This window comes from Sturnira hondurensis, unplaced genomic scaffold, assembly GCF_014824575.4.
Source record: "Sturnira hondurensis isolate 20B ecotype Veracruz unplaced genomic scaffold, ASM1482457v3 Scaffold0006413, whole genome shotgun sequence".
Lineage (NCBI taxonomy): Eukaryota > Metazoa > Chordata > Mammalia > Chiroptera > Phyllostomidae > Sturnira > Sturnira hondurensis.
The window spans coordinates 19,204,137-19,326,032 of NW_028079044.1; the positions used below are offsets into that span (position 1 = coordinate 19,204,137).

The window sequence follows — 121,896 nt, forward strand, 5'->3', positions numbered from 1 at the left end:
GACCAGGCTCTGTGGCCAGACTGTCTAGGTCCAATCCCAGTTTTGCCCCTTTGTAGCTGGGAAAACCAGTTACCTGACTTTTGTGTTTCCTTCCTTCTGTGAGAAAATTAGAGTACCTTCCTCTTAAGGGTGTTGTGTGGACTCAGAAAGTTACTGTCTATAACAAGTTTAGAATGGTGCGTGGCACACAGATCCCTTTGTATAAGCCTAACTGACTCTTCACTACAACTCTGCGGAAGGTTCTGTTACAATCTCCACTTTACAAGTGGCAAGATGAGGCCTCAAATGTGAATGACTTGCCCAAAGGACCTATGAACCCCTGTGCTACAGAAACTCTTTCCTCTAACCCACAATTAATCCTGGGGTCCTGTCACCACATGAGCCATGCTGTTGGCACCTGGATGCCCACAGCCTTTTTCCCCAGAGCCAATGTCCCTAGTCTTTCTGGCTATCAGATCCCAACCTGATAGAGGCCGGGTCTACACACTGTGATTTGGGGGAGAGCATAGGGAGGAGAAGCCATAGACATCTCCTTTCAGGCCTGGTTTCCTAGGGTCAGGGAACAATTTCTCAGCCAGGAGAGTAAACATTTTGGACGATGCTCTTTTGTGAGGCTGCACAGCCCACAGGGCTCTAAGCTTCCACCTGCCACTTTGTGAGGCTACCAGGCATCTTTCTGCGTCTTGGCAGAGCTCGTGGCTACTGACTGGAGCAGACTTACAGCAGCACAAATGACGATCACTGAGCTGAGTGTCCCTGTGAGGAAATGACCTTTCACTAGCTTCCTGGGGACAAAAGCTGTGGGTCTGTTCCTCTTCTCTATTCTTGGCGAAAAAGCACTTTCTGACTTACTGTTAACCCTGCTCGTGATGTGGCCAGGGTTAACCCTAGTTCATGCCCATTGAGGCGGGGGAGGAAGAGCCTCCAGGGAAGGCAAGCAGAACCTCTAGAGAGAAGCAGGGTCTGTGTGCAGGGGCACAGGGCCAACCCAGATGTGGGGGGCTGGGCTTAGTGACCTAAGGAGGAAGGCCACTCAGACCTCGAGGAAAAAGAACTACAGTGGAGGCAGCAAGCCTGGCTTCTAGGCTTGGCTTTGCCATTGACCAGCAGCATGACCTTGGCTAACCACTCAACTTCTCTGGCATCGATTTTCTCATCTGTACAATGGAAGTTAAGTCTAATTTTCAGGAATATAGTGAGATAAAATAGTACACACTATTTGATAATACGTAATAATAATAATACAAATTCATGTAAATATGAATAATAGTATTGCTTAGTTAATTTGGATGGGAATTCTGGGCCATGCAGACATGTCTGTTTGAAGTTTTTGATACATTTAAAAATGTCATTCTTTGCATTCTCTCACTAAAGTTGTTTTTTAGCAGCTCCTTTGTGTCTTGACTGAGCTAAGATTAAGGGAATTGTGTCTGAGCCTCAATCTGGTTGGTGTCATGCGGGGCTCCATAGCGTACCCAGGATGGCAGATGTAGGAGAGGGTGCTCCTCTCAGCAGGGCCTCTAGGTAACGAACAGGCAAGGATCGATGAGGTGAACCTGCGGGGGCATGAGTTGGAGCAAGGAGCAAGTTCTCTGTGTCTCAGGGAGGAAGATAATATGGATTGGCTGTCTCAACCAACGTCCTCGCTCTCTTTCTCCAGGGTGCCTTTCTGCATTGTAGAAGCAAGGAAGACCAAAGCTCCATTTTCCAGAACCCCTTGTACCCAGGTTTCTGGATGTCAATCAAGGTGATTTGATTAGAAAGAGGTGTGTGAGATTGCTAGCATGGGAGCATGGAAGTGAGGCAGAGCACACCTTGCTGTCCTTTTGTCTGTTTCCTGTGGAGAAGCCAGGAGGTGGGGACGTTCTCTGCAGCAGTGTTCCAGGGCCCCTTCCCAGATTTGGGGGGTCGAGTGGCAGCTGTGGGAGCATGGTCCTTGCTCCTTGGTCTGCAGGTTTGAATGTGTGTTTTTGAGCTCAGAGCTTCCCCTGTTCCTCCAGTCCTCCAAGTACTTGTGTAAGCACCTCAGTCCCTGAAATAAATTCCTTGGTATCTACTTGGTATGCGTAGGACAGTTTCTGATCCTGCTCTGAACCCTGACCAGGGTGAATGGCCTGGGACTTTGCTGCTGTGAGGCTTGATCCCTATGCGGCATCAGCTCCACTTTTGGAAATGACACTCAGGAGCAATGATGGAGGAGCAAAATTTAGAAAGAATCTAAGCCCCTAAGAGGACCATGAGTGACAAAGTCCCTAAGTCACTAAGTCCCTAAGTGACCATGAGGGGCAGAGATGCACTGCTGCCTTATGCCTTTCACACTGTTAGAGGAAGGAGAAATACATTTTTTCTGTCATTAGATCATTGCATTATGGGATGATGGCAAGGTTTCTTTGCTAAGTCCCTAACAGGCGTAATGACTTAGCTCACACTACTCTCCATCAGAACAGATAGTTCAGTGGAGCAATCTAAGAGCCACGAGGCCAAAAAGTTGTAGTTGGACTTGATGAAGAAAAGTAAGTATGAAAGAATAAAGTCTGAGCTTCTCACACTGGGTTCTTGATGCACACCAGCTGGTCTACTCAAGGGTTTGGCAACAAAATAGAATAATTTCAATAATGTTCTTTTTATCATCAAGAAAAGTTAAGTAAATGGGTAAACAATCTCCATTTTCAGCTTCATTCCCACACATTTTGCGCCTATTGCCTTCTATCTGCCTCCCAGCAGACAACACCAAATGAACTTAGAGCAAACAAAAATATATTTTAAAACACATAAAATATGTATTAAAATAGCTTTCCTTCTTAAAATTACATATCTTAAAAATTATAGAAGTGACCCATGCTTATGATGAAAAATACAAGCAAGATAGAAGCTGAAAAGCACAGATCACACCTCCCACTCCCAGGCCCACTGACAAGGGCGTCCCGGTCGAACACTTGGTGTGTCTTCTTCTCTTCTCCTTGCCCTTCCCTTGGAGGCTGTGCCATGGTGGGAGCCAGGAGGAGATGAGGCTGAGGAGGTGGCTGATGTGACTAGGACATAGCTTGTCCATGAGAATTGAGCAAATAAGTAAATACACCGCAGCTATAACCAGAGTTGGGTTTCTCATTATTAAAGAGGGGAGTTATAAGTAAGGAAAGGGGAAAACTAGGGAGAAACCTGAGGTGTTGGATTAGAGTTGGAGGTATTAGTGTAAACTCATGCCTTTTAAATATATCTATCCATCCACACACAGAGAGAGATAGGTATATCTGTATGTGTGTGTATGCTTTTGTGTATATGGATGTATATATATTTTTTTGCCTGCAAAAGGGCTTAGAAGCAATGACATCCTAAAAGGAATGAACAATCAAGCATGTACTCATGGTTTTTGAATCCTATTTCTCACTAAATGCAGAACTGACTGATTCTGAGGCTGGGACTAGAAAAGTTTGAGATGCACCTGGGACGTGTTGTGTCTTTTCTTGGCACCAGTAAAAAAGCGCTCAAAGAATGATGGTGTCACATCAAAGAACCGAAGAGCCAGCCTGAAGAGTTTCCCATGGGCCAAACTTGAGACATTTTGAGATTAAAAGAATGATCTGAATGAATTACACTTTACTGAGTAACATAGAAATTCATGAGCCCATACTGATGGATACAAAATGAATAAATTAATGGGAAGAAGGGAAAGCTCTTCCCAACAGCAGGATGCTAACCTTTCCGCAATGATCAGAATGGTGGTTAATTCAGGCAGGAGTCAGCAGGGGATGCTAAGGACATCTCCTCACAAAATATTTGTCATTAAAAGGAAACACTGGCCAATTTATGGTGACAGAACCTGGCAGATGCCACCTTGACTGGGTGATCAGGGTTAACATCACCAGTGGAGGGACAGGTCATCATCACATAACCCCTGATGCAATGCACTGAGAAAAGCCCCGAATCTTTTCTATGGAGTCCTTGCCAAGAGGACACAACCTGGATCTAGGCGGGAGGGAACATTGGACAAACCCAGGCTGGGGGACATCTACAGAATAAAAGGCTTATATTCTTTGAAGCTGTCCAGGTCATTAAGACCGGGCAAGACAGAGAAAATGCTCTAGAAAAAGAATAACACAAATGGGAATATTCACAGAGAGAAGGAGGAGGATGAGGCAAAGGTGAAAAAAGTTACCAAGTAGGGAACCTAGGTGAGGAGGATACAGGACCTCTTTGTTGCTGCTCTTGCAACTTTAATTTCAAAACGAATTTAATCAAGTTTTATGTGTATCCATCAATTTTTTCTGGCAAATGTACATATGTGTGTTTGCATACATGTGTACGCTTTTATCAGAAGCTCAGGGCCCAACTCATAATGGTTAAAACTGAATTTTGGGGATTGGTACCCAAGTAAGTGGATTAAAATATACATACAAAACTCCCCAGGCGATCCCAGTGGGCACCCCACTTTGAGAACCAGTACCGTCTGTGATTGTTTTTACCGTAACACCGGCGCAGCTTGTTAAAATGCAATTCCTGGACCGGCTTCCCGGGACGAGGTTCGCAGTAACCCCGCAGGGGAACCGGAGCAGGTGGTCCAAGCCCCGCCCCCGGCGGCCTCTCGGGCCTCGTGCGGCCCCAGGTGCCCCCCATGAAAGGCCCGGGCGGCCTTGGGACCTGCACGCCGCCATGGACCCCTTGCCCGGCTTCGTAGTCGCCGCGCCGGCGGAAGTGCTGGAGGACGTGCTGCGGGAGCAATTCGGGCCACTGCCCCAGCTGGCCGCTATCTGCCGGCTCAAGCGGCTGCCCTCGGGCGGCTACTCGTCCACCGAGAACCTGCAGTTGGTGCTGGAGCGGCGGCGTGTGGCCAACGCGAAGGAGCGCGAGCGGGTGAGCGCCCTGCCCCGCGCGGGTCCCCGGGGCCATCCGGGCCGGGCCGCCCCAGAACCCCGCACCGGGACAAGAATGACTTTCTTTCCTCTCCCCTGCACCTGCTACCCACTTCCGAACTCCTGGCAAGGTCCCAGTGCACCCCCTCACCGCCCCCCCCCCACCCCACCCCGCGGGGCCCGGAGGCGGCTTTGGCTGCTGAGGGCCGGCTCCTGTGCTGGCCTGAGAGAATGACAGTGGCCTTGTTACGCTCCACCCTGGTCCAGCTGCCCGTTCGCTGCCCTGGGGTGGGAACCTCGCGTGCTAAACCACCTGGACTTGGGCAGGAACCCTCCTGGGAAGAGCTGAGAAGGCCCCTGACAACTTCAAAAATGTCTCCCCTCAGCAGGTGCTTTTACGAAACTTAGAGACCGGAGTTGCGCTGGAATCTCACCACCGCGGGCGCTGGGTGGGTGCTTGGGTGCGCAGGGCTCTCTGCACTCCTTTTCCCTGTGCTCCGCATCTCTACCTCCAAGCGCAAATGGGGCGGGCAGGGCCTAATGGGAGTTACTCTTTACAAAAAACAAACAAACAAACAAACAAGTCCCCAACGTACACCTAGACTCCCAGTCGACCTGCTTTCCCGGAGGGAGTAAGCGTTCCGTTCCCAGTCAGACGGGGTTCGTGCCGAATCGCCAACCAGACGGTCCTGTGGGCTGTAGTAGGAGCGGCATCTACTGGTAGCTTTTAGTATCTCTAACCAATCTCTGGCCCCAAACTTGTCAGATCTGGTCCCCTTTGATCCCTTCTCAGTCTTTGGGTTGGGTCGCAGTAGAGAAGGGTCCTGGGACAGAAGAGTGAGTGGTGAAAGAGGCAGGGGCCCATTTAGTCTGGGACTCGAGAAGAAAGTTGTGCAGGGCCCTGTTTCTGCACACCCTCTCCCCTTAGAAATGTAGCCCCAGTGATGGAAGGAGGATCCTTGCCTGGGAAAGGGTGTGCAGAGAAAGGACCAAGGAAGAGTAGAAAGACTTAATGGAAAGTTGGGACAGTTGCAGGCGTGGAGAAGCACGGGTTTACTAGGCACTAGACTCTTCGTGAAAATAACTCTGTGATCTACTGTGATGATGCACCCTTAAACTAGATTCTGACCCGATAATTTGCATTTTATGTGGGCCTTCCAACCAGGAAGGAATCGCTTTCTGCAGAGAATTCATCCTATTTTAAAACTAATGGCCTTTATTCTTTGTAATGATACAATTAATATACTTGAAAAATATAGATGACTAAATAGGGAACAGAAACACCCACAACACAATGACTATGAACTTTCTTGTGTGTATGCTCCCAGTCTTTTTTTCTAGTTGTGTGTGTGTGTGTGTGTATATATATATATATATATATATATGCTCCAGTTTCCTATTGTAGAGCATACATGCTATTTTTGCAGCTTCTTACTGGTATATAAATCTATGTGCATGCCTGCTCATTGCTTTAGAATAAAATTCTAGGTGTGGAATTATTGGGATATATACAATCTCAATAATAGAGATTGATACAAGTCACCCAATTGCTTTCTAGGAAATTAATCCCCTTTAATAAGACATAGGACTGTTCCCATTTCCATTTTCAGAACTGGGTATGATTAACAAATAAAACAAAAGTGTTACCAGCTTGGTATATGAAAAATGGTATCTAATTTCTGTTATAATTTATAGTTTTTTAAGAGATTTTTATTTATCTTTAGAGAGAGGGAAAGGGAGGGAGAAAGAGAGGGAGAGAAACATCAATGTGTGGTTGCCTTTTGAGCGTCCCCCACTGGGGATCTGTTCCAAAACCCAGGCATGTGTCCTGACTGGGAATTGAACCCCTGACCCTTTGGTTCTCAAGCTGCACTCAATCCACTTAGCCACACCAGCCAGGGAAATTTGTAGTTTTTTGATTATTAAAGTTCAGTATTTTTATGTTTCTTGGTCCATTGTCTGCCTTGATGTGGGGTGGAGAGGGCTCACTATGTGAATGAGTATATTGGCTTTATGGTATAGTGGAAGCCAGTTCTTTCAGGGAATGTGTCCCATAGGGGGTGATCATCAGAGTTTCAGGCTTTAGAGCTGAGGAATTAGACCGTGGAGACTTTTTTAAAAAGGCATTTCATTCTACCTTTCGAGCCTCACTATCATGCCGAGTCTCTGAACTCTTAACTCTCTAAACCATCTACTGGGCTGGGCAAAAAGTGCAAGAGCTACAGGATGGGTATTTTTCACTTTGCATATAAGCAAACCTAGGCTTGGTGGTATGAAGTATGCTACTTACTCTTGTAAAGCTGAATGGTAGAGCTGGGCTTTAAATCTTCCAGTGTTGACTTAGAGCTTTTAGCCACTTCCCCAGCACCCCCACGTGACAGTGCAGCAGGTGTGTTCTTAGAGGACAAGGAGGAGATCAAGCGAACATAGACACTCCTTCCAGCCTGTCTGCCCACAGTGCCGAGCTGATGTCACTCCCCCTTCCCTTCCTGGCCAGGGGCCACTGCCAGTGGAATGGCTTTTCTTTGGCATGTGCTTTTGAAGATTCCCACCCAGACAGGAGAGCTGTGGAAATGAGTCTTCAGAGCCCCCTCCCGTGGTTTGGGGGATGTCTGAGCAAACTAGCTTCTGTGTGTTTCACTGTGCCTTTTTGTTTTCCAGATAAAAAACCTCAACCGTGGTTTTGCCAAACTGAAGACACTGGTGCCATTTCTTCCTCAAAGCAGAAAGCCTAGCAAAGTTGATATCCTTAAAGGTGCAACTGAATACATACAAGTTCTCAGCGATGTTTTGGAAGGAGCCAAAGACTCTGAGGTAAAGGTTTAAGAAGTTAGAACAAGGATATCCATCATTTATTGAGCCCTTTGTGTGTGCCAGGCAACTTATGTATATGTTCCAGCTAGTTTATAATAGCTCTCTGAGTTACTTACGGTCCTCATTTTGCACAGGAAGAAAACAGAGCACAGATATGAAATGCCAGGAGTGGGGATTGAGTCCAGGTCTGTGTGAGATGTGGAGCCAAGCTCCTGACCTGATCTACATACCTCCCTCCTGTCACTGTCTGAGACCCCGAGCTCCTAACTGCTGAATCTTTTATGGGCCTTGATAGCTGAGTTAGGAACGGAGGCTTCCACAACCCGCACTCAGGTGGTGGCTTCTCTTCAGGGAAAATCCTCAGGCAGGACACGGAAAAGAAGAGGCATTTCTGTCCTGAAGAGGCCTCCCTTGGGAGAGACCCTCCCTAAGGGATGACCTTGCTGGAGAGCATAGCAATAGTCTCGGGATACCAGTCTTGTGGGATTTTCTGACCAGTTAGTGGAATGTCGTAAATGAAACTTCTTTGCAAACTGTGAGGCACCATAGTGTCACCATTGTTACAAGGGTGCACAGCGCAGAAGTGTCCATTAGACAATAGATGGTGCAGATTGGTTTTAGGGACTCCTTCCATGGAGAGACAAACCTTCAAGGCCTAAAAATGAATTAGTCATCAGAAGAAGTAAAATATGGAGAGAGGAAAGGCCTCAGACATGAATCCTAAGTGACATCACAGACAGGAGAAAGGAGCAGCCGTCAGAGACAAGGTGACAGGAAGGTAGAGGGGAGAGCAAGATGGGTCCTAAAGTCAGGAATGGGGGAATCTTGAAAATCTGAGGGTGGAAAGTAGTGGAAGCTCCTGAGAGGCCTGGAAAGGCAGCCAGACCCGGCATTTAAGCTGTGGAATAGGAATGGCCTGGAAGCCAGCTCCTAGGGGGCCGAGGGATTATTATTGCTAAAAGTCTGGAGTCTAAGCAGAAGGAAGTGCAAACTTCAAGACCATTTGACCTGAAAGTCTGAGATTGGAAAGATGAAAAAAAAGAGAGAAAGGAAGAAAGAAAGAGAAGGAAGGAAAAGAGGAAGGAAAGAAAGAAAAGAAAGAGAGAAAGAAAGAAAGAAAAAGAAAGGAAGAAAGGAAGGAAGGAGGGAAGGAAGGAAAGGAAGGAAAGGAAGGAAAAAAAAGAAAGAAAAGGAAGAAAAGAAAGAAGCTGTTAGAACCAGTAAAGGTCTTTTCCATGTAGCAAAGGGACCATGTTTAGGGACAGAAAAGAAGGACAGATACTAGTAGAGAAACACTAATTCTAAACACTTCGGGCAGAAATAGCCAAGGGTATAACTATACTTTTAGGTGTTTTTTTCCCTTGTCTGCTAGTCCTACTTAGGTGACTTACTGGGAGGACACATTGTGCGGTGGTGGGAATGGGTTGTCCTATTGGCCAAGGTAGACGGCTGGGTGGTAGTGTGGTTGTAGAGTTTGCAAATGTGCAGGTGGCTGCCTTAGTTTTTTTCTCGCATGTTTATTGTGTAACAGAAGTGCTTTGTTTTGGCTGGATTCATTAAAACACAGGATCTATTCTGTGCTATAATATTTTGAATGCAGTTGCCTATTACACAACATTTTAAGGCTATAGGAGAACAATCTATTGAGTAATTTTTTTTCTCTCCATAATAATTTAAGCATTGCCCATATCACACAAATGAAACTTTGAAATATACTGATTCAAATTTTCAAAATTGACAGCCATACTGTTTGACAACTAAATATGGTTTCTAGAAACAAGACTCAGATCATCAGAGTTATATGAACAGTGCTCCTGAACCACACATGTCCTTGGCGAACGAGCTGTTGAGAAACAACACCCAACACACAAGCTGTGCTGTGGGCTCGAAGAGCGAGGAGAAAGGGCCCTGGGCAGACGGTGGCAGTGGTGAGTCAGCATACGCTTGTTGCCAGTGCTTGATGTCTGCAACTGGAGTTACCTCCCCAACCAGGAATCTGGTAAAGTGTTTCTTTTCAAGTTGCAATATAGATGTCAAAAACCCCCCTCAAAGTGCTTCCCTTGAGGTGTGTGCTTATTTTCCATGCTGAGCCGTGATGGAAACAAGATCATGTTGTGGAAGCACCTAGGTGGGAGGGGAGTTTGCTAGTTCCGAAGATCTATTATTATGTCCCCAGATTAACTGGTAACAGCTGAAGGGAAAGGCAACTTCTCCAGAATCGTGTAACATAGATTAAACTTATTTTTATGATCCTAGTTAATGCATCAAAAGGTTTTCTGGATTCTGAGGTCTGTAGACAAATAAGTACCAACTAGATTACCATATGTAAAGCTGCATGGTGATAATTTATACAAACACGCACACTCACTTGTGTGCGCACACACACAACTTTTAAAATAATCGGCCTTGTTAGAAAACAGCGTTTTGTAAGTAATAATGAAGGAGTTTATTGTAATAGCTCTCATTACTCTGCCAAGCTGACAAAGCCACTCAGAGTAGCAGCCTGCTTCTCCAAGTCTGGAAAGTGGGCTTCTGGTTCTTGATATGTCTCAGTGTTCTACAAACAAGACCCCTGGCTCCAACCTACCACATGATTGCTATTGAAATAAGAAAGGCTTGTCAAGAATCTGGAACTAAATGTACAGTAACAAGCAGCTCACCTATTCTGATGTGAGAGGCAGCAGGAACAAATGGTGGTTGGTAGTGGGAGACAGTTTTGCATAGCAGTTGAGTGTAGGCTTTGGAGACAGAAGGCTGAGGTTCAAACCCTGGTCCCACCACTTGCTCTCTGTGTGACCTTGGGTGAACTACTTAATCTGAATCTCTCCATTCCTCAGTTTCCTCATCTGTAGAATGGGAATGATCATTGTACCTACCTTGTACATAAAATAACTGTGAGGTTCAAAAGGCATCACGTCAGTGAAGTGTCTAGCACAGTACCTGGCATGTCAGTGTCCAATTGGACATACATTATTAAGCCTGCCTGACTCACCCCAGGTGATCAGCACTGATTGGTGAGCAATCAACAATGAGCTGCAGATACTTTAGCTCTGTTTATAGCAAGTGCTCTGGGTTTTCTCACATGGTTCTCACCAACACTCCACTCTGCTTTGAGGTCTTACAGGCTTCCTGCTGACTGGCTGACCTTGGTTCCCACTTCTGATTTGATTACTCTTTTCTAAGGACTCCATTTGTGCACCTGCTCTGTCTAGATGTTCAAATTCTGGCCCATTTGAAGTACAAACCCTCCCTTGCCAGTCAGCCCTTAGAAGGCAGAATTCCTATTGCTATTACATGAGCTGACAGGAAATGACTGAGAGCAAAAGAGTGTAGATAGGACCTCAGCTGAAACTTGAACCTGGCTATTTAAGTTGATAATAATAATGCTTCCACAAATGTAAATTTTAATAGGTATTAAAGCAAGAGCCTTATCTGCATTTAATCCTGTGGATCCTTATCAGGTGGGCACCCTCCCATGAGCTCCCTGGCTGCTCATTTCTGCCAGTCCTGTTGCGCCTGGCGGCACAGCAAGGCAACACTGACCACACCAGCAGCAAGGATAGGACATCCACATTTTCCAAGGATAAGGAAATAGGCCATTATTAGCACACTGGCTTAAAGTGGAGATTCACATTTTCCATTAGGAAACAAAAGTTCTGATTGGAAATTTATTTTTAAAAGGGAAAAAGGCACTTCACTTTTAGTCTTTTGGCTAACCAAGTTTAAGTTGTTAATCAGAAGAGTGTGCTAATTCTTAGAATGAACAAAAAAAGTTAATCCATTTGAGATATTTAATATATGCATGTAAATTCTGTCAAGTGTGCCTTCTAAGGCCTGGATTTTTCAAAAAGTATCATTTTCTGCAGAAGTGTGCTAGGCTTTCATCAGTTTTTTCAAGGGTTTCTCATTCTTTGGTGTTCAAATCATTTTTTGAAATAAAGGCATTTATTCTGGAGTAGTAACCCATCGTAAAAAGGTTGAAGGCATAGTACAAGGAACTTTCCCCCTGGCACACTTGAAAGTGAGTTGCCCACCTGGTGTCCATTTATCCCTTCCTGCCCTTGGAGAGGGTCTGAAGAGTGGAATCCTGGTGCTGGCAGAGATGGCCGTGTTTGGAGATTTGGGGATGGGGTCAGAATGGGCTGTGCGAGCTCAGCAGTTCCTGGGAGGCAAAATCCCAAATGAAGCACAGAAGAATCTGCTGATGGCAGAGGTGGAGATTAACTTCTCGGGCAAGGTTCACTTGGGGACGGAATCAGCAAGCACGACTATGTGTGTGGATGGAGAGGGCTGTGGGCCGTGTGAAGCCACAGCCTCTGACCTTGGGGGGGATAGGCATTGATGGCAAGATCCAGGTGAGGCTCCTTTGGGACTGGACTTCCAGGTGTAAGAGTTTGCTGTTTTGGAGTTGGGCATTGCTGGGTGGCAAGATGTTCAGTAACCTACCATTGTTTACTCGTTCTGTTTGTCACCTGTGGCTGTGACTCAGGCATTTCATGCGTCTCAAGGCTCTGAATTTTGTTCAGAGTTGCCTGTGATCTTGCAGAGGCTGTGTCTCTGGAGGAAGACCACGGTCAGCGTTGGAGGGAGGTGCCAACTGTGCTGGGTCAGAAAGGCTCTGAAAAGAGATGCGAGTGAGCACAGTGTCTGCTATGAGGCCTGATTTGTCGCCACCATACACTTCTGAGTCTTGGCCTGTCACAGGACCATTCCTTGGAAAGCGTTTCTGAGAGAAGGACGACTGTGGGTGGTAGATTCAGTCTACTGCCTCCTCTGAAGGTCGTGGGAATCTCTCTGTGAAAGTAATCACTGAGGACATTTCTTCTAACGGCATTTTAAGGTCTAAAATGTGATAGTCTGACTAGTTAGGATGAATTTATAAGCACCCAGGGAAAGTCTGGAAGTGTCTGTCTTCCTGCTCATACTTCCCCCAGGTCGTGGCTATGTGCTTTAGGGAAAATCTTGCCACGGCAGTGGGTTAGGTCTAGGCTTTTCCTTGGGAAGCACTTCCGTCTGCCCCAGTGCTGCCTGGTAGCCTAGGGGCCATATTCTGAACTTCCCTCTTGATAGTTTGTCCGTCCCTGCAAGGCCTTGCTACCTCAGCGGGCTAGGTGTTTAACTCTGCAGCCCCAGTCCCAGCATGCCGAGGCCTGGAGGGAAGGCCATGGCAGTGGTTGTACTGGGGTCTGGGGTGTCATTGTGTCTTCTACACTTTGGGTTTCGGGTTTGGTACCATGGTGACACAGATGCTGCTCATTCCCTCTGGAACTTTGGAAGGGCGAGATCCGGGACATACAGGACTGGACCCATGTAACCATGGAGTGATGCCACCACTGACGGAGGGTTGCCCAGGCTGCCCCTGCTTGGGAAGAGGCCCAGAGAGCACCCAGGAAAGACTCTCAAGGCCAAATCTGATTAAGACAAAAAAAGAGGAAAAACAAATTTCTTTTCTTTGTACAAATAAGAGAGAGAAAGAGAGAGAGAGAGAGAGAAAGAGGTCTTTCATTGGAACTTTAGTTTTTCCATGAGGGCAAAGGTTGACTCCATCATGGAAGTGGGGTTTGGTGTGCTGTGTGTGCACATGCGTGTTTGTGTGTGAAGTTTGCTGTGTTTGGCAAGATCTCCACCTGGTTTGTGCTCCTATCCCTGTCAGCAAGCAACACTTGAGAAAGCAAATAATTTCTTTTCTATTTCACTGACATATTTGGGCCTGGTGGTTAAATTAGTTGAAGTAAGCCCTCATCTATTCCAGTGGACTTTTTGAAGGGATCTTTATCGGTTTTATAAAAGGTTCCACATCTACATAGGGGAGCGTGCCAATAACTGGATGGAAGTTTCTCTCAAAGGCAGAGGCAGGAGTGACTTCTCTGGTGTGCTGCTGCCCATCCTTGGACAGATGGCTCCCTGGGGTAGCAGAAAATCAAACGTTAGGACCACCTAAGCTGGCACCTGCGGAGGTCAGTGTGTCCTTCCAATCTCCACCCTCTACCCTTTCCCCTCCTTCTAATCCTGGGTTATCCAGAACAGATAAGGGACAAAATGGGCCCCAAAGACATGGTATTAAAGGTAGATCTTCTGGTGGGAGGGTAAGAGATTTAAATACAATTTAACTATTTTTAGTAACTCTTCTGGCCCTCTTTGATCCCTTTCTTTCTTTTTGGAAGACTTCTTCTTCCAGGAATGTATCCTTCCAACAACTTTGTTGTGGAAGACACACCTGGGGCACCTGCCTCACTGGGGGTCCTCTGAGATGAGAGAAACCAAGTTTTGCTGCATCCTGCAATTTGAACCAGGTCCCTAAGGGAAGAAACAGGCTATATGGGGCTTGGTGGCCAAAGCCCTGCTCATTATAAAGGAGCTTAATTTTCTGGAAGATTATCTGAATGGCTTGCTCTCTGGACATGAGATGGTAAGGCTGTGGCCATGATGCTACACTCTGGCCTTCCATGCAGTGGAGTAGGATCAACAATTATGAGCACCATTTAGAGGAGAAGAAGGGTAACTTTACTTTTTACAAGGTACTCCACTCATTCTTGAGAATCCAGTAACATCATTATGACTCAGATGGTGGAAGAACTCTCTATTGTGTCCCATTAGGTACATCTTCTTTGGGTAAATACAGAAACAGTTTAGTGTTAAAAATCCTTATGGGGCTCTTTGCTTCTTAAGCGATCACCCCGCTCCTCCTCTTGCTCCTCTGGGTACAGTGAGGAGTGTACGCACGCACCATGGAGGCTGGAATGAAGGGCTTATGTGTTTCCTCCCTCTGGCCCCCAGTCTTGGGTGTTGTTGAGCTGACACCTGCTGTGGGTGTCCACACCCCTCCCCTGCACTGCGGCTCTCTTCCCTAGGTCTGACTTGCCAGACCTTCCGCATTCAGAACCCAGGCCTCTTCTGGTCTCCCTGGCTTTGCCACTTTCAAAGGGACTATGAAGCTGCCCTTGGGCCCATATATCTGGTCAGAGGCCTCAGTCATGTGGTCACTAAACAACTCTGAGAGGCTACATCCAAAATAATGGGTGCACATCTTTGCTTTCCTCAGATTCTACTTTAAAGTTATTGGGTTCTCTTATATAACTCCTCCCCCTCCCTGGCCAAGGCCCAGGGTGTCACTGTACAGGGCCCCTTCCCAGGGATCAGGCAGCTTCTACGCAGTAGTTTCATCCCCTCTGAATAACCATGTCCTGCCGTTTCAACCTGCATCTCCATTTTTTTTCATCTTCCCTGCTCTGTGGTTACCTGATGAGCAGCTATCTAAGCTCTGGCCCACCACAGCTCACACGTTCATTCGTCTTTTCATCAAAGTCAGCTTCTTTCAAATGAGAGCCTTGCTTTTCAGACTCTTGTTAAACTGGAAACTGAATTCCAAAGCTGAGTGAGTGAGGACTTCTGGTGGAAGTCCACACTGCTGCCCACTGCGCATCCCAGCCCCTGAGCCTTGACTCAGTGGGTGGAGGGAAAGGTGCATTGGAGGATGTGGGATTGTCTAGCCATCCAACTAACAACCATGCACCTGCCTCATGAAAGGAGGTGAGCAGCAAGCTGGGTTTCTATTCCTCAGACCAGACTCTTCTTGGTCCACTAACTCTTTGACTTAGATGAGGCCAACAGGCATTTTTAAAATGAACTGTGAGAATAAGATAAAATTAATAAACTTTATTTTCATACTCTGATACTTAAACATCACCTTCCTGGAATTTTCCAAGTAACTGGTAAGACAAACACACACTAAGACAATGAGCTGTAATATACTAGAATATAGGCTAAAAAGATTAAATTATCCTTTAACCTTCAGGTAAACACAATGATACATGCACTTGTCTCTTAGGTTTAAAACATTCTAGATCTGTAGAAACTTTTAAAACAGAACATCTAAAGCTAAATTTAAACTCAAGACGAGAAAGCTTGATCCCATGTATAGTGAAAAGGCTTGATCAAGGTCAGGAAAAGAAGTTATTAATACTTCTGCTGTCCCAGGCACTGTTCCTGGCAGATCGTGCCTATAACTTATTAGTTTTGTGACCAACCTATGGTGTATAAACAATGATATCCCTTTTACATGTCAGGAAACTAAGGAACAGAAGTTTAAGTCACTCGCCCAAAATGCAATGAGTCAAAGGAGGGTGGGCGATAGGACAAAGGAAGTCCTTTACCAGCCTTGCCTTCTAACACAACTCACCCTGGAAATGTGGATGGGAGCGGACTAGAAAACAGATAAAACATTTCAACCAAATGAAAGCATTTGGTGTTTTATTATCCACAGTGATACACATCTGGATTCCAATATGCAAACAGCCTAACCGTGATCTGAGTGACTTTATCTTTTAGTTCTGCATTTGTATGCTGTTTGAGATTTCAGAAAATTGAGAAGATACAAAATGATGTTAGTAAAGCCACTGATGGGAATATTCTAAAATGCTTCCGAACATTTTGAATTAAGAAGTCATCATGGGACAGATACCACTGTGTGTCTGTTTTTCTAATTCTATCATGGGCGTAATTAGAGGTTGGTATATACCAGGAGTTTGGATTGCAAGTTTTAATGGCCTATTAAATGGCACAGTTTTCTAATTGTTGGACATTTAAATATTTTTCAGATTTTTGTTCTCATAAACATGGCAAATAACCTGATGTGTTTTGCTCTTTCTGTATTTTTTCGTAAAGGACAGGTTCCCAGAAGCGGACCTCCTGAGTCACGGTGGGTACAATCGGTGACTCGATGCATGGTGTCAGTCGGTAACACCACAGCCGTGTGGGCGTGCTGCTTCGTCAGCGGGCTGTGCCTTGCCAACAGTGGGATCTGTTTAAATGATAGAATTTTAGTGGGTAAAAAACTGGTGTCTTTAAATTCAAACATCTTTGATTACTAATGAAATGAACAACTTTTTAAATATTTCTTTTGTGAACTGTCTGTTCTTATCTTTAGCCATTTACAACAAATTCTCTTCTGTGTTTCAGGCTCACCCAAATATGAAAAGTAAAGAGCTGATCCAGGCCTATCTTCTAGAGGCAAATAAATCATTTTTTTAAAATTTTGGAGGCTTTAAAAACATTTTTTGTGACAATTTGAAGTATGCAATCACCCTTTAAACAGACTTGCTTGTTACACATCTACTCAATTCTATTTCCTCCTTAACTCCACACGTTGAGGAGCAAGAATGAAGAAGGAAGCCTCAGGGCCCTAGGCCTTCACTCTTGCTCCTCAACCCCTGCAGAGGAAGTTTCCGTTCTCATCCTCTCAGGTCCTACACCTGATATTTTCCATTTCACCTGTTTTCAGGAACAGTGACCGTTACCCTTCCTGGGGAAATTAACCTTGAGAATGAATACGAATTAAAGCTAGAAGAATATGGAGTTGTAACTACTAGCCAATGGGAATGAGAATTTTCAGGGTTATCTCAATACCCAGCGAAGGCCATACAGCCCCTTTGTGCACGTCAGACCCCCAAGTGCCGGGAGCATAGAGGTGGTCTTCATCTTTATAATGCTCACTCAGAAAGACATAGCACTTAATATACACGGGGGTCTGCTTTCCATATTTTACCTACGTTAACTTTATCACAACTGTCCAAGCTAGCCACAATTATCCCTGTTTTACTGACAGAGAAAGGGAGGCACAAAACATGTATCAGTTGGCTTTGGCTGACATAAAAAACACCATAGCCTGTGTGGCTTGAGTAACAAATTAATTTCTCAAAGTTCTGGAGACTGGGAAGTCCAAGAGCAAGGACTGGAAGGTTTGATTTCTGGTGAGGATGATTTTCCTGGATTGCAGAGGGCTGGCTGCCTTTTCTCTCTAGCTCCACATGGTGAGAGCTAGTGCAGGTGGGCAAGCTCTGGTCTCTCTTCCTCTTCTTATAAGGACAGTGATTCTATTGGGTTAAGGTCCAGCCCTTATAACCTCACTTAACCTTAATGACCTGAAAGCCTTGTTTCCAAATAGTCACATTGTGGAATAGGGCTTTCAGTATACTAACTTTGGGGAGATAAAATTTCAGTCCATAGCATCCTGCCCTTCACTTCCCCAGATTCATGTTCATGCCACATGCACATTACATTTGTTCCACTCCAACAGCTGTAGAAGTCGTACCGCATTCCAGCATCAATTCTAAGTCTGAGGTCCAAAGCCTCATCTAAGTATCTAAGCCACTATGGGTAAGACTCTAGTTATGATTCATCCTGAAGTAAAATTCCTCTCCAGCTGTGAACCTGTGAAAGCAGGTGCTTCCAAACACCATGGTAAATGGGCATAGGGTAGACATTCCCAGTGCAGGGAAATAGGAAAGAGCAAAGGATGACGGGTCCCAGGCACATCTCAAACCTAGCAAGGCAAGTTTCATTAGATCTGCACAGAGGCCCTGGGCTGGCAGCATCACTCCCCATTCCTGCCATAACACATTCTCTCTCTCTCTCTCCCCCCTCTGCAATGATGGCCCTGCCCTCTGAAACCAGGAGGGGACAGGCTTGCCTCCTGGGCCTGTGGTCAGAACAGCAGCCCCGGTGATCTCTGACCAATTGCCTTTGGGGTCAGACTCTTTCTCTGACCAATAGTGCATGTTTACAACCTATGATCTGGTTCTGTAGAACCCAGGAAGTCCACCCAACGCCTGCCTTCATTCTGTCCTGTTTTCTCTGTCCCCTTTAGTTCCCAAGTTTCTGTCCCCAAGAAAGACTGGCAGTGTCTTTCTTGTATAATCCCATCTCTTCTCGTGGCCTCTGCTGAGATGACTGATTAAGTGTAGGAGCCGTACCCATGACCTCTTTATTAAATGGCTGTCCCACTACACCCTCAGTGCACGCTCCGGCCCCAGCATTCTCACTTTCTGCGATATAGGTAGGCTGAAAATTCCCCAAACCTCCAAGTTTTGCTTCCTTTTTGTTCAATAATTCTTTCTTCAATTCATCTCTTTCCTCTTGCATTTTACTATGAGCACTAAGAAGGAACCAAGTTGCACCTTCAATATTTTTCTTAGACATCTCCTCTGCTAAATATCCAGTTGTATCACTTGCAACTTCTACCTTCTACAAAACACTTAGAACCCAATTTGGCCAAGTTATCTGCCACTTTATAACAAGGGTCGGGTTGTCTTTCCTTTGGGGTCTAAGGCCTCTTCACCAACTACATGTGGGAACTCATTGCCCTGGAGGGTTCTTCCCTCATGTGGCTGGTGTTATAGTTGCTGGTTGCCTCATAACAATTAGTAATAAGATTGTAAGTATTTTTTAAATTCCTACCCTAGGATATGGTTATTGTTTTAGAGAGAGAGAGAGAGAGGGAGAGAGAAACATCAATCAGTTGCATGACTTATGTGGCTCTGTGGGATGGATATTGTCCCACAAACCAAAAGGTCACCTGTTTGATTCCTGTCAGGGCACATGCCTGAGCTGTAGGGTCCCTGGTTGGGAGTGTGCGATAGGCAACTAACTGGTCAGTGTTTCTCTCACACACTGAGGTTTCTCTCCCTCTCTTTCTCCTCCCCTTTCACTTTCTCTAAAAATAAATAAATCAAGTATGAGAAAAATATGGATTGGTTGCCTCCCATATGTGCCTCAACTAGAGATTGAACCTGCAACCTAGGCAAGTGCCCTAACCTGGAATCGAACACGCAACCTTATGGTATACAGACAATGCTCCAACCAACTGAGCCACTCAGCCAGGACATAAGACTGTTAAGTACTTTCATTTGGTGTCCCATTTTGTCTGCATAACAACCCTGGGCAGTAGGAGACTGGGCTGCCATAATAAAGTACCACAGACTGGATGGCTTGAACAACAGAAATGTATCTGAGGTCAAGAGATCAAGGTGTCAGCAGGGTCGGTTTGTTCTGAAGCCTTTCCCCTCGGCTGCGGATGGCCATCTGCTTCCTGTGTCTTTACATGGTCTTCCCTCTGTGCCAGTCTGTGCCCACATTTCTTCTTATAAAGATACTAGGGCCCGCTCATATGACTTTATTTTTTTAATTTTTAAATTATCTTTGAATACCCTACTCTAAATAAAGTGACATTCTGAGGTACTAGGGGTTAGGACTTGTTGGGAACCACCCTGCCTAGTTTCAGAAGCTGTAACCCCCCCATGGCTAAGGCTGAGAGAGCTACCTTCAGACCATAAGCCACTAAGGAGACAAAGCTTATCTCCCTGGCATGGGTGCTGCTTCTGCTCCTTTTTCTTCATCCTGCGTGGCCCCCAATTCTTGAGCGATTAGTAAATGACAGGTAAGATTCCTCAAGGGAGGAATGACCTAAGATAGGCACAATCATGGGGAGGCCCCAGGGAAGGACTTGGGGGGCTATAGAAAAAGGGGGTGATGGACCCTTGCTCCTCAGCTTTGACACAGCCTGAGTCCTCATTCTGTCTGCAAGAAGTCTCTTAATTTCTTGGTTGCCTTGCTTCCCCTGCCTGACTTAAGCCTGAAACAATGACAGAGGGCAGTGTAGCCCTGTGCTGGAAAGGGCGGGTTCCCTGAGTGATCAGGCCTAAGAAAGAATATGTAAAATTCTGTGAAACTTGCTTTACTAAGAATGCTCTCAATTAAATGATAAGGGTTTGAGCAGGAAATGAGTTTGTTTCCCAAAGTCTTGTAGCCCTTTAGCTAACAGACCCTGACTCAGAATAAGCTCTCATAGTTCTTCCTATGTTATCTGTTGTTTGATCCTTACTGCCTAACAATGATTAATGAGCTTTGCCTGCATTCCTGTGCAGAAGGAACCTAATAAAAGTCCATTGAGGAAAAGGCTCTTGGTTCTTCTCCTTTGAGAGATCGGCCACCTTTCCTCCCCAGGCAGATCATGTCTTAGTAGACTTATTCTCGTCTGCAGCAGACAGGGGGCTCTGCGAGCAAAACTCCCCCACAAGGACTTCAATATAGAGTTTTTTGGAGGACCCACTGCAGCCTGTAACAGAGGGTAAGCACTGTTGCCCTCACTTTACAACTGAGAAGTGAGACCTCAGGGTCAGAGTCTTTCTTGAGGCCACACAGACACTGGGATGAGACTGCAGCCCCAGGCATTGGGACCCCCATTCTCTTTCCACAGCAGACCTCAACCACAGAGTTGGCTGAACTTCCACTTGTTGAGAGAATGGGATTTTTAAGAGATCCAGACTTAGAATTTATCACTGGCCTTGCTCTGAAAGCACTGTCTTTTCTCCATTCCCTGTCTTAAATTGGATTCTTCTAAAATTAGGCTATGATTTATAGTTTAGTTGACGAAAGGAAATACTGGTAGGGGAGTGGGAAAGTCACATAGGGAGGAAGGCAGCCTGTGAAAGGTGTGTGGCTGGGCAGGTTACTGCTGTGGGCAGCTGAGGCTCATCCTGCTGAGGCCTCTGGGAGACTGTGTACAACATGCCACAGAGGTGTCCTCCTGATTCCTAGGGTGAGGGGCCCAGGCTGTTTGTCTACAAACTACTGATGGCCATTGTTGAGAGCTGCCCTGGAGTGTCAATTCCTCCGGCACCTGCAGCACACCCTGGGGGAGGTCACTGATGAGCATGCCTGGGCCTGGAGAGTGCTGCGGCACTCCAGTAGTTATCCACTGCTGTGTAACAAATTACACAAACTTAGCAGCTTAAAACAACACATTTATTATCTTACAGGTTCTGTTGGGAAAAAGTTGAGCCTGAGTATGGCTTAGCCGGGTCCCCAGCTTCAAGGTCTCTCTCAAAGCAGAAGTCAAGGTGGTGGTCTGGGCTGTGGTCTGGGCTGTGGTCTCAGCTGAAAGCTTGGCTGGGGAAGTATCTGGCCTGATGCCGCCCTCAATTCCTTGACACGTAGGTTTTCCTAACATGGTTGTTTCTTTAAAGTATTTAAGAGAAGAATGCAATCAGGAAAGTCAGCTAGCAAGATGAAGAAACTTAGATAACGCAATCACAGAAGTGACACCCTGTCAGCACCGAAGGGAAGGGAATGACATAGGGCATGAACACAAGAGTCGGGGACATGGTGGGTATGTGCTACACGGCCATCTGCTCTCTTTACAAATCATTGCCAGCCAGAAACATTTTTGTCAAGATTTAGAGATCTGGGGTACTAGCCAAGTGTGATTTGATTTCCTGGGTCTGACACGGAGTGTCCTATGCTTCCCTGTCCCTGGTTAAGGGCCAGGCACCTTGGACTTTCTGCAGTGGGGACTCTGACTCCCAGGGATCTTCCCAGCACAGCCTGTGGAGCCAACTACAGTGATGGTTTCTTTCACTAGATTTCAAAGCGAATTTGGACTTGAATGAGAACTTCGGAACTCCAACTAAAATTCCATCTAGGTTACTACTACGGAAATTAACATAATAGAGTCTTGTCTTCTGCCTGGGCCTCAGAACAACTCCTAAAGCCGCAGGATGGTGCTGCTCTTCCCAGCTCTCATACTACTCAGATGGCACCTGGGAGAAGATGGACGGATTTTTTTTTTTTTGGCTCTAATGTCTAGATGAACAAATTAACCTTTTTGGGAAAAGGAAAGTATATCAGCCTTATCCATTTATCAGTGTCTTGAACTAATTCTGCTTTTTAAAATTGGTATTTTGTCTCCTCCGAGAGGTCATGTGCAGGATCGTGGTTAGGGCTCACAAGCTCCAAAACTACAGTAGTTAGGTTTGAATCTGGCTTAGTCTCCCACTAGCTATGCAACCTTGGGCAAGTTGCCTATCCTCTCTGTACCTCAGTCTCTTCATCTGTAAAATGGGGTAATGGTAGTACCATCCTCACAGACTTCTTGTGAAGATTAAATGAATAAAAATGCATGCAAAGCCCTCAGAACAGTGGCAGAAGCCAACAAGAATTTGCTAGTGTCAGTTTGAGAAAGCTAAATAATATACCAGGAATGGAAATCTTTTGAGTGATGGCAATGACTGAAAAAAATTATGAAACCTGTTCTTTCTGGAGTAAACCAAAATTCTCTACTTCCTTTCTGAGTTCTGTTTCAGAAAAGGATCCACCATACCTGTGATTTCAGGGGTCTGGAGAGGGCATTCCTGACTTCCCAGGTATAACTGGTCCATAATTTACCAGGTTATACCTGGACTTTGGCTACCTAAACTGTGTCAATAAACAATTCACTTCTGGACAGGCAGACCTCTGGGCCTGGTGGTAGAACTGCTTGTAATTCTAGCAGGCTTTGACATGAGAATGGGGAAAGAGCTTGTGTTACTCATTGATTCCGAAGATGAAATGAGAATGAGTGAGAAGCTCTGAGCTGGGGAGAAGGGTGTGGAGACTAGGGGATGAAGGGATTGGAGAAGCTAGAGCAGAAAGACAAAATTCACTCTGGCATCTGAAATAGAAGGCCTGCTAGTTGTTCTAGGGTGGCTATACTGGGCATTTTCTCTCTCACTTTTTTAAAAAAAGATTTATTTATTTATTTTTAAAGAGAAGGGAAGGGAGGTAGACAGAGGAGAGAAACATCAATCAGTTGCTTCTTGTTCACACCTCAGTTGGGGACTGACCCCACAACCCAGGCAGGTGTCTTGATGGGAACTGAACTGGTGACCTTTTGCTTTGCAGAACCATGCTCAACCAGCTGAGCCACACAGGTCAGGGAATCTCTCTCCGTCCTCCCCACCCCCCACCACTCCATACCTTACATCAGTGCTAGCTTACATAGAGTGGCATTCTTAAATGTTAGTGTGCAAAGGAATCACTAGGGATGCTTGTCACTAATACCAATTCCTGGGCTCACCTCCAGAGATTCTGATTCCGCAGTAGCTCTGTGGTGGGGTCTGGTGGTTTTTATGGGGGTGTCTAAGGGCTGTGGTGCCCCAGAACCTAGAAGGAGCAGAGGGGCCATAATCTTGTTGGGGGCAGTGACCAGGGGCTTTTCTGGAAGCTGTACTTGCCCTAAAGTCACACTTTTAGAAACACTTGGAGTAAATGGTGATTTAGGGGCGTTTGGGGAGCTGGTGGAGATTATTGAGGTCTAAAGTCTCAAGCTGCTACTCGATATCCCCACTCTGAGAATCACGGTCAGGGAGTATTAGAAATGGGAGGCACCTTAGGTACTGTCATTCTACAGAGGAAGACAACAAGGCCCCGAGAGGTTCGGTGACCTTATCCAAGCCACACAGCTAGTTAAGGGCAGATTTGAGACTGTGACCAAGTATTATGGTTTTTCATCTAGTTCCCCATTCACTAAATACCTGTTCCCTCTGGGTGGGGAGGGGAGAGGCCTGAGAAGAGGAGGTCGTGAGAACTGGAGGGAGCTGGACCAGTGGCCCCAGAGGGTAGGGCAACAACAAAAATTTTGTTCTCCTTGAAATCAGAGTCAGAATTAGGATAGGGATAATTTTGGCTTGGAATTCAAATGGTCAGACAATTGCTATTAAAATCATTAGTAGCGTTATCTTCCAAACACAAGATATCCCCACTTGACAAAAACATATTCCAAATGTAGGACTCTTTCCCCTTCTTTTATTATTTATTTATTTTATCATTCCAAATTCTCATTTTATTCTCTATTACAGGTATTGGGGGTTACCTTCTAAGGAAGCTCACCTTTCAGATTTTCTTCCTAGTAACAAAATCTTCATATTGGCTCTTGGCTGTCCCGGCTTTTCGTGCGTGGTGCCTGTGTGGACGTGGGCAGAGGCCGGGCGGCGGGACTGCGGCAGCGCGGGCGGCGGGCACCGCGGGAGGGGCACTGCAGCACCGTGGCCCCGGGCGGCGGGACAGCGGCCCTCTGGAGGGGGCGCTGTGGGCACCGCCAAGCGTCCTTTTGTCAGCACGCACCGCCAGGAGAGCTTCTCATTTCCTCCCAGCCTCGTGCGGGAAATGGATTTAATTCTGACGACAGGGCTGTAAGGGGCGAACAGAAACGAACGTCTTTTGTCAAGGAGTGGCAGGCAGCCTCTGTTGTCTGTAGTCACAAGTGACGCCAGAAGCTGCATTGCTGGTGGAATTCTAGGCAGCTCTGACAAGTGCGGGGCTGCAGGATGGGGAGAAAACAGTGCTCTGCAGATTAGCTGGGTGCTTTTATTAAGCAGACCTCAAGAAAGAGGGGAAAAAATCAACGGAACGAAACAAAAACAGCAACAACCTACAGTGGAAGCCCAGAGATGGATAAAAAGCCTTGCAGAAGGTAAGCGCGTCTCCAGAATGGCCACCGTGGAATTGCCTTGGTTTTGTTTAATTTAATGGAATTTGAGATCCCACAGCATCCTTCCGCCGTGCTACAGCTTGCTGGTCCAGATCCACAAGCGTCTGTTAGTGAGTGCGTCTGCGATGCAGCCCTTCCCGGTGGCGGTGTTTTACCCCTAAAGGTTTCTGTTGATGATGTGACATTGGAGGTTCTTTGGAGAGCCGGGCTGCAGAGCGCTGGCCTAGGCAAGGGGCGGTCGGACCTGCCGGCCCAGAGCGCTACGCCTGACAGGTGGGGCTTTCTCCTACGCTGGGCTGGAGGGTAGTAGCTTCGCTTTGCGGCTGCCCCTCCTTCCCCTTCCGGCTAGGCCACCGCCCTCCCGGGTAGTTTTGCCCGGCGCGCACCGCTGGGCTGAGCGCGCTCCCCAGGCCTCGCCAGCTCCCGCGCCTCGCGCTCCCCCGAAGCTGCCGGGAGAGCAGGTGGGGCGTTGGCAGCCGCCCGCATTTTGAACAGGGGAGCTGTCAAGTAAGCAGGTCCTGGTGGGCTTGGATTTTTGTGCGACTCCACCACTTTGGAGGGAAAAAGGCCACTGGCCCCGAGGAGGTCTTCATAGTCTGTTCCTCTCTTTACTCCATCTTCCCTCCCTTCTCTTCCCGTTCTTCCCTCCCCTCCTGCACCCCGGGTGGAGGCCAACCTAGGTGGTCCGCGAGGTGGAGGCCAGCATCTGCTTGTTTTCAAATCGTGACTACAGCCTACCTGCTGTGGAGGAGGGGTGGGAGCGGCAGGCTGGATGCCGAGCAGGCGTTCTGGGTCTAGCCTATTGTCTTCCCTTCACTCCCCCTTCCTTTTCTTCTCTAATCTCCACCCCTGCTCTCCCGCCATCCTCCACCCCCGCGGAAAAAAAAAAAAAGAAGAAGAAAGGGAAGAGAAAGAAAAAAGCTCCAGCCCACACCCTATCAAATTCTTTTAAACATTTGTCATTTATCTGTGGCACATGATTATTACCCGTCTGTTTCATGGCACCCACTCTCCCCTCCTCTGGCAGTTTGTCACCTAAAATTCAACGGACTCAGATAAGCCTTGTAAATAACAGAAATCAAATCTTAATCTTTGAAATGGGTATTTAGTGTTTTGTGAATAACCTCAAAGGAGGGGAGCACGTGATTGGAGAGGATGGACTCCCCACCTTTCACATCTAGGGTGTGGATGCAGCTGGGGTACCTGAGATACTTAACTCAGGCGGTGAGAGATGTCCTCATGAATGGGGTTTGAAAAGGATGCTTAATTTTAGGGAAAAATAGTTTTTGGCCAGCAATGGAAATGAAAGTGCTGAATAAGACCAGAGAAGGTAACTGAAGCTTCAGATTTGCAAGCTATCTGCTCACTAACAAATAAATAATAAATGTTAGGGATTTTAAAAAGGGGGTTAGACCATTTAACATGTTCACTTCACAATGTTGGGCCTTCATTCTGTAATGTGATCATACATTTCTCAATGCCTGTGGACCAGGGTCTTGCCCAAAGCCCCACCCACAGGAGGGCACAGTGACACAAACTTTTCAGTGACACAAACTTTTCAGTATCAGTGTGCACTCGATGCACTTTGAAGCACCACTGACGAGAAATCATTCTTTGATCCAAAATCCATAACATTTCTGTAGCAAGCCCTATGTTCTTTCTTGTCCACCAAATTGTTTAGCCCTGTTAGAAACATACTTGTCACATACACCCTGCACAACGCTGCCTGAAATGACACACCGCAAGTAGTTTCTAGGGTTGGGCTGACTTTGCTTTAAATATCAGTAGAGTGCTAGAATTGGCATATCTCAGCTTTATACATATAAAGGCTTTGATATGTATATTTATTACCTACCTTGTTCCACAAGAGTTTTAAAGACAGTTTACATGAATTCATAAAATATAGCAAGGCAAACTAACTAGGAGTAGGTGGGAAAGAAAAAAAGTAAACTCGAAGGAGAGAGACATAAAATGTTTTTAAGAATGAGACGAATACACAAAATAGAAGCATAAGACCCCTACACCTTTTATGAGGGGGGAACAAATCCAGCTCTTGGCTTTTATAGTAGCTCATACAAAAAGGGAAGTTGACCATGGCACATGTTCTGTTTATTTGTTGGTTCATTCACTCACTTGTTCACTCAACAAACACTCAGTGAGAACTTAACTCTGTGCCACGTTCTGTGAGGTGCAGACCTGTTCTCTGCCCTGATGGCACTTACACTTACAAGTGAATGCAAGACACAGACATTCATGAAGAAGTATCTCTAATGAATATATGATTACAAATCGTGTTAAGAGCTGAGCAGGAAAAGCACAAACAAAACATCATATGTCCAGAACATGAAAGCATGAAATATAAACCTCTTAAGGGAAGCACAATAATTCTTGACTCTAACAACAGAAAGGAATTTTTTTCAAATATGGTGCAGCATTCGGAATGGTGTCTTCAATCATGTCCTCGTCAGACACAGGCTGGGCTGCCCTCAGCTGGTTTTTATAGTGCCCCTCCGTGTGGGCGCATGATCTCAACCGCAGGCCTCCCAGACCCCTGAGGCTCTGAGGACGTATGTCTTTTGTGGGATCTGTGTCTTCTCTAATTTCAGTGATAATCTTAAATAATGAATAATAAAAGTGTGTTCTGGATCATCTTGTTAGTCACCCCCAAGTCGAAGTTCACCCCCAGAGGGTTGGGTCTAACCCTCCATCTTCCCTTGTGAGCCAGGGGTGGGCCTGCTGACTCGGGCCACAGCACGGAGGAGGGGGTGGGGATGGACACAGGGGCATGTGGAGAGACACGTGAGCTCACACAGGCACAGGCTTGCCAAACTGCGAACAGCTCCCGGTGACCTCTGCTGCACTGGCAAGGAACACGGCTCTCCTGCCACATCTGCCTGCATATGGACCGAGTCTCAGCAATTCTTTAGCAGCAGGTGTTGCAGTAAAAACTCAATGGAAAAGTTGCTGTTGCCGGTTTTAGCAGTAATTGGATTAGGTCTCTATTTAACGCAGAACTAGTAACCCTCCAATAAGTCCCTTACGTCCAAAGCACTGACAGGTAATTTGGTGCAATGGTTAAGTGGAGCCAGACTGCCTGACTTCAGATCCACTTTTCCACTCAAGCTGTGAGACTTCAGGCGAGTTAGTCAGCCTCTCTGTTCCTCTTGTGATACTATGTGGATAAATGTGTGGTATTGATTTCAGAGTGACATTGTGAGGATCAGAGGTACTACGTGTGAAAGACTTGGAGCATATAGTAAGGTTCAGTAAATGTTAGAGATCTTTACTCTTCATGGTAGTATAAAATGCCACCTCATTTATGTTGGCACTCCAGGCTGGATGGTTGTGATAGTAGACTCTTAAACCTGACACACTTTAATGTTATTAATATTGTTTTGCACAGCATGCTTTATGCATTGTCTGCGTTCAGATCGTTGAAGTCAAAGTTCAGAAAATAACATGTAGTAACTAGACTTGAGGCTGCATCTTTCTATTGTTATACCCAAAATGGTGTTTTAGCTTCGGTGAAACAATACTATATCAGTTGCAGTGAATTTATTTCATTCATTTGACATTTTAAAGTTTGATAGTTGTATTTATTTGTACCTTTGTTTTGGCATTTTGGCTATATAAAAGCTATAAAGCACAAGTGTTTAGAACTGGCCTTTATTAGAGTAATATTTAAGTTACATTTTAACAGGTGTGACTTAGGTGGACCATTGGGCCCACGAGAAAATTTTTTCTTTCAAAGGGATTTCTATGCAGTTTATGCATTTTGAACTGTGTACAGGGACACACCCATGATTCTTGGGATAGAATTTTGAATCTCTAGAAAGAAACTGCAGCCCCAATAATTGACTCCATACACCTTGACAACTATAGTTTTAGCCTGGGAGAATTTTAAGGCAGTGATACTGAAAACTGCCTCTGTCTTCAGCAAGATAAGTGACACATGAGAGGTTAGCCAATATTATGAAGTGACGTGAAAAGAAAAGCCAGTTCTCTGCAGAGTACGATGTTTAGCTGTACAGAGGAAAATGCATTTATTGATTATATTGTTAAATCTATTTTAAAATTTTATTTTTACCTAACTGATCTGTCAAAGATGACAAGAAACACGTTAGTTTCCCGTTATAATCATGTTTTTGGTGGCTTTCCTTTTTATATACACATGCCATAGACATACACATATATGTCTCACACACAGATATTTGAGTCTGTGTCACTAGGGCCTTGATTGCCCAGGACTGTTGGTTTGCCCAGGATGAGGGACATTTGGTGCTAAAACCAAGACAGCAAGGCAAGACCCAGACACACCTGTTTTAGTTTTAGAGGACGGGGGAGAACAATGGACCCCAGTTCTTTAAGGACTCTCTAGAAGCTATGGTACAGATGGCGCCAACCAGCAGCAGCCAGCCCATGATGAACAAGGGTCCCTCCCGGGAAGAAGCAAGGATGTTCTCCCAGATGAGTCCTAGAACATTCCTCAGGCTCGCTGAGCCAGGCTTGGATGGGTTGTGGTAGGTTGGGGCAGGGTGGGGGTGTGGGACAAAAGCGGGAGGGCTCTACAAACTCTATCAGCACCTTCCACCTTGAGCGTCTGGACCCCCAGTCTGGACATATGCTGAGAGAGCCCCCTAGAAAAGTGGGGCTTTAACATAGCCAGCTTCAAGCCAGGTCAGTTCTGATCACCCCAACATTTGCAGCTACAAATAAAGACATGTATGTACGTAAATAAATGCCACTAGGACTGGAGGTAAAGATTTCTAATATATTTGATGGGACATAGGACCTCACCCACAAGCAACCCAGGCAGGACCTAGAAGCCAGAGAGTTTAGGGTGTGGTTGCCAGAAAACAAATTTCAGTCTTCCACGTGGTATCTGGAATGATGCCTTGAAGTGGCTAGAAAAACTTACCAAGGCGAGTAACACATCCCTCTGGCTTCTGTGAGTGGCAGCTCTGAGGACCGTTTGACACCCTCCACTGCATCCCCCCACACACACTCGCAGCTGATCCCCCACTGATCCTCCACTGCATCCCCCCACACACACTCACACTTGGACCAGCCATGGAACCTGTGAGGACTTGGGTCTCAGGGCTGATGGCCATATTAGAACTAATGGGGAGGGGAACAGGGGGAGGAGACTAACCCCCCTGCCCCACCCCAAACAGACAGAAGAGAAAATTTCCCTGGCCAGTTTAGAGGAGAAGCCACTGGCTCCCTTGAGGTGGCCACGGGGTTTCCAGTTCTAGTAGCTTCCGGGAGGCCCCACTAGACTGTGGTCCCTACATTGCTGAAGTTGCCATCTATCCTGCCTGGGCTAATTGCTTGTGTTTCTGCTTCACACAGCCACCCGCTCCTGGTTGAAACTCTGGATTACTTATTGGTTGGCTTTCTGGTCTGACATTGAGCCCCACCTCCTTCCATCCATCCACAGTGATCCTTCCTAGATGAACACCAAATCTCCTCATTCCTCTACCCTCAGGACAAAGCCCAAACTTCTCACCTACCTCTACTGCTCACATCGTCTTTCTTTACACTCTCCCCCTAGGTAGACTGAACCACCATCTTTCTGGACATTAACTTTCTGGACATACACTGCAACCCCCACCGGGCTCCACACCTTTCACAGGCTCTTTGCCTCACTTTATACAGGCTGCCTCCACTTTTTGTCTGTCTGGTTGGTTCTTGGAGAAAGCCAATGAAATAGACAGACTGCTAGTAAGCCTAATTAAGATTTTAAAAAATTTTACAATACTAGAAATGATATGTGGAACAAAAGGGAGAAGAGATTTGAAATCATAAGAATATTTTTGCATCATTGTACCCTAACATGCAAAAATATTGATGAAATGGACAGTTTTTACAGAAAACACGAACTACCAGTATTTATTCCAGAAACCAAATGGCGTATGCCTGTGCAGGAAGCATTGATGTTGCAAAGACGTCGGCCCCTCACAGATTCTGCCCTGTGGAAGGCAGCCTTCCCAGTAACTAGTAGTGATGCAGATTTGACCCTGTTTTTATGTTCCTCTTGTAATTTTCTATGGGACTTTGAGAGGGGTAGTTAAATTCCTGTGCTGAATTTTGAGTCATTTTATTGAGGGGAAGGTTAATATGTGTGCACTTGAATGTCCTTTGTAAATTGTTTTTCTTGAAGAACAAATTAAGTTATTAAACTTTGAAACACATGGGGCCTCAGTGCAGACACAGCATCCTTTAACAACGGACGCGATTTTCCGCCTGCATTATTCTGTTGAGTACGAGTTCCATGATGTTTGCTGTCTTTGCTCAGCGTGGAGCCCATGTAAGAATCTTTGACTTTCACTTTTAAGACTCTGTGCTGAAAAGACCCCAGAAAAGCGAGGGTGGGTTCCGTTCTTCCCTCCTTTACTTGTGTCAGATGGCGGAGCATCCACTCGGATTATTTCAGCTTTCCTGTATTTAGAATTCATCTCCTTCCCTCTTAGCACCAGGCTTCTCTCAGAACCTTCCAACACCCTCATTTGTGTCCTAAATTAGCTACATCTGTTACCATAGTTATTCGGAATCCAGCTTAACCCATTCCGTGCTGTTCCCACAGCACTGGGTGCAGCACTTCCTTCCTCGTACGTCATAAAGCATTCCATCACTTTTCTGTATTCTTCTCCTGCCCTCAATCTTTATTATTTTAAAGGCAATGCATGGGCATAGTTTTTCCGTCAAATAGGACTGAAGGGCTGCCCTCAAGCAGCAGCAATTCCAGCCCCACCCTGAGTCCTTGATCCACAGAGAAGCCACTTTTCGCTGTGCTTTCTACTCTACTGTAGTTTCCTCTGTATCTCAAAATAATACGCAGATACTACTGCTGTTTTGAATTTATCCACTGCGATCATCTAGTGACTTTCTTCCATGAAAGTCAAGGATAGAGCTCATTTAAACCTCACATCTCCTCACCACCTTCCATCCCTGCTTCTCCAGACAATGCATTTTTTAAAACCGGATTTTTCGTTCCATGGACTGTTGGTTGGGTCTTCTAACAACTCCCAGCTCTGTGAGACAAGGATACTACCACCACCTCTCTCTGCCTGCTTCCTCCTTCCCTCCAGCTGAACACTTACTTTTGCATTATCCAAATTGATAAAATATTCATTCTGTTCCATAGCCGTAGTTGGTTTCCATGATTTGTCTATAAGGTCATTCTAAAAGCTGAAAACTCTTAAAGTGTTCATTATCTGAAAGGGTTGCTATTGTTTATTGCACCATAAGTAACAGCCTAGGATTTCATATCCTTCTTAGGAGCTTGAATTTCTCATCCCTTGGGCCACTACGTGAAAAATGCCTGCAGGGGGAAGTTCAAATGCATTCTGCTTCGCTGGGGGCACCAGCAGTAGCACAGCTGTTCTCGAAGCTGAGCAACTTCTCTGAGAAGCCCCATCCAGTGGTAAAGCTGATAAATTCAGAACTAGCAGTACATACGTACTATTTTGGGACACAGATACAGAGGTAGTGACAGTTGGGTGCTTGGCTGTGAATCATGGTGTGTGGAGGTAGGAGAGGGTGTGGAAAGGGTCCACTGCTCCCAAGACAGACCTATGGTCTGCGCCTCTATGTTCAGTCACTCTATTTCCTGTCCTCCATCACACCTCCCATCTCAGAGTCTGGGACAGCTTTAGGGCTCTGCCAGACAGACCCCTGACATTAGTCACCAGCTCCTCATCTGTTTTTTGTCCTCCAGAAACTTGTTGTAATCTCTCCTCTGGTAATGAACTACTTTAATGTCTTATTGCGAGATTATATATTTGTATTCCCTTGATCGATTTAATGGGGACTAAGAAGAGATAAAAAAAAGGGATAGGTGGGTTAGGGCTGCCATCTTGAATCAGAAGCCAAGGACATTAATTTTCGATGGAGCCCTGCACAGCAGTCATAAGACAAACTACTGGCATGGCCGTGGGTTAAATCCCATGTGAAGTTTGCTTTCGTTCTGTAAATGCCTTCAACTAGCTGCAGCAACTGTCAACTCAAGCCCGAGGTTTTCTGCAGCTAGAGGAGTCCGGAAACATTGAAGCGTCCTTCCACCCACGCTGCACTTGTAGTTGACATACAGTTCTGACGAGTTAGTTGTTTCTCTTCAGAGACTACAGAAAGGTGGGAGTGTCAAGTGAGAAAAATGAATGTGGCTAATGGCCTAAAAGGGATTGGCATAAAAATGAGGATTCAAGGAAGACGAAAACCGCTCCTAGGGACCTGGAGCAAGTTACTGCCCAAGTGCCATGGAAGGCCGTTGGTCAGAGCTCACTACTGCATTTAGACCTAGGAGGTAAGGACCCCACAGGGAAAGTAAGTGAACTCTCAGTGTGTCCTCACCGGGAGCGCTGCTGGCCTTCTTTACCTGGGTGACAAGGAGGGATCTGAGGGTGCCTCAGGCTGTTTGTTCAGAAGGTAAATCTGCGCAAGCAATTTCATTTGCCTTGATGTCTCTGTCTAATTTGGAGAGTATCGCTTCATTTTTCAGCCTTAGCAATCATCATTAAGACTGAAAACATTTGGGGATCCTTTATACGTATCTCGGCTCTGTTAAAGTCACAGGCTGTGAAGCTGTTGTCGGCTTTGAAGTCTGTAACTGTTATTTTTAGTTCCAAACTGGAGGTCTATCAAGCTCAGGGATGTTGGAGAATTTCTAAAATCTCCTTCTATAAGTCTATTATATATATATGGATGAAGTGATATAATATCTAGAATTTGTCTCAAAATCATCTTTTCTATTGGGAGATAAAGTAGGGTTAGAGGTGAATTAAGATAAGGACATAATTTGATAATTATTGAGGCTAGGTATTATCTATCCTCTAAACTGGCAGTGAAAGGAAGCGCAATTAACGATTACACTGGAACAAGAGGCATAACCTGGACTCTCGGGCAAACTGCAGTCTACTCTGCAGCTAGCTGGTGGGTCCTTGGGGTACATTATAATGTGCTCTCTAATTCTGTGTACTTTCAAATATTTCCATAGTTAAAAATGTCTTCTATTTTGTTCTGTGTACTGTTTTGTTCAAATTGGAGCTTTTCATCTTAACTATGATATTAAACATTACTCAACTTCAAACCCCAGTGAAAATAGCTAGAGAATATTGTCAAAGGACAAGTCTATTAGGCTGATTTACAATAATGGGACAGATAGTTTCTGCAACTGGGACACCCATGAAGCAATATTAATTAAGTCGACAATGTTGTCAAGCAGATCTATAGCTGTAGTTACGCAAAGAACCTCGTTTTTATTGCTGTGAATTGGGATCACCAGGGTTTTGTGGATGGGTGGACGCAGCCCAGAACGGCAAGTCTGCTGGGAAGTGAGGAGCAGGCCAGGGAAGCGGGGTTGCTATTTGCACAGCAAGTCCTCGTTGCCGATCTTAAACTATCTTGGTGTCTCTCCTACTTGAAGTTCCCCATCGCCTTTTGCCTGCTGAAACGCTCTTTCATCTAACCAGATTTTGAAGAGACCTCCATTCCCACGCTGTAGTTCCTGCTGTCTGTCATCGCACAGTTTAGTGATGTTTTTCGCTGCCATATTTGCGAGGCGGTGTGGGCGAGGCTCTCAGACAGACAAGGCAGCCTTTCAGGATGTCAGTCATTTTGATTCTGCCAATCAGAGGACTCAGGTGGCTGTGGATCTATTCAAGGAGAGGTTGGAGATGGATGGCAGCCCAGCTCCCAGGTGGCACCTTGAGAGGAGCATGGGGTCCCCAGGCAAGGCACTTCGTCATACTTGGGGACTTTCAAGGCTAGAATGGTACTGCAGGACCAGAAACCAGGTTTTAAAAAATGATTTATTTTTTTGATGTTTGTGTTGCTGGTATATTTACTATTGTGTTCCCCCAGTTTTATGCAGAAGGTCATTTTTTTAAAACAGGCTTGTATAAACCTATGCAGTGGCCACCGCTAGAGCCTGGGTCCTCTGCACAGAGACTGTGGTACAGGTCTAGAAGCTCATTTTTAAATGTATTTGTTTGCATTTTAAGTCAGGCTTATTGAGATATAATACACATAGTAAAACTTACCTTTCTTTGATGTATAGTTCTATGAATTTTGACAAATATATATAGTTGCATAATCTCCACTACAATCACAATAGAAAAAAGTTCCCTTATGCCCTTTTATAGTGAATCTCCCAGGTCCACCCACAAGCCCTGAAAACCACCCGTCTGTTTTGTGTTTTGCTGTTTCTAGAATGTCATATAAATGGGACCATACAGTGTTGTCTCTTGTGTATGACTTCTTTCACTTTGCGTAATATTTTTGAGACTCATCCATGCTGTTATAATACTAATACTTAAAAAAATATTTTATTTATTTATTTTTAGAGAGAGGGGAAGGGAGGGAGAGAGGGAAGGAGAGAAACATCAATGTGTGGTTGCCTCTTGTGCACCCCCTACTGGGGACCTGGCCTGCAACCAGGCATGTGCCCTGATTGGGCATCGAACCAGCAACCCTTTGGTTCACAGGCCTGCACTCAATCCACTGAGCCACACCAGCCAGGGCGATATAATACTAATACTTTTGATTGCTGAATCATATTCCTTTAGGTGGCTGTACCACAATGTGTTCGGCTGTTCACCCATTAGAGGACATTAGGGTGAATCCCAGCTTTGATGATTATGCATCAGTGCACTGTGTAGATTGGCATGCAGGCTTTTGTGTCAGCACAAGCTTGAAATCCTCTGCCCTGTGTATGCTTGGCTTTGTGAGAAACTGCCAAATGGTTTCCAATGACTGTGCTCACCACTTTGCATTCCCACCGGCCACGTGTGAGAGTTGTAATTGCTCTGCACTTCACATTACTTGTTCTTTTCTTAATTTGAAGAATTATTATAGGTGTGGGATATTATCTCATTGTAGTTTTAATGTGCATTTCCCCAGTGACCAATGACACTGAGCATCTTTTCCTGTGCTTGAATGTCAGAGTACCTCTTCTTGGGTTGTTTCTTGCCTTTTAGATGTCAGCAAGGCTCTGCCGTGCTAAGGCAAACGTGGGAAGCGTGTGTTCTTAGTCTCACAGGGGGAGCAAAAGCATAACACAGGGTGGGGAGGGTGAGCAGAAGGAGGGCATGGGGAGAGTGCCCAAGAGGAAGGTGATGTCGGGGGCGGGGTAAAGTCAGGCCCTAGCATATCTGATCCCTCCCTCCTGCACAGGCTGCTTCTGGAGTTCTTCCCTGGAGGATTTGCTGGTTTGTGTTATGAGAGACTGCTCCTTAGGGAGAAAGCGAGGGAGGAAGAGAGGAAGACGGCTGTAATATTGATTCCATTATTTTTATTTGCTTACTCCAAGTTCTGCTCTTCATACTTTTAGTTCAGTAATATCTCTTTCAAATAAATAAATCGGCCCAGATAGAAGCCCTACTGCTAATTTGGGGGTGGGGCACAAAAAGGAGGTTACATACAAGATGTTTAAGGGAATGTATATTTAAATTTGATTGATGTAGGGACTCAAAGAGCTATTTGTACAGCCACATTAACAGCAGCGCTATTCACAGTAGGTAAAACATGGAAGCAACTCAAGTGTATTTGTACATACAAGGGACTATTACTCAGGATTAAGAAGGAAGGAAGTTCTGACATATGATACAGCCCGAATGAACCTTGAGGACATGCACTAAGTGAAATGAACCAGTCACAGAAAGACAAATACTGAATAATTCTACTTATATGGGGCACTTAGAGCAGTCAGATTGGTAGAGTTATGAAGTAGAATGCTGGTGGCCGGGGTGGGGGGGAGTGCACACAAAGTTATTGTTTACTGAGTATAGAGTTTCAGTTTTACAAAATGAAAAGAATTACGGCGATGGATGGTGGTGATGTTTACAGAGCACTATGAATGTATTTAATATCACTCAACTGTACCCATAAAAAAGGCGTAAGAAGGTGGTATGTGTATTTTATGGCACTAAATTTTTTTAAGTGTGTTTGAGGTATACTAGCAATGATGAGTAGTTTCGCACAGTGGTAGGAAAGTTTGTAAGGTTTGACTATGCATTTCGGTCGATCAGTCAGTCGACAAGTATCTACTGAACACCCTCTCCGAGCAGCTACTGTTCCTGGTGCTGGGGACTCTGTGGTGAACCAGGAGGCTACGCTCTAGTAAAGAGAGAAAGGTGCTAAACGTGCAAACACTCAAACAGTGCCAGGCACGAGCGCTTGTTATGCAAAAGGCAAATTCAGGTAACAAGAGAAAGAGTGGCCAGGGAATGCTTTAGCCAGTGGCCAAGGAATTCTTTTCTGGGTGACTGGCATACAGGTGACACAGGTGGGTTAGTGGGACTGAGTCAGAAGATGAGGTAGCACTGGCGGAGTTGAGGCATTTTATTGCACTATTTGAGATAACATTGCTGGCTGAAAGTGGGGGTGAGGAGGGTTGGGGGAGATTTGAGGAGAGATGAGAAGGTGGGAACCTATCCTCTCAAATGATTTACACCAAGAAAGAGCAAGTTGCCTGGTAATGTAAGAAACCATTTGAAAGGTGTGCAGGGAATTTCCAAATGAGTCCTGTCTGCACAGTGGTGTGCAGGGGTCAGCTGCCCAGATGCACACTGGGAGCAAGGTCCTGTAACACTTAACCAAAGGTGGGGGATCTGTGAGGTGAAAACAATAGAGGGGAGGGGGACAAAGGAGTTAAAGGTGTTTTGCAAGGGAGTGGTTACCCAGCTGGACTAGTTCATTTAAGTGGGTAAGAAGGGATGTTTGGGGGCAGGTAGTGACAAAGTGAATAGGAAGTCCCAGAGACGTTGGAGATTTTCTAGGAGGGGCATATCAGAGTAGGTGGGCTGGAAGGGGATGATCGAGGAGTAGGGTGTGAAATCCAGATGTTGGAGGTGGTGATCTTACTGGCAACATCAAGATCTAGCGTGTGCAATCATGAGATCGGATTACTGAGGCTGGGCTGAAGGAAGGGGCCCAGGTGTTAGAAGCTCAGGAAACGGGATGCTGGGTGTGGGGTGGGTCACTGCAGGGTGTGTATTTGAAGTCACTGGGAATGAGAAAGGTAGTGATGCGGGAAGGTGGTGCAGTCGTCAGTGCATGGGGGAGTGACTGGGAAAGTGGCAGAGGACAGCCACAAGGGGAGAGGGGTGGTAGGAATTCTATCTTGCAATGTGTTTGCTCCCAAGACAGTGAGGTTTTTGAAGCAGTGGAAATGGAGGTGGGTATAGGGCACAGGGAGCTGCCTGCACTCCTGAGTGTGTGCTGTGAGAGAACAGAGACCGCAGGGAGAGCCACCTGTTAGACATTTGATATTTGGATCACAGAAATGAGCTTTTTGTAGCAGGATTAGGGAATGATGTGAAGCCTTATGTGATTTGTCAATGACTTTGGTTTCTAAATTGGAAGGAAGGTAACCAAGGGGGCGTTATTGACTTTGGGCTTGTTCAAAACTCACTTACAGGCAATTAATGGTATGTGGTGCTGTTTACCAAAGTAGTAGTCTTCAGAGACCCCCTAGCAGTTCTTGTGAATTGTAGGAAGAGAAGGAGAAACTTCCTCTCTTGAGTCATCTTGTGTTTTCATGTCATTAAAAGTTCTGTGACGCCCCAGCCATGAATCTTGCGGAGGAGATGAAGGGCTTCTGCCACCATCTTGCTGTGGCTCTGGGATGACCCTCTGGTCTAGCTTTGCTGCTGATGGTGACCCTGAACGTCATAACTGCTTATGGGAACAGTGAGGATTGATGGAAAAGATGTACTTTCTCATAATTCATGGCTCATGCACTAGAACAGGACAGTTTTGGACAAACGAAGCATGTGATGGGAGAGTGTGGAGTTTCTCAAATGCATGGCCAAAAATCTCAAAAAAGCACCCTGCACTACCCAGTCATCCTGAGGTGTTTACTTTCCCACTCTCCAAAATAACAAATTCAGTCCTCTTTTCTTTAAATCTTCTCCTCTCCCCACCCCCGCCCACCTTACTGCATGCCTTGGACTTCACTGAGAAACAGAAGCAAGGAGCTGATGGCCCTTCTTCTACCAGGGGCCATCCTTTGGGCTCCAGCCCCCTTCCTCCTCCTCTTCTCAAAACTCCACTCCATCAATCGGTCTTTCTGTTTTGTGCATTGCCCACCTCCCCCCCCCCCCCATTTCTTTTTCTCTGTCCCTTTGTCTCTTTCCCTCTCTTTCTCTTCCTCCCTCTCTCAAGCACAACATTCCCGTTGGCATTCAGATGTGCGCCAGTGTCTCCTACCTGAGCAACTCAGATGCTACCCCGTTTCTCTATGCTCTCTGCAAAACTCCTTGCAAGAGTTGCCTTTGCCCACTGTCTCCCTTCCTCTTCTCCACTGTCTGCACTTGGTCTTCTGTCCTCTCTATGCTACTGAGAATACTCTTGCCAAGGTCACTGATGACCTCTATGTTGCCAAACGATGGCCTCTTCTCTGTTCTTATCTTACTTAACCCATAAGCAGCATTTAACACAGTGGACCGCTTCTTGAAACATTTTATTATCTGGCTTCTGGGACCCTTTACTATCTTCGTTTTTCCTTTGCTTCACTGGCTGTTCCTCCTCATCTTCTGTGGGTTCCCTTGTCCACACCTCTAAGTGTTGGAGAACCCCATGACTCTGCCCTGAGCCACCCAGTGTTCTTTACCGGCTCTCTCTGGGGGAGCTCATCCAGGCCTTAGCTTGAACTTCATTTATATGCTGTAGAGCATAAAGGCTCTCTCTCCCCAGAGATCTAGCGTAGTGCTTCTCAAACTTTAACATGCATACAGATCATGTGGAGACCTTGTTAGAAAGCAGATTCTGATTCCTTTGGTCTGGGGTGGGGTCTAGGAATCTGCATTTCCAACAAGCTCTTAGGCGATGCTGCTGATGCTGCTGGTCTTGGGATCGTACTCTGAGCGGTGTGGAGTGGGGAGGCTGGAGACTTGGATACCTGAATGTCTCCTGGACATTTCCACATGGATGTCTCACAGGCACCTCGGACCAAACCTAACATGACCCTATTAGAGTTATTATTAGAGTTCTAGACTTCTTTCGCAAACCCAGTTTTCTCTGCATTACATCATCCTCCCAGTTGCTCACACCAAAAATCTTGGAATTGTCCTTGGTTTGTCTCTTCCCTTTCCTACCTAATTCAACAGCAATTCTATTGGCTCAGCCCTCCCAGGTATACCCCAGACCTGTCTCCTTGGCTCCACGATGAACGCAGTAACTGGCACTCACTGAGTACTTCCTACACATCAGACTGTGTTAATGATTGCTGTAGACAGAAGGTGTGTGTCCCCCCAAATTCATATGTTGAAGCCTGTCCCCATTCTGATGGGGTTTGACATTGGTGCCTGTCCCAGAGACCTCAGAGAGCCCCCTTGCCTCTTCCCCACGGGAGGACACGATGAGAGGAGGGTGGGGAAGCGGGCCCTTGCCAGACACTGAATCTGGCACCTCCCTGATCTTGGATTTTCAGCCGTCAGAACTGTGGGAAATGAACTTCTGTTGCTTAAAAGCCAGGAATGGCTTTTTGTTATAGAAGCCTGAGCCGGTTAAGACAATAACGTACATCTGTATATTTATATATTTAAAGTCTAAATATTATGACAACCCTATAAAATAGATGATGTTATTAATTGAATCTTTGGATTAGAAAAGTGGGCACATAATAAATAAATAAATAAAGCAATAAATAAATCTTTGTGGATTGAGTAAACCAAAAAACTTTATAACTTATAACCCTACATGGTTTATGTTTTTAAAAATCCAATTTATTCTTTTAGTTTATTTTTCTCTTTTGTTTTAAATATGACAGTCAATAGTGCTATTGATATACACAGAGAATTAGGGAGGCAGTAGCTTATTTTAGGTTTCTGTGCTCAGCACAAGTTACTTGCACATGTCCACAGGGTGTGCATGTTACAGAATTCATAGTCTCTTTGGCTTCCTCACACCACCTTTGACAAGACTTATAAGCATTTAAAACACTAAAATTATTTATGTCTGATAATTATAATATTGTGACATTCCTTATAAACACACTGTGTCTAGTGTGTGAAAAAGCAGGGATGCTTTTAAAAAATATATTTTATTTATTTACTTTTAGAGAGAGGGGACAGGCAGGAGAAAGAGTGGGAGAGAAGCATCAATGTGTGGTTGCCTCTCATGTGTCCCCTACCAGGGACCTGGCCTGCAGCCCAGGCATGTGCCCTGATTGGGAATCGAACTGGTGACCCTTTACTTCAGAGGCCTGTGCTCAATCCACTGGGCTACACCAACCAGGGCAGCAGGGATGCTTTTATTTCTCTTCACATCACTGCATTTTCCGTAACCTGGGGGATATGTTGAGGTCAGGACATTTAAGCTCCAAGATATATTCCTTTCCTAAGCTTCCCTCCTGTACGTCAGTTTTAAGAATATTGCGCTCTGCATTGGACACGTTGACATCACACTATAAAGTACGATGAGTAGTGGTCAGGGTTCAGGAAACAGCCACCTCTTTGGGCCAATGGGAGGATGCTAGTTCATACGAAGGTGTCTGACGGAACTTGGGTTGTTTAGGTTGGAGGAGAGCGGGTCAAGCCACTGGTTTGCTACACTGTTTAAAGGAAATGTTTATTGACCTTATTTATAAAATAAAGACATCTTTTGTAGTGTGACTAATTGACTTAGCTTTATAAGTGTGAGTTTCTCTTGAGAGTGGGAAGGGGAGACGCACATTCATTATTGTCCTCCTGATTTCCATTATAGCCTTCTCTTTAGAATCAGTCATCTCTTCTAGAACTTTCAATATGCCAAGGCGAACATTACACTGGACACAACACTGCATCCCTTTCTCTAGTTCAGTTCAAAGAAATATCCTAGGAGGTGAAAGTCTTCTTTATAAGTGGACTCACAAGAGCTCAAAAGGAGCCCTACGCATTAGCAAGGGCCTCTCTGTCCTTATGTTTCCGAGTAACGTGTCAGATGTCACACGTGGGAAACGTTCCCACTGGAATCCCAGCAGGTCACAGCGGAAGGGACCACGATGACCCTCCAGGCCAGCCTCTGAGTTGCTGAGATCAGATGGACGAAGCTCGGGGAAGACAAAGCTCTGACCCGAGGTGGGGCAGGCACATAATTACTGGCAAACCCGCCGTTCCTGGAAAGCTGCTCTTCAGGGCACTTCTTTCTAAATACTGAATTCTTCATTTTTTTAATGTCAGAGTTCTCAAGATGTCATTGGATTTCGAGGAAGAGACAGGAGGACTATAAGCTCCTCACAAGAATCTAAACTATAATGGGAGAGACGTGTGGGGCAGAGGCAGTCAGGCTCTCCCGACAGCCAGGCCTCCGTGCTGACCCTTGGTTTTCATCCCTGGATACAGCGGGACAACGACTATGTAAACTCTGTTACAGTTTTACAAAGTATAGTAGTTTCCTGGGGCTGCCTTAACAAAATATTACAGGTGGAAATTTATGGAAATAGAAGTTTATTCGCCCGCAGTTCTGGAGGCTGGATGTCTGAAACCGAGGGTGGGCAGGGCCGTACTCACTCTGGAGGCTCCAGGAAAGGACCCTTCCCTGCCTCGCGGCAGCTACCAGCCATCCTTGGTGTTTTCTGGCTTGCAGCTGTGCCGCTCCAGGCTCTGCCTCCTTTGTTACACAGCCTTCTCCCCTGTGTCTGTGTGTCCTCTGTGGCCCCCTCTGTCCGAAGCTCCTTCTCCTTATAAGGATAGCCATCACCGGGTTCAGGGCCCATCGCAATCCACTAGGACTTCATCTTAACTTTTTGCAAAGACCCTATTTCCAAATACGGTGACATTCACAGGTTCCAGCTGGACATGAATTTTGGGGAGACACTATTCAGCACAGTATGCAAAGTTATAATGATTTTGTGTTTTAACTTTTGCCAAGAATATATACTTGTACATTCTAGAAAGGCGTGTTGTTTCTTGGATTCAGGTGTGTGTGTGGAGGGGGTGGGGGTGGAGACAGAGAGAGAGAGTGAGCTTCTCAGAGTATATCCAGCAGAACACTATCCTAAAGAAATGTAACATGAAATAAAAGTTTCTATGGTCAAGAGAACTTGGGAGACATTTTATCTTCCCTGCTCTCCAAGCTTCATCAAGCATCGAGGATATAGAATGTTGGAAAAGGTCCTGTGACAAAGACCTGTGTTTGTCCCACCAATTCCCAAGTTTATCAGACAGGGAACCCTTGCGCTTCTAACACTCTGTGTTGATTAATGACTTCCTCCAGCTTCACGAACCAGAAACCCAGTCACAGTAGTGTAGCCTCTCCCTTAGAAAGTCTGGAGGTCGGCAGTTTGGGGTTGGCGCAGCAGCTCACGGTGGCACCTACGTGCCAGGCTCCGGCTGTCTCTCTGCTTTACTGTGCCTAGCAGGTCACGATCTTTCTCGAAAAGACCAGCTACTTGATTTCGAATCTGCCAACCACCTTCTCAAAAGAAAGAAGGAGGAGGAAGTGGTAAGAGAGAAGGGATAGCATTGGTATCAGGAAATTAGACTTCCCAAGGAATCTCCAGAAGATTTCTGCTCACATATTACTGACCAGGACTATATCAAATGGTTTCTTCCTACTTCAAAGAAGGCTGAGAAATGCAGGGCTGCTGCTGCTGCTGCTGCTGGTAGTGTTGTTGTTGGCCACACTGTACTTTGGACAAAATTGAGGTTCTGTCAGGAAGGAAGAAGGGAAGGTGAATATTGCCTAGGTTGCTGGCAGTGACTACAGTACATGTAATTTCCCAAAGCACTAGTGACCAGAAGATCGCCCTTGTTAAAAATGTGTCCTGTTGTCCCTCATCAGAGTGCCTTCTATGGAATTGCAGGTTTTAGTGTCAGCCTCCAAGTTTGACCCTGCCGAACACTTTAGCTCAGTACAACTCAGGCAGTTCGAGTGTCCATACTTGTATGGCATCATGCTACACTAAGTGCCTTTTAAAATTATTTAAGGGCTTAATGTGTATTTGCACTCCTAAGCTAATTTCATTTTCTTTAATGTGCTCTAATGGAATTTGGAGCTTCTCTCTCTACAACACCAGTTCCTTAAGCACAGAGTTGCCGTGTTTAAAGCAATGCACTCTAGGCATTGTAGAAGCATCCCTGTTTCTTCTGGCCAATGCGTAAAGCAATAAAAAGTCATAGGCTCCCTGCTTTTCAGAGACAGTGGATGCTGCCTGTGCCTCAGGAGACCTTGTTGGTGGCAGGGGTCTTCGATGATCACTGCTGAGGTCACACATCTAATCACCAGGGGAGCCAAAACGCATACCTCCATTCCCAGGTAGGACCTGCATTGAGGAGTCTATTGTAGGAGAAGGAGCCAAAAAGGTCTCCTTCCCCTTTCAGTTCTTCCTCTTTTACTTTGTCTGGTCAGGGAGGCTAGTTAGTGCAGCATAATACTAGCTTAGTCTGGCCATATAGCCAGCAGCAATGTCAAAGATGCAGAGAAGTACGACATATTCCAGAAAAGATTTCTTTTTGATCTCTGCTTGAATATATAACATTTTCAATCTTACTGCTAGAGATGGGTGAGGAGAGGGAAAGGACTCAAATGATAAGGCCATGAGGTCATCAAAGCTGAGACCGGAGAACAGGAATGCTCTTCACAAGTGAGGGCCTAGTGGCCTGAGGGGTGGGGGTGGGGTTGGGGAAAAATCGGCACAATCGGAGAATGGCCTGTGCCCTTCTCTATTCTCAGCTATGAATATGGGCTCCTTCTTTAGTTCCGGGTGAAGGTAACCCATCTAGGATGTCAACGCACTTGTTATTCCTATCAGCAAAACATGTAAAGATTTTCTAAAAACCATTGAAATTTTATGCATTATAAGTTTTCAGGGAAGCATATGTCACACTGGCCTCACACTCAAAGGCAGCAGCTGAAAGGAGCAAATGTCCTTGTACATTTTGAGAGTTGACCTTCTGTACAAAGCAAAATTGGATTTCAAATTGTAATCCTCCTCAGCACAAAGGAAATGAACTGTTTATCACTGAGTAATATTTCAGAAAGGCCAGTAGGAAGATTTTAAGTGGTTCCCAACCCATTGACTAATGCTGTCCCTGTTTCTTGCTCTTCCTCTTCTTCTTCTGGCACCCCTGTGATTCAGAGGGTGGAGTGTGTAAAGTTGTCCCAGAGGTTCCTCCGCCTCTCCTCATTTTCTGAATTCTTGTTTATTCATTCTGTTCTGCTTGAATGTTTACTTCTTCCCTTTTTCCCAAATTGTTGATTTGAGTCCCGGTTTCCTTCCCTTCACTGTTGGTTCTTTAAAAAATATTTTTTCTTTATTTCACTTTGCATAGCCTTCACTTCTTTCTCCATTTTGCATCCATACTCAATTATTTCTGTGAGCATCCTAATTGTCAGTGTTTTGAACTCTGCATCTGATAGGTTGGCTATCTCCTCAACACTTAATTCTTTTGCTGGGGTTTTGATCTATTCTTTCATTTGGACCATATTTCTCTGTCTTGGCGCACCTGTTATGTTATAAGGGGCGGAGCACTAGGTATTCACCAGGGTGGAGCAACTCACATCACTGCACTGTGGCTCTATATGAAGGAAATAGACATACAAGTCCAGGAAGCTCAGAGAGTCCCAAACAAGTTGGATCCAAGGAAGCATACACCCAAGGCACATCATAATTATATTACCCATGAAGAGAGTTAGCTACAAAGGAATTCCTGTAAGACTGTCAGCTGATTTCTCAAAAGAAATCTTACAGGCAAGAAGGGGCTGGACAAAAGTATTCAAAGTCTTGAAAAGCCAGGACTGACATCCAAGATTATTCTGTCCAGCAAAGCTTTCATTTAGAGTGGAAGGGCAGATAAAGGGCTTCCAAGATTAGGTCAAATTAAAGGAGTTCACCATCACCAAGCCCTTATTATATGAAATGTTAAAGGGACTTATATAAGCAAAAGAAGATCAAAAGTATGAACAGTAAAATGACAACCAACTCACAACTATCAACAATTGAACCTAAAAAATAAAACCAAAAACAAACTAAGCAAATAAGTAAATCAGGAAAAGAATCACAGAAATGGAGATCACCTGGAGGGTTATCAGCTGGGAGGGGGAGCAGGGAGAATGGGGGGAAAAGTACAGGGAATAACAAGTATAAATGGTAGGCACAAAATATATAGGAAGGGGTTAAGAGTAGTATAGGAAATGGAGAAGCCAAAGAACTTACATGTACCACACATGGACATGAACTAAATTTGGGGGTGGGGCATGCTGTAGGGAATGGGGGGATAAAGGGGAGGGAAAAAAGGGGACAACTGTAATAGCATAGTCAATAAAATATGCTTAAAAAAGAGAAATACTATCCCTGGAATACAAAATGTGTGTAGAAAGTATAAGGAAAAGAATAATGTAGCAAAAGACAAAATGGGTTTCTCTTGCCCCGGTGACATGCTGTGGCAGGCTGGGAGACCACATGGCCTGATGGGAGAGCTTGTGCCAGAGAGCCGTGTATTGTAACTTCCAGAATCTGCATCCTTGTTTGAATCTTTTGTTGGACTCTTAGGTCTTGGTGCGAGGGGACCATTTGCTAAAACTTTGCTGTCTCAGCACACAGCCCAGCACCCCATTTGGTCTTTAATGCTATGAGATGAGTAAAAGCATCAGGAAAGCACTGATGCCCAAGTAAACCCATCCTGAAACATTTATCTCATCAAAAATGTCTGGCTTAAATGCTAATCCCACAGCCCCAGGATGTGCTCAGTGGTATGAAGCCCAGCCTGGGGACAGTTGCTGCCTCTCAGGTAATAGTGAATGAGACCTGCAACTCTGGGATTACAGGGACATCCGGAAGGCCAGGGCGGCTCAATGAATATCCTGGGGCGACAGCTAACAAACTGCCAAATAAATACTTGACCCCAGGTGTTTTGACTCCCAAACCAGGGATTTCCTAGCTCACCCCAGTCTGGGAGATGGCAGAGTCAGACTGCCAGAATCCTGATAGTCCCCACTGACTGGCAACCTGAGCACGGTCACATCTCTTTGTCTCTCTGCCTCAATTTCCTCATCCTGGTGGTACCTACCAAATTAGGGTTAGGGTGAGGATTAAAGGGATGAGTGCATGGAGTAAGTGCCTGGCCCCATGAATTCTTCCCTAAGTGTTAGCAGCTTCCATCTCTATCACTAGGATGCTTTTCACATTTGCATCTTCTTTAAGGCCCCAGAATGGAAAGGAAGCTGAGCCCTATGCTAGGTGCTGACATTGACAAGACTCACCAGGAGATTTACCATGATAAATAATTCCACTGCCCTCCGATGAGTGCCCTGAAGGCTCAGAGGACAGGCCTATTAATTCAGCCTGAGTGCTCAGAGGAAACATCACAAAGGGGGTGATATTTGACCAGGGCTTAACAAAGCAACTTGGAAGACTCTTGCTTGATTTGATTCCTTCTGGGAAGAATTCTTTTAAGCACAAAAGGTTTTTTAAAAATATATATATATTTATCAGGTGCTACTTTATAAGTGACCATCACAGTTGCAGGCTCACTGGGTCCTTGTTATTTGACTTCTGTCAAGGAGATCATTATTACTTACAACGTTTCCCCGCTTGACAGAACCTGCAGGTTTTTAAGTTTTGTTTTATGGAGAATTAGATGACAATAGTCCTGTTTTGGCAGTAATCTACACGGAGAGATATTTTTGTAATAAATACAATCAGTTTGTTTCTCTAACTGTCAGCTGCAGGGGCTGGACCCAATTCATCTTCTCCGCAGGGTCTTTTGTTGTCCTTGGATACACTCACCTTACATAGGTCCCTGCGACTGTGCAGCTGATTAATCATAAAAATGATGACATTCCTGGGAGTAATTGGACATTATAGAAGAGCATCTGCTGCGCTTTCTCAAGGCGGGAGGGGGCAGGCAATTTTCCAGCCAGCACAGACAGCTGCTCTCCCTGGGGGAATGTGTTCTGAGGCCGTGGTCTGTCTGTGGAAGGGGGTCTGGCCCCCAGCACATGGCACTCCCCGGCTTTGTTCTGGGACATTAGAAATCCATGTTAACCTCGAAGATGCGGCCTGTGTCCCAGGAGGACACCAGCTCCTTTTGTCTAAGTACCATTTCCACACACCTCAAGTCTCCCCACAGTGTAAACTTGCTCTTTCTCTGGTTCTGTATTTTGAGCCATTGTCTGGAAGAGGGGTGTGGGCATAAGAAACAAAACCAAACCCAAACCTACAGCAAGGATAGGGTTGAAAAATTCACCTTGAAATATTAGGTTCATTTCCTCAGTTCCATTAATGGACTCAAAGCTTGAAAGAAGAGGACCAGAGGGCACTTTTAAGTCACCACCAAGTTCTACTTCCTTTTTTGTCTCCTAAACACCTCAAACCCATGCACTTTCTCCATCTCCCTCATGCCCTGAGTTCAAGCCCCATCACCCACATCTGGATATCTGAGTTGGCCTCTAACTCGCACCCACTTGTGCCCCAACCCCTGCTCTGTTGTTCAGGCTGCAGCCAATGTGGGCTTTCAGTATGCAAATTGGACCTTACTATCCTCCTTTTAAAAACTGATTATTTCTTCCTGTTATTTTCAGAAAAAAAGGCAAAAATCCTCCCTGCTTGAATCTCATAGCACTTGCTTCCTTGCCCCTCAGCTTCAGCCACACTGGACTTCTTTCTGCTCCTTCCAGCTACCAAGTGCTTTCCAGTGTCAGGGGCCTTGCATTAGCTATGCATGTATATGAATGTATGCATATATTTGCATTCATAATACACATACATAATATACATCTAACCCGCACATATGTGTCTATGAACGACTGGAGGGTAAAGTGCAGACACAATGCATCCCAGTGACTCCAAAATACTTCAGTGTGTGTTTCCTGAAAACAAAGACACTCCCTTATATGACCAGATACAATGACCCTGACCAGGCAATCAAATTTGGTGCAATCCAATTATCTAATGTATTTTATTGCAATTTTGCCAATTGTTCCACTAACAGTCACTAAAGCAAAACAAAACAATTTTTTTNGATTGGTCAGTCGAGCTCGTGCACAGGGGCAAAGTTTCCCTCCCTAGTGACTGTCCAGATGGCTATCTGCCTGACTAACCTTTGCTCTTAACCCACATCCTGGAACACACCCTGTTCTTCGGGCGTGTCCCGGAGCCTCTTAGCCTTAGTTAGTAAAACACCTTTTGCTTCCTTACAGCTATGTTCTGGCTAGTTCCCCTTGCCCTCAACATTCCACTAACAGTCACTAAAGCAAAACAAAACAATTTTTTTCTGCTCCAGTTTATTTTATCCAGGATCACGTCTCTTTGGGTTCCCTTGGTCTGCAACAACTATTCCTCAGTCTTTCTTTATCTTACCTGACCTTGACATTTTTTAAGGGTCCAGGCCGTTTAGTTTGCTGCATGTTCTTCAGTTTGGATTTGTCGGATGTGTTCTCACGATTAAGATCAAATTGTGCATTCTTGGCAGGAATACCAGAGAGGTGATGCCATGTTCTTCCCTGTGTTTCCTCTCAAGTGGCACACATGGACTTGACCTGATTGAGGTGGTCCCTTGGTTAAGGGACCTTACTGTTTATCTCTTGTAATTTACTAAGTATCTTTTGGGGATAGGCTCTGAGACTGTTTAAACATCTTAGTTCTCACTCTAGTTTGCCCAATAGTTTTAGTCTCCAGTGATGTTTCTTGCTTGAAATCATTACCATGTCAGTTGCCAAATGGCTGTGTTTATACATCAACCTCTTTTTTATTTATTTGTTTAGAGTCTATTTTTCTATTTGTATTATAATAAAATACACATAACATACCATTTTCACTATATCTAAGTGTACAGTATGGTGGTTTGCCTTCTTTTAATTCTCTTCATAGCTCTCAAGACTCTCAGTTTTAAAAAGTATGCCATTCATTATCCATCAAGGATGTAAGCCCCATGAAAGCAGGATCCCTGCCTGTCCTCTTCGCTGCTCTGTCTCCCCTGGTGCCCAGGCGATGTCTGACACACAGAAGACTCTCATGTTAGTAAATGTTTGATTAGTGAACAAGTGAGTAAATGGCTGAATGGATGACTACGACCCAGCACTGCTTGGCTCCCATGCGTCACCCCATGGCCTCTCTAAGGCCCCTCAGCTCTGCTCTGGTCATACTAGCCTTCCTGGGATTCCTCACGCTCGCACACTCACACTCTGGTGCACCTGGGGCCGTTGTGCATGCTCGTGCCCCAGCCTGGAATGCTTCCTCCTTCCTGCTGCATTGTTGTAACCTGTTCTTCTCAACAACGTCAGCTCGAATGCCACCTCCTCAAGAAACGTTGTGTCTGACCTGCTTTGCCAAGAGGCCAAATTATCCAGCTACACTGTTTTACTGTGCTTTGCTTCACTGCATTTCACAGATGTTGCACTCTTCTGCAAACTGAAGGTGTGACTTGCCATCAGCAAAAAGATTACAACTCACTTTATTGTTCCACCTGCTTTATTGCGGTGGTCTGGAATTGAACCCGCAGTACCGTCTAGGCCTGCCTGTGTAGGTGCTCCTGGCACAGCTGTGCCCTACCTAGAGGCTGTGCTCACAGGTGCAAGTACGGCAGTTTCTGTGATTACTGGTCAATGCTTGTTTCCTGCACCAAGCTGTAACGTCCATGCGTGCTGGGATGTTGCCTGGTTTTGCTCACCATTCTACTTCCTACATTGTGTTAGCTGAATGCTTTCTCTCTCAGTTGAACCACTGGCTACATCTAACAACAGTGTTCATTTCTTTTCTCCAAGTGTTCAGTTTGGATGAAGCCGATTAAAAGAGCAACTCAGCATTTACATCTTCGGTGTAGAGTAGAAATTTATTCTCAGTGTGCTTTTAGTTCTACAAAATGTTTAACAATGTTATTAAATTTTTCTTTAGTCCTTACTTCTCTCAGATATTTACTCAGAGTTTTTAAATAGCCAAATACATTTTGTTTGGAATATTAAGTCCAAATGCCTTTGTTTTCAATGTTGAATGATTTGTAAGCAGGTAATATTGTGACCCAAAGCTGCCAAATTAAGCTCATTTTGGTTTATTAAAATATCAACATGATATGTGAGGCAGAGGTTCATTTCAGAGCTATTCAGCTAAATTTCTTATCAGAAAAATAAACTCTAAGTTCTTGTTTCACTTGAAATATTTATACCAGCCCCTTGCTTTGGAATAATGGCTAAACTTTGTAATGAAAACAAACACTTTGGAATTGGAATTTACTCCCCAAAGTATCACCGGTAATTCTGAGAAGGGAGTATGGTTAAGGTATTTATACCTTGCAGAAGGAATTCAGTTAGAGACAATGTCTTGCCCTGGCCAGCCTGCTCAGTTGGTTGGCGTGTCATCCCGATGGGCCAGGGCTTTAGGTTTGATCCCCAGTCAGAACACATACAAGAGCCAACCAGTGAGTGCAGGAATGAGTGGAACAAGAAATTGATGTTCTCGCTCCCTTTGTCCCTCTCCTTCTCAAATTAATAATAATTTTTTAAAAGATGATGTCTTAATTTGCTTGACAAATGAAGACCTTGATTTGAAAGGAGTGGTCCCCTTCTTAGTAGCTTGTGCCTGTCTTTGCTGGGTGCAGGGATGACTTAAAATAAGCTGCAGCTGTGGCTTCTGCGAGGCTGTGACTCCTGGGTTTTAAAAAATCAGTTAATTTAAAAGTAAGACCGACACATCTTTCAGAGTTATACAAAGTTACTTGTGAGTAAAAATTGAGATTTTACACACTTACTGAGAAGGAAAACATACACCAGCATTTATTTTTTGCTCCCTTTACACATCCGTTGAGTTGTGGGGGGAACCTGTCCTATGTCTTCCTTACTCGGGTGCGGAGGCTGATGGAGTTGCTACCAACTGGAAATCACCAGTGGCTGTGGGAGGAGGATGGGTTTGCAAATGCCTTTTCCCTGGGTAAACTCCTGTTCACGTTTCACTGCTCACAGAAAAATACACGGCAAGGCTGAACTGGAAGACAGTGGGAAATTATCATCGTCTTCTATCCAGAAGAGTAGACAGGAAGCAGACGCGGTGGACGATGGCGTCCACCAGGCCTGAGAGCTCGCCTCCCAGAGGAGCTGCCCTCCTGTTAACACGTTTGCCCTCACTAAACACTGTCCTGTCTCCTTTATTCTCCCAAAGCATCACTAGCACAAGGCTCTTCTGCATGTCAGACTTTTAATCAAAACATTAGGCCAACAGAAGGTATTTATAGCATAGTGCCAGAGACAACTTTTAAGTTCAATGTCAGGCATTAGTGATTCTCAAATGGATTGGCCAGTCCTTCCATCACTGGGAATTCCTCATTGGCTGTTCTTTTGGCCTCTGTTCTTTGCTGCTCTCGCCCTGGTGTGGCACCCCCGTCCTCTCATCGCTCATCTTTCCCCGTGGCTGTGGATATGCCACTTCTGATCTTTTGTAACTTCCTCTGCAGGGCAGTTTGTCCCTTTGCTTCACCATCTTCTTCTATGTCAAGGCTGGTAAGGATTGGCAAGTAAAAGGAACACCCATTTCATTTCTTCTACTCACAGTGTTTCTGACACAAACCTATGCGTTATTTTCCACACTGACCAGTTCTCTAACACCAGCTACCAGTTGCACATCCTATAGTTCGGTTCAATTCTGACACCATCTACCTGGAGTTTGCATCATAGTCTGTAAGTTGAGGGCTCAGTCCCACCAGACTGCCCCCACCTCAGATACCATTTGCAAGTCTGGGCTTCCCACACTTCTGACTGCCTGGCTATAAATTGGGGCTCCCACAATCCCCTCCTTGGGTTCAATAATTTGCTAGAACAGCTCGTAGAACTCAGGGAATCACTTACTAATCTCACTGATTTATTATATAATAGATAATATGACAAAGAATACTGATGAGAAGGTACATAGACTGAGGCCCAGAAGAGTCTCAAGCACAGGGACCTCTGTCCCCTCGGAGCTGGGGTGTGACGCCCTCCCAAAACCAACCTGGAAATTCTCCTAACCCTGTACCTTAGGGATTTTTATGGGGAATTCATCACATGGGGCATGATCAATGAACTCCGTCTCCAGCTCTTCTCCCCTCTCTAGAAGATGGGGATGGGGCAGACAGTCTGAGCTTCTAATTACAGCTTGGTCTTTCTGGCGACCAGCCCCCACCCAGGATCCCAAGAGTTACCTCGTCAGAACAAAAAATGCTCCAATAACTCAGAAAACTCCAGGGCATTTAGGAAGCTGCTCCTATCACCCCCGTCACTCAGGAAATTACAAGGGTTTTAGGAGCTCTGCCTCAGGAGCCTGCGTCAAAGACCAAACGCTAGACAAGAGACATTCTTAGAACCCCTATTACTCAGGCAATTACAGGGGCGTTAGGAGTTCTGTGTCAGGACTGGGGACAGAAACTGGTATATGTATTTCTTTTTATTTCACAGTTAGCGGGCCAGGAACTCACATTTCATTTTTAAGGGGCCTGTGAACAAATTTCTTAGACCAAAAAACCAAGCCAAAAAACCCACTATCTCCCTCAGGATAAATGATGCTTTTCCTAGAATGAAGAAATGTTTTGCTGAAGTGTTTGTTTTAACTGGCATTTTACTCTGCTCTTGATGACCATGAAATTGCTTCCTATAATGTAAATGTTTAATATACATCTTGCTACCCAAATCTATTGGATTTTTGAATCTGTAATGTGAGAATGCAGATAGCCAGGGACACCTTGCAATCTAATTAATCAGTCCCTTTATGTTCTTTATATCTTCCTCCATCACCTTTTTAACCTCTTTGATTTGTACATATTGAGAAGCAAGTTAATGTCATCTCTTATTAACTGGGATCCTGTTATTTGCACACCAATTTTCAATAGTTTTTGCTTTATATAAATAGCCCAATACTATGTTATTTTTGCTCAATGTATTTTCTTTGTGGTAATTACTCTTTTTAAATATAAAAAATAATTTAATCATCCAGAGGTTTTTATCAAAAATTTTGTGGTTTTGATATAAACATTGCAACCCCATGGTTTGTTTGCATTTATTTTCTCCTGGTGCGTAGTTATCCAACTAATTATTTTTAATCATGATGTATGACTTCACCTAGATATATTTTTCTGTAAGTGGCCCAGAGGTGGATTTGGTCTGACTCTCACCCCCATCCTATCATGGCAACTTATCTGTGCCTTCACCTCCCTGGCTGCAACACGGCACCAGAACCCATGTCTGTCCCTGGCCCTGTTGCATGACCGTCACTGCGGTTCTGGTGCGGATGTAGCCCGAGAGATGCTCGCAGGGTGATGTGTGTGTGAAGCGACTCTGGCCACTCCCAAAGCAGCTTCCACACCACAGCGGGAAGGTTGCTAGGTTTTCTGGAGGCAGGAGACAAGCAGAAGGGAGCTCTAAGGCCTCTCTTTTCAGCCGAGGAGTGACAAATAACATCAAGTGTTATTTGATGTGCCTCTCCTTTCAATCTCATAAGTCTTGTGAAAGTGTATTCATCATCCTGGCTCTGGTCTAATTGTCAGCGGTCATTCCTGGAGGTTTCATCAGCTATAATCTAATTGTGTGGGGTTGACTTTGGTTTGTGGTGAAAAGTTGGAAGAGGGGGAGTTATAAATCATTGGCCAGACTCTATCCTAAACTAGAATTTCTTTTTTAAAAAGATTTTATTTATTTATTTTTAGAGGGAAAGGGAAGGAGACAGGGAGAAAAATATCAATGTATGGTTGCCTCTTGTGTGTCCCTGCTGGGAACTGGCCTGCAACCCAGGCATGTGCCCTGACTGGGAATTGAACCGCGATCGTGTGGTTCTCAGGCTCACGCTCAATCCACTGAGCTACACCAGCCAGGGCCTAAACTAGAATTTCTTATAATATTTTTAATCATGTAAACAACTATGGTCATCCCTTACTGGATTTTTGGTTTTCATTTATAAATAAGTCTCCCAAGTAGTATTTATCTTTTTTAAAAAAAATAAACAAGCTACAGAGACAACAAGAGGCCTCATACTACATGCGGCTTTGGAATCAGATGAACCCAGGTCCAGTGTTCCATTCTGCCTTTATTAGCTGTGTGTTTCTGAGCAAGTTACTTAAACTCTCTGGGCCTCGATTTTTTCTCTGTAAAATGGGGATAATAATTTTCACTCTGAGGAGTAGAAGTGAAGAGGCGTCTGCCGTGTGTTTGCCAGACTCACTCCCTATTGGTCTCTCATGGGTGTGAGAAGCCGAATCACAGTCTGAAGAATTGCAACGGAGATGGAATCAGAAGAGGGGAACTTGATGAACTGAATGTTTCAAAACAGTATTGAGACTGAAGTACCCTTTTTGTCATAAGTGTGGTTTCGCTGTCTCCTAAATTGTGCTTTAATGAGCATCCTGGTGGACTAATGATTCTGCCTCCCTCCAAGCTGATATTGTTTAAGTATCCATTCAACTTTTTTTTTTAAAGCAAGAGTGGGAAGAAACAGATTGTCTTTGTGTCCAAAATAAGAAAAACATTATTAATAAGATTTTCTGAACGAGGCAGCTTCCTGAAAGGCTTGTCAAAAGTTCTAGAAGTTATACAATAAACTAAATAACTGATCTCAGTATGTAGCACTTTTTTGGCTTATAAATTTCAACTGAAGGTGATGGCAGACTCAGGGGATGGCCAGGCATACACCATGGAACTTAGAGGGTCAGTTTGCCAAAAATACATACAAATTGTAGGTCAGCACAGTCAAGGAGTCTTCATAAGGTTTCTGTCTACTCAATGGAAGCAGAACCAGTTTAAATTCTATCATAATGTAAGGAGTCAGTTAGGGAAAACTGAGTTAATGATGCTGTTTCCATGAAAACCTGGTTATTTCTGCGAACTGGAGTTGACTTGTGCCGGAGGGATTATAACGTGGCCAGACTTCTGCCCCACTGGCCCAGCCTCTGATCCAGCTCTCACCCAACTACCGCCCCTGTGACACTCTTCTTTAGGCCTCCATGCCTGTCCAGTTCTCCTTCTCCTGATGTAGTCTTTCCTTAGGCGGTGAGATGGACAAAAGTCGTTACCATTTGTGTGATTGTTCTCGGCCTTTCTGTTCCCCTAGCATTTGATGAAGACTCTGGTTTTGTGTACACAGCATCTTCCCTTGCCATGCTTTACCCTCCTGAGGGGGCAAGGACTAGGGTATGACGGCCTAGGCAGGCCATCCTCTGGCTTCTGGATGAAAAGGGTAGGATAGGGTGGGGTGGGGTGGGGAGAGGATAGAGACAGGGCTGGGGAGGTGAGGCGGGCAGGCTAGGGTGAAGGGAGGACAATTGAATCAACTTTTAAATTTGCATAATAAAGTTGAGACTGGGAAAGAGTGAGAAGAAGGGAGGGACAAAGGAAATAGGAATAAGGCAAAGCTGGTTGGGGCAGAGGAGTTCTTTTGAGGGGGAGAGGTTGAGACTTGAAGAAAAAGCATGTGGTAGCTGTGTTATGTTGAGTGCAATGGATCAGAAAGAAAAAGAGGGGTTTCATATATATATATATATATATATATATATATATATATAATTTATTTTTAGAGAGAGGGAAAGGAGAAAGAGAGGGAGAGAAACATCAATGTGTGGTTGCCTCTAGTGCACCCCCTACTGGGGACCTGGCCCACAACCCAGTCATGTGCCCTGACTGGGAGTCAGGGCCAGTGACCCTTTGGTTCACAAGTCCATGTTCAGTCTACTAAGCTACACCAGCCAGGGCAAAAAAGGAAGGTTTTTAAAAAACCCAACTAATACTCTGAATTCTAGAGATAGAAATCTTAAAATTCTTTCTCTTAATAACATCAAGATTGTGAGTACTTTTTGTAGGTGCTTTCACAATGGCTAGAATAAGAATTCATTGGTTCATGAAACCTTGGCAGCCGCACCTCAGTCCTGGTATGTGCAGGCTGCTCTGCCAGGGCTGTGGCGGATAGAGAGCTGAGTGCACGCGGGTGCCCTGGGACTCTTGGCTAAAAGGACAGATGAAACAGGTCATTGAATAGGTATAGTGCAAGGTCGAGGGTGCTCACCTCTGAGAGGGGTACTGGCGCAGCATGGGCTCAGGATCAAGCACAGGGCTGCCTTTTGTTTTTCTTTTTGTTTTTTCAGCAAGACTGTCCTTAACAGGCATTACCTTAGGGCTGTTTAATTTACTCTCCATGCTTGGTTTTCAGAGGGCATCATGTTATCTATCCCTGAAGATGCCGATTGTCTTCCCTCCCCTGCCAGCAGCTGGCTCACTTCCCTGTCTTCCCGTGTTTCCTTTCCATCTCAGATGATAGCAATATTGAGTTCTCCCCTTCCCTCCTCCCAGACCTCGTCCTACCCCTGACTCTCCAAATGCCCCCACCCACCTGGAAGCATTTTACCCAGGCCCTTTACCCCGAAAGGCTTCCCTGTGCCACACTCCCTGCCTCAGGTAGAGCACTGGGTTTGAACCACGGGTGGATGCCAGTGGGCGGACTCTCCCATTTGGAAACACGTGAGGGTGGATGTTTTAGAGGGAAAAGTGCTGGGCTGGCTTCGGGTGGTTGATCCTACTTCCCTAAGCCACTTCCAGTGATATGGGTCAATCACTTGCCACTTGGCACGAGTCCCATGCCCTTGCCAGTTGTCCTCTCCCTTTCCCTGTGGATAAACTACATTCTTTTCTGTGGATTTGTTTATGTGGCCTGTGTGCCTGCCCACTGGTTGGTTTGGGCCCCCACTCCACTGGCTCCCCACTTGACGGAGCTCCCCACTCCACTGGTCAAATGGTAGCAATCTTGTGAGAGCATCCTCAGCATTGCTGGTGGGAAGAAATGGCAGGCCCCTTTAGGAGAAGCGGGCAGAAGGCAGTGCTGAGGCCCGGCTCAGGCTTTCCAATTCTGGAGCTAAGAACAGATTGGTTTCCTTGACAACAGAAATGAAGTCTGCTCATCTGCTCCTGGGGGTGGGCTTTGTGTGTCTGTGGAAAGCACAGGGACTTGGGGACAAGAAAGACAATCCTTTCTTTATCAGTGCAGCAACCCATTTCTGAAAACTCGCCTACTCTCACTGCATTATTAACAATATTAAAAACTTCCCGGGTGGCACACTGACATCAGTTATGTAATCTGCGCAGTGGGAATTCAGATATAGAATCTTCCTTCCCTTTCTACTTGCGCTGCCTCTGACCTTTGATGTATTTTGCCAGACCAGTCACACCTTTTTCATAATACGTTTTAAGATACCAGTCAAATACATACTCACCCCTAGCACTCTTGAAGGCTAAATGAAAAGCATTTCTTCCTTTTTCAACTAGCAGTGATTGTTTGGCCAGGCTTCCAGGAGGAAATGAAAATCGGCACTTGACAAGCTGACATGGGCTCGGACCTGCACCTGTCAGATGGCATCTTCGAAAAGGCTCTGGGATCTAAACTCTTACTCTTGATGCAAACCAGTAGACTCGAAGCCAAAAGCTGGTCCATTTGCTTTGCCCACCAGACCTGATTTCAAGGCCACACGTCTGAGCTGTGGCTTGGCGTTTAATTCATGTACCGCCCTTTCCTTCCTATGCATTATTAAAGCCCCTTAAAAAGCAGCCTACACAGATCAGATCACAGGGGAGAAGACGTGCCAGCAGTGATTTGACGTTTCCTGGAAAAAAGCAACATCTGCTACCAGAAAAACTCAGAAAAAAGATTCTGCAAAACTGTAGCCTATTGCATATCTAATAAAAACGGCCCCTGAACCATGAGCTTATAAAAGCAGCTAATGTATTCAAAGGTGTCCTATTTCATGTGTGTCTCTGTCAGTGCACACAATCCTTGAACGGTAGGTAATACAGATGGGAAGTTGTCTCATGTGCCAGAACTGACTGTGATGAGATGGGAACTAATAAGCCTGTGAAAGTGGATGCAGACATGAACAGACACAGATGGAGGTCAGAAACTGGTCGGTACCTTTGCCATGAGATGTTTCAGTGACTTTCTTCCTGTGAAGATCATGGCACTAGGTCCCAAATTTAGCTCCTGCACGGCCCCTTCCTCAGTAACCAGATGATGAGCTGTGGCATTCTAAAATCCTCAAGTTTCCTTGTTTGTTTTTCTTCTCCCCAAAGGAATACTGACTCCCCCAGGCAAACAGTGGGCTCCATTAGAGGAGGCTTCCTAGGCTGAATTCTTTGTTCAGAGGCAACCTCCCTGCTCCCCCAATCTTGACCTTGACACTCTGACTCTGGATGGCATAGGATCCTCCTCTCCACCCTACCTCCCACACCCCTGTGGGCCATTTGAAGATGGCTGTGGAGAAGGTGAGCTCAGGGGCTGTTTCCTACATGGACCAGACAGAGATACCCCTGGAGCCATTCAAATCACAGACTCAGTCAAAAAGCACCTCTGACCTGGGAGGAACTTCGGAGGCTTCCTGGTCCCACCTTTATTTTCAGATGGGGAAAGGGAAGCCCAGAAAGGGTAAGTGGTTTGCTGTTGATCACAGACTGAGTTAGCTGCAGAGCCAAATAGTGGGCCTGTGGAGTCTGTCCAGTGCTCTTTCTCCATGACATACCCCTGAAATGCTCCCTTAGGGCCCCGATTTCTCAGTATGGTGTGTGGGTCAAGTGTATTTAGGGATCAGGAAAGCTTTCTGTCTCATGCATATTGGACCTTTTAAATATATATATATATATATATATATATATATATATATATATATATATTATTGATTTTGTCATTACAGTTGTCCCAGTTTTCCCCCTTTGCCTTCCTCCACCTGGTATCCCCATTCCCTCCAGCAATCCCCTTCCTTAGTTCATGTCTATGGGTTGTCCATATAAGTTCTTTGGCTTCTCCATTTCCTATACTGTTCTTAACATCCCCCTGTCTATTTCGTATCTACTGATTATACTTCTTAATCCCTGTACCTTTTCTCCAATTCTTTCCCTTCCCCCTCCAAATGATCTTCATATCTATGATTCTGTTTCTGTTCTGCTTGTTTACTTAGTTGTGCATTTGTTGCCATTTTAATGTTCATAGTTTTGATCTTCTTTTTCTTATATAGTTTCCTTTAACATTTCATATAATAATGGTTTGGTGATGATGAACTCTTTAGTTTTACCTTTTCTGGGAAGCACTTAATCTTCCCTTCAATTCCAAATGATAGTTTTGCTGGATAGATCAATCTAGGTTGTAGGTCCTTGCTTTTACATCACTTTGAATACTTCTTGCCAGTCCCCTCTAGCTTTCAAAGGATCTTTTGAGAAATCAGCTGACAGTCTTATGGGAACTCCTTTTTAGGTAACTTTCTGCTTTTCTCTGGGCAATTTTAAGATTTTTCTTTATCTCTAACCTTTGACATTTTAATTATGATGTGTCTTAATGTGGTCCTCTTAGTGTCCAACTTGTTTGGGATTCTCTGTGCTTTCTGGACTTGTAATGTCTATTTCCTTCACCAAAGTAGAGAAGTTTTCTTCCATTATTTTTCCAGATAAGTTTTTAATTTCTTGTTTTTTCTCTTCTTCTGACACCCCTATGATTCAGATGTTGGTACATTTGGAGATGTCTCAGAGGCTCTATTCTTGTTCTTTGAATTCTTTTTTCTTTTTTCTATTCTGATTGAATGTTCTTTTTTTCCTTGTGTTCCAAATTGTTGATTTGAATCTCTGTTTCATCCCTTCCACTGTTCTTCATCCCTTCCACTGTTGGTTCGATGTGGATTTTTCTTTATTTCACTTAATGCAACCTTCATTTCTGCCTGGGTCTTTTTTTATGTTGTTGAGGTACCCAGTGATTTCTTTGAGCATCCTAATAGCTAGTGTTTTGAACTCTGTATCTGATAGGTTGCTTATCTCCATTTCATTTAGTTCTTTCCCTGGAGTTTTGCTCTGTTCTTTCATTTGGACCATATTTCTTTGCTTCTTCATTCTGTCAGCCTCCCTGTTCTTGTTTCTATGTATTAGGTAGAGCTGTTTTTTTTTAATTTTTAAAAAGATTTTATTTATTTATCTTTAGAAGGGAAAGGAAGGAGAGAAGGAGAGAATAAGAGAAATATTAATGTATGGTTGCCTCTCATGGGTCCCCTGCTGGGAACTGGCCTGCAACCCAGGCATGTGCCCTGACTGGGAATCGAACCGTGATCCTTTGATTTGCAGGCCCGCGCTCAATCCACTGAGCTATACCAGCCAGGGCAGGTAGAGCTGTTTTGACTCCCTGTCTTAGTAGCGTGGCCTGTTGCAGAAAAGGCACCAGTCTGGATGAATATGACTTCTTTAAATCCTTAGTTGTTAAATTTCCATACAGCTTGATTTTTTGGACAAATCTGGGTGACGTTTGTTTTGTAGTTTAGTTGTAATCTTTGCTGTTGTGCTTGGAGGTGGAATGTGTTTACCTATGCCTCCATCTTGGTCAGAAGTCTTTTAATCTCCCTGCAGCCAGCCATGTGGTCCAGGCAGCGGCCATCACACGCTTTTTTTGCCACAGCACTACATATTGGATCTTTATTGGTCCTGATACACATGGCATTCAAATGTTTCTCTATTTGAAATAAATTAATTGAGGAATTACTGTGAGCCTAGCATTATGCAAGGTGCTTCTGTGTGGCCCTGGATTTTTGTAGATGGAATTTCGGTAGAAGTATCACTGGTTAAATCAAGCACTGTTTTTGATTCGTTGACAAGATGGTTTTGCAAACTATAAAGATCCATAGGCCTCGTACTACATGTTTTTCTACTGCTTCTTGGTTTGGTTACAAAACACTAACTTTGTTCTTTCTTCTATAAAATCATGGCTAGGTTCCACCTGTTGCATGTGCCTCTTAATCCTCTGAACCTGATGAAAAGGGAGGGAAAGATTGAAAATATGGTCATAAATATCTTTTGGTGCATTGGGTCCAACAGACTATCAGCCATTTCATTTTGCCTGTGGTGTCTTGAAAATGAAGGGTGGGGTCTACAGCCATACCACCCTGAACGCGCCCGATCTCGTCTGATCTCGGAAGCTAAGCAGGGTCGGGCCTGGTTAGTACTTGGATGGGAAAATGAAGGGTGGGAATACCCCCAAGGAATTCCCCCTCAGTGTCTTCTGGTGCAGAACCTGCTGCCTGCTGAATGACAGGTTTGGTCAAGGGAAACTTAAGGTTGGAGGGTCTAGCATTTACTTCCTATAATGGTCATCATCAGAGAAGGTGTCTGGGCTGCCTGATGTGACATGTGGCCTGACCACTTACCAGATGCTGCCTAATGAAGGCAGTGATCCAAGGGAACAGCAGAAAGCCAGCAGAGCTCAACGTATGTCTCTAGGGGTCTGCAGAAGGATTTTCCTTTTCCCTAGAGACCCATCCATAACTCCAGCAGAGACTGTGTAGCCATGGATGTCACTGGGCCTTCAGAAACGACTATCAGAGGGCCTTGAGGTGTCATCTCACTGCACTTTGGTCTGTACCCTCTCCTTCAATTCTTACTGAGTACCATCTATTTTTCAGGCTCTATTCTAGGGGCCAGGGATACACTTATGAGCAAAATCAGACAAGAACCTTTCCTCTTAGAACTTCCAGTGTAATTTTTGTTACTTTTATAATTTTGAGAAAGAAGGTTTCATACAATAAGCTTTTCCCCAGTTGCCCTCAGTCTTTCCTGTTATTTTTGCCTCCTGACCCTGTACCAGCCTTTTGCTCAGTCTCCTCTTCTCCCTACAAACAAGAAGCATCCTAAGGCTGTAGTGGTATGTGTGGGGGGAGCCTGTCCACCCGTAGTTGTGCTCGGCAGCACCCTGGATAAGCAGAAGTTTCCACTTCCCTCCTTCTTTGGTGCCCTTCAAGCCTCTAAGTAGCCTCTCACCCCATGCCTAGGTGTCCAGGGTCCCCTGTTACAGCCAAGTAAGGCAGCCTGCATCCTCACAGTGCATCTCCCTAAGTGCTCCACATCGTCTTCAGTTTCCTGACCTATCAGCCCCTGATGTCTGTAAAGCTCCAGGGGAAAAAAATAGCTGTCTGATTAGTTCACACTGGTGTAGGCAGGATTAACAAATATCTGATTAACTCTCCCAGGAGTGCTGGACCTAAAAAGAAGAGACGTGTTACACAAGTGAACCTCTAAACGATCAGACGTCAGATATAGAGGAGTGGGGTGAGGGAGTGTAGACAGCTTAGTGAGGTTGGGTGCAGGGGCCCCAGCCCCTACTCTGCACCTGTTGGCCTGGCCTTTCAGGCTCTCACGTACACAGGTCACTTTGCCCTGCAGACTGGCTTTTTCTTAGAGGTGCTGTGTGTGCATATATGTGTGCACATATGTCTGTGTCTTCTTGTTAGGTCACTGTTTAACTTTCATGCATCTGTGTGACTAATGTTGGCCCACTGGCCCTTTTGAAGTGCCTGAGGTGGTGCTATGCTCACATCTGTCCAAACCCAGGGCAGTCACACCCTTCTCCCACCACCCCATTCACACGGGGTAGAAGAGGCGAGGTCCTGCATATATTATTCCAGGGCTGCAATTTGGGAAAGAAATAGGATTCATTTTCTTGACACTATTTTTCACCAGTTACAAATTGTAACAAGTGCCTGTGGGACTCTTGAGAAATTATGAAGTGTTAATTAGCAGAAGCACTGTGTATTTAAAATATACGACATATTTAAATAACCATTAAATTAAACCTACTTTGCACAGTTGAGAAACCATCTGGACCAAAAATCTGAGGAGTTGAATTTGCTGCATGTATTAAAAGAAATGTTTAAATGATTCTAAAAATGGTAATTTGTGTCACTTTTATTTCCTTAGATATGGAAACTGAGGCACAGAAGCAGGGGGTGACCTGCTATGGTCACAGCCTGGGCTAACCGAACTGACGTCCCTCCGTCTCCCAGAGAGAAGGTTTAAATTGCTCCTCATGTCCAGAGGGTGTGTTTAGGCTGTGAAAGGACTGTTTCTATGACTGTGCTTGTTCCTTAGAAGTCGTGTATTTCAAACTTGTTGATCCCAATGACTTGTACCTCTTTTGGCTTAAAAGTGCAAAGTAAGCATTCTGGCCAATTTTTGCAGAGATGAGGAGGACTGAGCTGGGGAACCTAGTCCAGTCACTGACAACTAAGTATCAGTGTGTCTTTCTTTGGATAAACCACATACCCTCTTGGTTTCCGTTTTCTCATAGGTTTCATGAAGGGGGAGGGAACAGGTGGACTGTGCATCAGTCAGGGTCTAAGAAGGAAAAGAGCAACTTACTCAGGTATCTCAACAGAGAACATTTGATGCAGGACATTTGCACAGGTCCTGGAGGAGCTGGAACAGACAGAGTATGCAGGGGAAGCCCAGAAATTAGCTCCAGCAGTAAGTCATGTCCACTTTGAGGCTGGAGGGAAAAGGGGTAGGAGTGATGCCATCCCAGCCCAGGGGCCAGCCATGGTCACTGTGGGAGCTGGAACATGGCAGGCCTCTCTGGGAGGAGCTGGGCAGTGGAGGAGATGCCCCCCGAGGCAGAGAGTGAAGGAGGAAAGGCTCCATGTTTCCCCCCATCTTGGGTCAGTGACTCATATTGTCCTCAACCCAACAAGAAACCAGGGACATGGACCCTGCAGGGGTCAGCAGGGAAGGTGAGGAATGGTTAGGCTGAGAGCAGCCCAGGCCAGGATGCCTTTTAAGTACCCCATAATCCTGACAGCCAATGAAATCTAGAAGTTCATTGTGTCCTTGAGGGGTTGCCAATGTGAAAATCAGGTCAACAAGGCCAGAGTTATCTTTCACGAGACTTCCCTGCACCCACCATCAGAAACAAACATTCCCAGGGTGCACCTACTTTTTTCTGCCCTGGGCTTGCCTCTGTGCGGGGAAGACAGGCAAGGCTGCAGGGATGGTGTCTCTGGGTGAAGGGAGGAGGAGATGGTACGAGGTGGGGGACAACAAGACAGAGGAGATAGGACAGGGTCATAGCTGGGGGTAGGGGCTAAACCCAAAGGCAGAGAGGTCAGAGCGCTTTCCCCAGGACTAGAGGTGGTTGCTGTCTGTGTAGGGATGCTTTTCATCATAAAGCGACTCACAGTAGGGCAGTGTCCATAGCAGGCTTTCCTGGAATGTTTCACATAGTTTTACACAAAGTTTGTTCAATCAATACCTGTCCAACTGGACTGGTGTGGGATCCCCTCACCTAAGGCACCTCCTCAGTCACACGCTGTCCTCAGTTCAGGACAGATTTCTCACACAGGCAGGCACTGCAGCCACAGTAGAATTTGAGGTGCTAATGGACCCTCCTCTGGGCTTTAGGCCCTTTTCTGTAAAGTGAGGGGGTTGGGTGGGCTTTCAGGGCCTTCCCAGCTCTGCCACACAGGGATCTGCCCCAGACCCTGGCAGACAGCTGCAAAAATGGCCCTTCAAGCTCTGCCAGGAAGATAGCACATCAGACATAGGTGGTACACTTACTATGTACCAGGTACCATGAGGTTCGGTCTGAGTACAAGGCTTTGGCATCAAGGATGGACTTAAGCAACCAGACGCTCTTTGTAGTTACTCGAGGTCTTGCATTCCTTCACTATGTGAATGGAAAGTATGTAAATCATAGAACGTTTCCTATAAATCCATTTTCTCTGCCTCCTGCTGCCCTCACACCTCACATAGCTGCTCCTCTATTAACACAAGGTTTTAAGAACCCACCAGCTTTTTTTTCAATCCTTACACAGGATGTTTATTGATTTTAGAGAGAGAGGAAGGGCGGGGGGTGGAGAGAATCATTGATTGTTTGCCTCCTGTATGTGCCCCAACCTAGGATTGAACCCACAACCCAGGCATGTGTCCTGACCAGGGATCAAACCTGCAAGCCTTTGGTGTATGGGACAATGCTCCAATCAACTGAGCCAGCCAGCCAGGGCCCACCAGCTTTCCTTGAGGATCCCATCCCCTTGTTTTCTCCCCACCTCCCTTCCCTGTCAGTCCTGCATTATGAAGCCCCAAAGAGCCAATGTGGTGAGGCAGTTTCTTCCTGAAGTTCGGGCGGGGGGAGAAACCTGTGTGTGGCGGGGGGGGGAAGCTGGGAACACTCATGCATTAGTCATTTTTGTACTGATTCATATACAGAGATGAGTCATAGCAGAAAAAGATGCCAGTCTGGTGACAATGAAGGGTACTGGAGCTGAGAAGAGGGCATGAGTTAGACACTGGGGAATGGAAGGACCTTGACCAGGGGACCAGGAGAGGTCTGGCCTGAGCCAGGCCATGTGTGGTGTTTGGGGCAGGCATAGGGTAGAAAGTGTGGTCCTGTCTGTCTGGGGTGGGCATTCCATGTAGGGGATGAGTGGGAGGTGACGCCTCAGTGCTAGCTCGAGGAGGTTAAAAGCCAAGAGGACTTTACCCGGTTGTCTAGAGAGCAATGGCGCGGTGCCACGCCCCTCCTCGAGCCCCTGGCACACATGTTCTTTCCGGCTGAATGGGAAGGAGGACTCTAGCTCTCCGAGGCAGTGCCACCCATCCACTGGAGGTGGTACATGGTATAAAGCCTTGTGACCTGCTTGGCTACAGAGAACAAGAATTCATGGCATTGAAGCATTTTTGAGATTAACCATGTGCATACATTGGATTGGAGTAGTGTTGTTGAAGAAAGAAATCAGTGGGAAAAGGAATGTAGTGTGAATTCAGTCTAAGGGACATCTGCTGCATCTTCTTGCACTTAGGATCAGCTTTTTAAAAAATTTTAAACCTAGGCTCTTTTAGTAGGAAAAGCTACCCTGCTTCCGCCCTCATTCTGGGGCACTTATACCACTGGCTTCTCTCTTTGTCCACCAAACTGAGCTTCTCAGTACCCAGTCATGGAAGAGCTCAGGCCACATTGTAGGCACTTTCTTGTCTTCTCTTTGGACCAAGTGTTCTTCACTCCACTAAAACCCTGGGACAAAGATTCATGGATAGAGAGCAGGCTGACAGCTCTGAGGAGGGTGTGAGGGAGTGGAGAGTTCAAGTAAAAAAGAAAAAATAAAGAGAAAGAAATTCCTGAACATGGACAACAGTGTGGTGATTTGGGGGGAGGGCGGGTGTGTGAGGTTGAAGAGGGTTTGGGGGGATAAATGGCAATAAAAAACAGTACAATATAGTAAATAAGTTAATTTAAAAAATATTGGAGCAAAAAAACTGATTTATTGGTCTCCATGCAGTTCATTGAGGTTAGAAAACTGGGCTTCTGTCACCAAAGTTTTCATTCTCCTGGGAATTGTTCTAGGCCAGGGATGAAGAAATCTGTTTTTTACGCCCTCCTCCAAAAGGGTGAGACCATTTCTTGGCTGACCCTGTTAGAGACTGCTGAACTGGAGTGGTCAGGAGCCATTAGCATTGCGCCAGTGAGTTTAATTCTAGAGTATTGACGGAGTCCAGGGACTCATGCCACCAGAGGCCAGTGACTTGCATTCATCTTTATCCCAGTGGCCCAGTGTGGTGTCTGATTGGATCTACCAACTTCAAATCTTTGTTCTAGGGGTCTCCTTTGTCTTCACACTGCTGCTGCTGACACTACGCTCTAAAAACTCTTGCTACCAGCAACTTCAGCATCACCCAGAAGTTTCAGAGGAAAGCAGAATCCCAGGCCCTGTCCCAGACCTGCTGAGTGTGATTTGCATGCTCTCTAAGGTGGTAGAGGCCTGAGATGGTTCTGGAGGCCGGAAGTGTGAGATCAAGGCATCTTCAGGGTTTTGTTCCCTCCAAAGGCCCTAGGGCAGAATCCTTCTCTGCCTCTTCCAGCTTCTGGTTGGTCCTGGAGTTCCTTGATTCTGGAGATTCTTTACTTAATTACATTGGTCAAGATCCCTTTTCCAAATAAGATCACATTTTCAGGTTCTGGAGGTTAAGATATGGACTTTTTTTTTTAAGGGGCCATTTGTCTTTTGGCAGCAAAATAGCACCAGGAATTAGACCTTGTTTCAGCAACCTTGATACTTGAGTTCTGGATAAGAAAGAATTCAGAGGCAAGACTCAAACTATAAGAGAAAGCTTATTTAGAAAGTCATAGAGGAGGAAGAAGTGAGCCACGGAAGAAATGACCTTAGGAAATGAGTCACAAAGGCAAAAGAAAGGCCCCTGGAGCTTAGGAGGGAGAGCTATGCACCTTGAGAGACAAAAGAGGGAGGAAAGATGTGGGCATTACTCTGTAAAAAGAGAGAGAAAGAGTACATTCAGGGTCCCTGTCTTAAGGGCTATTTTCTGGAGGTCTCAGGGGAGGATCTCACTAGAACATTCATCAGCTTTCCAGGTGTGTCTGCTCAGAGTTGGTGCCAAGGCAGGGGGTCGTTAGTCAATTCGTTTCATCCTGATGTCAGCCATAGTGTCATTTTTGCTACTGATTTTTGCTACTCTCTGATTTTGCTACTTCTCTGGGCCTGGATCTGAAGCACAGTAAGGCCTTGATGTCATCTCCAGGGCTTAATACTTAAGCGAATGGTCTGCAAGGGCTTGTAGTTTTGCCCATTGCTAGACACCCAGGTTCTCCACCCCAGGGACCCTCTGTATTTGGCCTATTGTTCCTACTCTGCTAATGCCTGTCTAATTATCTGCTACAGTTCGTGGGTTGTTCCCAATGTTCTTCTGAGACGCTTGCTAGTACTCATCAGCTTGGTGTTCTGATTTGCGCAGTCTGCTGAAATAATACCAGCTATTATCAATGCCTCCTTTATGACAAGTATTGTCCTATGTGTTTTACCCAGATGAATCCATCTGGTTGCAATAGCCTTGTGGGGATGCTACACTCACTTTACTGATGAAGAGACGGAAGCATGATGTGATTCAGTGACTTGCCTAAGGTCTCACAGCTAGTAGAGGTGAACCTGGGACACAAACCAAGCAGGCTGCACCAGAATCTGTGCTCTTCACCTCAAAGCATAATGCTTCTGTAATTATGGAGGGTTCAGAAGGTGAGCACGGCACCAGGGCCCTTTAGTCCACTTTCCAGGGAGGCTGGGCACAAGGGAGGCCAAGGTGGGGTGCAGGCAGCTGTCCCGCCCCCACCCCGTGGTGCAGAGAGGTTGTTTATTCCACCTGCAAACCTTTCTCATTTACCACCTCTAGGAGCACGCTTCCATGGGACAGCTCGTCGTGGCTAAGGGCTTTGCGGGGGTTTATTATCAAAGGAGATCTTCAGATGGATGTGTAGCATGGCTTACACACTTTCTGTCAGTATCATGCCTCAAGCTACACATTCCATTTGTTTACTAACCAGTGTGTAAAACCGCATTTAATTCACTTTAAATGACCTTGTTTTGAGTGATGAGAAGTAGAATCTCCCCTTGCATAAACCCTTCCCAATTTTGGTTTGCAGTCCTTTGCCTTCATTTTTTCCCAGACTAAAAATCTCACACCTTTCTCCCGAGTTCCAAGTTTGACTGCCAAGAAGGACCTGAAGCCCTTCCCAAGGCACAGGTGTGTCAGATGCCTGGGCACAACCTTCCATCCCTGTACTAAATGACTAGGTCAAGGGGGTCAGGGAAAACCTGCAGTCCAGCTGGAAAAAAACCTGCAGTCCAGGCCAGGCATTTTCTCTAGTGATGCAGGTACAACAGCTTTGCGACCTGCAGTGGAAGTGCCAGATTACCTGCTTGGGTCAAAAAATGGAACCCACTGTTTAAAACTGCGTATCAGCCAAAAATCTACCTGTTTCTTTAGTACAGAAATTCAGCAGCAAACATAACCTGCCTAATTTTGTTAACATCAGTTTTACAGATTCATTGATGTTCCCTTGAGGACATTTGATGAGGCAGTAAGCCCAGATGTATACTTGCTGGCAAGATGGAATCCAGACTGTGAATTAAAAAATTCAATTATTTCAATGTCAATAGACCACACGAAGAATGATTTAACAGCAGCACCTAACACTTATTGAGCCCTTATTATTTATCAGGCCTGTGCCTCCATATATTATCTCATAATCCTCTGAGAAGGTACTGTTTCTCTCTCCATTGTACAGATGAAGAAACTGAGGTCTAGGGAAGTAACTTGCCCAAGGTCACACCACTAGAAAGATGCAGAGCTGGGATCCTATTCTGGGCTATTATTGGTGTCCAGAGACTGGACACTCAGCCACGATGCCGAGTGGTGGAGTCAACTCCGTGGGCCCTTATCGTGATGAGATAGCCTCAGACTCCTGAGTTTTTAACCTCCCCAGTCCCGCCCTCTGGAATTGATCTTAATTTCCCCTTTGCTTGCCTCAAGCCTTTCTACTCCCAACACTGGGAAAACTCAGGGCAGATCTGAGTGGCGGATATGGGAGGGTTGTTGGGAGGGCGTGTAGGGATCGGGAACTAACACTTGTTAAGCACTTACTGTGTGCTAGGCCTTCTGGAGAACACTTCTAGCCATGGTGGTTTTCATCAACTCAAGGAATAAGAAATCCAGGCAGTGGATCAATCTCCACTTTCATCTCATCTTGTTATCTCTTAGACTCTGGCCTTCTCATCCTTGTCTGCTCTTGCCACGGGACATTATGCTCCTGAGTGAAACCTTTTTGGAAACAGGGCACATCAGTCCTGCCTCACAGATCTCAGGATGCTGTACCTAGAAGAAGCAGGACTGACAGTCAACCTGTCTGCCCATAAACCCCGGGTCGGGTGTCATGGGGCTCTCCCAAAGCCCACGGTTTCTTTCTCCTGCCACCTTCCCTATCCTGTGAAAAGGAGTCCCAAAGTGGGGGGCACTAACTTCTCAGTTGGGTTCCCATACTTCATTAATTCGAAGGCACATTTTTTCCCACTGTCAACATCTCTGGAAACAGGGCGTGTCCTCTGATTCCTGATGGTTTAGAATTATATGAGTACTTGGTGGTAGTTTTCCTTTCTTAGTGTCGACAAAAGAAACATCCGAACCTGTAGAGAATTTTTATAAGTTTATTTGAGCCAAACTGACAACCTATGCCTGGGAGTGAGATCTCAAAGGAGAATAAATTTTGCAGCTTCTTTTATGCATTTGAAATTGAGGAGGGGACGTAAGGAGGATTGGAGAAAGCAAGGTCAAGTGCTCTCTGGAGGGTTAACCCTCCCTTCAAGGGGTATTACTCTGGCCTGTCCAAGGTGTGTTTACCTAGATGAACAAGAACAATGTCAGGGCTGACTTCAAACCTTTCACTGAAGAAGTCATAGGCCTGGGGGGTGACCCACGTGACCTGCCCAGTCAGGAGTTTGTGATGATCATTCGGGGACGTTACTTTCTGCAGAACTGCCCTGCCTTTTTGTCCACGTTAGTAATATTGAAAATACTGATGTCTTCATCAATAACATCTTAGTTTGAAGAAATACAGTGGTGCCAATGTTTAGTTATTTTTACCCCTCACTATCAATTCAGTACCTGGGCTGACGTTTCTCTGACTTCACTCCTGAGAACTTTTGAATGGCCTTCCTTTGCTTGCCTGTGTGACTCACCTCCCATGTCACTTCCTCAGTCAAGAGGCGCCCAGGAAGCAGCCGACAGTTGTCCCCACAGTATTTATCATGTTAATAGCCCTCCAATTGTCCCCACAGTATTTATCATGTTAATCTCCCTACTGCCCGAACCTTATCAATCCCAGGAAGTTGTGGAAAAGTCATATCTTAATCTTTGTGGGTTCACCTAATTATTTATTGCCTTGAGTCGGAGGTTCATAGACCAATTTCCCCACCTTCCAGAAATGAGTTTGACTGAACTTCATTAAGTTTTTTTGTAAAAGGAGCACCTATTTTATAACCTGCATGTGGGATCCGGCTGGTTTCCGTGAGGATTGTCTTTCAGAATCTCTGATCCTAAGTGGACTGATCATTAAGTCAAGTACTATGGTCAGCTTGGGGCCCACATTATGTGTGGACCACCTTTGATTTCCAGAAGTCATGTGGTTTCCTGATCCCTTTTTGCTAGAAGCTGTTTTCGCTATAGGTTGTATCTCAGGGGACTTGGTTTTACCTTACTTGGGAATAAAGGCAAAGGAAAGCAATTAGAGGTATCTTGGGAAAAGACACTTCGCAGAAAGATAAATGATCTGAAAGACTCAAAAGAAGCACTTGCCTGTTCGAATAGTCTGCTTTGAGAGCCACAAGAAAAATATCAGAAAACTATTTGATATCCTTAATATAATAATATAGCTACAAGAAATAGGAGGGCAGTCATAGGAAAGAACAGACTGAGATGAAAAGATCTGAGGTGAAAATGGAGATAAAATAAGGGAAGTATGCAAAAAGAAAAATGTTCAATATTATAATTAAAATCCACATTATTTTGATTAATTAAAATCAGGAAAGTTGGAAATAACACTGACAAATAGTCAGAATGCAAAAATAATTGTCAATAGTAAAACTAATGAGAGAACCAGAAACCAATACAGGTATAATACTGTATGTTAACTGTAATAAAAAAAAAACTAATGAGAGGGAAAATGAGAGAACAGAGATTCAGCTATGGCTGAGTGGTGATCCTGAAAGAGACACGGAGTAAGCGGAGTGGGAAAACAACCGCGCAGTTAATAGAAGACTCTCCTGAACTGAAAGGTGTGAATACGTTTTCAGGGCAGGCTACCTGCCGTAACAACAACTTCAGAATCTGCAATCAGTTGACTGGTTGCTTTCAATGACACCTGGCTCCTTCTATTCGTTGGCTGCATCATCCCAGGGGCCCTACCATTTCCACCAAATCCTATGTACCCAGAAGGGAGGTGAAAAGGAGAAAGTGTGGAGAAAGCACCTCTGCTTTTAACTACCTCGGCCACAGATGATGCAATTACTTCTGCTTACATCCCATTGGCTTATATTCCATGTAGCCCTATCCAGATGGAAGGGGGCTGGGAAATGTGTGTGCCCAGGAAGAACAGGAAACGCAGTTCGTGGGCACATGGCATTGTCTCTGACACGTGGATATGCAAACACACATACTGATACATGACGAGGGTGAACAGTGCTTTCCTTAATATCTTCACAATAAAGGCCAAGCCATGCATGATCATGGGGAGGATAAAGAGGAGTGGATTTTCTCCAGTTTCCGCTCTCCCTCTTCCTGGGCCCACTGCCTCTCCTTCCTTCCCTCCCCTAAGTCAGCAGGTCCCATGTCTCATTGGAGTTGTACATTTTTAGAGTGTTCTCAGTCTGCAGAGGGGAGGGATGGCGTCAGATCCCACTCCAGTCCTAGATGCAAGCTGTTCTTCCAGTTTTCTCTTATGCCCAATTAGTAAGAAAATCCCTTAACAAAACCTATTTTTTAAAAAAAATGAACAAAAGAAGTTTGACCTTCATGTGCTAAAAGAGCATTTATTTCTGCCTCTGTGGCCCAGGATATGGTTTATTCCATTAGACATAGAAGGCCATGCCATCCAATAACTGTTTCCTGGCTTTTTAAAAAAAATATTTTATTTATCCATCTCTAGAGGGGGGAAGGAGAGAGGGAGAGAAATATCAATGTATGGTCACATCTCGTGGGTCCCCCGCTGAGAACTGGCCTGCAACCCAGGCATGTGCCCTGACTGGGAATTGAACCGCGATCGTGTGGCTCGCAGGCCCGTGCTCAATCCACTGAGCTACACCAGCCAGGGCAGTTTCCTGGCTTTTTTCGTGGGGGATGGAATGGGGACCAGGGTAGATCTGGTCCCATGATTCAGTGGCATATACTTCATTTTCCTACTGAAGGAAACACGAGGGAGGGCCCAAAAGAATGAAATTCCCTTTTAGAGGGCAGGCCCCTTGTAGTACAGGCTTCCCCCACTAGATGAGTGTTCTAGGAACCCATCCATATCAGTGTACCAGCTGCTGTTGTTGTGAGAGGCTGTGTTTGGCTTCAGTGAATTTTTTTCAAAGATTTTCACTGTGTTTGCCCACATCATGTGTGTTCAGCAGTTTTTGACCCCCAAAATAGCATGACCCCCATGCCCCACCCTCCTTATCTCTCGATCCTGCCCCAAGAGGCTTTTTTTGTTTCCCGGATGAAAAAAGTCCTCAAAGGGAAACATTTTGCCGACGCGGAAGAGGTGGAACAAAAACAGCAGGAGTAATAAAAGGCAATTTGGATGCAGTGAAGAAAACTCTTGATAGGCTGCATCAAATGGAAAGTACTCAGAAGGTGACTGAAGTTTAAACATGTAACAACAAATACCTAATTTTTTATAAATAAATTCTGGGTGTTTTGGGTCCTCACCTCATCAGCTCCCAGATTAGGCCAAAAAGCAGAACCAACTGTTTTTTATGTTTGAACTTGACCAAAGTGAAACTTTTCAAAATATAGCCTCACTGGTTTTAGATATGGTCTGCCTGAGGGCAAAAGGTAGGCAAGATGACCCCTTAAAAGTATCTGTGACTAGATGTAGTTAATACCTGATGTAGGGTAGCCTGAGGTGCAGAACAGAGAATCAGAGGCTGTGTCAGTTCAATTAGATAGCATTTTTGATGGGTTTTTATCCACATAGCATGCAAGTTTGGCTGACCTTTTCACTGAGGGGCCTGAGTATTTGAAGGCTGAGCCCAGCCATCCCGCTAGTTCAGCTTTGTCTCTGCGTCACCAAGGCTTCCCGAATCCCTTTTCCTTTCACCTTCACTGAAGGCACAGAGTCCCCATGGTTTTGTGATTGGTGGCGGAGGTATCTGACAAGTGAGTTGAAGTTCAATGCTGGAGCCTAAGGTTGAGATCTCCATGGAACCGCCATTCATGAGCCTCTAGGGAAGCGCAGTCTCCCCCGTATTTCGATGATCTGTCTATGAGCTCCCCTTGCCCCGAGTCCCTGGTGCGCTATTTGAGAGCAGGGACTATTAATTATATCCTTTAGTGTCTCTGTGTCAGAAATAGGAGCCAGAATTATTGTTTAAGATGCTTTACTATTATTATTATTATTGCTAAATCCTTAGAGCCTCTTCCAGGAATATGGCGCCTGGGCCTTGGGCTCTGGCCACTTTCTGATTTCCATTCCCCACCTTCCTACTGGGTTTCCTGCCACTGCTCACCTTCATTTGGACAAGAGGGGGAAAGTGTGGTGAAGTAAAAAGAGAGAACAGGTTCTGGAACCAGGTGGGGTCAAACCAGCCCTGCCCTTCGCTAGTTCTATGGCCCTGATCATATCACTCCACTTCCTGGAGCCTCGGCTTCCTCCCCTGGAGACCAGGAGGACAGGCCCTTCTCTGCAGCGCTGATGAGAAGGACCCAGCTCAGCACCAACAGTGTAAGTTTTGTGGATTGAATAATGTCTTCATCAAGGGTCTAACTCAGGGCTGTGGCCCTCATAAATGTGGACCCAGGGTTCCCAGTCTCCTGTTCTAAAAAACATTGAGCTTTCATTTATTTCCAGTTTCTTGCACTGTGTTGACCTAAACAGATAATTATATATATATATATATATATATATATATATATATATATATATATATATATATGCTTGTTGAAAAAATATGTATATTTTTACCTTAATAGGCTGTAGGCTTCTAGGAGGCAGGGGCCAAATCGCCTTTCTTTTGGGAATCTTCCCTCTCATGCCCAATTCCAGTTCTTACTCCTAGGCACCAAGAGATACTCGACAAATAACTGTGCTTGGCCAGAGAGAGGGAATGGAGCTGAAAGAATGCTGGGCCCATTTGTCCCACAGCAGTGAAATTCCTGGATAACAGGAGAATGGGAAAAGTTGCCCACCAGCCAAGTAGGTTCTGGGTCCTCTGCTAGAAAGCTTGTCAAATTCACTGGCCTTCACCAGGGAAGCAGCCAAGCTGCTCAGAGATGAGTGCTGTGTGGGCCTATAGGCGTCAGGGGGTCAAAGGATCCTTCCAGCCAAGGGGGTTTCCAGAGGTGGGCAGAGAGAGGCTCGACCATCTCTCTCCTCCCATTCTTTTCTTAAACTATTTCTGTGCTAAATGGTTACAGCAGTTAATACCTGATGTAGAACTTTGAAAAAGTCAGATGCCAAGAAGCTGATGATAAGCTTTACCCACAACCCCACCACCCAGCATTGAGAGCTTTCTCTGTATCTGCACCGCCCAGGCAGGGTGTGGTCCAGGCCCTTATTCAACAGTCTCCCTTTACTCTGCTAAGTCACGGCAGCAAGGCTGAAACCAGCTCCTCCCTAGAGTTTGGAAGTGTCATTCAGGGATCGGTGAGTTTGGGCTCTGACTTCCAGAGTAAAGTTTGGAGCAGATTCTGTGTGTCCTTGTCCGGGGTTGAGCCGTGGGACAGAGGACGAGGGCTTTCAGAGGCTGGCACCACCACAGGATTCTGGCCTTGCCTGGGGCAGTGGTGGGAGCAGCTGGGAATGACCTTGTGCAGCGTCTTTCCACCTAGGACTCAGGGTTCCAGGCAATCCAGACTGTCTGCCCCTGTCTAGACACTTCCTCCTGAAGTGGCAGGGGATGGGCACTGCTTCTTCTTGGCACTCACAAGCTAAACAGATTTTAAACAAAAAGTCAGACAACTTGGGTATCTGTTACTCCCTGTTTAGGCCTTCTGGGTTTTTTTATAGCTACAAGGGATGACCCATAGAGATGCGATTTCATACTCCAGTGATGACATGTACCTGGTCTGCAGAGGAACAGGAGAGAAAATGACCTGTGACAGGGAGTGTCTTTCATGATCTGCATTCCCCAGCTGCTCTAGGATGGTGAATCCCAAGCAGAGTCCTTGCTGAGCAGGGCCAAGAGTGTGAGGATGCAAACTGGAGGTGGCTAGGGGGAGCCCCAGGGCTCCCTGAGCAAAGAGCAGAGGAGGAGGTGGGGGTGGGGTGGCAGGGGAGGGCTGCTGGCGGGAAGAGGTGAGAAGGGCAGTGCAGAACGGTGGGGAGGCACGGGAATTGTGGTGCGTGATGCACAGTCTTTAACGTTACCTTCTCTCATCTCCTCATAATCATAATGTTATATTGTGGGGTGGTATTTAGTAGTTTGAGAGCTGTAATCAATTGCTGGAATTCTGCTCCACAATAGGCACGAAGAATGGCCGCCAGAAGGGCCCAGCATTTGGGCTACATAATAACAAAATGTTCTGTTTCCGACAAGGTGGTTTAGGCAGTAGGGCATCTGCCACGCAGCCTCCATTAACACTCAGTACCTTAGCCTGAAGTGGGCTGCTGAGGGTCCGTCTCCCCACACTGCCAGGAGCTCCCTGGGGTCTTACTCACCCCTGGACCTCAGGGCCTGGACAGCGTTGCTTTGCCGAACCAGCCTGACTCCTCCCAATCCACTGTTAGTTGAGTTTTAGTTCCAACTCACATTTATATGGGACCTACCTGGCCCCAGGTCCTATGGCAACATGGGGAACAGAGAAATGCTGAAGACACAGGCCTTGCCCACTAGGAACTCATGGGAACAGACTGTTACTATTGGGCAGTAAGTGGAATGACAGCGGGGAGTCACAGTCATTTGAGAGCCTAAGGGACAGGGGTGTGGAGGAAGGTTTCTGAGAGAGGACAATCCGAGCCGAAAGGACAAGGTCAAGAGGCAAGAGTGCTCCAGGGGAGAGAAACATGGACCATCCACAAGGTGGGAACCACTTGGTGCCTTCTAGATCCCGGGAATAGCACCGATGACAGGCGTGGGGGCGGGGGGCAGGGCCGGCACTGCGGGGCCACAGGTGTGCGTGCCCGCCAGGAGCTCGGACCCCACTCCGCAGGGCAGCAGTCTTCAGAGGAAGCGGGTCGCCAGAGCAAAAGAGCCACAGTCCTCTGGGTGGGATGGGTGGGTTTCAATTTTCAACGTGGACCATGTGTTTGGTCTGAAAAAGCGACTTCAGAATTAAAATTTTATATTAGATAAATGTAAAAAGAACACCTATCACTTGGATAATCAATCTAATTTTGACAAGATTTTGTCTACAGGAGTAGGAGTTAGAAAAAAAAAGGTAAAGGAACGCTACCCCTGGTGGCGGGAGCCACTGACAAGCTCTCGGTGGGGCAGTGGCAGGCGGGGGCCACGTCTGCCCCTTTAGAGCAGGGACTCGGGTGCGGATTGGGTGCGGTAACCGAGAGGAAAGGCTGGGCAGAGGCAGCAAGGGGATGAGGGATGTGGGCTGATTCAGGGCGTGGTACTCTGGATGGGGAGATATTTAGGGCAGTGGGTGCACAGAGTGAGGAAGCGGGGAGTCAAGGCTGCCTTCAGGGACCCTTGGCGGGGTGGCTGGCTGGGTGGGGGCAGAGAGAGGGGTTGGATGGATAAGAGGCTCTGGTACAGGACTGGCCACAAGTCAATTTCAAGGTGGCTGTGGGACATCTAGGTGGGCAAAGGTCCCTCAGCACCTAATACTTGTCCAGGTATACAGTCTGGTGGACGGCCAGCTACGGTGAGAATCCCGAGTCCTAATTCTTCCACCTCCCAGCCCAGCTTGAGCACTCACGGAGAGCGGGAGCAGGCAGCCTGATTGCCTTCCAGGAAGTATCAGGCACCCTGGAGTTGATGCTGCTGTTCTCACTGTATAGGGCGCCCTCCCCTTCTGCCCCTGGGGCTGGGTGGCTGGAAGCTGGGGCAAGCTCGGCTCTGGAAGCTGGGGAAACCAGAGGCTAAGTGAGTGGTGATGTTGGCCTTGACACCACAGCAGGTGCAGGCTCAGAGGGTTGACAGGCCAGAGTGCCCAGGGGCTCACAGAGGCAGGCAGCCCCGCCCGAGGTGCGGGACTGTCTCGAGTGGCCCTGGCCTCAGGCCTCTTTCTCTTCGCTTTCCCCACAGAGCCTTGCTGATTGGGTGCCTGTCCTCACACCGCTCAGCCCGGCTCTGCAGTCAGAGATCTGACAGTTCTGGTACCACGGGAGAATCTTTTACAAATGACACATTTGCTCACAATAACGCTCAGGGCTACTTCTGTTTTAACCAGGAGATAGCCCCATAAGCCAAGGAGCGAAACTCTAATAGTATAATTTCAACACCGAGGAGATTGGGGTGGGATTTGTTGTGTACAGTGTTTACTTATCTGAGGGCCAGATGCCTGCCTTCTTACGTGAATGGTACCAGTCACTTCTGGGGGCGGAGGGTTAATTCTGTCAGTGGGCATAAGAAATAGCTCAGATGTGGAAAATTCAAATGTTAGCAGGTGAAGGGACAACCTCACACTCTGTGGCAGGAGATACCAGGGAAGGGGCGGGGCTGTCGCTTCAGGTAAGACAGCTTACCTAGCTGCAGGGTTGGTCCTGAGGGAGGGTCAGTGGCCACCCACCCAAAGGACAGCATCCGGAGGAATGTCAGCAAAGCCCACCATGGAGCCAGCCTGCCCTGGAAACGGGGGCTGCCATGTTGGCTGGGCACTGGACAGAAGCAGCGTGAAGTGGTGGCTGTGACCCTGTTGTAGCTAAAAATAAGATCAGTGAAATGAGGGTCGTGGCTGGCCACTGCCATGCAGGGCATAGAGAACAGCTGTTGGAGGTCTCTATCTAGGGTCCCTAACTAGAGGCACGCGCATCAGGCCTGGGCTATGGGCCACCCAGGCACTCAGATGCTGAGCCCTGGCTGCCCCTGGTGTCCCGGACTCCCTCAGACACACCATGCCGCCATGATGAAGTCTCCTTGTCCCTCTTTGGTGAGACGAGTCTTTCCAGATGCGCTGCTCTGGGCAGCCCCAGGTCAGGGATGGAGCTGATCTGGCTGGTGGGGCAGGAAAGGCAGGGCCTGGCCCCAAGAGCTACGGTGGGGGTGGGAGTCGGAGTCGGGCAGGGATGCTGCCGGCCCAGGATGAGACAGGCATCTCTGGTCTGAACAACAGTGTTCAAGTGAACATGGATATCTATCACTGTCTTAAAATTTTTTTCGATGATTAACCCTTTGAAGACCTGGAACCCCAGGAATTTTGGAGCAGCGAGTCGCCCTTGTTTGTAAGATATAAAAGGAATTTTCATTCCTTTTTCAGTAATACCTCATAACCTGTTACCAGGTATTAGCTGGGGGCTTTTCTTCCGCTTGCACTCTAGGTGAAATTGTCTTGAATCCACCAATGCCTGGCCTGGGAGACACCAAAACCCTCCCACTTGCCTGGAGTGTGATATTCTTCAGGCTTGTCTGCCCCTTGGGCAGCATCCAAAAATCACTCACACAACGTTTGCAAGTTTAGTAGCTGCTAGTGGAGCACTTGGGGGCGGGTGTGAGGAAGGAGTCAGACCCCTCTGTCCAGTAGCTTTGGGCCCCTCTGGGCTCACCTTCCGCTCCCTCCGCCCTGCAGAGCAGCCTCCTCCGGGCCAACCCTCAGCAAAGGGATTGTGCATTTCTTCTCTTTGAAATGAATTTCAATCCCAATTATAAAGATAATGAAGCTTTTTAAAAAATCTTTTTATAGACATAATTTGCTTTTAAAATAAAAATCCACTTCAAGTTCATTCCGAGGAATTTCCCAGAAGTCCTTAAACTAAATCCCTACCTAGTGGTGCTGCAAAACCTGGGTGCAGGGATCATGATGGATCAGGGGTGGCGCCCTGACTTTTGTCACCTTTGTGTTTTCCAGTTTCCACCCAGATGTTTGAGATCCTGTAGACGTGGACGGAGTCCCTGGGAGCAGAGCCAGGCACACAGGCTGAACGCTGAGAAGAGGCGGCCTGCGACAAAGCTGGTCCCGCCTCCTGGTAATTAATCGGTAGCATTTGGTGGTGATGAGGGTGGGCAAGATCTTTGGCTGGGTCTGTCTCACCAGCACAAGCTTCCAGATGCTCAGGTCATTGTACGAACTCCCCCAGTCTTGCTCACTTTACAGCTATCACGGGGTCTGATGCACTTTAGAGTCCACCCCTCTTCAGCCTCGATAGTCACTCTGGTACCCAGGAGAGAGCTCACCACCAAGAAGGCCACCTGTCCTGTGTGGTCTTCCCATTACCGAGCAGCGCCTGCTGGTGGCAAGTTCTCCCTCGTGCCCTCAGCTAGAATTTGCCTCCTGCAGCAACCACTGGCTTTTCTGGTTCTGGCTCCCAGGACTCTAAGCAATCAGCCTCATCCTTCTTCCACAGGACAGCCCAACAGGTGTTTGGGGACAATTGAAGTGGAGGAGTGCCAGGCCTGGAGCCAGAGACAGCCCTCATTGAAATCTGGGCTCCACAGGCTTATCCCTGTGATCCTGGGCACGTTAGTTAACCTCTCTGATTCAGTTTCTCATCTGTGAAACTGGGACGGTAATGTCTGCCTCAGAGTGGTCCTGGGAACAAAAATAAATCATGGACAGAAGTCCATATTGGTGGACTCACTATTGCTGTTCGAATCAAGACACTTGCCTCCCTTTACTGAGAAGGGGATCAGATAACAAGGAGAAGACTAAAGCTCTGTAGGTGCCCCCTGGGTGTGGAAGGGGAGGGGGTAACCCAGATTTGAAGACCTAGCAGTGCTGACAAAGGGAGCCTGGTGTTGGCCAAAGCCCCAAAGCTGGGAAGTGGAGATTGGAACCGCATCCTGCTTCTTCTCATGGGCTCCCGTATGGCAGTAGGAGACATTCATTCTTCCATCATTCAGGCATTTAAAAATGCATGCTTGAGTAGAAAAATTGTGTTTTTCCCCCTACCCAACTCTCTAGAAGCTGCCCTAGTCCTCAGGCCAGGGACCAGGTCCAGATATACGGGACTCCAGGTACCCGGCAACCTGGGGCCCTTCCAACAGGGTGTATTCGTGTGCTATTTCTCAGTATTGATTTAATTTGATTTTAGAAAAACTTAATTTTTCGTTAAAGAAAGTTGCAGACCTCTTTTAAACATGGAATAAGTGATTCTGCATTGAGACACGTTTTATAGAAACAGACTCACTGACCATTCCTGTGCAGACGCCAGAGCAAGTCAACGCCGAGCAGAAAAGCGTGGCGCAAAGGGAAGGAGAGAGGGAGAGAAATATCAATGTATAGTTGCCTCTCTTGTGTCTGCTGCCGGAAACTGGCCTGCAACCCAGGCATGTGCCCTGACTGGGAATTGAACCGCAATCATTTGGTTTGTAGGCCCACGCTCAATCCACTGAGCTACACCAGCCAGGGCAAGGCTTAGTGTTTTAGATGAAGTACTGATTCTGTGTAAGATACTCATTACAGAAATCCCCCAAAAGTCTGCAGGTCGTATTGGCACTGGGAGAACCGTTTACTTCAACCGGAAGATGGCCAATTGAGCCTGGCGGGATGGGATAGTCAGGGAGGGGTGGCCGTTGCCTGAGCCGGTGCCCTATTTTCACTCATCCGATGATGCATTAGCGTCCCCTATGGATCTGCACCTGTCGGCGTTCTGCCCTCCAACCCGCGGCCCCGCTTACAGCCTCCCGGAAATAGCTTCATCCCTCTGTGAATCCTACAGAAATCATCCCCTCTGCTGTGTGCCCCGCCTGGGAGCTCCAACCGGTCCGCCCCCTTTTCCCTCCTCCGCAGGGTTCCAGGAGTGGATTGTAAACCCACTAGGACAATGAGTGAGGAGACTGTCCCCGAGGCCGCAGCCCAGCCGCCCCTGCAGGGGCAGCAGTACTTGGACCGCTTCTCTGAGGATGACCCTGAGTACATGCGCCTTCGCAACCGTGCAGCAGACCTGCGACAAGACTTCAATCTGATGGAGCAGAAGAAACGCGTCACTATGATCCTGCAGAGCCCGGTGAGTGGGGTCTGACCCAGGCGCGGGCGGGCGGGGGCGGGGGGGCGGGGATGGGCGGGGACAGGAGGGGTCTGCACTGATCCACCTGCGTGAACCTGAAAGAGCACGCTCTCACTTGGTCAGAGTCCTAGCGTTTTAAGCCTGCTGAAGTGTTTGATTCTCTCTCTAGTCTCTGGTGGATGGCAAAACCTGGGTTAAGTGCAGGTGGTTTGGCTCGGTGATGGGTGGAGGTGGGTCTGAGAGGCAAGAGCCTCACCTCAGGTACTAGTGCCCCTTCTGAGCCTTAGTCCCTATCGTCTAACCTTGGGAGGGTTTGGGACTCCCCTTCTGGAACACCAGAAAGCTCACTGTTGAAACAATAGGCTGACATGCAGGGGCGAAGAGGGCCTGGAAGCCCCAGGAGGTGAGGGGAGTGGAGGGTTCAGTGGGTTATGGACAGGGGCCCGGGAAGGGAGAGCCACTCAGGATCACCCCACCAAGGCTCCAGATGAGGTGCCTGCCTGGCATGGACACAGAGCTCATCCTTGAGGCGAGGAGAGAATGTGGGCCCAATGGACCATGAACTAGGAGGGTGGTGAATGCTCTTGGGCAGGGAGGAGTAAGAGCAATGGAGTCTGAGGGCGATAGAGCTAAGGGGTCCTCAGGAAACAGGGCATAATCCTGAGCTGGGAAGCTCAGGGGTGGAGCTGGTATGCCCCAGTGCTTGCCAGGATGGCTCTGCCTCAGCCCCCACTGTGCTTTGGGGGAGCCAGGGCATTACATGGGCCACATGTGACCCTAGCTGGGAGCACACAGCGAATGCTTAGCCCTCACAGAAGAGCTCTGGAGGGCAGGCCTGAGGTCTTGGTGATAGGTGACACTGTGTTGGGGAGCCTGAAGCTGCTAAAAGCATTTGGGGTGATGGAAAAAACCCAGAGTGTGACTAGGAGGGATGGCAGGTGTGGGAGGAGAAGTGGCAGAGTTAGTACCAACCCAAGTATCAGGCCTGAAAAGATGGGACGCTGTTCTCCCGTAGGTGATGGGGATGGGAGGACAGCTCAGGCTGCCTCTCTCTTCTATTGATTCACCAAAGTCTAAGCAGCTTACCTACCTCCTGAGTGTTCTCTACTGCCACCTGGTGGACAGGCATGCTTGATTCATAGCCTGGTGGTCTGAAAAGCCAGGCATGGAGTCGTGGGACATCAGAAGTGGAGGAGACCTCGAAGGTCATCAAATCCTTCTGAAACTGAGGAAACTGAGGCCCAGAAAAGCCATAGACATACCTAATGGACAGGGGAGATGGCACACTTTTTCATTCAGTTCTGCTTTTCAAAATGTCTCAGTTACTAAAGTGAAGCTATTGTGTCTGATGGGGAGGGGTCATGACCTTCACTTTGACACAGGAAAGACTGGAATCCAGAGTACTGCCCACAGGGCAAAGGGAGCAGGATCCATTCCCAGCATCTCCTTGTTGTTTTCCTAATAGCAGTTTGGGGAGGCTCCTAAAATCCCAGTGGAATTGCCCAGCATCCTCTGGGGCCCAGGGATCCCAAGTGTAGCCCTGGCCTAGCTGCCCTGGAGCGAGGTGGGCACTTGCAAGAGGGGCCCTGGGTCTCCTGCCTGAGATGCACTGAGGGGACCAGCGGCTCTGGGCATCCTTTTAGTCTTTCAGGGAGGAGCTGGAAGGCCTCATCCAGGAGCAGATGAAGAAGGGAAACAATTCCTCCAACATCTGGGCTCTGCGGCAGATTGCGGACTTCATGGCCAGCACCTCCCACGCAGTCTTCCCAACATCTTCCATGAGTACGTGGGGAGCTGGGGAACTGCCAGGAGCAGAGGGTGGGGGAAGTGGGGTGGGAGGAGGAGAAGGAGCAGCAAGAAGCAGCTTGGTTGCCTGGCTACGGGGGTGAGTGCTGCAGTTGCATTAGTAGACCTGGGGGAGCTGAGCAGCCACCAGAGAGATACCTGGCTGTGCTTCAATGCTGCTGCGATTTAAAGACCCACAGGAGAATGATCAGTGATGCCCAGAAATAGGAGGGGCAGGGGTCTTGGTGATTCAAAGGAGAAGTGGGTTCTGGTTATGCTGCGGGAGGGGCAGGATAACACAATGTCACTGCTCTGAGAGGCAGAGCAGCCTGTAAGGGAACCTCCCTCTACCCTCCACTGCGCCTCATCAGTGGATTAGCGTGAAGGAAAGAGCTTTGCAACTCAAGGTTCATTACATGGCCTTTGCTTGAAGGCCCAGGAGTGGAGAATGGGGAGTGAGGATTCTGCTCCCTGTTAACTTTAGCAATGGGTACAGAGCTGAAGAGAAATCTTTCTCTCCTAGCTGCATCCCTGACTCAGGTTGGTTTTCCCTAGTCTTCTGGAGCCACTCCCTTGGAGATGGAGTGAAGGGATGGGAGGAGGCCACTGAGCCTGTGTCTCCAGGCCCCAGTGGAAAGGCCCACTTGGCTCTGTGGACCACGGCCGACAGCAGCCAGGCTGGGCACGAACCCACCTTCCTGGGCTCGAACCCACCTTCCTGGGCTCTGAAACAATGCCTACAACCTTTAAGAAACAAACATCAAAAATACTTCCCCTCAACAACATGAATACAGGATTATGGTGGAAAGTTAAGAAAATGTTCAAGAAAGGGAAATTGCTGTACTGTGTTCTTACAACCAAGAAACTACTATTATCAATATTTTGATACATATCCTTTCAGCCTTTTCCTGTTAATGTATATAGATTATGCAAACAAAGATGGAATCACATTATTCATACACATTTATTATTTTAACGTCTTGACTAATTTTCACATAAATAATGGTTCTATAATATAATTTCAAGTGGATATATGTTATGGCTAAATACGTCATAGTATAATCAATTTCTGATTTTTTGGACATTTAGGTTGTTTCCAACTTCTTGCTATTATGAGCAACAATGCAATAAACAATCTTGTAAACAAACCTGATTACATCTATGACCATTTCTTAAGAGAAATTACTGAAGTAGAATTGCTAGATTGACGTATATGCGTGCTTTATAGGGCTTAGTGCCAAGTTACCCCGGAGGAAGACTGGGCCGGCTCACGTTCCCAGCAGCCATGCAGTAGAGTGCCCGCTCACTCCAGCCCCATCCACGTCAGGCATTACCGTTCGTTTTGTTCTCGCGATTTGATAGGTGGTGAAAAGTACTTTGGGTTTTAATGTGCAGTTACTAATGGGGTTGTACATATTTTCATATACATATTGGACATGATTTTCTTTTTGTAGTAAATTGCCTCTCACATCCTTTGCCCATTTTCCTATTTGTGTATTTTTTCTTGTAGATCTTCAAACCTTTATAAAGTAAGACTATTTCTCTATTATTTGTAAAGGATATTGCAGTCTTTTTCCAGTGCCTTGCTTGTCTTTTAATTTTGTTGATGATGTTTTTGTCTGGTTGAATGCTTTAATTTCCATGTAGTTGAATCACTATTATTTTCTTTTGCTTTCTGCGTTTGATTGCCTGTGTAGAAACAACTTCCCCATGGTTTATCATCTGATAAAATACCCTTAATTATTCACTTGCAAAATTTGTCAACTATTTGTACGAGTTGTTTCTTTCAAATAACTTTAGAAGTATTTCGCCTAGTCTCTGCTTCACCTCAAAAAATTCCTCTTGGGATTTTGATTGGGATTACATTAAGTGGATGGACGAAATTGGTGGAAAATTTTTAAATTTTTCAGTTTTATATTAGAATGTAAGCTCCACAGAGGAAAATGTGTATTTGTATGTTTTGTTCCCTGATACACCCTAGAATAGTGTTCTGGCCTTAGAAAAGTGTCTGGGACATAGTAGGTGCTCAAAAAATATTTGCATGAATGAATATTAAATCTTTTCAGAAACGATGTGTGTCTTCTATTTATTTAGTTTTTCTTTAATGTCCATCAGAAAAGTTTAGGAGTTGTTTTCATATAACCCCTACTAATTTCTTGTTCAGTTTATCCTGAAAATTTTATGTAACTTTGTTATTTTAAATGACTCTTTCTTTCTCCATTTAACTTTCTGGTTTTTGCTGTAATCGGGGAAGTCATTGGATATATATGTTTAAACTAGCCCCTTACCAAACTCTTAAATTCTAATATGTTCTCACTTAATTTTGATTCTAGTATGTAGACAAATTACATAATTTGCAAACAGTGGTCATCTTGCCTCCCTCATTCCAACGTCTACTCTTTGCTTTGTCTTTCCAGTTTTTTCACTGTGTCCGTTAGAACTCTTGGAGCAATTTTTGATCAGAGGTTAGAGAGTAGTCGTCCTGACCTTGTTTCTGAGTTTAATGGAAATTCCTTCAGCATAAGGGCTCAGGTTAGTTGATCTTCACGTTGAGGAAGTAGCTTTTTATTTTAGTTTGATAGGAGTTTTTCTTAGCAATGGATGTTGAATTATAAAATGCAATTCAGGTATTTATTGCATTTTCTTTCCTTGGACTATTGATTTCTTTCCTTGGACTAACGAATTATATTGATAGATTTCTGACTTCTAAACTCTTTTTTCATTCCTGAAATAAATCATTTCTTGTCTTGAGTCATTCTTTCAAAAATAATCTTCTGTGCCCTAATGGAATTTAATAAGATGGGAAGTCTCTGTTTTTGAACATTTATTATTCACTTGGAAATCCACCTAGATGTGGAATATTTTCAATAAACATGTTTTTCTCAGTGTCATCTAGGATATTTAAACACCCTATTTTGCTGGTTCCATATTTTTCTGGTCATATATTTTGTATCAAATGATCCATTTGGTGGAGCTTTTCAAAATTATTGAGTGATTTACAACATTACAATGTTTTTATCATTTAAACTTTCTGCTGTGAGTGAGATGGCCTCCCTCCCAGTCTTGAGCCTGGGGCTCCACAACCCACCTTCTCTTTATTGGCCAATCTGGACGCCGGTTTATATGGGATCTTGTCAGAAAGGCAATTCTGGATTTCATATGGGCTCTACTAACATTCTTGTTCTCAATTTATTGCTTTTGTTTTTATACTCATTAATTCTTTTTTATAGCATTGTTTATTTATTTTGTTCATATTTTTTCTAGAGAAGAATAAAATGGATGATCTCTTTTCATATTTAATTCAGTAACAAAGATGCTTATGACTATACTTTTTTCCTCTGAGTATGTTTGGTTTTATTCCATGAATTTTGACACATTGTATTTCTTTTCTTGCTAGTCTCTAAGTGGGAGATGCTACTTTAATTTTATTTCTATTATAAGAGCTATCTGGGAGCAAATTTTCTTATTTTCAAATAGTTGAATTTGCATTCTTTTAAAGATTTGTCAACAATGTCTAATTTTATTCTGTTTAGAAAATGTGGCCTATTCAATGTTTGTGTTTGGGATTTATTGGGATTTTCTTTGTAGCCTAATAATTCATTTAAAATGGTATATGGGCATAGACTCCATCTATAAGGCATAGTTTTTAGTCTATATTTTCATTTATTGTTTTTGATTTTGTAATAAATGAAAGTTATTAAGTCTTCCACTGTATTTGGGTTTTGTTCATTTGTAGTTGTTTTTCTGATAGCTTTTTCTTTGGATATCTTAGTGAAATGTTATCGAAAACCTAAGTGTTTTTTATAGCTGTAGCTTCATTTAAGATTAAACCTTTCCAGGGGTGTCCAACCTTTTGACATCTCTGGGCCACACTGGAAAAAGAAGAGTTGTCTTGGGCCTCACGATAAATCATTGTGACACACAGTCACAAAAAAATCTCATACTCTTTTGAGTAAATTTACAGTTTTGCGTTGGGCCACATTCACAGCCATCCTGAGCAGTACGTGGCCTGTGGGCCGTGGGTTGGGCCCCACTGCGACCCTGTAAAATGACCTGCAAAACAGCTCTCTGACCAAAGGAATATCGTTTCCCCAAATTCTGCTTTGAGAATGATGTTGTACCCTCTGTTTACTTTCATTTATATTTGCCTGGCACACTTTTGATGATTCTTTGACTCTAACTAGTTTTATGTCACTTTATTTTAGTGTTTGTTTTTTATAAGCCTCCTATAGCATTGTCTACTAGCATCTGTTGCTGCAGTGGAGGAACCCGAAACTGTTTTCTGTTCTTTTGTCGATGATCAAAATTATTTTCTAAGTGTCTGTGGATTTTTCCCCTTGTCCTTGTATTTCAGAACCATGGCCAGGGAGTGTATAATGGGAGGCTTCCTCTTTTCATGGACTGCCTGCCCCCGCACTCTACAGAACGCAGTCAATCTTTATAATTTTTATACATAGATCTTTTTTCAGTCCAGAAGTTTTTTTCTATTAGATCAATATTGATTATCTATATGCTGGCTCTCTGGTATTTGCCTCCCATATCTATCACATTCTCTTTTATTGATTTCATGTCTCTATCTTTATACTCTTCCATTTGCGAGAGCAATGGGGCTGACCAGCATTCCCGTTGCCTCACCGACCGGCATCTGTCAGGAAGACAGTTGGATGACTGGAAATCTGATTAGTGCGCATCCACGGCATCTAACTCAGGGAGTGCACAGAGGGAAAGTCGAAACGTTACGAATTCAAGGCCAGAGAGGTTGTTCTTTGTCCATCTCCATTAGCTTTACAATTTGTTTCAATAGTATGTCCTTCAGCCTTAACTTTCAGGGGGTTTGTTGCGTTTTTATCTTTTTCTGTGTTTTCTTAAGTAATTTGAATAAATGGCTCTCTTAGATCTGAGTCATGAACCTGGTGCTCGGCCATCCTGACTTTTGTGGGTTGGTCAGAATAAGCATTGTTTTCATTAAGACCCTGAGAGCAGAGGACGGAGACTCACAGGAGCCCTTGGTTCTGTTCTCTGGCCCTCAGGCCTGTGGAGGAGTAATCCTCACAGAGCGGTGGTGGGAGAGGAGGCTCTGATACAGGATGTGAAGGTTGTGATGGGGTGTTTTAGGACCTATTCTGACCTCCTGGGCATCACTGGGACTCCACAGAGAAGGATCAAAGAACTCTGGATCTGACAATCCTCCCCCAAGGGCACCCACCTCCCCCTGCCTGGTTTGTTCTGGGGGCCTTATGGTTTTGATATGCTTCCCTTCCTGCCACCAAGGGCGGAGCACATCGGCCATTTCTTCTCAGAGTGATACACAGAGAAGAGGAAGGGATCCCAGACCGGTCCCTTTGAATTAGAAATTGTTGAGTCTGCAGTTCTGTTATGGCTCCTCTTGCCGGTTGAGCTGGGTCTTTGGACTGCTTCTGTCCCTGTCAGCACATTTTCTGGACTCATGCCCAGGAGGCGTGTCGCCCTGGTCAGCACAGCCTTCGGGTGCACGGTGCTGCCACGGGTGTGTGAGGCTTGCTCGGCTTGCTCTACGTTGGGCCCGCAGTACCCACTCCACTCTCCTCTTCACACTCCATCGCATTATTTCAACTCATGGCAAGCCTGGTCCCGGACATACATCACACTGTATAGTAGTGACATTTATAGAGAAAGCAGAAGTTCCTAAAGAACATTTTAATCCGTTCGTTTTTAATAGGATACTAGGAGAGGCAGCATCAGGAGGCTCCCAGCCAGACATCATTTTAAGCCAGAACACTTTCCTGTTGATTCTCCTATTGGTTCCTAGATGCTGACAAACTGAGTGTCGGGGCTCAGACACCCTCTGCTGCCCCCTCCAGGCCTGCAGGCTGAGTCGTCATGGCTCATGGGGCAGACTGGTCATCAACTCCTAGACCCTTTGGGTGCCCCGAGGACAAGACTTCCAAACACTCTGGCTTCATTTCCAAATCCCTACCCCAGCCCCCCAAATTCCCAAAGAGAAACCATAATGGCCCAAGATACTCACATCCAGAAAGGAGCAGATGAGGCTTGCTGAGGCCGGGAGCCCTCCAGCCAACCACAACCACACTGACTTCTGGAAGTTTATGACTCGTCAACAAAAGTTGAAGAATTTACTTCCTATCTGACTTGGCATTCCAACTGCCCTGTTTCCAAACCAGAAAAAAAGCCCTATCATGTGGTGTAGTTAAAACAGTATGGGAATAGCAGATCTAATGATTAGTAACTTCTTCATGAAAGCTAACTGATGAAACATACCCAAATTTGCACTCAGAAACTTATTCTTGCTTTTATGTGGCATCCATCTGTAGGATTTATGGTAAGCTTGGCCTTTGGAGAAACCTTCATTCTGTGATCTTAAGCCTTGTCATAATTTTTTGAGCAAAAGCAATGCCATTCTTATCAAAACAAGCAGAGGAATTTTGAATTTTCTCTTCCTGGTTGAAGGTGAAGGAATGTTGAATTTCCTGCCCGTGGAAGTCTCTCCCGCAGTTGTAGTGCCGGTGAGAATTTGGAGAGGACTAGGGCAAGGAGGGGGGTGCAGATGGGAATCCCTGATCTTGAGAGCTGCCCTGTCCCCCTGCAGACTTCTCCATGATGACGCCCATCAACGACCTCCACACAGCCGACTCCTTGAACCTGGCCAAGGGGGAGAGGCTCATGCGGTGCAAGATCAGCAGCGTCTACCGACTCCTGGACCTCTATGGCTGGGCCCAGCTGAGCGACACCTACGTCACGGTGAGGAGAGTGTCTCGGAGTGGGGCGGGGACCCCACAGAATCTGACGGGAGCACTCCTGACTATTGCCAGGGCCATGGCCCTGCTGGTGGCCTTTGGCCAAGGTTTCTAACCATTGCAGTCACCTGAAATAACGTGGCCAGTGGACATTTTCCTGGATGGGGAGCTGGGAACTCCTGGATCCTGTTTCTGTGGCTACCCTTGACCACCAAGAGATTCTTCCTATAGCTCCATTTCTCTAATTCCAAGTAAAGGCCAAGTTCCCTGTATCTCTCGTGGGTGGGGGTAGAGGAGATAAAGGTCCTTGAGAGAAGATTTGGGTGTAGTGGACTCAGGGGAAGAGGGGATTCAAACAGAATGTCCTTGGAAATGACCCCCTCTCCCCGCACTGAGAATGTGTGTCTTTCCCCCAGTTGAGAGTCAGCAAGGAGCAGGACCACTTCCTGATTAGCCCTAAGGGAGTTTCTTGCAGCGAGGTCACGGCATCCAGCCTGGTGAGTACAGTCTGGCGTCTCGCCGCTCATTCCTTGTCAAAATGACAGTACCCCTGTGCTCCTACAGTGATAGGGCACCTCCAGGTTATCCACTGCTGTCCTGTCCCCTGTGGACCTTAAATTCTGGTGGGACAAGAAGACTCACGGGCACCAGAGCAAACAGAGTGCCCAGAGCACGATGCCACCACAAGCCCAAATGTGAGGTGCAGGCAGCGTGCTCAGTAGGAGGGAGAGGAGATGGGCCTGGTCCTCTGAGCCTGGGATTGTACCCCAAAGACTGGGAGTGGGGAGGACTGTCTGGATGGGAGATACAGTAGAACGGCAGCCAATGCTTTGTCCCAAAGCAATTCAAGACTTGTCTAGTGCCATTAGCGGGAGTTTCTGGGGCCCCTTTCAATTCTCTTGCTCCTTTAGGTATGGTAGGGAGAAGCTTCCAGAAAGTGGTTTCAATCAAGAAATATTTCTGAGTGTAAGGAGGAGAGCGGTAGAAAGGACTGTCTTAGAAGTAGAAGAGTCCCATTGTTTCTTAGATGCATGGGCATCAACTCCTGTACCAGTTGTTGGACCTGGGAGAGGAGGTGCCACCGTGGGGTCTCCGCCAGGCTTGAGACACACTCAGATGTTCAGTCCAGGACTCTGGTTAAAGACCAGGCCACTTTACAGGCAGGAGAGGATGCTGGTGCCCAGTGAGGGTAAGTGACTCATTCAGGGCCACCCAAGGGGGTCATGGAAGAGTCATACAGGGACGCTAGACAGAAGGACGTCACAATTCAGGCATGCATGGTGGGGTGGGGGGATGAGCGGAGGCAGTCAGTGGTTAAACTCAAACTGAAGAGTGCGTGATGGAGACGAAGGAAGCCTGGGGAGCCTGGGGGAGGGGCCCTGGGCTCACTGGGTGCTGTAGGAAGTGCAAAGGAGGAGCCTCTAGGCTGAAGAGGTGATGAAGGAGTGGAGTTCTCAGGAGCTCACTGGATAAGCAGTCTTAGACCAGGGCAGCAGGGAAAGGCTGAGCAGAGGTGACCGTGTCCTCAGCAGGAGGGCAGTGTGCATCAAGTGCATGCCAGGTCCTGGTGCACTTGGGAAGACCAGTCAGGTGCTGAGTCTGGCTCCCATAGTGTGTCTGGAGGGGAGGCTGGGAAGGTAATACGGACCGGCAGTTAAAGGGCACCGTGGGCCTATTATGGAGGTTTATTCTCCTGGACACGCAAAACCTCTGAAGCACTGTCAGCAGGCAAGTGAAGCAGTCTGGTTTCCATTGTAGGAAGTGCCCGCTGACAACTGTGTGGAGGCAACTGACGTCATGCCCCTGGTTGGGGTGACCACAGTCAGCCAGCTGGAAATTCTGGGCCGGCAGCCTTAGTGCGCCTGGTGGTCATTTGGGTTGGGGGTGCGGGACTGAATTTGAGGAACCGGTGGGTTGTTCGGTAAGGAAGTCAGTTGGCGTTTGGTTGTCCTTTGTTCAGAAGAGATATGACTTAGAGATACAGGTCTGAAGGTCAAGGGCACGAGGTGGTCGGGGTGTGTGTGCTTGTGTACTGCACGAGGGAGCCTGTCTGGTGGGGGTGTGTGTGTGTGTGTGAAAACCAACCTGTGCTAAGCGTGTTCTGGTGCTGGGCTTGTTTTTTCAAATTTGCTCTATGGAAGCATCTACACACCGAGCCCCGTGCTCCTGTGCTGTCCTGAAGCGGGGACTGGTCTCATTTGGACAAAAAGGCACTATATGGGGCAGTGGCTGTAGAGAATCTTAAGTGACAACAGATCACACATCCAAGGCTGAGGTGAGGATTGCGTGAGATCTAAGAGAGGACACCCCAGAGAGGCAACTCTGAGGGAGTGGGGGCGCTGGGCTGAAGGGACAGCAGGGGTCGGTGCTGGACACTCACAGATTTAAGGTCTCCGAGGTGGGAGAGGTGCTGCCACGCCCAGGGGTCAGCCACTTTGAAGCGTGTTCCTTCTGTAAAATTCACTCACAGTAGAACTTTGTAAGAGGGGAGCTGATGCTGCCCCTACACAAGATGTCAGCAGCACGCCCCTTCCTTTGGGGCCGTCTTGCCTGCTGGGCCGTCTGGCATGCGGCGGTGGGCAGTGTGGCACTGCCCGGTGTGCTGCTTTGAGAATGCCGTGGTGGTACAGTTTTAGGGGCCAAAGCTGTCGTGATTTTTAGAAACAAATGTAGCTTGTTAACAACGCCAGGGAATGCCTGTTGTTAGTGAATGAGGTTAACCACCAGCGGCAGGTTGATTGCACCCTGCAGACCAGGGGGCATGTTAGGAGGGCACTCGTTTCAGGATTTGGGTTGTGTCGGGTGATTTGGGGGGTGTTCTGAGGAGGGGGTGCTGCCTTGGCCAGTACACTTTCAGATTGGTAATGTGGGGAGGGCAGGGCTCAGTGAGGGGAAGGGAGCAGGCTGGAGTGCCTGTCGGTGAGAAGCTCCAGGGTCTCCTGTGGGCCAGGAGTGGTGTGTTGCTGTTTCTGTGCTTGCCCAGTGCTGTTTTTGTCTGTGCTTAGAGATGGTTACGGAGCCGTATTTTGTCTTGCTGTGTCATTGTCAAACGTGACCTTCTCTGTGGTGACGCAGGGGACACCACAGCCTCACTGTGGGCCAGGCCAGACAGAGCCATCAGCAGTTGTGCATGCATGCACACTCACACACACACTCACACATGAGTGCATGAGTTTTAGCCATTACACCTACTAGCCCCTTGGAGTCAAAAGCATGTTATAAACCAGTGAATACTTTCTACCTGTCCTTTAAAACCCAGCTGGGGTAAAATGGGTGTCTTACCAGGATCAAAGACTCCTCCCAGCCTCCCATCGGCTCTTAGACAATTCTATGAATGGCTCTGTTCAAGCCCCTTGCTGCTCAGAGTGTGGTCTGTGGAGCAGCAGCCTGGGTGACCCTTGAGGTCTTGTCAGAAATGCAGGCTCTCGGGCCCATTCTTGGCCAACTGAATCAGCACCTGCGTTTGGCAGCATCTCCAGGTGGTTCTTATGCACACTGAGGTTTGAGGAACTCTGCTGCAGCATTTTTCATGCTGAATTCAACCCCCCATGTCCCCCCTTAGCCTGAGCACTCACTGAGCCTGGGTCTCTTTCTCCCCCAACCCCAAGCATAGCCATCGCTGGGTGGGATGAAGGAATGAGTGCCAGTTGGTAGCCATGTGCTGGCCCCCCTCTGGGCAGGAGAGTTAGTGTCCAGCAGCCATAAGTCTCTCTTCTTCTCTGGCCCAGATCAAGGTGAACATCCTGGGAGAGGTGGTGGAGAAGGGCAGCAGCTGCTTCCCAGTGGACACCACGGGCTTCTTTCTGCACTCGGCCATCTACGCAGCCAGGCCTGACGTGCGCTGCGTCATCCACCTGCACACGCCAGCCACGGCAGCAGTGAGTGTCGGCTGCCCGGCCAGCACGTTCCCCGCTGAGCCCAGCAGCAGCCCCGCGTTCCTGCTTCTCTGAGATTCCCCCTGAGCAAAGATGTAAGACCCCCAAGCCAGGGACACTCTCATCATTTAAACCATTCTGGAAAGATTTCCTGGAACTCATGCTAAAGTGAGGAGAAGGAACGCCCAACGTGGGGACCCTAACCATCTCCACTTCTCTAACTACAGAAGCCTTGGTTTAGGAAGAGAAGGTAGAGATTTGGAACATCTGTCCCACTGCGTCCCCCACCCTGCCACATACACAGACTGGCACCACTTACCTGGGTGATGGCCCCTCCTCAGTTTCCCTACTTGGGGAGGGCCTATTTGGCCAAGGGCTAGTGCCATCCCCACCTCCCCCAGTCCAGGCTTTGGTGAGAAGGGATCTGGATAGATGCTGGGAACCTGGACTTGCCCACTTCTCACAGCCCAGGTGGGCTGAGACCTGGATATGGGGCAAGGAAATCTGCGAGAGAGTAGGATAAAGACCCTCCCCAAGGAGCAGGTTGTCCCCTCGTGGTCTCTGCTAATTTCTCTACACACACCTAAGACACTGCCACATTAACTGGAAAGACAGCAGACAACAAGTTCTGGTCATCTCCACTGTACTCCGTCATACCTACCCCCTAGGCCACACACTTCCAGGGCAGAGCAGACTTGTCACTGGCCTGTGCTTTCCTCAGCAAAGCACACGCATTATGAGCACTGAGACCTTGCAGAATTTGGACCAAGAGTGGATGATGCCTTTGTGCCAAGTGTGCAGAGCCTGGGCTTACTCATGGGGCAAAATGAGTGAAGGAGGCCAAGAGGCTCTTCTAAACCTCTCCTTACTTTTAATAAAAGGCAGGGCATGGGCCACGAAGGTTACACTGGGTACCCTCATTGATTGCTTCATTGCTGGTAAAATGGGGTTTCACAGTGGGCCTCCCTGGTCAAGGGAGGAGTCCTGGCTATTTCTACAGTGACCTCAAGGCTGAAAGCCTTCACCAGCCCACCCCAGGGGACCCAGGCCCTGCTCGGCCCCAGCCTGCTGCCAACTCCACCTCCCCTACCTCTTCCCGGAGTCCTAGGGCAAGAGCACAGCAGGCGGCTGGCAGCAGCAATAGCTCTGCAGTGCGTTCTTTGCAGCAATTTTAGAAGGCGATATAGTGGCATGGCTGCTGTGAAAACTGTGATGGAAGGACAGTGGTGGAAACAGCCAGAAAGCAAGACCCCAGCCCGGTGGAAGAGAGTCAGGGGGAGTGCCTGTTTCGTGCTTGGTCTCCACACTCATCCCTAGAACTTGACCGTGCCACCCAGAGGAAAGGTGCTGGAAGCTGCAGGTGCTAACCATTCTGCTGTCTCACTGAAGGTGTCAGCCATGAAGTGGGGCCTCCTGCCTGTCTCCCACAATGCCTTGCTGGTGGGGGACATGGCGTATTATGACTTCAATGGCGAAATGGAGCAGGAAGCAGATCGGATCAACCTGCAGAAGTGCCTTGGACCCACCTGCAAGGTTCGGCTCAGCTGTTCTGGGGAGATGTTTGGGGGAGGGATTGTTAAAAGCTGACATCACAAGTGACACATGCTCATTAGATGATGTTTGGAAATCATGAATAAAAATAATGGGATAAAATTCTCTGTCATAATACCTTCAGATTCTGGTACACACCCCCAAATATATTCACATGTATTTATAAAACTAGGATCATAAAATATATTCTTTTTCTCCCTTAGCAATATATGGTAAATACCTTTATATGTTATGAAATATTTTCTGCATCACTATTTTGAAGGATTAAATTTTATCTCATTGCAGGAATGGCTGTGCCACCATTCGCCCAAACCGTCCTTTGTGATTGGACATTGGAAGGGCTTTTTTCCCCAAATTAGCTCTTGATATAAACGGCACTGTGATGCAAATCCTTCCACCTAAATCCCTGTATATGCTTGAGATGACTTCCTTAGGGTTAATTTCTATGGACATACATTTTAAAATGCTTATGTCCCGCGGCCGAATTGTTCTCCTGCCCCACAACATCTAGTAAACGGGAATGCTGCTTCTCTGTGGCCTCCCCACACTTGTATGTTAGCACTTTTTCCCCTAACTTGACAGATAAAAACCAAATCTCATTATCGGTGGGTTAAAGTCTAAAGTCTTATTTTATGACAGTGCATAATCGGGGTGGCTCGCTTAATACAGGAGGTATAGGAGCCAAACCTGGGTTGATGGACACCTGACCCCGTACTCTAGAGGCATGCACTGCCGTCTCCCATCTGAGAGCCTTTGTCTTCCCATCTGTGACGTGGGGAGAAGCCCCTGCCTTTCTCTCCCGACCTTCTCTCAAGCCTCGTGAGCTGTGCCCGGGAAGGAATGAGATGTTCACCTCTGGGAACTGTTACGAGAATTTGAAAGATGGGGCATTTGTTTTCTGCGAAGTCTCTTGTGGGACAGAGTCATTGTCTCTTTCCATGTTTCTGGCACTTCCGAGGGAAACCAGCTGTTTTTGGCCGAGAGGATGTGGTGATTAGGCCTCAGCCCAGGTCTGCAGGGAAAGGTGCAGTACACGAACCCACGTCCAAGCTCCCATGTGGGCACCAGCCAGTTTCAGAGAGTTCTCGGGGACACAACCAACCAAGAGGTTTTGGCTTCTGGACCTCGGGGAGTCAAGCCCTTGGGATAACTTCTTTTCCAGATTTTCCCTCCTTTTACCTGCCGTCCCCTGGCTGAGCCAGAAACATTGCACCAACAGGGAGATGACCTGGGTTCTAGTTCTCATTCTGTCCCTGAATAGTGGGAGTCTCTTAATTTCTTAAGGTTTCAATTTCCTCTAGTGTAAAACCAGTGAGTTAGATTACACGGTCACTGTGACCTCTTTCACAGAACTGTTGGACCTTCCAGCCGCTGGGACCTCACTGGGTGCACGCAGAGGAAAGCTGATGCCCAGAGAGGTCCCATGACTTGCCATCAGGGACACAGGTTCCCCCGTTTCTGCAGAGTCACCTCCAAGAGAGCCACCCCTTGGGTTTTGACTCCCAGGTTGACCAATTCACAGGGGCAAGAGTTGCTTTTGAGGTTGGATACTCATACTGGACACCAAATAATTTCATTTACTTTAACACAAACACTAGTTTTTCAGACTTCTAAGATCTCCAAGGCCTAAAGACCCAGGCACTGCCCAAACTGTTTTGTCTGTCTAAATTATTAAATTTTTTTCTATGTCTCGGGTTGTTAAAATCACATGTGATTTTACCTGTGAGGGGTTTGTGTGCAGAGAAGGAACAAGGAGCTCCTTCTGGCGGGAAGGGTGCTCCATGTCGGGCATGGAAAACCTCTCCCTCCCGACTGAAGTTTGGAAGGCTTAACGTTTTAATTGGCTACTTGCTCCTCCACAGATCCTGGTGCTAAGAAACCATGGCGTGGTTGCTCTAGGGGACACCGTGGAGGAGGCGTTTTATAAGATCTTCCACCTGCAGGCTGCATGTGAGGTACAGGTAGGTGAGCGAGTTCCCTGGGGACTCTGGGGGGAGGCTCTGACAGTGGCCTGCGGGCAAAGGCCACCCCCTCCGCACCCCATGAGCTGTGACTCAGGGAGTCCTGTAAGTCCATCCTCTATTTCTCTGTCGTGGCACCAACTATTCTTCTAAAGTTTCACACGTAGAAGCAGCTGTGTAGTTTAAATGTACGTCATCATTGTCTAACAACCAACACCCAGCTCTAGGGGGTCAGTGCCAGAATGGGGAGCTGTCTGAGCTCATCGGTGGGACAGCAGGAGAAACTGTAACAGGGCAGATAAAAGTTCTTGCCATGCTCATGGATTGCCTGGGGTATACCTGTTACACCTGGCTATGGCCTATAGATACCACACGTGCAGGTTTCCTTTCCCCTTCCTTTCCCTCCTTCCTTCCTTCCTTCCTTCCTTCCTTCTTCCTTCCTTCCTTTGAGGGGCTAGTTTTCCAATACCATGAACATGGTGAAGTCCAGAAAAAGAAGTGAAATGCAGGCAAGGTGGAGGGCTGCCATGGCAGGTAAACACCAGGGCACCCCAAGGTGGTGTACAGGGAGCTCATCCCTGGGAGTGTCTGTGATTATGGGACACCTAGAGGAGCTGCTGAAGAAGAATAGGAAGTCAGACACAAATCCTGAAGCTTTATCAGGTTGGCGGTGTTGGATAAACCAAGGACACGCTCCTTTCGGTGTGGTGAGATGGGAGGGCTGAGTAGGGGCCCAGCGCAGCTGACCGGGCTCCATCCTCCCCAGCTCTGGGCTGGGTGCCCCTGAGTCAGGGACTTGTCCTCTGTGAGCCTCGATTTCCTCAGCTGCAGATGTGGGGCCTGTAGAGTCCTTGTGAGGACAGCCTTTCAGACAAAGGAGAGACATTGCTGTTGGTATTTGGGGGCTCAGTGGACAGAGGAGGGTCCAGCTGCTCCAGGTGAGTCAGCTCCCGTCTGCCCCTCCTGGCTGGTCTGGGCAGAGAAGAAGACTCCCAGGAAGAAGGCCTTTTTCTTGGGAGTGCCGGGGAAGGGGATTAGATTCCAGGAGCATCAGTAGTGAAGTCTCTACGAGTGGTGCCTTTCTCGATGGCTTTTAAAGGAATGTGTTGAGAGGATAGTTGTTAAAACAGTAATGAAGAGGTGTTAGAGGAAGTGGTATGAAACTGTCCTCTGAGCCCCACAGTGGTCAGAACAGGAGAAAGTGAAATACGACCAAAGCAGTGCCTTTCTGACATTCCCTGCCCCCTAAATGGCGATGCTAACCCTGAGCACTGACCCCTGACTAGTGTCAGGACATGGCAGAGCTCTGGTATGCCCACTTTCCCTACCCCACATCTGAGCTCTTTTCGAGTTTCCTATCTTTCTTGTGAAGAAGCGGTTCTCATGAGAAATAGGTCTTGTCTCTGCAAAGACAGCACAGCCCTAAGAATGAATGGGGAGAGATGGCTGTGTAACCCCCACGGTGAAGTGTGTCCCTCCCAGGCTCCAGAGCCTCAGAAATGGGCAGTGTGCAATTCAGCCAAAGGCAGGATGGCCATGTAGCAAACACAGAGATGAAAGCGCAGAGCTGACAGCCAGCCAGCTGCTTCTCTTGGCTCTGCCAACTGTCACTTTCTTTTCAGTCAAGACTGGTTTGATGTGATCTGGTTACAATGCATCAGGCGGTGAGGGTAGATAACCCTCCAGAAAAGCTCCAGGGGTTTTCTTGAGCTGATGGAGCAAGGAGGCTCCTAGAGGAGAAATGAAGCTGGAGGTGTGGAAGGAAACCCAGCAAGGCTAGACCAGAGGTTTAAGGCATGGAAGATCCCAGGTACTGGCAGTTTGCAGATGCTGTTGGGATCCCAGCATCTGGATGGGTCATTTCTGGTTGAATGGCGAGCATTGAAATTCTTTTTCCATTGTGGGTCTAGTTTTCTCCCTCAGTGACTCTGGCAAGTGAGCAAACGTGACTGTGGTCATTTTAGTGACTCAAGGCTAAAAGCCTATTTTGTTCTCTTGGGACAGTGTTCTCTTGGCTCCCCATCAGTTTGGGGTTCCAGGAAACTGGGTCACCCCCAGCTGAGAGAGGTAGCTCTCTGTTCTGCTTACAGGCAGATGGAAAGAAGCTCAGGCAGTTTTCCATCTGCTACCCATTACCATGGAAACTGATGGAGGAAGAGGGAGGTGGGAGGAGGCAGCTCTTGCAAGGATGTGGGCAATTCCCTCCTCCTCCATGAGTGACCAGCATCCAAAGCATATTGCTTCTCCTCCTTCCTTAAATAAATTATAAGGTGGTAAAACCTTACAATTTATTTGTCATAAATATTTATACAGCTTTCCACACGCACCAGGAGCTATTCTAAGAGCTTTACAAATATTACCTTCAATAATCCTCATGTGCTAGGCAGTACTATTTTCATTTTACAGATGAGAAAACTGAGGCACAGACAGGGTAAAGCCCGAAGTTACACAGTAAGTAAGTGGCAGAGCCAGGATTCAAACCCAGGCAGCCTGATGCTGAGTCAGGTTCCTAAACACTGTACTGCTTTGGACTGCCTCTCGGGTCAGTGGGGGTTGGTGGGAAAGGTCAGCTGACAGGCCAGGGCCTCTCTTCAGGGTTTCAGGTCACAGGCTTAAGTTCTGCCTGAGCAAGACGGGAGTCTGGGATGAACTAGGTAAATTGATCAGCCAGGTGGAATTCACCACCTCTGAGGGTGCATTCCGTGAGCTCAGCCTCAGTGCTGGGCATGAGGGTCTTCAGGGTTAGAAGACCTGGCTGCACAGCGCAGATGGGGACCAGCAGATTTCGACTCGTTGTGATCTCTGTCCGCTCACTGTGACCCTCGAGCACTCGGGCGGCAGGACAGTAGAACACCTCACCAAGCATGGAGCAGATCACCTCCTGGGGAAATCAGACAAGGACTCTTTCTGCTGGTGGGAGGATGGACTAAATGATCCCTAAGGTCTCTGTTTGCCAGCGCATAGCGTCATCTTTTTAAGTTAAAAATAGAGCCTTCCATCAGACACCTGTTTTGGATAAAAAGAATGTGGACAATGAGAGTTCCAGCTTCCTCCTCTTCACAGGGTGACGGGGTCACCTTGGGAGGGTGGCCTGGCTGACCTCCCAGAAGTCTCAGAGGGGCCATTTGTTACACTGGTAATTTAACAGGCTCCAGGGTGTGTCTGGGATCCTCACGGAATCACAGACCTGTGTTTGTCAGCAAGCTGAAGTATTACATCCTTTCATTTTCATTAAAGAAACAACTGTCACAAAAACTGAAACTCTGAAGGCTTATATAATAGGAGCTGTTCCCCCCTAACAAGCAGGCTGTGGGGACCATCAAACACTAATTGGAATGCTTGTGCACTGAGGCACCGCACAAATCCTGGCTCAGCTCCATTCTGTAGCTGAAATTGCCCAGGAAGCTAAATGGTGATGAATTATATCTGAGGGGTAGATATGAGGAGTAAAGAGAATGTACTATTCGATGAGCATGGAATTAGAAAATAAGGGAATTAGATTGCTGAATGTTTTTAGGATCATTCTAAACTCGCCTGCTGTATACACACCTCTTGCCCTAATGCTCAGTCTGTTGCCTGTGACCCCCTGTATTGTCGCCTCCCCATGGAGACTTGACAGCATGACAAACACTCTCAGTCCCTTGGCGAAAGCTGCCACCTCTGCACAGTGCCCAGCTGCGCACCACCAGCATTTCCCCTGCTGCCCTTGGGTTTCCTTGCCTGACGGACCCCACTGTGGAATCCAGCCCGTCGGGCTGCACTCATATTTCACTGATCTGAACAGATGCCAGCCTATTTCTCTCAAGTGACATTTTAAAGTAGGAGATATTTCAGATACACAACAAAATGAAGAGAATATTATAACAGTAAATACCTGCTACCCACCACACAGATTTAACAAATATTAACAGCCTTTATGCTTCAGATCTATTCCTCTTAAGAAATAAGATATTGCAGACAAGACTTTAGACCCCGTTTCAATCCCATTCTCCCACCTTCCCCAGAAAGTCACAATCTGAACCCAGGTAACTTTCAGTTCTCCGCGTTGTTTATTCTTAAGGTTGAACACTTGCTTTGTCCTCTGTCATCTCTGAGAAGTGACATTAAAAAAGAAACCGCTAATCACTCTTTCCCTGACTGGGGGCGTGCCCAGCAAATTTGGGGGAGGGGGCTTTTCCTCTGGGAGGAAAGAGCTGAATACAGCTTGATTTTCCAGCCCATTTCTGCTTCTAACCCTCTCTTGTGCCCTCTCTCCATTACACCCGTGAACTTAGGTAAGTGCACAGATGTGTGTGTGACATGCACATGTGCACACCAGAGTTGAGGGCTCTCTGGTCTTTGCCTCAGGTGTCCGCTCTGTCCAGCGCTGGGGGAGTGGAGAACCTCATCCTCCTAGAGCAGGAGAAGCGCCGGCCCCATGAGGTGGGCTCCGTGCAGTGGGCCGGGAGCACCTTCGGGCCCATGCAGAAGAGCCGGCTGGGGGAACATGAATTTGAGGCCCTCATGAGGATGCTGGACAACCTGGTGAGTCTCCTGCCATTGTGCTTCGAGGCCAGCCTGTTGAGGCTTAGCCCCTGGGCCAGTCAGTACGAGGCACTAGGCGGTCATCCGAATCGCCAGCATCATGGTTACAATACTAAAGCTTCACCGTGCCAGTCAGGGCACAAACAAGAAGCAACCGATCAGTATTTCTCTCTGATATCAGTGTTTCTGTCCCCTCTCCCCCCTTCCTCCCCCTCCCTCTAGAAATCAATAAGCATGTCTTCAGGTGAGGATAAAAATATTAAAACATAAAAAATAAACTCGTACAAGCATTAAAGAATGGAGATCAATACTTTTGATGCTCTTGTGCTGGGACAAACCTTGTCGAGCATGGTGGGAAAGTCTGAAATCATGGTGATGAATGTTGACCGATACGGTTACATAAAAACTCAAAGCTGAAAGACAAACTGCGGGGGGAGCTGCATGCAACACCTGCGACAGACCAAGTCCTGCAAAGAGACATCACAAATCCATGTGAAAAGCATCTCAGCAGAAAAGTGGACAGAGAACGCCAACAATTTGCAAAGCAACAGATTCAAGTGGTTATTAAATGAAATTTAGAATGTCCAATTTTACTAGTTACCCCAAAAAGAGCAAAACGAACTGGAGAAGAGGGGGCAGAGCTAAGAATCGCTCTGTCAGCTGCCAAGATTCCCAAGTGTTCGTTCTCGCCGAGCAGCAGTGAGCTCTGCCTCTGTGGGATGTGGTCTCGCTTAGGAGACAGGGATGTTCGTGAGTCAGGTTTCAGGGCTCACGTGGGAAGGCTGACAGTTAGGATCAGCCAGGGAGCTTTAAATCCCTGTAGCCCAGACCACATCACCTGTGATGAAATGGGCAGGTCTCCAGGCATCAGCTTTTTCCTCCTTAGGCGAGGACATGCTTATTGATTTTAGAGAGGGGAAAGGGAGGGAAGGAGGGAGGAAGAGAAACATCGATGTTTGAGAGAGACATCATTTGGTTGCCTCTCACACACACCCTGACCAGGGACTAAACCTGAAACCTAGGTATGTGCCCTGACCAGGATTGAACCCACAGCCTTTTCGTTTATGGGATGATGCTCCAACCAACTGAGCCACACCGGCCAGGGCCAGGCATCAGCATTTTAAAAGTTCCCACGTGGTTGTAATGTGCAGCCGGAGCTGAGAACCACTGCACCAGGTGAAAAGTTGGAGCTGTGTTTAGGTGAGGAGCTCTGCGGAGTTCAAAAGGTCACTAGGATTTTCTCAGCCTGATCAGAGGGCTTGTTGGGAGGGAGGGGTTTGGGCACCAAGAAACAGGCCAGGGAAGCAGCAAGGTCTACGTTGTACTGTGGCGGTTTAGGTCTGAACTGAGTCGTTAGGTAGAAGGGGGTGAAGTGCGTGGGTGGGTGTGTGGTGGGCACGCAGGTGCATACAGACCCTTTCCGCACATTAAGTGGTTCTCTTTTTGTCCTGCTTAGGGCTACAGGACAGGCTACACATACCGCTACCCCTTTGTTCAAGAGAAGACCAAACACAAAAGCGAGGTGGAGATCCCAGCCACAGTCACAGCCTTCGTGTTCGAGGAGGACGGCACTCCGGTGCCCACCCTGCGGCAGCACGCCCAGAAGCAGCAAAAGGAGAAGACCCGCTGGCTCAACACGCCCAACACCTACCTGCGGGTCAACGTGGCCGACGAGGTCCAGAGGAGCATGGGCAGCCCCCGGCCCAAGACCACCGTAAGGCGGGCAGAGGGGTCTCCAGCTGGGGGAGACCAGGGTTGAGGGGGAGTGCTTAGTTATGTTTATGGGTTAAGCAGCTTTGAAACAGGGGGACAGAACAAGTCTGCCCTGGGTGTGTCAGTATGAGCCTCCCTCAGGGCTTCCTGTCAGGTGCCTGGGAGCAGCTGTTGGTGCCCAGAGAGCCTCGGATCACCTGTATTGTGCACGTCTGCACGGAGTTTTTAGGTCCAGAGGATGGCTGGACCAGGTCACACCCAGCAGCCTAAAGGGGAGGGGCAATTGATTTTTGCTTCTGGCTCCCACATCTAGAGGGGAATTCTGGCAAGTTCAAGGATGGGTATCCAACACTTGAATTGCACATCTGATGCAGGCCCAGGAGGTGGGTGGGGTATTCATTTCTACTATGTCGTCCTCCCCACCACGCACACACTCTGGCACTTAATCTGATTTTTCATTAACATTGAAGTAGCTGGCAGCCAAATAGAGTAGCTCTTCACAAAAAAATAAAGCCCTGCGAATTAACGTGGAGTCATCTCCTCGAGTGGCTGCCTGCCTGTCAGTGCTGGTTACCAAGACTCCGACCCCTACTCCTAGGAGTTCTTTATGGCTGTTGGCCTGGGGCCTTCTTTGGCAGCTGGGCCATTTGCTGCCCATCTGCTCTGGGAGACATCACAACATGTATGCATAAGGCTTCCTGACCTTCCATGAAGGCCGATGGGCCCAGATGGCATGGGGCAGAGCCTGGGGGAGGACGAGTGGGCCTATTCTCTTGCCTTCCCCCCGGCCTTATGTGTGTTCAGTGGCTGAAGGCTGACGAGGTGGAGAAGTCCAGCAGCGGCATGCCAATACGGATCGAAAACCCAAACCAATTCGTGCCTCTCTATACCGACCCCCAAGAAGTGCTGGACATGAGGAACAAGGTAGGGTGGTGACTGGTCGTCTGGCCTTCTCTTTCCCCTCAAGAGTGGTGGCGGGCAGGGTCAGGGTGCGCCTGGCTCACCGACACCCTGATGGTCTCGTGGGAAAGACAGCACTGTTTCCTGGCTCTGCTCCCGGCTCTGTGCCGAGTGCTGGACTTGCGGCGTCAGATGGACCCTCCGACACAGGGGTGCTCGCTGGGGGCGTTAGATGTGTCTAAGAGACCTGCCCACAGATTGAGTTTTTATGAATTTTATCCTGTTTATACTATTATCCTTTGGACCAAGATCTCAAAATCCTTTAAATTTATTTTTCTACCTTTGCTTTACAGTCCACTTCTATTTCTAATGTCACCTTAAAAACCCAGGTTGTAGCAGAGCACCTCCAGTTGGTCAGATGCACTCACAGAACTCGGTTTCACCGTGTGGTCCAGGGAGCCTCTGTAGTGCTTGTTTAACGTGCAGATTCCTGGGTCACCTGCACCCATGAGAGTCAGCTTCAGTAGGTGTGGGGTGGCCTCAGGAATCTGTATTTTAAAGAAAGCCCTCAGGGTCTTCATAGGAACATTAAAATTTGAGAATCTTCCTCAAGGATTGTCATGCCTTTTACTCTTCACCTCCTGCAGGTACCTCTCCGAGTCCATGAGATTCTGATGTTGTAGACCATGTCACAGTGGACGGACTGTGTTAGAAATAGAGGAGACAGGCTCCTACCACACTGGTGGAACTTTGTAGACCATGTCCCAGGCCACACTAGACACCAGTATGCCCCGGGAATGCCCCTCCCAAACTCCGCAGCCTGACTCTACACACAGAGCTTACTCTCCCCTTCCTTTTCCACACAGATTCGAGAACAAAACCGACAAGATGTGAAGTCAGCGGGACCCCAGTCCCAACTCCTGGCCAGCGTCATCGCTGAGAAGAGCCGAAGTCCGGTACAGCAGAGGCAGCCCCTGTCTGGAGGGGAAACAAGTTTGCCTTCCCCGTCTTCAGTGCCTGGGGCTGGGCAGCAGGACCCCTGAGTCCTCATGCCCATCTCCCCTGGGATCTTGGGTGCTGGTGCTTTGCTGCAAAACGGATGCTGTGAGGACCAGGGACAGTGTCTAATCACGTCCTATGGGCACTGGGTGGGGCAGCAGCTGCCCGGCCTGCCCCGGGAGTGACGCTGGCTTCTACGCTTCTCGCACATAATCCCACTCTGCCCTCTACTAGTATTGTGCAAAGTGGGGATCCCAGAAGTGTGGCTGGCATCTCCCAGCTGCTCCAGGCCTGCCTACCCTGAGCATTTCGGGCCTCTGTGTGGATATGGCATCATGAGGTTGTGGCTTTGGGACAATGCCCATGTGCTCTCAGAGGGACGGTGCATGTATAAGGACTGGTGCTCCCACCAATGATAGGGGCAAGGACTCGCCCACACAAACCCATAGAGAGTTAGAAAGTGTAAAGTCGTGTCCACGTTTGAGTTAGAACAGTGCTTGTCTTGTGCTTAGGGAAAGGGGGAGGTCAGAATTCTGGCTCATGTTGAAAATAACTGCTGCTCATCACAAGCTGGCAGTGGGTGTGGCACCTTCCTCAGCAGTGAGGAAGCGGGACACACAGGAACCGTTGCGCTTGGCTGAGCAAACTGAGGTGATGCCATGACTTCTGGTCAGGCTGCAGCCCACAGGTGGGTGCCCATTGGCAGGAGGACTGTGCAGGTTATATCATTGCACCCACTCCCACCCCCACCTCAACTCAGCCAAGCCGAGGAACGCCAAACGTGCCACAGGATCAAGGACAGAAATGCTGCATGTACAGGGCGGAGGTGAGCGTTCAAGGCAATGAGCAAAATTGTTTAAAAAAAACACCCAACTTTGCTATTTATACCAAATGCTCTCCTTGGAGTCCCTCTTCTTGGAATCCTGGTCTTGGACTCTCCTTTGAACCCCATGATTCCTTAAGATAGGCCCAGTGCTGCCGCCCTCTTTTGGAAGGAGCCCGTGGGAGAGATGGCCTGGAGGGGCCATTGCCCTTCAGAGAACTGCATTCCCAAAGGTCAAGGTGAGGATGCTGGATTAGGAAAAAGGACTGTGGAGTCTGAACTTTAGTCCCTGCCTTGAGCTACAGAAACTTACCCAGCTAGTGAGCGCCCCAGAGCAAGGGGCTCCACAGAGGTGGTGAAACAGTGATTTTGCCAGTGTTCCCACGGGACCTGCAATACAGGCGGTTGAAGATCTGGGATTTAGGACGCTGGTTCCTTGTAATTTATGACTGTGCAAAATAGGCCAAACAGGTTGGACTGAGAACGCTGACGTCGCTGTGTGTTTTCCTGCTGTGTGCTATAGCTTGTGCTGCCTTGGGGGGTGGGGCGGGGCATGGTGGGGGCAGCTGGCATGGAGCTGGTTGAGCCAACCCTTTGCTTGCTGGATTTGGGCTGACTACTGTATTTGCATAGTGATGGCTTGCAAGCATCTGCAGGAAGGACTGCAATAAAGCTTTGTCTTCCTTCTGCTTGGGAGCATCCTTTGGTTTTATTTGCAGGGCAGAGGGTGGATTCCCCGCATTCATCTAGGCAGGTGCAAAGAATCTGGGTGTGGGAGTGAGGTAGCCATAGGGAGGAGTGAACAAGCCTTAGCCTGAGGCCCTGTGCCATTTCCAAGGAGCTGCATGCTACGCTGTCCCTAGCAAGACCACTGGCAGCCACATGAGTCTGAAAGGAGGCTCGGGCCTGGGCCCAACCCCGGCGTTCAGAGAGCAACACGCACTCTGTGGTTAACTTTCAGTCTACAGAGAGCCAGCTGATGGCCAAGGGCGAGGCGGATACCAAAGATGATTCAGAGGAGACAGTGCCCAACCCCTTCAGCCAACTCACTGACCAGGAGCTGGAGGAATACAAGAAAGAGGTGGAGAGGAAGAAACTGGAAATGGAAGGTAAAGAACCCAGTGCTCCAGGATCTTGCAGGGTGGCAGGGAGAGCTTGGGGAGGCCCAGAGAGGCAGGGCCCTCAGGGCTCAGTGTAGCCTCTGCTTTCACTCTAAATGCTTCTTGTCATGTCCTCAACTTCGCCTTCCCGCCCAATCACCAAATAATATTCTTACTAGCATAATACTATGTTAATCACAGTAACGCGCCTCGTTGTTGCACCTAGTCTTCAGGACCTCACGCGACCCTCTCGGCTGGGTATAACGAGTTAACGTTGTGGAGTGCTCAGAGTGTGGTCTGCAGATGTGGAGCAGGCCAGTAAAATGCTGGATACGTGTTAGCTATAATGGAGAATTGTAATAGTGGTAATTATTAATTATTATCTTTCAGAGCTGGTATAAACTTGTAGGCAATCGAAGCTCTCCGCCAGCTGTCTTCTTTATGTCTTTTTCTCACGCCTCGTTTATTTCAGGATCTTTGGCTGAGCCCGTCTCTCCCTGTCGACTCCCAGATAGATATTCATACTCATGATCGTTCATATGCCCTTGCTCATGCCCTTGTCCCTTCCTGGCCAGCCTGATCCAGAGTTATCTATGCTTCAGGCTCCATCTCAAAGCTCCCTCCTGCTAAGAGTCTCACTCTGTCTCTCCCCACCCGCTACGGTGAGCTGTCCCTTCTCTCTGCCTCAGGAGCACGTGGAGTCTAGGATCCAGAACTCAACTCTTGGCTTTGTCCACCAGGCTCGGCTTTCACTCCCTGAGGGCAGGGTCCCCCTCCTTACCCAGAGTCAGACATCTTCCTACGAGCCAAGCAGGCACTAAGAAAAACCTTGCTGGCTTGCTCAGAGTTCTAATGAGCCATCTGAAACAGTAGGTAGGAAAGTATGGTGCTTTTTATCCCCAGGCATTGTTTGCACTGAACATGTAAATTAGATAAATAAAAATGAGCTACATGCCACCAAATCATTGTTGCAGACCCTGACCCGCAGAGTCTGCCTGTTGTGGAATGCACAGGTGACAACATCCTGTGTGGAAAAAGGGAACAGACACGACTACTCTCTCAAGGGGAGAGCGCCTATGGTGCCTTGGCCACTCCCTCAAGAGGGGAGCGCCCTGACTCTTGCCTAGACAGGCTTTTATTGTTTTCCTGGGGTCTTACATCAGAGAAAGATTTATTATCTATCACATAGAATATTATTGTCTACATTTAGGTACAATCAAGAAAATGAAAATAACATGCAGAGGGGAATGACAATGAGCTCATTAGCTCTGTCCTTGGGAGAACTCATACAGGCTTTGCATATTACCTTGAAGATAGACAATACATATTTGTTGTTTTAGACCAGGGTGATGGAGTTTTAGCAAGAGCAAGCCATAACAGTCTGTATGCATTTTCTAGGCCTGATTCCCACGGGAAAACTCAGTTTGAAGATCTGGCTCCTGCCCACCACTTTGCATCTGTAGGTTTTCCATACAGAGCTGAGTCACATTTGCCAGGCCACGACAAACCTGTCCCCTACAAATCATGGGTGGCAAAGTTCCTGCAGTCTTGCTATCTACGTCAGGGGTGACAGCTTCTGTGGTTGAATGTGCTTTGGTGGAGGAAACAGAACATGACTTGGACTCCTCCCACTAGCTCCCCCTGGGATGTACCAGAAATAACAAACGGTTAGGGGAGCAGCTAGCTCCAGCCAGGAAAAATGAGGACCAAGTAAAAGAAAGCAGTTTTTTTTTCATGCTCTCTCTGTCCATTTCTCCTCTGCTTGACCTCTGCCCTGAGGTGGTTTTCTGTATTTTCAGGAGAGAAAGAAACCACTGCAGAGGAGCCTAGCTCACCTGTAAAGTCAGCACCCGCTTCTCCTGCACAGAGTCCAGTGAAGTCGGAGACAAAGAGCCCTGTGGTCTCTCCCTCCAAGTCTTTAGATGGTGAGTTGAGTTGACAGGCCAGGAGGGAGGAAGTTGTATCCGCAGGCTGAGGGAGGGGTCTGCATGGAAGGTGAGGCAGGTGTGCACACGACAGGTACCTGCCTTTCAACAGGTTTTGTTCCGTCTACCCTGAAAGCTTTCCCCACTGCCATTTCTAGGGAATCTGAAATAGAAGTTCCCAACTTAAGGCTGTTTAATTCACAGCCTGTGATCATACACCTTCAAGTTTTACAAATGATGAATAAGTTCACGGCTGACGCAGCCTTCTCACCTCTAACTCAGACTGGGTTGGCCGACGGGCCTGTCTAGGTGCCAGCCCAGGGCTCAGACCTTAGTGTGCCCGGGGATCACCTTGGGATCTTGTTAAATGAAAATTCTGGTGCAGCAAGTCTGGGGTGGGGCCTGAGACTCTGCATTTCCAATGAGCTCGCAGGTGAGGCTGATGAGGTCATTTGCAACCTTCACTGTACTTGGGAATCAGAGGGGTAGGGGTGGGGAGGAGTGAAGCCTGGAGTTTTAAGACTGCCCACCCCCTCAGGTGACTCTAACCTGTAGCCCAGGTCCAGACCACTGCACTGGCTACTAGTTTAGAGAACTGAGTTCCAGGTCCAACTCAGTAGCTAACTGATAATGATTCAAGCACTAATTTTAGAGAATCAGATCACCTCTGAGCCTCAGTCTCCTTGTCTGTCAAATGGGGCTGCTATTTTCTCCTTTTTAAGGTTCTTATATGTATTTGGGAAGTTGTAGATAAAAATACTCTGGAAGAGTAAAGGTGATTTAATGTAGGATGTAATTACGGTTATGGTCAATAATACATATGAGGGATAATGATAGTATTATAGCCCATAGCACCTAGATCATAAAAGTGTCTTTAATGAGTTCCTGGAATCACTCCTGGGCATGAACACTCTTCCCTGGGTTCCCAGGGCCCTCACGACAGGGGGCTGTGCCTCCACGTAGGGAGTGAGCAGCAGCATGTTGGCCTGTTGGACTCCCTCCTGGCTAGAATGGCCACATTTGTGGAAGCTTCCAGAATTGCCTGACCCCTTTGCACCCTCTATAGGTGAATTGCTGTCTCACAAGCAGGTGCACAGAGGAAACCCATCTACTTGAGGCCAGAGCCCCAAGCAGATGTCCCACCACTGTTTGTGTTCATTGTGTCTGATCGTGGTGTTGTCAACCTGTCTCCACAATGTCTTCCTTTCTCTTCCCGTTTGTGCCTTCATCAAAGGAGTTTCCTCCGATTCTGAATACTTGTCTCTGTAGTAAGTATAGAGAGGCTGCTTACTAACTCACTCCGACACTCGCAATGGGGGAGGGAGAACTTTTCCAAAAGAAATATATTTCTCCCCATTTTTTTTCTTTTGCAACTCACAACCCTGCCTTCAGGAGGTTTCCTGGCTGTGAAATTCATGACCAATTCCATATGTACTATGCATGGACCAGACTTCCCTGAAAGATATACACACTTAGGACACACCATTTGCACCCACACACACCAGTACTCACACAGAGCATGCCACCCAGGAGAAACAAGCCCTCACAGTGAATGGGCAGTGGAGCCAGTTGCTGGGCACTCCCTGTGGTAGTGTGCTTATGGCCCTTTGGAGTATATCTCCATCCCTTTCCTAATGCATGGGTTCCTCTAAAAAGTCCATGACCTCTTCTAGGGCTGTGGGCCAGAGACTGAATGTCCTAGGGACCAACTACCCCATAGGGATGCATAGAGCACCTGGCTTGACTGCTGTCTCCAGCATCCCTCAGGCATGCATACCTACTGCACAAAGGACATCCAGACTGGAGAGGAGGCTCATGTCAGGAGTGGGGCAAGGGCTGGCAATTTCACTTTAGCTCCTGGGAGCCCAGTGGAGTGACCTCTGCTGCTCGGCAGGATGCAGGGCCGAGGGCAAGAGGAGGGCTGTGTGATGGGTGGGATAACTGCTTACCCACCACCTGACATCGTCCCCCTGCAGCAGGATTCCTGCTTCTCTCTTGTACCCTATACACCCCAGTGGAGAGCACACGAAAGCTGAGTTGTTAGAAAAGTGAAGGTCTCCCTTGGAGACTCTTCCAACAACGCAGACCGAGCCGGGGAGTGTGGGCCTCGTTGGAGCAGATCCCACTCAATGTGACCAGTGTGAAGTGGTGGCAGTGGCCCTGGCCTGCTGCCCAATGGCTCGCCCAGCTCCTCTGGGCCGACAGGGCTGACCCTCTGAGTGGCATCTGCAGTTTCACATTAGCTCACCCATTGGGTCAGGGATGGCTTTTTCACCACGTGTCACCACACTGTCACATCCTCGTGTGCAGAGTCACCTCAGTGTCACTACTTATCAGTCCCCCTTCCTCTTACCCCGTCAGCCTCTCTGAACAAGAGTCTTTCAATCTTCTTCATTTAAATCCGGCCATCTCTTGTCATCGCCTTCTTTTCGACCAGGTCCTGCCTGTCCCTTCCCCTAATGCCTCCACCCCCCAGTGACCCCTCAGGAGCACCAGCTATGCCTACAAACAGCCCTGCATTTAACATCACGTGGTCAGCTCTGCCACTTTCTAATTTAGTCAACCCAAATGAGTCACTTCAAGACACTGCAGAATGGAGGAGGAACACAAACCCTTGCCCTTTCTAACTCACAGCATTGTTATGAGGAAAAAATGAGCTAATGAATGTCAGAGGACCTCGTGATATGTTTAGACAAATGGGTTCTCACTGTATATTATGTTCTTGGGACTGTAAGAGGGAATATAGCACTTGCTGTTTTAAGCCACTCAGTTTTGGGATTGTTTGTTATGCAACAATAGGTAATCATTAAATCTTGGTGCATAGTAAGAACTGGTTTTGTGGAAATTAGTTCTGCTATGGATTGACTGAGCTCAGCATGATGGTTCTGCTCCACCCATGTCAGCTGGGGTGGCAGTCACCTGGGACCTTGACTCAACTGGAACTTCCAAGATGGCACCCTCACATGCCAGGCACTGCGGCAGGGGCAGCTGGAGGGCTGGGCTCGGCCAGAACACTGGGGCAGTGCCCGTCTCTGTCCCTGTGTCTCTGTGCCTCTCCGTGTGGTTGTGGGGCTTCTCCATGTGTGTCTTTATCAGGGTAGTTGGACTCAATACATGATGGCTCAGAGTTCCCCAAATTATAAAAGCAGAAGCTGCTAGGCTTTTTTAAGTCTTTGGCCTGAGGCTGGCCCAGTGGCAGTTTCTCCGAATTCTGTTGGTTACTGCGAGCCACAGGGCCAGCCCAGATTCAATGTGTGTGGTGGGGGAAGGGAACCACAGCCAAGTGTGGGCTCTTTTAAAAAAAGGTAAATGACACGTGCAAGCGTAGAATGAATATACTGGCAGTAGGTTTAGAGAAGGGCAAGATCATTGTCAAATGTTGGGGAAGGCTTGAGCCAGACCTTGGGTTGGTTGACAAATATTTGGACTAGCAGGTAGGAGTAGAGTGGGCTCTCCAGGAGTGGTGGCCAGGAAGCTGAGCATCTGGAAAGAAACACTGGAAGATGGAAGGACAATGAAGAGTTGGAAGGGCAGGTATGGAGAGAAATCAAGGCTGGGAATGGAATGTCCAGACAAGCTGGGGACCTCCCTAGGAAGCACCTCCCTGCCTCCTCCATCTTCTGCAAGACTTTCAGCCCTTAGTCTCTGCATTCACTGGGTCTGGATTTTGACCCTGGCTGTCGAGTTTAGTCTTGCTCCCAATTGCTCACTTTCTGAATTTCCTCTCCCCTTCCCCTTGCTTCCTGGCCACCATCCTCAGACGGAGCCCCCAGTTTTCAGCCTCTGCTGCACTCCACCCACCCCCACATCTGTCGCCTACTCTCAGAGCTCCAAGCGTTCCACCCAGGGGAGAACACCAGTGGTTGTTCTTAGGAGACGCTAGAAGACAAGCTCCCATCTGGCCCGAGCTCCTGGGGCCCTTCTCAGCCTGGTCTCCGATTCGCTGAAGACCAGTGGAGAGCTCTGTGTAGTTCCAGCCTTAACTCTGTTGAGATGTTAACAGAAGAGGGGTCTAGGTTCTCAGATATGGTCTTTGATACTTTCCAGGAGCCCAGTATGTGCTTATTTCTGGAGCCCTGACCCAGTCACCCCTTGTCTCAGGCAACCAAGCTCTCCAGTGGTCTCTGTCCCCTGTAGATGGGGGACTGGCGACCTCGGTTTGAAGGCTGGATCCTCCAAGATCCACTGTGCCTCTCTGAGCCCCAATTTCATCGACTGCTTCTCCCCATACAATTGATAGTGTGGGAGCAGAGATCCTGATGTGTGTATTGGGTGTGGCCACATTTTCTGGGTAGTGAGAAGAGATTTGAGTGCCACTCTCCTAAACCAAGACACAGACCAGGGGCTGAGGCTGTGAATGAGGCTTACAGCAGGGTGGGTGTGGGCGAAGGGCGTGGATGAAGGTCAGTGTTGGAGCGAAGATACCCATCCAACCAGGGCAGGAAAGGACATGTGGACAGAAGGCCCTCTTGTCCACAGTTATGTTCGTGAAGCTAGAAGGCAAGGATCAAAATCATCTGAGAGGGTCAGCCTTGGGAAACACGTCCTGATGAGTCATCCAGAAGAGTGGTCCATGGTGAGAACCTGGATGGAAGTTGTAGAACCGTGGGAGGACATGAGCCCAAGAGGATGCGTGGGGACAGGGGACTAGGTACAGGAGACAAAGGCCAGCACTCAGGGCTGCTGTTTGTGTACATGGTTGGGTCCAGACAAGCTTAGAAGGAGCAGGATGGGACAGACAGGAAAGAATATGAGGTGTAATGTGGGCTTGGTGAGAACAGAACCATTTGTACAGTCATTTGTTTGCTCATGCATTGGACCATTCGTAGGTTCCACATTTTTGAGTACCTTCTATGAGCTAGTTATACGTAGATAATTTAGACACAGCCTTGCCTTAGTTTCAGTTTTGCGGTAGTGGTAGGCATACACAAGGAAGTGTGGTTGTTTAAGTATCTGTGATGGAAGTTTACATAGTGAGGGCAGAAAGGAGGAAGCGATCAATTCTACGTGGAAGTAGGGCGAGGTCAGGAAAGACTTGATGGAAGAGGTGACAGTCAAGCTGACTCATTTATGGGGTGAAGGTTGGGGACACAGAGTGGAGAGAGAAGGGCCTTACAGACAGAGGGAAACAGGCTGGAGTGACAGGGAGGGTCCAGGGGCTAAATAGCAGGTGAAGTAAGGAGAGAGGGGAGGGTCTGCTGGTTTACTGCGTTTACGAGCGCTGCCAGGTAGGAGCCGTGGGAGTCCGTGGAGGGAGGGGAGAAGCAGTGATAGCAGTCCAGAGCTTTGGGGGACTTGGCTGTTAGGGGAAGACAGAACATGGGCGAGACAGTAGGAATGGGAGCCAATGGCCAAGGTCTCTGGTACCGAGATAGGCAGTCCTCAGAAGTCACCTGGGAGAGAATTTTGACTTGCCCAGCCGGTTTCAGGGGTTGTGAGACCTTGTCCAGGGAATTAAACCAGTTCATTCTAACTGTCCCCAGACTTACTCCTGTCTGTCCCATCTTCCACATAACCGTGCATTTCCTTAGTCTTTACCCCAGTCAGGAGCCCCAGCCTTTTCCTCAAGCCCACCCTCACCCACTGTCTGTGTGATACCAGCCTTGCCTGTCCCCATCACATTCTTGCACAGCGGCTCCTTCTGTGGGGTGCTGCTTCTCACACTCATACCCTCACACCCACACTCTCACACACTCCTGACTTGCCCTAGTGAAAAGGACACTGAACTGGTTCCGGGATACTGCCGCCTCCTCTTCCTTACTGTTTACTCTTCTGCAGGCCTGTAAAGTGGGGAGGAGGTAAGCTGGATGATCTTTTCCTAAGTTCCCTTCTGCTTTTCAAAGTCTGTGGTTTGTCATTTTTCCCTCCTCCCTCCCCATGCAGGCGTGTCAAAGCTCAAGTGGAAGCAGGGTGGACTGAGAGTGGGAGGGAAAGGAAGGGCCACAGGAGGGTGTCGTTTCTGGGGTGCGAGCAGTTCTGGCCTTGGAGATGGTGCCCGTCCTAACGAGTTCCCTCCAGGCAGGATAAAGCCCTGGGGTGCAGAGTGGGGCAGTGGCTGCTAGAATGGGCCAAGGTATCTTCTCCTTTGGGTTAATCCTGTACCTTAGAAACACGGGCTCCACATCACTCAGGAATTCCACCCTCCTTCTGCTTTCTGCTCTCTGCCTATGGAGAAGGTAACTCTCCATTCTTCTAAAAGTTCCTCACTGGGGTAGGAAATGAAATGGGTATGAAACATACAATTTCCATACATTTACTGGTGACACTGGACCAGCTTCAATTCTTAGAGGCCTCCACTGAGTTGTACATGACTCCCCTGCTCCTCCTATACCCTCTGTCCTCACGTTGTTTCCTCATTCTGTGCCTAGAAATGCTCCCAGCTGGGCCCCCACTGGACCCCCTGCAAACATGGAGACCATGCCCTGTTTGAGTTTGTAGATAAGAGCCAGAGTCACTGCCTGCTGAGGGCTTGTTCCCCGGGCAGGGCATGTGGAAGGTCTGGATGAGAGCCCTGCCTATCCCCTGCTCTCTCTCCTGCCGCTCTGGACTTCCTTTGTAGAATTGCCTAGAAGTGGTTCTGGTAACCCCAGGTGGAAGTTCTCACCTGAATGACATCTTATGGACCACATCTTTTGATCTTTTTCCAGAAGGTACTAAGAAGACAGAAACAAGCAAAGCCACCACGGAGCCTGAAACAACGCAGCCAGAAGGGGTAGTGGTCAATGGGAGGGAGGACGAGCAGACTGCAGAGGAAATTCTCAGCAAAGGCTTGAGCCAGATGACCACCAACGCTGACACGGATGTTGACACCTCTAAGGACAAAACCGAGTCGGTCACCAGCGGCCCCATGTCCCCAGAGGGCTCACCTTCCAAATCTCCCTCGAAGAAGAAAAAGAAATTCCGAACCCCATCCTTCCTGAAAAAGAGCAAAAAGAAGGAGAAAGTAGAGTCCTGATTTGTAGCACCCTAGGGCTCCCATCTGCATCCTCTCTCCCACCCTCCCTCTCCCATCTCCATCCCTGGAAGCACAGGGCCGAGGAGAGATAGAGTAGGACCCTGAACCATACTCTGATGGGGAACACAGAGATCTCCCGACCAACCCCTCATTTGCAGTCACCCCAGAGAAATCAGGTGACATTATCAAGGTCACACAGCTAGTTAGTGGCAGAGCCTGCACTAGAATTCAGGTCTCCTGGCTCCCAGTCCAGTGCTCTTTCCACTACACAACACTGCCTAGTCGTGGGCTGCCTTCGTGAGGGTGCTGCCCACTGAGCTGAGCCCTGGGCCAGAGGGCCAGAGGTGGCCACAAGCTCTCACTGGCTCAGACTAAATCAGGTTGAGGCTTCCCCTGGACAAGGTCCTTCTCCTCATGGGACCCCAGTCTCCTGCTGATGGAGCTATCACTATGTTTAGGAATCTCTCTTCTCTTTTTCAGAGTCCCTGCCTTGCTCAGCTCACAGTAACCAGACAGACTGACCTGTCCCCTCCACCAGAAGTTAATCTTTGTTCCCAAGGGCTGATGGCTTAGCTTGTGCTTCCCCAACCACTAACCCTGAGCTTTCTTCATGGAACCTCCTGCACCATGCTCGGAACAGCTGTGAGAGTTGGCAGACGTAGGGCAAGCTGAGCCAGCCATACAATGGGAGATCATTAAATCAATAGAAGGCGCCAGGGGCTTGACCCATTAAAACTGTGCATCTCAGGAGCTTCAAAAGTAAAACCAAATTCAGCTTAGAAAACAGTTGTCTCGTGCTCAGGATGGGAATTTGGGGACATTTAGATCCTCTGTTGACTTTGGGCTACAGGAGGATGATCAAAACAGCACGGGAAATGCTCTGCCTTTCTAGCTTTGCATGACACGTGGAGCTCTCCCCGTCTCACTCTTGTCCAGCAGCGAGGTGTTCCCCGACCTTCCCTCAAACCCAGAAGCACTGGTTCATAGACTAGAGCTGGCATCTTACCCTTGGCACCTTGACCTTGGCTCCTTCAGGTTCCAGCTCAGTCACTCTGGGTCCAGCAGAGGAGAATGGGATGAACCTTTCAGGATGAATCAGAGAAATGCTTAGGTGTCCCCGGCTCTGTCACTATCTGTTCATCCTGGGGCCTGATAAGAGCCACAGTTATTGTTTTAAATGCCAACACTATTTTTTCATATTTGTCCATGGGGCATTAATTAATGAGTGTTGTTAGCTTCTAAAAAATAGACAATCCATTCTCTTTAAAGCACAGTGTCTTCAAAGGATATTTTCCCTTTTTGTGATTATTGTAAATGTATTTTTGAAAGTTCTTAACCCTAGTTTTCCATATTTGAGCACTTACTCTATACGTAGACACTGTGTGGGCTCTGTATGCATTATGTCCTTTAACCCTCTCAATAGCCTTACGATGTGGGTGAGATTAGTTCCATTTTATGGGTAAGGAAACTGAGCCCCCAAAAGGATAATTGATTTGTTCCAGGTGACTTGGCTAGAAAGATCCAGAACCTGGATTTCCCTCTGTGTCAGCCTGAGTCCAGAGCCTTTGCTCCATTAGCTGTGGAGATCAGAAATCTTTAACCCCCAGAGGCAGCGGTTTTAGTCCCAGACTCACTTTTGTGTCTCCACTGCATAATGTCCGTACTTGCACTGAAGGTAGCAATCACCTGTGTTCTCCCTCACCAGTGCACATGAAGTTCCTGGTTAACAGGGACTATGGCACGGCCAGAGTGGACCTCTGGCAAAGGAGATGCAAGGGCCTTCTGGTGGGGGCAGGAAATGCCATCCATCATTGGGCTATTTCTTGAGAAGAAATGAACATAGGACAAAGGAAAACCCAACATCATGTCTCTCTAGTGCAGAGTCCCATCTGCTACCCCAGCTGCCCTCACCCCATCTTCCACCCTCGTGCATCCCTACTCCATTCTGCTTTCTGACTGGGTCGTGATTGACAACCCAATGATCAAGGTCACTGATGCCTCAGAAAAGTCTGTGATGTGGGAAATGCCTTTAAAAGCCAACCCTTTGATGCCTTCTTTAAAAAAGTAGATTTGCCATTCATTCATTCACTCACTCCCTTCACAATATTTGTTATGCACCCACTAAATGCCAGGCATTTTGCTGACATTAAAAGCAAATAATCATTGTGACTAGAATAATCAGTGGCAAGCAATGTTAAGAAAAGGGTGGAGCAGACATGACCACTGATGCAGAGTTTTGTGTTTGAATGGTTGTAGCTCAAAGATGTATTGATTGACTCTGCATTGAATCAATTCTCTTTATTCCCTTTACAGCAGCGAAGCCTCACGTACATGAACATGCCAGAGCTTGCTGGAATGTGAGCATTGCCCTTGGAATTTATGCCTTGGGTCCATTTCATATCTATCCATTTGTTCATTCCCTGAAACACTCCAAATACACGTGTGAGCTTGGATCGTGGGCCAGGCCTAGGGGCAGGACTTAGTCCCTTCCCACAGGAAGCTCCTAAGTAAAGGAGGCAAGCAGATAAGTTACAAACAGCAAGAGTGCAGAGGGGGCGTTAGGAAGCAATGATACACTACTACCTTCTGGGCCAGAGAAACCTTCCTGAAAGGAATGATGGTTAAGTTAGGTTTTCAGAACAAGGAGAAATTTCTCCTGAGGACAAAAGTTTTGGCAGGACATTCTGTGGGAAAAGCACATGCAAAGGCAGAGAAGTGTGTAACTCCATGATTCGTGCACCGAGTAATTCAGTGCAGTCCGAGCCTAAGGTGTAGGGTTGGGGAGGAGGGATGGGGTGGTTCATTTCACAGGTGGTGGGCAGGGCTGGGTCATAAAGAAACTTGTGGAAAGTATGGAGGGATGAGACTCTATCCTGTGTGGGGTTTGGAGCCCCTGAGGACTTATCATCAGGATAGAAGCATGATCGGCCCTGGATTTTAGGAAACCTTTGGAGGCTGCATGGAGAATGGACTAAAGAGGCATGGAAGATGTCCTTAATGAGGCCTTTCTGAAACGTCCGTTCTAAACCATGTTTGGTGACCTGCCTTACACTACTTTTCCCCTTATAGCAAAAAGAGAGCTTCCAGCACAGAATTCATTTCCATCAAATTATTTGGATAAGGCATTTTAAGAGAGATTTTCCACAAAAAGAGGAAGAGACTCAAAGAGCTAATGCTTAGCACCGTTTCCAGTTCTCTGCCGGCTTGTGGAGCGGCTCTTCCTTCGCACTTATTGGGTGTGGCGCGCTTAGCTCCAGGCGTGAGGCTGCGCCCGGGGTGCTGCGGCAGCAGCGGATGAGCTGTCCAACCAGAACCACAGGCTTTGGGGCAACAGGAGTGGGCATCGCTTTGGGCTCTGGTTAAAAGCTGGCTGAAAACTCAGGCCACTATCTGTATGGAGAAAATGTATATATGGGAAGGTCAGAATTGGTAGCAGTAATTCATTCTGAGCTTGGACACACTACGGAAAAGGAATGAGAGCATGGAACCAGGCTGTTGTGCTGCGCCAGCTGAGCTGAAACGTGGAGAGGCTTCTGAGGCTGGCTCCTCGGGCAGGTAGGCAGGAGAAGGGAGGCAGAGGGAGAGACGACCGCAGAGAGGCAAGCGGAGTCTCGGTGACTCTCTGCGCACTGGTGGCTGGCCCCCAGCCGTGGTGTGGGGGAGCACCCACACCCTGTGAGCTTTCCTCGAACTCTGCAAAAAGTGGTGGCAAGGTACAGTCCCCAGTTCAGAGCTGGGCTCTCTAAGAGCCTCCTGGCCTGCAGGTGACCCAAGGAACCGTCGGACGCTGGCCAGGTTATGCAGATGAAAATAAGCTTCCTCAGCATTCCTGTAACACGAAGGGCCTCTTCCTCTGTGGACGGCGAAGTTCTTCCTTGAGGACTGGCTGTGTCTGGTGACCCCGCGGCCAAGCATTGCCCTTGTACCACTGACTCACGTGTGTGCTGAGCCTTGAATCCTGCCTCCTGCATCTAATACGGTCCCTCATTTCTGAATGTGGCCATATGGTCACTCAGATGTCATTTGTCAGTTTTTTAACAGAGGACTACCACTTTTGTCAGCATGGGGAGACTGCTATAAAGCCAATTCTCTGACTGTATGGATGTGAAAGAACCATCTGCCCAAGAGCACAACTCACTTCTGGAAGTCTGAAATATTAAAAAGTATGGATTTTTTTCATGCAGGCACGCATAGAGATAGGTGGACACAGCCCGCCATTGCCCTGTCTGTCATCTTTTGCACAAGTGTGAAGTTTATATTCAAGTTCCAGGCCGAGAGTATTTGGATTCTGACTGTTGAACAAGTGAGGAAACCTATTGTGCTCACTCATTTCTTTCGCACGGTCAGCAGAAGCCCTCGAGCTGGTGGGTGCAGAAGCAGCTGACTTGGAACACAGAAGAAACAGGTCTTACATCTTTCCCCGCTTGAGCCCAAGCAAACTGTCTCAGACAATGAAACTTGAAGAGTCTGAGAAGAAAGGAGAGAGGAGATCCATCCGTGCCCTGCACTCCCACAGGAAGGACAGGGCACCTCACACGGCTCAACGCCTGACAGGACCTCTCAGTGCTGGTGTCCCACATCTATTCCGACAGAGACAACGTGACAGGGGAAGTAGGAGGCCTTGAATGGACTCTAATGAAATACGCTCATTGGTTATTTATCTGCAGAGGTCTGCTTGTGCCACAGTACATAACGCATATGGAGTAGAGCCCTTATGCGTTCCAAATGCCCCGTCTAACCAACCCGTGTCCACCGGGATGGGGCACACATGGAGCCCTGTGACCAGGCACACTTAACTCTGCAGCCGCTCACGGTGACAAGTCACCCTCGCCCAGGAACCAACTCGGAGATGCTGGGGGGCAGTCTTCAGTGGAGAAAGCTCCTTTATCATTTTATCTAGACAGGCTTCTCTTTTTAGGAACAATTACAAAGAACCCCCAGCTGGGTATGTTCTTAAATATATGGAATTAATGGTTTGCATTGATTCATACTTAGGTGGTATTAGGTTT

General features: G+C 47.2%; 2 protein-coding genes across 3 annotated transcripts; both read left to right on the forward strand.

Moving 5' to 3' along the window:
- The first annotated feature begins 4,650 nt into the window (after positions 1-4,650).
- Positions 4,651-16,701, forward strand: FIGLA (folliculogenesis specific bHLH transcription factor). The gene is made up of 5 exons (XM_037047832.1): positions 4,651-4,851; positions 7,512-7,664; positions 9,439-9,663; positions 16,329-16,362; positions 16,623-16,701. Exons 1-5 carry the CDS (start codon positions 4,651-4,653, stop codon positions 16,643-16,645), a joined length of 636 nt encoding a protein of 211 aa, XP_036903727.1. The 3' UTR covers positions 16,646-16,701.
- Positions 16,702-24,165: 7,464 nt separating this feature from the next.
- On the forward strand, positions 24,166-120,035 carry ADD2 (adducin 2). Of its 2 annotated transcripts, none has more exons than XM_037048138.1 (16): positions 24,166-24,729; positions 79,945-80,062; positions 81,826-82,042; positions 83,686-83,824; positions 90,414-90,565; positions 90,978-91,058; positions 94,290-94,439; positions 95,826-95,969; positions 97,850-97,948; positions 102,296-102,472; positions 103,929-104,186; positions 104,990-105,109; positions 105,952-106,041; positions 107,869-108,016; positions 109,807-109,932; positions 116,580-120,035. In XM_037048138.1, the coding sequence occupies exons 3-16, from the start codon at positions 81,860-81,862 to the stop codon at positions 116,885-116,887; spliced, it is 2,175 nt and encodes a 724-aa protein (XP_036904033.1). In that variant the 5' UTR covers positions 24,166-24,729; positions 79,945-80,062; positions 81,826-81,859; the 3' UTR covers positions 116,888-120,035. The 2 variants fall into 2 exon arrangements, with proteins under 2 accessions (XP_036904033.1, XP_036904034.1); XM_037048139.1 differs by lacking the exon at positions 24,166-24,729 and adding an exon at positions 75,555-75,631.
- The last annotated feature ends 1,861 nt before the right edge of the window (positions 120,036-121,896 follow it).

Excerpts from the sequence above, each read along its gene's own strand:
- FIGLA (XM_037047832.1), top strand. The coding sequence starts at position 4,651 with ATGGACCCCTTGCCCGGCTTCGTAGTCGCCGCGCCGGCGGAAGTGCTG. Across the intron at positions 4,852-7,511 it reads ACGCGAAGGAGCGCGAGCGG|ATAAAAAACCTCAACCGTGG; the intron begins GTGAGCGCCCTG and ends TTTGTTTTCCAG. Across the intron at positions 9,664-16,328 it reads CCTCCCCAACCAGGAATCTG|GACAGGTTCCCAGAAGCGGA; the intron begins GTAAAGTGTTTC and ends TTTTTCGTAAAG.
- ADD2 (XM_037048138.1), top strand. The coding sequence starts at position 81,860 with ATGAGTGAGGAGACTGTCCCCGAGGCCGCAGCCCAGCCGCCCCTGCAG. Across the intron at positions 94,440-95,825 it reads ACACGCCAGCCACGGCAGCA|GTGTCAGCCATGAAGTGGGG; the intron begins GTGAGTGTCGGC and ends GTCTCACTGAAG. Across the intron at positions 104,187-104,989 it reads GCCCCCGGCCCAAGACCACC|TGGCTGAAGGCTGACGAGGT; the intron begins GTAAGGCGGGCA and ends ATGTGTGTTCAG.